The sequence below is a fragment of the Salvelinus fontinalis genome, chromosome 12, assembly GCF_029448725.1.
Source record: "Salvelinus fontinalis isolate EN_2023a chromosome 12, ASM2944872v1, whole genome shotgun sequence".
NCBI classification, from domain to species: Eukaryota; Metazoa; Chordata; class Actinopteri; order Salmoniformes; family Salmonidae; genus Salvelinus; species Salvelinus fontinalis.
Genome location: NC_074676.1, coordinates 14,857,725 through 14,995,675, shown reverse-complemented (window position 1 = coordinate 14,995,675; position 137,951 = coordinate 14,857,725). Strand labels below are relative to the sequence as shown.

Here is a 137,951-nt window from a genome sequence, read left to right as displayed (position 1 = left end):
CTTGCTGACATCGTCATTGTTGATCAGGCCTACCACGTTGCGTCATCAGCAAACTTAATGATGGTATTGGGGTTGTGTGCAGCCACACAGTCGTGGGTGAACAGGGAGTACAGATGGGGACAAAGTACGCACCCCTGAGGGGCCCCTGTGTTGATGGTCAGTGTGGCAGATGTGTTGTTGCCTACCCTCACCACCTGGGGGCGGCCCGTCAGGAAGTCCAGGATCTAGGTACAGAGAGATTTATTCAGTCCTAGGGTCCTGAGCTTAGTGATGAGCTTGTAATCCGTGATAGTTTGCAAGCACTGCCACATCTGACATACATCAGAGCCGGCATAGTAGGATTCGATCGTATTATGTTTGATGGCTTGTCCGAGGTCAAAGTGGGATTTCTTTTAAGCATCCGGATTTGTGTCCCGCTCCTTGAAAGTGGCAGCTCTAGCCTTTAGCTCAGTGAGGATGTTGCCTGTAATCCATGGCTTCTGGTTGGGATATGTACATACGGTCACTGTGGGGACGACTTTGTCAATCCACTTATTAATGAAGCCGGTGACTGATGTGGTAAACTCTTCAAATGTGTTGGATGAATCCCAGAACATATTCCAGTCTTTTCTAGCGAAACAGTCCTGTAGCTTGAGCATTTGCTTCATTGGACCACTTCCGTATCGAGCGGGTCACTGATACTTCTTGTTTTAGTTTTTGTTTGTAAACAGAAGGATAAAGTTATGGTCAGATTTGCCAAAGGGAGGGTGAGGTAGACCCTTGTCTGTTGCGTTTTTGTGTTTGGAATAAAGGTGATCTAGAGTTTTTCCCCCTCTAGTTGAACAGGTGACATGCTGGTAAAAATGAGGTACTAACAGATTTCAGTGTCCCTGCATTAAAATCACCGGCCACGAGAAGCGCCGCTTCTGGATGTGAATTTTTGTTGTTTACTTATGGCCATGTACAGCTCGTTGGGTGCGGTCTTAGTGCCAGCATCGGTTTGTAGTGATAAATAGATAGCTACGAAAATATATAGATGAAAACTCTCTTGGTAGGTATATATAATATCTCATGATAAGCTGCAGACCATACTAACTCAGGTGAGCAAAAACTTGAGACTTCCTTAACATTAGAGATTGCGCACCAGCTGCTGTTAACAAGGAGACACCCCCCCCCCCCCCCCCGTTAGTCTTACCCAAAGCTGTTGTCTGGACTAGACAAGACATTGAGAAACCCGCAAGATACAGTTGAAGTAGAAAGTTTATATACACCTTAGTCAAATACATTTAATCCTAGTAAAAATTCCCTGTTTTAGGTCAGTTAGGATCACTACTTTATTTTAAAGAATGTGAAATGTCAGAATAATAGTAGAGAGAATGATTTATTTCAGCTTTTATTTCTTTCATCACATTCCCAGTGGGTCAGAAGTTTACATATAGTAATTGAGTGTTTGGTAGCATTGCCTTTAAATTGTTTAACATGGGTCAAACATTTCAGGTAGCCTTCCACAAGCTTCCCACAATAAGTTGGGTGAATTTAGGCTCATTCCTCCTGACAGAGCTGGTGTAACTGAGTCAGATTTGTAGGCCTCCTTGCTCGCACACGCTTTTTTAGTTCTGCCCACAAATTCTCTATTGGATTGAGGTCAGGGCTTTGTGATGGCCACTCCAATACCTTGACTTTGTTGTCCTTAAGCCATTTTGCCACAACTTTGGAAGTATGCTTGGGGTCATTGTCCATTTGGAAGACCCATTTGCGACCAAGCTTTAACTTCCTGACTGATGTCTTGAGATGTTGCTTCAATATATCCACATAATTTTCCATCCTCATGATCCTCATCATTTTCCTGGAATTTTCCAAGCTGTTGAAAGGCACAGACAATTTAGTGTATGTATACTTCTGACGCATTGGAATTGTGATACACTGAATTATAAGTGAACTAATCTGTCTGTAAACAATTGTTGTAAAAATTACTTGTGTCATGCATAAAGTAGATGTCCTAACCTGACTTGTTAAAACTATCATTTGTTTACAAGAAATTTGTGGAGTGGTTGAAAAATGAGTTTTAATGACTCCAACCTAAGTGTACGTAAACTTCCGACTTCAACTGTATATATTGTCCATGTTATTGTTCAGCCAAGACTCAGAGAAACATAGAATATTACAGTTCTTCATGTCCCGTTGATAGGATAGTTTAGAACGGAGTACATCCAGTTTGTTTTCCAGTGACTGCACATTCGCCAACAGAAAAGAGGGCAATGACAGTCTATTTGTTCGCCAACATAATCTTGTTAGGAGGCCGCCTTGCCTGCCTCTTTTTCGCAGCCGCTTCCTTTTTCGAGTCCCTGGGATCCTAATGGATTATGTTTAGCCGGTAACAAGTTGAAATTTGGAGGAATATGAGTGTTGAAATCATAGGTCAGAGGAATCCCTCATTCTTTCATTTTCATGAGAACCTGCGAGTTGACTGCTCTTTGAAGTAGAAATCTTCATCTAAATCGAGTTTAGTGATATCTGTTTTGATGTTCAGAAGCCAGTCATAGAAAATGATGTCGGAGACATTATGTAAAATTGGTCAGGAGCCCGTAAAATGGTCGCTATCCACAGCAATGCCAACAACAACAAAAAACACACAAAATAGCAGAACATCTTTTAATGACAAACATACCCCTCCCCACCTTCACAACAATATGACTTGACCATGATAATTGACCATCCAATGTTATACCTAGGAGATTAGCTTCTTCAACAGAGTTGGTCGCCTCGCTTTGCGTTCCTAGAAAACTATGCAGTTTATTTATTTATTTATTTATTATTTCTTACATTGTTACCCCAGGAAATCTTAAGTCTTATTACATACAGCCGGGAAGAACTATTGGATATAAGAGCAACGTCAACTTACCAACATTATGACCAGGAATACGACTTTCCCGAAGCAGATCCTCTCTTCGGACCACCACCCAGGACAATGGATCTAATCCCAGCAGCTGACCGAAAACAACGGCGACGCAGAAGGGGCAGACGGAGAGGTCTTCTGGTCAGGCTTCGTAAACGGGCACATCGCTCACCCCTCCCGAGCATACTACTCGCCAATGTCCAGTCTCTTGACAACAAGGTAGACGAAATTTGAGCAAGGGTTGCCTTCCAGAGAGACTTCAGAGAATGAAACATTCTCTGTTTCAAGGAAACATTGCTCTCTCGGGATATGTTGTTGGAATCAGTCCAGCCACCGGGTTTCTCCATGCATCACGCCGACAGAGATAAATACCTTTCTGGGAAGAGGAAGGGCGGGGGTGTATGCTTTATGAATAACAACTCATGGTGTGATCATAACAACACACAGGAACTCAAGTCCTTCTGCTCACCCGACCTAGAATTCTCGTCAGTTATGGTCAGAGCTGTGTACACCCCCCCCCCCTCAAGCAAACACCAAGACGGCCCTCAAGGAACTTCACTGGACTCTATGTAAACTGGAAACTATACACCCGGAGGCTGCATTTATTGTAGCTGGGGATTTTAACAAAGCTCATTTGAGATCAATGTTACTTAAATTTGATCAGCAAATTGATTGCACGACACATAGGGCTAATGCTCTCGACCACTGCTACTCCAACTTCCGCGATGCATAAAAAGCCCTCCCCGCCCTCTCTTCGGCAAATCCGACCGATGCCGGTACGGGGACAAGGTGGAGTCACAATTCAGCGGCTCAGACACAAGACTTGTGGCAGGGTCTACAGGAAATCACGGACTACAAAAACAAACAAAAACATCCCTGTCACGGATACCGACGTCACTCTTCCAGACAAACTAAACACCTTTTTTGCCCAATTTGAGGATAATACAGTGCCACCTTCATGGCTCGCTGTGCCCCCTCCCCCCCTCTCCTTCTCAGTGGCTGACGTGAGTAAAACATTTAAACATGTTAACCTTCGCAAGGCTGCTGGCCATGAAGGCATCCCTAGCCACCACCTCAGAGCATGCACAGACCAGCTGGGTGGTGTGTTTACGGACATATTTAATCGCTCCCTATCCCAGTCTGCTGTCCCCATATACTTCAAGATGGCTACCATTGTTCCTGTGCCCAAGAAGGCAAAGATAACGGAACTAAATGACTACCGCCCCAGAGCACTCACTTCTGTCATCAAGAAGTGCTTTGAGAGGCTAGTCAAGGATCATATCACTGCCACCTTACCGGCCACCCTAGACCCACTTGAGTTTGCATACCGCCCCAACAGGTCCACAGATGACGCAATCGCCATCGCACTGCACACTGCCCTATCCCATCTGGACAAAAATAATACCTATGTAAGAATGCTGTTCATTGACTACAGCTCAGCATTCAACACCATAGCACCCTCCAAGCTGGAGACCCTGGGTGTCAACCCCTCCCTGTGCAACTGGGTCCTGGACTTTCTGATTGGCTGCCCCCAGGTGGTGAAGGTAGGAAACAACATCTCCACTTCGCTGACCCTCAACACTGGGGCACCACTAGGGTGCGTGCTCAGCCCCCTCCTGTACTCCCTGTTCACCCACGACTGCGTGGCCATGCACGCCTCCAACTCAATCATCAAGTATGCAGACAACACAACAGTGGTGGGCTTGATCACCAACAATGACGAGACAGCCTACAGGGAGGAGGTGAGGGCACTCGGAATGTGGTGTCAGGAAACAACCTCTCACTCAATGTCAACAAAACAAAGGAGATGATTGTGGACTTCAGGAAACAGCAGAGGGAGCACCCCCTATCCACATCGACGGGACAGCAGTGGAGAAGGTGAAAAGTTTTAAGTTCCTGGGTGTACACATCGCAGACAAACTGAAATGGTCTACCCACACAGACAGTGTGGTGAAGAAGGTGCAACAGCGCCTCTTAAACCTCAGGAGGCTGAAGAAATGTGGCTTGTCACCCAAAACCCTGACAAACTTTTACAGATGCACAATCGAGAGCATCCTGTCGGGCTGTATCACAGCCTGGTATGGCAACTGCACCACCCTCAAGCGCAACGCTCTCCAGAGGATGGTGTGGTCTGCTCAACTCATCACCGGGGGCAAACTACCTGCCCTCCATGACACCTACAGCACCCGATGTCACAGGAAGGCCAAAAAGATCTAGGACAACAACCACCCGAACCACTGCCTGTTCACACCACTATCATCCAGAAGGCGAGGTCAGTACAGGTACATAAAAGCTGGGACTGAGAGATTGAGAAACAGCATTTAGCTCAAGGCCATCAGACTGCTAAACAGCAATCACTGACTCAGAGAGGCTGCTGCCTATATTGAGACCCAATCACTGGACACTTTAATAAATGGATCACTAGTCACTTTAAACAATGGCACTCTAAATAATGCCACTTTAATAATGTCTACATATCTTACATTACTCATATCACATGTACAGTTGAAGTCGGAAGTTTACATACACTTAGGTTGGAGTCATTAAAACTCCTTTTTCAACCACTCCACAAATTTCTTGTTAACAAACTATAGTTTTGGCAAGTCAGGTTAGGACATCTACATCTACTGTGCATTACACAAGTCATTTTTCCAACAATTGTTTACAGACAGATTATTTAACTTATAATTCACTGTATCACAATTCCAGTGAGTCAGAAGTTTACATACACTGATTTGACTGTGCCTTTCAACAGCTTGGAAAATTCCAGAAAATTATGTCATGGCTTTGGAAGCTTCTGATAGGCTAATCACAACATTTGCGTGTGTGAGCAAGGAGGCCTACAAACCTGACTCAGTTACACCAGCTCTGTCAGGAGGAATAGGCCAAAATTCACCCAACTTGTGGTGGGAAGCTTGTGGAAGGCTTCCCGAAATGTTTGACCCGAGTAAAACAATTGAAAGGCAATGCTACCAAATCAAAGTTTATTTGTCACGTGCGCCGAATACAACAGGTGTAGACCTTACAGTGAAATGCTTACTTACAGGCTCTAACCAATAGCGCAAAAAGGTGTTAGGTGAACAATAGGTAAGTAAAGAAATAAAACAACAGTAAATAGACAGGCTATATACAGTAGCGAGGCTATAAACGTAGCGAGGCTACATACAGACATCGGTTAGTCAGGCTGATTGAGGTAGTATGTACATGTAGATATGGTTAAAGTGACTATGCATATATGATGAACAGCGTAGCAGTAGTATAAAAGAGGGGTTGGCGGGTGGAGGGTGGCGGGACACAATGCAGATAGCACGGTTAGCCAATGTGCGGGAGCACTAGTTGGTCGGCCCAATTGAGGTAGTATGTACATGAATGTATAGTTAAAGTGACTATGCATATATGATAAACAGAGAGTAGCAGCAGCGTAAAAGAGGGGTTGGGGGGGGCACACAATGCAAATAGTCCGGGTAGCCATTTGATTAACTGCTCATGAGTCTTATGGCTTGGGGGTAAAAACTGTTGAGAAGCCTTTTTGTTCTAGGCTTGGCACTCAGTACCGCTTGCCATGTGGTAGTAGAGAGAACAGTCAATGACTGGGGTGGCTGGGGTCTTTGACAATTTTTAGGGCCTTCCTTTGACACCGTCTGGTGTAGAGGTCCTGGATGGCAGGCAGCTTAGCCCCAGTGATGTACTGGGCCGTACGCACTACCCTCTGTAGTGTCTTGCGGTCAGAGGCCGAGCAACTGCCGTACCGGGCAGTGATGCAACCAGTCAGGATGCTCTCAATGTTGCAGCTGTAGAACCTTTTGAGGATCTCAGGACCCATGCCAAATCTTTTTAGTTTCCTGAGAGGGAATAGGCTTTGTCGTGCCCTCTTCACGACTGTCTTGGTGGGTTTGAACCATTCTAGTTTGTTGTTGATGTGGACACCGAGGAACTTGAAGCTCTCAACCTGCTCCACTACAGCCCTGTCGATGAGAATGGGGGCATGCTCGGTCCTCCTTTTTCTGTAGTCCACAATCATCTCCTTAGTCTTGGTTACGTTGAGGGATAGGTTGTTATTCTGGCACCACACGGCCAGTTCTCTGACCTCCTCCCTATAGGCTGTCACGCCGTTGTCTGTGATCAGGCCTACCACTGTTGTGTCGTCTGCAAACTTAATGATGGTTTTGGAGTCGTGCTTGGCCATGCAGTCGTGGGTGAACAGGGAGTACAGGAGGGGACTGAGCACGCACCCCTGTGGAGCTCCAGTGTTGAGGATCAGTGTGGCAGATGTGTTGCTACCTACCCTCACCTGCTGGGGGCGGCCTGTCAGGAAGTCCAGGATCCAGTTGCAGAGGGAGGTGTTTAGTCCCAGGATCCTTAGCTTAGTGATGAGCTTTGAGGGTACTATGGTGTTGAACGCTGAGCTGTAGTCAATGAATAGCATTCTCACATAAGTGTTCCTTTTGTCCAGGTGGGAAAGGGGTGTGTGGAGTGCAATAGAGATTGTATCATACTATTTGAGTGTGTGTAAACTTCTGACCCACTGGGAATGTGATAAAAGAAATAAAAGCTGAAGTAAATCATTCTCTCTTCCATTATTCTGACATTTCACATTCTTAAAATAAAGTGGTGACCCTACCTGACCTAAGACAAGGAATTTTTACTAGGATTAAATGTCAGGAATTGTGAAAAACTGAGTTTAAATGTATTAGGCTAAGGCGTATGTAAACTTCCGACTTCAACTATATATATTGTATTGAGACCCAATCACTGGACACTTTAATAAATTGATCACTAGTCACTTTAAACAATGGCAATTCAATAATGTTTACAAATCTTATGTTACTCATATCACATGTATATACTGTTTTTTATATAATCTACTGCACCTTGCCTATGCCGCTCGGCCATCGCTCATCCATATACTTATATGTACATATTCTCATTCACCCCTTTAGATTTGTGTGTATGTCACGTTCCTGACCTGTTTTCTGTTGTTTTGGTATGTGTTTAATTGGTCAGGGCGTGAATTTGGGTGGGTAGTCTATGTTTTCTGTTTCTATGTTGGTTTAAGGGTTGCTTGGTATGGCTCTCAATTAGAGGCAGGTGTTTGGCGTTTCCTCTAATTGAGAGTCATATTAAGGTAGGTTGTTTCACAGTGTTCGTTGTGGGTGGTTGTCTTCCGTGTCTGTGTATGTTGCGCCACACGGGACTGTTTCGGTATGTTTGTTCGTTCGGTTTTTGTGTAGTCTGTTTTTCCCTGTTCTTGCGTTCTGCGTGTTACATGTAAGTTCTTAAGTTCAGGTCAGTCTTCGTTGTTTTGTTATTTTGTAAATCATTCCAAGTGTTTGTTTTCGTGTTTTCGTCGTCTGTCTAATGAATCATTATGTATTCACAACCCGCTGCACGTTGGTCGAATCACTACTCATCCTCTTCGTATGAGGAAATAGGAGGAACGCTGTTACAGTGTATTAGGTAGTTTTTGGGGAATTGTTAGATTACTTGTTAGATTTGTGTGTGCTAGGTAGTTGTTGGGAATTGTTAGATTACTTGATATTACTGCACTGTTGTAACTAGAAGCACAAGCATTTAGCTACACTCGCATTAACATCTGCTAACCATGTTTGTGACCAATAAAATCTGATTTGATTTGAATGGTCACACCCTTTATGCACAACTCCAGTTGATAGGCCTACATGAGAGACAAAAAGCCTGTGTCTGTGATATTTTTCTGCATGTCCTGTTATCTGCAGCTATGTTCACTTAAGGTCCAATTTGATTTGATCAATTGTCATTTTCTTTGTCTATCTACACATTGGCATTTCCAATACAGGTCAGTTGACCACTGAATAATAAGGGCATAACACATAATCATTCATAATGTCTGAACAAAGTCAACTTTACACTTATCACCATGGACACAGTTGTGTAGTTTATGATAGCCAAGCAGGATAATGATTTACGTCAGCTGTCATTAATTACAGCTTCATGTTTTTATGAATAAAGTCAGAGCTTCCGGAAAACGTGTGGCGTGGCGGCATTTGACCCAGTACTTTTCAACTTTTGATTTAGTTTTATCAAATATATCGATGTAAAGTGTTAAAAAGAGTGACCAAGTGCTGTTTTTTTATTTGCCTCATGATTTGGGTCATTCCTACAATGCGGGGCCTTTTCTGTACTCAGGAAATATCACTTCTTATTTAATGTAAAATGTGGATTCCAAAAGGCTTTAAATATAAGGTCAAGTGTCTTTTACTTTAAAAACAAAAATACTGTTTTTTTCATAGTTATTGTAGTTTTTAAAGTTTTTTTAAAATATTTTATGTGTGTGCCTAATATCACTTTCCACCTTTTTTAGTTTGTTGTAATTCTCCATTTAAGAAAACAACACATTCCTACAATGACGCCACATTCAGGAACTGTCTTTGTTTCCTTGGTGGGAAAACAATGGTGCAAAGCTAAATAAATATAAACACTCCTGTTTGTATCTATTTGTCCATGTTTCATGGTGTTAGTCTGTATGTCCCACTCATGAGCTAAATTATTGAGAAAATTAGCACAATTTAAAAAATAATGTAATCTGTTTGATAGAGAAGTTAAAATCCTGTTCAAGTGTTCACCATTATGCTAGCTCAATCTTGCTCACTAACAGCTATGGCTAATTTAGGCTCCACATTTCCACTTCGTTAGGTTCCCCCACTGAGGTATAAGAACTAGAGACTGCCTCCAAGATGGCCGACCTTTGTTTTCAACATAATTTACTCAAGTTCGCATACATCGTTTCGTGGTTGCTGCCATCTTTCTTACTGTGATTAATCTGCCTGCACACTAGCGCTCAGTGTGCATTGGACAGACAGCAGTATCTTGCTAATGTGCTCTGGGAACTCTGTCAGAACATGTGGACAGATTAACAAGCCAACCGGCACTTCCCCTGGCTAGCTGAGGTCATGACCTCATGAATATAAAATGTTAATATCTTCGTCTGTGAGTGATAGAAGAAGAAACAAAATTGGCCTCGGCAACAATACGTTGAATAATTCAATGGATGTTTTGTACACAAAGTTGATGACTAAAGTGTTACTAGAAATAATCAAATTTTAGTTCTCTATGGGGTCGTCAATGAGAATTGTCTTTCTCGGACGTGATTCAGTTAAACTGCAGTACAGAAGCAATACTGTAGGTGCATCAAAACTGTGCTTCCAGACTGGAACCCTGGCCCCTTGGGTTCCACCCATTATCTTACATCAGATAGTGCATTCCGCCTGCCCTGATCTGTCTCATATCTCGCAAGTAATGGGAGAGATCAAAAGTAGTCCGGCTACAATGGGCTGCCATAGCATTCTGAAAATATAACCTAGGTGACATTGTCTGCTGAACCTCATTTCTGCCTCAAAGCTGTCTGAATTAATCTACGCTAAAACAATACATATGTCAATAATGTTGATGTTTTTTTTGGTGAGGAAGTCTTAGTTGACCCATTTCACATCTAGCTAAGGATGCTGCTACATGCTTCTACATCTGCATTGCTTACTATTTGGGGTTTTAGGCTGGGTTTCTGTATAACACTTTGTGACATCTGCTGATGTAAAAAGGGCTTTATAAATTAATTTGCTTGCTTGATTGAACACTTGATTTGATTTGATTGTTGGGCTACAATTAGCAATATTATTGAGGTTGGACACAGAAAGCTACTATAAATCTGTCCAACAGCTGAGCCAATCACTGAAATCATCTTTGACTGAAACAATGCTGCTCACCAACCAGCTACAGTGCCTTGCAAAAGTATTCATCCCCCTTGGTGTTTTTCCTATTTTGTTGCATTACAACCTGTAATTTAAATTGTAATGGACATACACAAAATAGTCCAAATTGGTGAAGTGAAATATAAAATAAAGCTTGTTTAAAAAATGTCATAAAAATAAAAAACAGAAAAGTGGTGCGTGCATATGTATTCACCCCCTTAGCTATGAAGCCCCTAAATAAGATCAGGTATGACCAATTACCTTCAAAAGTCACATAATTAGTTATATAAAGTTCACCTGTGTGCAATCTAAGTGTCACATGATCTGTCACATGATCTCAGTATATAAACACCTGTTCTGAAAGGCCCCAGAGTGTGCAACACCACTAAGCAAGGGGCTCCACCAAGCAAGCGGCACTATGAAGACGAAGGAGCTCTCCAAACAGGTCAGGGACAAAGTTGTGGAGAAGTACAGATCAGGGTTGGGCTTTAAAAAAATATCTGAAACTTTGAACATCCCACGGAGCAACATTAAATCCTTTATTAAAAAATGTAAAGAATTTGGCACCACAACAAACCTGCCAAGAGAGGGCCGCCCACCAAAACTCACAGATCAGGCAAGGAGGGCATTAATCAGTGAGACAACAAAGAGACCAAAGATAACCCTGAAGGAGCTGCAACGCTCCACAGCAGAGTTTGGATTATTTGTCCATAGGACACCACTTTAAGGCGTACACTCCACACAACTGGGCTTTACGGAAGAGTGGCCAGAAAAAAGCCATTGCTTCTGTAAAAAAATAAGCAACATGTTTGGTGTAAGACTCCTTTAACATATGGAAGAAGGTACTCTGGTCAGATGAGATTAAAATTGAGCTTTTTGGCCATCAAGGAAAATGCCATGTCTGGCGCAATCCCAACACCTCTCATCACCCCGAGAACAACATCCCCACAGTGAAGCATGGTGGTGGCAGCATCATGCTGTGGAGATGTTTTTCATTGGTAGGGACTGGGAAACTGGTCAGAATTGAAGAAATGATGGATGATGCTATATACAGGGAAATTCTTGAGGGAAACCTGTTTCAGTCTCCCAGAGATTTGAGATTCAACTTCCAACAGGACAATGACCTCTAAGCATACTGCTAAAGCAACAGTCGAGTGGTTTAAGGGGAAACATTTAAATGTCTTGGAGTGGCCTAGTCAAAGCCCAGACATCAATCCAATTGAGAAGTTTTGGTATGACTTACAGATTGCTGTATACCAGCGGAACCCATCCAACTTGAAGGAGCTCGAGCAGTTTTGCCTTAAAGAATGGGCAAAAATCCCAGTGGCTAGATGTGCTAAGCTTATAGAGACATACCCAAGAAACTTGCTGCTGTAATTGCTGCAAAAGGTGTTTCTACAAAGTATTGACCTTGGGAGGGTGAATAGTTGTGCATGCTCAAGTTCTGTTTTTTTGTCTTATTTCTTCAATAAAAAATATTTTGCATCTTCAAAGTGGTAGGCATGTTGTGTAAGTCAAATGATACAAATCCCCCCAAAATCTATTTTAATTCCAGGTTGTAAGGCAAAACAATAGGAAAAATGGCAAGTAGGTTGAATACTTTCGCAATTCACTGAACCTATTTAAGGCTGCACACACAATGCTGAATCTTTCAACAGAAGCTAGTAAGCTACTGTAGCTAGTAGTGCTAATGCTTACATTATTAGGAGTTTTCATGGAGCAGCTGTTCTTCTTCCACGAGTCATTGCAGTAGCCTGTGTTCAGCTGGCCCAACGATACAATCGTGGAGAAACATACTGATCCACGGACTTATCTGATGTCCGAAAGGCACTGCATAGTGGGAGGAATGACCCATTTGTCAACTTGTGCACACTTTCTCTGTTGTTCACGTCAGTGCTGCTGCAGGCTCTTTGGGAATCTTGACCAATCAGATTCACGGAAATCGCAGGTTGCGCAGGCGTGGCAAAATGCACAAAGCTCAAGGCACGCTTTCTACTTTCCTCTGGTATTTATTTAGCAAGCGTGAATGATAACACATCACCTGACAGACACAAGCATTCACCCTTACGTAAATGTAGCCACCTACACACCTAAACATTAGTGATCCGATTACACACCTGATTCAAATTATCAAAGCTGGATTATTAGTTGATTATTTGAATCCGCTGCGTAGTTGTGCTTGTGCAAAACCCCAACATGTCCACCACTTAGGGTCCCCAGGTTCGAGTTTTGGAAACGCTGCTATAGGTCTTTAGCCGAGGCAGCTGTCCAATCAAACAACTCAGGAAGGTCCTGAAAGATACAGGTGCTTGACAAGTGGGGAGTTGCAGTAGGGTCCAAAAGCAGCTGGTCAGTGGTAGAACAGGACAACCAGGGTCTTCTTAGATTGACTCAGAATGGACAGCTCTGTGGGAACAGTAGGAATATAATAACAATATTGAGTTAGATGTCAACTGGGCTGCCCAAACCACTTGTTACACAGAACAAGACATTTAAAATGGCATGTTGTTAAGCTATTTCATCAAGCTTATATCAATCAATCAAGTTTATTTTATATAGCCCTTCGTACATCAGCTAATATCTCGAAGTGCTGTACAGAAACCCAGCCTAAAACCCCAAACAGCTAGTAATGCAGGTGTAGAAGCACGGTGGCTAGGAAAAACTCCCTAGAAAGGCCAAAACCTAGGAAGAAACCCAGAGAGGAACCAGGCTCTGAGGGGTGGCCAGTCCTCTTCCGGCTGTGCCGGGTGGAGATTATAACAGAACTATGCCAAGATGTTCAAAAATGTTCATAAGTGACAAGCATGGTCAAATAATAATCATGAATCATTTTCAGTTGGCTTTTCATAGCCGATCATTAAGAGTTGAAAACAGCAGGTCTGGGACAGGTAGGGGTTCCGTAACCGCAGGCAGAACAGTTGAAACTGGAATAGCAGCAAGGCCAGGCGGACTGGGGACAGCAAGGAGTCATCATGCCCGGTAGTCCTGACGTATGGTCCTAGGGCTCAGGTTCTCAGAGAGAGAGAAAGAAAGAGAGAACGAGAGAATTAGAGAGAGCATACTTAAATTCACACAGGACACTGGATAAGACAGGAGAAGTACTCCAGGTATAACCAACTGACCCTAGCCCCCCGACACAAACTACTGCAGCATAAATACTGGAGGCTGAGACAGGAGCGGTCAGGAGACACTGTGGCCCCATCCGAAGATACCCCCGGACAGGGCCAAATAGGAAGGATATAACCCCACCCACTTTGCCAAAGCACAGCCCCCGCACCACTAGAGGGATATCTTCAACCACCAATTTATAATCCTGAGACAAGGCCGAGTATAGCCAACAAAGATCTCCACCACAGCACAAACCAAGGGGGGGCGCCAACCCAGACAGGAAGATCACGTCAGTAACTCAACCCACTCAAGTGACGCACCCCTCCCAGGGACGGCATGAAAGAGCACCAGTAAGCCAGTGACTCAGCCCCTGTAATAGGGTTAGAGGCAGAGAATCCCAGTGGAGAGAGGGGAACCGGCCAGGCAGAGACAGCAAGGGCGGTTCGTTGCTCCAGAGCCTTTCCGTTCACCTTCACACTCCTGGGCCGACTACACTCAATCATATGACCTACTGAAGAGATAAGTCTTCAGTAAAGACTTAAATGTTGAGACCGAGTCTGCGTCTCTCACATGGGTAGGCAGACTGTTCCATAAAAATGGAGATCTATAGGAGAAAGCCCTGCCTCCCGCTGTTTGCTTAGAAATTCTAGGGACAATTAGGAGGCCTGCGTCTTGTGACCGTAGCGTACGTATTGGTATGTACGGCAGGACCAACTCGGAAGGATAGGTAGGAGCAAGCCCATGTAACGCTTTATAGGTTAACAGTAAAACCTTGAAATCAGCCCTTGCCTTAACAGGAAGCCAGTGTAGGGAAGCTAGCACTGGAGTAATATGATCAAATTTCTTGGTTCTAGTCAGGATTCTAGCAGCCGTATTTAGCACTAACTGAAGTTTATTTAGTGCTTTATCCGGGTAGCCGGAAAGTAGAGCATTACAGTAGTCTAACCTAGAAGTAACAAATGCATGGATTAATTTTTCTGCATAATTTTTGGACAGAAAATTTCTGATTTTTGCAATGTTACGTAGATGGAAAAAAGCTGTCCTTGAAACAGTCTTGATATGTTTGTCAAAAGAGAGATCAGGGTCAAGAGTAACGCCGAGGTCCTTCACAGTTTTATTTGAGACGACTTTACAACCATCAAGATGAATTGTCAGATTTAACAGAAGATCTCTTTGTTTCTTGGGACCTAGAACAAGCATCTCTGTTTTGTCCGAGTTTAAAAGTAGAAAGTTTTCAGCCATCCACGTCCTTATGTCTGAAACACAGGCTTCTAGCGAGGGCAATTTTGGGGCTTCACCATGTTTCATTGAAATGTACAGCTGTGTGTCATCCGCATAGCAGTGAAAGTTAACATTATGTTTTCGAATAACAGCCCCAAGAGGTAAAATATATAGTGAAAACAATAGTGGTCCTAAAACGGAACCTTGAGGAACACCGAAATGCACAGTTTATTTCATTGTGTCAAGAGATATAGTACTAAAACACTTAAGTGTCTCTCCCGATCCCAGGCCCTGGCAGAGCTGTGCAGATCCAGGACAGCTAAGCCCTGGAGGAATACGCAGATTCAAAGAGGAGTCCGTAATTTGCTTTCTAATGGTCATGATCTTTTCCTCAAAGAAGTTCATGAATTTATTACTGCTGAAGTGAAAGCCATCCTCTCTTGGGGAATACTGCTTTTTAGTTAGCTTTGCAACAGTATCAAAAAGAAATTTTGGGTTGTTCTTATTTTCCTCGATTAAGTTGGAAAAGTAGGATGATCGAGCAGCAGTGAGGGCTCTTCGGTACTGCACGGTACTGTCTTTCCAAGCTAGTCGACTTACCAGACTTCCAGTTTGGTATGGCGCCATTTCCGTTCCAATTTCCTGGAAGCTTGCTTCAAAGCTCGGGTATTTTCTGTATACCAGGGAGCTAGTTTCTTATGACAAATGTTTTTCGTTTTTAGGGGTGCAACTGCATCTAGGGTATTGCGCAAGGTTAAATTGAGTTCCTCAGTTAAGTGGTTAACTGATTTTTGTCCTCCGACGTCCTTGGGTAGGCAGAAGGAGTCTGGAAGGGCATCAAGGAATTTTTGTGTTGTCTGAGAATTTATAGCACGACTTTTGATGCTCCTTGGTTGGGGTGTGAGCAGATTATTTGTTGCGATTGCAAACGTAATAAAATGGTGGTCCGATAGTCCAGGATTATGTGGAAAAACATTAAGATCTACAACATTTATTCCATGGGACAAAACTAGGTCCAGAGTATGACTGTGGCAGTGAGTAGGTCCAGAGACATGTTGGACAAAACCCACTGAGTCGATGATGGCTCCGAAAGACTTTTGGAGTGGGTCTGTGGACTTCTCCATATGAATATTAAAATCACCAAAAATTAGAATATGATCTGCTATGACTACAAGGTCTGATAGGAATTCAGGGAACTCAGAGAGGAACGCTGTATATGGCCCAGGAGGCCTGTAAACAGTAGCTATAAAAAGTGATTGAGTAGGCTGCATAGATTTCATGACTAGAAGCTCAAAAGACGAAAACGTCATTTTTTTTTTTGTAAATTGAAATTTGCTATCGTAAATGTTAGCAACACCTCCGCCTTTGCGGGATGCACGGGGGATATGGTCACTAGTGTAACCAGGAGGTGAGGCCTCATTTAACACAGTAAATTCATCGGGCTTAAGCCATGTTTCAGTCAGGCCAATCACATCAAGATTATGATCAGTGATTAGTTCATTGACTATGACTGCCTTTATAAACAGGAGTCACACAGTAAAAGGAGGCAAGAGGACTAAATGCTGGAACCCAAGCCAATAGCACACGGTTTTTGTTCCTGATTACTTGTTAACTCCTTCCTTGTGCGTGTGTGAATGGATGACAGCGTGTCAATGTGTGTGCATCAGTGCATGTAGTGTTTCTGACCAATATCCCATCATTATGCAGTTTTACATATTCATACGCTTGATCAAGTTGTCACAGGTTTACTTTCATACTTCAAAACATTTTCTTCATACTAATGATCTGATTATCTTGAAACATCATCATAACATGGCCTGTGCACTATTACACAATTAAACCCTCATATTATTATAGTCAGATTAATGATTTTTACTGATAAAAGTCTTTACAATATAACTTAGCCTTTTTTTTACTGGTAACATTGCCCAACCCCTCAACCTAATGGTGCAACACAATACAGAGAGAGGGAGGGAACTGACAGTAATCATACACGGAATGTATGCATTAACTAGGAAACAGATGTAGCTAAGGATTCACAAAAAATGACTTGACTAGCTAGCAATGGAACAGAAAACAGCTAGCTGAATTTGTAACATTTTCAGTAAGATAATTTTACAATTTCTTACGCCACACCAGTTGGGAAAGAATGCTTTGTCCTGCCAAAGCATCAATTGCTTTGTTTAGTCCCTGAAAGAAAACAGATTGAAATATATGATTTGCAACATGTCTCATTAGCTGGCTAGCAAGATCACCAATTCATGATATTAAAACTCAGTGGTTCTTCAAAATTGACAAATTCCTGAATTAACAAAGCTAACGATCGTCTGCTAGCTAACGGTAGTGTCCAACATTAGCTAGTTAGCTAGCTACAGAGCCTTCAGAAAGTATTCACATCCCTTGACTTTTTCCACATATTGTTGTGTTTCAAAGTGGGATTAAAATGGATTTAATTGTATTTTTGTCTACGGTCTACAGAAAATACTCTGTAATGTCAAAGTGGAAGACAAATTCTAACATTTGTAATAAAATAAAAAATAATGTAAAATGTAACCCTAATATATTGGTTACATAAGTATTCAACCCCCTGAGTCAATACATGTTAGAATCACCTTCGGCAGCGATTGCAGCTGTGAGTCTTCCTGGGTAAGTCTCTAAGAGCTTTCCACACCTGGATTGTGCAACATTTGCCCATTTTATTATTAAAAAAATTCTTCAAGCTCTGTCAAATTACTTGTTGATCATTGCTAGACAACCATTTTCAGGTCTTGCCAGCAGATTTATGTCAAAACTGTAACTCAGAAACATTCACTCTCTTCTTGGTAAACAACTCGAGTGTAGATTTGGCCTTGTTTTAGGTTATTGTCCTGCTGAAAGATGAATTTGTCTTCCAGTGTCTGGTGGAAAGCATACTGAACCAGGTTTTCCTCTATGCTTTTGCCTGTGCTTAGCTACATTCCATTTCTTTCTTATCCTGAGAACCTAATCAGTTCTTAATGATTATGAACACCCATAACATGATGCAGCCACCACTATGCTTGATAACATGGCGAGTGGTACTCAGTAATGTGTTTTTATTTTTTATTTATTTAACTTTATTTATCTAGGCAAGTCAGTTAAGAACATATTCTTATTTACATTGACGGCATACCCCGGCCAAACCCGGAAGACGTTGGACCAATTGTGCGGCACCCTATGGGACTCCCAATCACGGCCGGATGTGATACAGGCTGGATTTGAACCAGGGTCTGGCTGCGCCACTCGGAGCCCAAATTTGTAGCCAATTTGTTTGTGAGAGAATGTGATCAAATGTGGTTTATATTCTAACTTGGGCTGACTAGAGTACATAGACTTTTTCAATCCAAAATGATTAACTGGAATTAAGCAATAAACAAAATAGCGTACATAGACTGAGTTAATTTTTCATTAGACCAACAGTTGCATAGGGCAGGAGTGGACTACACAATGCAAACCTGCATAAAGCAAGCTCAGCCCTGTGTTTTATTATCCAATCATGTTGCTTTCTCTGTCTGTGTATAGGAAACCCCCCTAGTACTTAAAAATATAATTCATATGAACAAATACAAGGTTGGTGCAGTTTGGGTTTTAATCCTCCCCAAGGCCAGGAGTTTTTCTATGAGTTTTTGTAAAACCATGTGACCTGATTAGAAAAACAATGGTCCCATCATAGCCCATAATAAACCTTTTTACAAAATATGAATCACGTCAAACTGTAACGGCCGTCTAGCTCTTCCTCCTCGGACAAGGAGAGGCGAGAAGGATCAGAGGACCAATGTGCAGCGTGGTAATTAGACATAATGAATTTAATCAAACAAAACACTAATACAAACTGACAAAACACACTAACCGTCACAGTCCCATGTAGCACTGACACAGGAACAACCACCCACAATCCCCAACACAAAACAAGCCACCTATATATGATTCTCAATCAGGGACAACGAATGACAGCTGTCTCTGATTGAGAACCATATTAGGCTGAACACAGAAACAGACGAACTAGACACACTGTAACGAAACTCTAAATCTTCCTCCTCCTCAGACGAGGAGAGGAGAGAGGGATCTGAAGACCAATGTGCAGCGAGGTATGATGCCATAATAAATTTATTTACAAGACGAAAAACGAACACGAACTACACTTGAAATGATACAACATAACAAACGACGTAGACTGACCTAAACATGAGAACTTACATAGACACGAAGAACGCATGAACAGGAACAGACTACATACACACCGAAACAGTCCCGTGTGGTACGAAATAACATACAGACACGGAAGACAACCACCCACAAACAAACAGTGTGAATGCCCTACCTAAATATGACTCTTGATTAGAGGAAAATGCAAACCACCTGCCTCTAATCAAGAGCCATACCAGGCAAACCAAAACCAACATAGAAACGAATAACATAGACTGCCCACCCAAAACACATGCCCTGACCATAAACACATAAAAACAACATAAAACAGGTCAGGACTGTTACAGTACCCCCCCCTCAAGATGCGCACGCCGGGCGCACAAGCACAAAGTCCAGGGGAGGGTCCGGGTGGGCAGTTGACCACGGTGGTGGTTCCGGCTCAGGACGCTGTCCCAATCCCACCATAATAAATCCCCGCTTCTGTGTCTTCCTCAAGGTGGCGACCCTCGCCACCGACCTTGGACTGGGAACCCTAGACATGGGTCCCGCTGGATTTAGGGGCCGCCCCGGACTGAGGGACGGCAGCTCCGGACTGAGGGACAACACCGGGACAAGGGGCAACACCGGGACAAGGGGCAGGTCCCGGCTGGCTGGCTCTGGCGGATCCTGGCTGGACGGCTCTGAAGGCTGATCCGGTCTGACGGAAGGCTCTGGCTGATCCGGTCTGGCGGAAGGCTCTGGCTGATCCGGTCTGGCGGAAGGCTCTGGCTGATCCGGTCTGGCGGAAGGCTCTGGCTGATCCGGTCTGGCGGAAGGCTCTGGCTGATCCGGTCTGGCGGAAGGCTCTGGCGGCTCCTGTCTGGCTGACGGCTCTGTAGGCTCTTGGCAGACGGGCGGCTTTGCAGGCTCATGGCAGACGGGCAGCTTTGCAGGCTCATGGCAGACGGGCAGCTTTGCAGGCTCATGGCAGACGGGCAGTTCAGGCGCCGCTGGGCAGACGGGCAGTTCAGGCGCCGCTGGGCAGACGGGCAGTTCAGGCGACGCTGGGCAGACGGGCAGCTCAGGCACCGCTGGGCAGACGGGCACACCTGTAGGGAGGAGACGGAGAGACAGCCTGGTGCGTGGGGCTGCCACAGGACCCACCAGGCTGGAGAGACCTACAGGAGGCTTGATGTTAAAAGGCACCTGAAGGACCGGGCTGTGGGGGAGTACTGGAGCTCTGGTGCGCAGCCTTGGCACCACTCCCCCAGGCTGGCATACTACTCCAGCCCGTACCCTCCAGAGTGCAGGCACAGGTTGAACCGGGCTGTGGATGAGCACTGGAGATCTAGTGCCTACTACGCGCACTTCTCCCTTAGGCTCCACTCCCACATTTGCCCGGTACGAGCGGAGCGTAGGCATAGGACGCACTGCACCCTCCCAGCGCCCCGGAGACACAGCACGCAGAGCCGGCGCAGGATACCCTGGACCGAAACTGCGTACCGGAGACCAGACGCGCTGAGCAGGCACAATACGCCCCGGCTGGATGCCCACACTCACTTGACACTTTCGGGGGACTGCCCTATAGCGCACCAGGCTATGGGCACGCACTGGCGACACCGTGCGCTGAACCGCATAACACGGTGCCTGACCAGTGACGCGTTGCTTATAATAAGCACGAGGAGTGCGCTCAGGTCTGCTACCTGGCTTAGCCACACTCCTCTCTAGCCCCCCCCAAAAAAAATTCTGGGGTTGCCTCTCGTACCTGTCCCGCTGCCGTGCTGCCTCCTCATATCGCCGCCGCTCAGCACTCGCTTCCTCCAGCTCAGCTTTGGGGCGGCGATACTCCCCAGCCTGTGCCCAGGGTCCTTCTCCATTCAAGATCTCCTCCCATGTCCATGAATCCTGGGATTTCTGCGGTTGCTTTCGCTGCCCTTTTCCCCGCTGCTTGGTTCTGGTAATTTGGTGGGTGGTTCTGTAACGAAACTCTAAATCTTCCTCCTCCTCAGACGAGGAGAGGAGAGAGGGATCTGAAGACCAATGTGCAGCGAGGTATGATGCCATAATAAATTTATTTACAAGACGAAAAACGAACACGAACTACACTTGAAATGATACAACATAACAAACGACGTAGACTGACCTAAACATGAGAACTTACATAGACACGAAGAACGCATGAACAGGAACAGACTACATACACACCGAAACAGTCCCGTGTGGTACGAAATAACATACAGACACGGAAGACAACCACCCACAAACAAACAGTGTGAATGCCCTACCTAAATATGACTCTTGATTAGAGGAAAATGCAAACCACCTGCCTCTAATCAAGAGCCATACCAGGCAAACCAAAACCAACATAGAAACGAATAACATAGACTGCCCACCCAAAACACATGCCCTGACCATAAACACATAAAAACAACATAAAACAGGTCAGGACTGTTACACACACAACATAGAATTCCCACCCAGCTCACGTCCTGACCAACACTAAACAAGCAAAACACATACGAACTCTGGTCAGGATGTTACACAAACCCTATAAGTTCCAGAGTTTTACCTGGTTAGGTTACCAGATCAGGAAAAACTACAGGCCCCAGAATGTTGTTTTCACCACACCACTCTGGGACCTGTGTTGCCACCTCTGGCTCAAGTTAAGTGATGCCTTAATCCTTTCCCTGCAGTCTATTGGCAAGATGTATAGTCAGTCATGAATCATTCCAAGCACTGGAAACTGAATTCAATCCCCATTCTGGAACTGGAAATAGAGATTCTCACAGCTTTAACGTCTACATTAAATCTTGAATTTGGAATTACTCCTCAGAATGCTCCTCTGCATTCTGACACTTCCCAAATGGTCTAAGCTGGTATCAAGTGTTTTTGATCAGGCTTATAGTCTTTCAGAACTGTGTGGTTTTCCCGTGTTCATTGCATTTGTATCCTTTGTATCAAACGAGCCTACAGCATGCAAAGCCTTGGTTGTGAACTTTTATGGTGTGCAGGAAAATGGGCTCACAGCACAGGGGATCTGCGTTCAAATAAATAAAAGAAACCTTGAAAGGGTTAGAGGTCAAAGGTTAAGGGGCAGAGGTGCGATGACCCCAGCAGGATCTGCTCTCTATAGAAATGTAATTCTTTCCGCAGTGTCCCTCTCGCTTCTCGCCCAGCCCCCACTGTGTTCCCAGTCTTCCCACTCCTGGCAAGTGATTGGAGTAAAAATCAGCTCAGAGGATTTGAAAAGATTTGGGCTCCTTTGTTGACATCAAACTCAAAATGTAGGTTTAAAGTGGCAATCTGCAGTTTCTACATCCAATTTTGGACTTATAAATTAATGATATGTACCCCTTGATTTTTGAAGAATATACTTATAAATGCGTCATTATCTCAGTTTAATTGTCATACATCATTAGAACACAAAATATAATCTTGTTTTACTCCAATGTTAAAGTAAATATAAACAAACACTAAATAGCCTCAAAACATGGTTAAAACTACAATTGTAATATCATGCATGGTAAGTCTTTGCATCCATAGATATGTTTATGAATTTGAGAGTAGTTACATTTCTCCAGCCCCATCCCTCAGCTTTTTACCGAAACATGGGCGTGGAGAACGCTTTGTTATTGTTTCAACTACTGATTTCCGCTTTAAGGCAGGGGGAGTTGTGCAATGACATGCTACACCAAATATTGAACTAAAAGCTACTATGTGGTGATACTTTTACGCAAGCCAAACTGCAAGTAAATTAAGATGTGTCACGCCCTGACTTTAGTTATATTTGTTTTCTTTATTTTTTGGTTAGGTCAGGGTGTGACAAGGGTGGTTTGTTTAGTTTTTGTGTTGTCTAGGTTTTTTTTCCCTTGTCTAGGGTTTTTGTTTATCTATGGGGATGTTGTATGGTCTAGGAGTATGTAGGTTTATGGTGGCCTGAATTGGTTCCCAATCAGAGACAGCTGTTTCTCGTTGTCTCTGATTGGGGACAATATAAAAGTGAAATGATCAAAAGGTGAAATATGGTGATGTGATGATGGCTGTGTATAGAGATGTGAAAGGCCGCTAAGCCAGATGGGATTGGGGAGTCTTAGGTTGCCATTTTCCATGTTGGTTTGGTGGGTAGTTGTTTTCTGTTTTGTGTGAGTACCTGACAGAACTGTTGCGTTTTGTTCCACTTTTGTTTTTTTGTTTCAGTGTTCAGGTTATAATAAACATCATGAACACGTACCACGCTGCGCTTTGGTCTACCCCTTCTTCCTCAGACGAACATCATTACAAGATGTGTGGTGTCATTGCATTGTAATACTGAACACTCCTCTGAAAATGTATTGATCAACATTTCCAAAGCACGATCAGTGTTTCATCAATATCAAGAAATAATAGCAACATTTGTATCAGTCAGGCAAGTTCGTTTGGAGAATTCCAGTGGAAAGAAACTAGCCTGGCCAAAACTATGAGGTTGAACAAGGTTTCTAGGCTATACACAAACAGACTGCAAAACAGTGACATGTTTATTACAATGGTATGTGTTTGAGAGAAGAGAAGAATGAAGAAATAAGAACACGGTCCACATTTTGATTGGGGTTTTCAAAATTATTTATGTGGCAGCAAATAATTCCACATACATATCAGTTTAAACTGGAACAGTTGTCACCACAGAAGTTGTCGAGTGCTTTTATTTACAGAAAAAAAGTGACTAGAGTTCATATATGTTACACTTTGATATTTGTTCCTTTTTATTCCTACCCATAGGGTAATAGGTCCACAGTAGCTTTGAGTGCATTATGAAACACACAAACCTAGGTTAATGTTTCCTTCACTATCCATACAGAAATGAACAAAATACCAACCGTAACACAGAAAACCAAACAAAAAAAGAACAACATGTTACAAAGTTACAGAAAATACATCTATAGTATCTCCTCCTCCTCTCACAAATACAGCAACAGAGCTTGTGACAAAGCACACAAATAATCTGGCTGAGGCACAGCACTCCAGCGGGGAAACAATAAGGCAATCCATCCTGGGTTGTATTCATTAGCCACCAAACTGAAGAAAACAGACTGAAATAGGGAATGACAACCTGAACCCAATAAGAAACACTATATTAATTTTCCGTTGCAAAATGTATTGCTCTGTTGTGCCGTAATGAATACGACCCTGGTTCTGCAGCAGGCTGAAGCTTGTCTTCTGAACAGCGTCTGAGAGGCCTGCTCTGAGCCCACACAGGCAATGAGGTGGTGCTGACCAAGTGAAAACAGCGTACGTCGTTAAGAGACTGTACTGATGTCAGCCACAGTGGACAACGTTAACAGAGTTACATTGGTTGCGTACATTAGTGGCTGAGTACAGGGAGGGAGGGGTGATGAGTGTTTTTTGACTTGGTACAGATGTAGGATCTTAATTTGACCAGTTTCTCACTGCAGGAAAATAATTCTGCAGCATTTCTGTAAGGTTGGATACATTTTTTTGTTAAGGCAAATCATTTTGAAGTGGAAATTACAAATTCTAGAAGCCTTTTAAAACCTTTTAATACACTACACATTTGCATTTACTACTGTGCAGGATATCTCCTGCAGCAACAGGGTGATAAAACTAAGATCCTACATCTGTAGGTCGACTGCAGGGATGGGGGTTCATCGATTGCACAGGCACAGCTGTGTAGTCCACACTGCACACTTCCATATGTGAGATTATTCCGACTGCCTCCGTTTGCACTGCCATCTTCTGCAAACAGCTCCACCATTGAGATGATTGCTGCCCTGAACAGACTAGGCCTACGCCACAATATTCTGATTGTGTAATGTGAGAAGAAGTCCTGAATCTTAGCTTGGTTCTCTGTGCTGTGGCCTGTGGCTCAGGTAACCCAGTGTTGCTACTCTGCAGCCTCTCTCCCCTACCATTACACTTATACTCCTGATTAGGTGCCTCTGGGTCGTGTTGGAGAAAGGCAGTGGGACGTTTGCATCCATAGGCTTGGCAGGCAGGCTGCATGGGCATGACTGTGCCCAGGGGAGCTCCTCTCTCTGAGGGCTGAATTGAAAGCCTACTTGGCCCAGCCTGTAGTGGCCTCTCCGTTGATGTAGGCGAAACCGGGAAAGTGTTGAGAGTGTTCATACTCAGAGTTCCTGCGAGGGGCCAGGGGGGAGTACATATCTCCAGAGGCGGCGTAGCGGGAGGAGTGTATAGGGGGACTGGTGTAACAGCTGTTGGCCGGTGAGACATCAGCCCACCGGGGGGTCACAGGCGTAGGGTGCAGCCGAGGAGTACCTCCCATCAAGCAGGGCTCCATCCGTGACATCTGGCTGTTGAGTGGGTACTGCCAAACACAAGAGAATCTTGGGTGTTAGGGTTATGGTATTATACTGTATGTAACATGTATGTATTATATCTAGGGCTGGGTTTTTCCCTGAACACATGACCTGACCGAAGAAACCCCCCGCCCCTAATAAGGCTATAGCTGGACTCCAGAGTTTTTCCTGGTAACGTAACATTACGGGGCAAAACTACTGGCCCTTATGTAATAAATGATATGTAACATAACACAAATCTTTGATTTCTCTCTAACACTATGAAGTTTATAATTCATAATAAACGTCAACAGTAGAACCCCTATGCACACCAAAACGTTGTAAATGATGGACATAAATAAGTCACTTCCTGAAACTGAGATGAGCGTTGGACTAGGATAAGTGGTCAGCCGGTAGTATTTTCGTTGCCCAGGGTGACTGACGACTAACAGCACAGACAGAATGAGCTCCTCTTACAAAATATTTGGGACTGGTCAAGAAATCCAACAAAGTGTCCCATTTGTGTCTTCTCCTTCCCTTCCTCTTGAGAGATCCTCTCAGACCCACTCAGACAAAGCGCACACATTGTGCCCGATTTAAGTTCAGAGTAGGGCGGACAAAAGTGGAAGTAAAAGTCTTTCCTCTTTATCCCACTAAATATAAACACACAGGCAACAGTCGGTTTGATTATGAGGGATGGTGGAACGGAAAAAGGCTGTCATCACGGGTCAGGGTGGCTCAGCGACCTCTTGTTCATGCTGAAAAGAGACCATTGAATAACAATATTTTAATAAATACCCCCCTAACCTGGTCTATGGGGTCTATGGCCACTGGCTCAGAGAGGTGAAGAGACTATTGAGTGGTGGGAAGGGGAGGCACAGCAGAGCAGAGAACAGGGACCCAGGCCACTGGCTAGACCATCTTTCACTGTCTGCTGCTTCCGCTGATGTGGATTAGAGGGGCGGCAGGTTTGAATCACCAAGCCGACTTGGTGAAAAATCTTTCGATGTGCCTTTGAGCAAGGCACTTAACCTCAATTGCTTCTGTAAAGGTGTCAGCATGCTTCAGTTCGGCTAGGAGAACCGAACAAGTGTGCTTGCATAATCCCTTAAAAGACCATTGGAAAACGAGAAAAAAAGCGTCAATAGTACTGTTTGTCCATTTTGAGACGCCGTAGCCAGTATACACTTCTTCGAAATAGTCCAAATTAATCTAAGATAACTCAAGAAATCTGTCATTAATTATGACGTTTCTGCAGAGGAGATCTTAGTCACGCAATTTTACATTAAATAAGATGTTTGGTGCAGTATTTCTCAATGAAAGAATTTGCATGAAAACGAGTCGTCTCTTCTTGAATGACAACAAAGACTTTATTGAAGAATCCCTATTGTTGACCAATCACCGACGAATGGGCGTAGACTTCGGCTACCACTTCTTGTGTACCTGAACAGCCGAAAAAAACATTACCTAAGTCCAAAACGAACAGAAACGTCACACAATGTTTTCATAATATATGCATGAACTCTTCCGAACTGTTTGGGCTTGGAAGCATGCGGACGCCTTAAGTCGCTCTGGATAAGAGAGGAGAGGGGAATTCAGACTACTGACGACCAGCTGATCTCCTCCCACTACAAAGACGGGGGAGGCTGGAGGAACCTTGACAGGAAATTACCATCAGAAGGGTCAACTCACACCACTCGCTGCTATGGCTAAAGGCATCAGTATGCTTCAGTTCGGCTGGTGCCTAGCTGAAATCGGCTAGCAGAACTGAGCAAGCGCGCTCGCATAATCCCTTAAAAGACATTCGCTTGAAATATGAGAAAAAAGTGGCAATAGTACTGTTTGTCCATCTTGAGATGCCATAACCACTTCCTCAAAATAGTCCGAATTAATCTAAAATAACTCAAGAAATTGGACCAACATTTTTACGTTTTTTTCCGAGGATTTCTTAGTCACGCAGTTTTACATCTAACTAAGATGTTTGGGGCAGTATTTCTCAAAGAAAAAATGTGCATGAAAATGAGTCGTCTCTCATTGAAGGACAACAAATACTTTATTGAAGAATCCCTACTGTTGACCAATCACCAATGAGGGGGTGTAGACTTCGGCTACAGACTTCGGTTTGCCTCTAGAAAAAAATGTGTGTACCCGAACATCGGAAAAAACCCTCACTGAAGTCCAAAATGAACAAAAACGTCACAAAATGTCATCATAATGTATGCACAAACTCTTCCGAACTGTTTCAGCTGGGAAGCATGCAGACGCCATAACAGTGTATGAGCTCCACCGACACCAACACCACCACAATGCCGCTGCACCCTCCTCCTCTCGCCTGCTCTTGCTGGATTCCTCTCTCTCTCTTCTTTCACACTCACTCTTGTATACCCCCCCGGCATGCCATGCTATAGAGTGTGTTTTGCATACTAACGAGCCCCGTTCTCATTTACACATCCTGTTCATATTAACATTCCTCTCTGATTTACCGCCTTGTGTAAAATTCAACCGTACAAAAGCTAGGATAGAATTGACGCCTCGCCTACAACCCAACCAGGAATATCACATCTATATTACATAGGGATGTGAATAGATATCAGAGGGAGGTCTTTAGTGGCACGTTGAAGAAAAATAAACAAGTATGCCTTCTGTGTCATTCTGCCTGATTCAATGCCATATATGTCAGTGGGTCTAGCGCCTCTGTAATAATGTACTATGGTTTTTAGGTGATTTCACAGCTTTTCTCTGTCAAATAACTCAGCAGACTGTCAAAATGTTCTCTTTGTAATGGATTTGATACAGTGTTTCACTGGCTTTCTTCCCTCTCTGCTCTGACGTCAATGAAATACAATGGAGTCCACTCCAGGACCCAAGCCAAGAACAACTATTGTCACCAACAAAGTCTTGCAGGTGTGGTGAACTGTGTGAAAAGTTGGAATTATTGACTCTGTGGCTAAATTTCAGCATTATCAAACAGCTCAGAAAGATATATGTTGGATGACAAAGGGTCTAAAAGTGTTGAGCAAATATAAAGTCAATCTTGGCAACCAGAACCAAATGTGTGTGCTCTGAGAGACTAATATCAAGCTAATGTAAGCTAATGCTTTTCAACTGGATGTGCATAGTACAGTATAAAGTTACAGAATTTTCTCCACTGTGATTCCATCCAGTATACACCGTTAGCAGATTCTCAGGTGAATGTAGGTGATATGGTCTGATTTGTAATTTGGGAGTCCAAGTTTGGACTGACCTGTGCAGAAGTGCGGTGGTAGGCGGGATAATGGAGGGGGGCAGGAATGCCCGGTTCATGGGCCAGACTGGGGTACTGGCTCTGGATGGAGTGGGGGTGCTGGTTGGAGTAGCTTCCGTAGTTATAGCTCCCAGTGAACCTGGAGAGCACGCACAAAAACAGGTCAACATCATGTATTCAATGTAGTACTTTAAATGTTTTCCATACATTTTTTTGTAAGAAATCAGATAACCCCTCTATGAGAGCTCAAAACCCCTCTATGAGAGTTATAACCCCTCTATGAGAGCTCATAATGCCCCTATAAGACCTTATAAGCACCCTATGAGAGCGCATAACCTCTCTATGACAGCTCATAACCCCTCTATGACAGCTCATAACAACCCTCTATGAGAGCTCATAAGAGCCCTCTATGAGAGCTCATAACAGCCATCTATGAGAGCTCATAATCCCTCTATGAAAGCTCACCCGTGCTCATCCCTGTGTGCGTAGACTGGCAGTCGATGGGCGGAGGAGGGAGGGGGCACTGGGGCACCACTGCGCATGCAAGGCTGCTGCTGTCCGCCCTCAGAAGGGGTGCCGCCTGACGTTGTCACTGTGTACGTAAGGGACCAGGTATATGACTGAACAGCTCCTGGCACACACACGTAACACATACACACACAGAGACAAAGGGATTGGCACAGAGGAATCTACCTTGCCATGACCCTTAGAAACCAACCCAATGCATGAGCACAGGCAGGATATGCCCATTCTAATAAATCATTTAATTCAACTGCTATGTATTAATTAATTAATCTGACATGATGTACTTTGTTGTATATAATCGTAACATTACCTACAGAACATGACCACAGACATGTGGGATTGCTTCTATAGTATTGTAGCTCCAGTCTAGTATTAGCTCAATAACCAGGCAACACTCCCCACTTACAGATTCCCTCCCCAGTCCCCCAGTGTTGCTGTCTGTCTCTCTCACCTGTGGTGGCTGTGGCCCCTGTGTACTCTGGGGACTGGGCAGCAGCGGGGGAGCTGGCGGCTGGGACCCCCACTGAGGTGACAGACTTGGCCGGGGAGAAGGGCCCTGGGGACGTGGATGTGGGCGTGGTCTCCGTCAGCATCATCTCTTCCTCTTGCTCAGCTATAACAAGGGGTCAGAGGTCAATAAACTATTCGAGAGACAGCAGGTTCTTATGTCCTCAAGAGTCAGTGTACTTCATACAGCATTCAATATCAGTACTGTCAAAATACATGTAGTTTTTGTTGTTGTTGTTAAAATGCATTTCTGGTTGTTTTTGTAGCAGCAGCAATACTGATGGTAGTATGACAGGTCATTCCCAAAGTCCTATACAGAAGTTTTAGCAATATTATTAGTAGTAGTAATAGTAGGAGTAAAAGGTAAAAGTAGTAGAAATTGTAGTACTAGTAATTGTGATTGTAGTAATACTAATAGTTGCAGTGGCAATGCAGTGCTGTAGTAGTAGTAGTATTGGAAGCAGTTCCCTTAGTAGTTGTTGACAGGGTGGGGGTCTGACCTGTGTTGCCCTCTGCCTTCATGGACCTCATGAGCTCATTGGCCCTCTCCTGGCAGTGCAGGGACTCCAGCAGGTACAGCACATAGTCATCAAACATCAGGTGGATCAGGTGGAACGAGCCTACAAACAGGAAGACAGACAGAGAGGTGATATTAAAGTTTCTGTATATTGACATACGCAGCTTAACAAAGCTAGTTTCAAGGGCACATTTCAATTATTCGCTTTTATCATCTAGACAGTACAGATGCATCAAAGCTGGGACCGAGAGACTGATAAACAGCTTCTATCTCCAGGCCATCAGACAGTTAAACAGTCGCCACTGGCCGGCCTCCGCCCAGTACACTGACGTGAACTTTCGTCTATGTTACTAGCCAGCTACCACCTGGTACTCTACCCTGTACCTTATAGACTGCTTTGCCCTATGTACAGTACGGAAGTTTACATACACCTGAGCCAAATACATTTAAACTCAGTTTTTCACAATTCCTGACATTTAATCCTAGTAAAAATGCAATGTCTTAGGTCAGTTAGGATCACCACTTTATTTTAAGAATGGGAAATGTCTGAATAATAGTAGAGAGAATGATTTATTTCAGCTTTTACTTCTTTCATTACATTCCCAGTGGCTCAGAAGTTTACATACACTCAATTAGTATTTGGTAGCATTGCCTTTAAATTGTTTAACTTGGATCAAACGTTTCGGGTAGCCTTCCACAAGCTTCCCACAATAAGTTGGGTGAATTTTGGTCCATTCCTCCTGACAGAGCTGGTGTAACTGAGGTAGGTTTGTAGGCCTCCTTGCTCACACACACTTTTTCAGTTCTGCCCACAAATTCTCAATTCTAGGATTGAGATCAGGGCTTTGACATTGTTGTTCTTAAGCCATTTTGCCACAACTTTGGAAGCATGCTTGGGGTCATTGTTCATTTGGAAGACGCATTTGCGACCAAAATTTAACTTCCTGACTGATGTCTTGACATGTTGCTTCAATATATCCACATCATTTTCCAACCTCATGATGCCATCTATTTTGTGAAGTGCACCAGTCCCTCCTGCAGCAAAGCACGCCCACAACATGATGCTGCCACCCCCGTGCTTCATGGTTGGGATGGTGTTCTTCGGCTTGCAAGCATCCCCCTTTTTCCTCCATACATAACGATGGTCATTATGGCCAAACAGTTCTATTTTTGTTTCATGAGACCAGAGGACATTTCTCTAAAAAGTGCGATCTTTGTCCCCATGTGCAGTTGCAAACCGTAGTCTGGCTTTTTTATGATGGTTTTTGAGTAGTGGCTTCTTCCTTGCTGAGCGGCCTTTCAGGTTATGTCGATATAGGACTCGTTTTACTGTGGATATAGATACTTTTGTACCTGTTTCCTCCAGCATCTTCACAAGGTCCTTTGCTGTTGTGATTTGCACTTTTTGCACCAAATTACGTTCATCTCTTGGAGACAGAACGCGTCTCCTTCCTGAGCGGTATGACGGCTGCTTAGTCCCATGGTGTTTATACTTGCGTACTATTGTTTGTACAGATGAATGTGGTATCTTCAGGTATTTGGAAATTGCACCCAAGGATGAATCAGACTTGTGGAGGTCCACAATTTTTTTTCTGAGGTCTTGGCTGATTTCTTTTGAATTTCCCATGACATCAAGCAAAGAGGCACTGAGTTTGAAAGTAGGCCTTGAAATACATCCACAGGTACACCTACATTTGTCTCAAATTATGTCAATTAGCCTATCAGAAGCTTCTAAAGCCATGACATAATTTTCTGGAATTTTTCAAGCTGTTTAAAGGCACAGTCAACTTAGTGTATGTAAACTTCTGAACCACTGGAATTGTTATACAGTGAATTATAAGTGAAATAATCTGTCTGTAAACAATTGTTGGAAAAAATGACTTGTGTCATGCACAAAGTAGATGTCCTAACCGACTTGCCAAAACTATAGTGTTTTAACAAGAAATTTGTGGAGTGTTTGAAAAACGAGTTTTAATGACTCCAACCTAAGTGTATGTAAACTTCCAACTTCAGCTCTATATAGAGTAATTGAACACTGGTCACTTGAATACTGTTTTCCCCACTTTATATGTATATACAGTATTCTAGACATGGTTCATCCGATATAACTACTGCTGAACACACCTTTGCTCTGACCTTTCAGGCAGGCTTCGCAAAACTGCGGTACACCATTGATTATTATAGCAGCACACTCAACTGAACAGGCAGTGTGAGGGAGCAGAAAGACTGGGCAGTCATTGTCATCAAAAGAGACGGGAGGCTGTTTCTTGTTTCCTGGTACAAAGTCACTGCCCCAAATATGACAGCTGACCCCTGGGTCTGGTATGGGAGATGACTGAGACTGTCGCTGGGGAAGGAAAGGAGCGTGACACAACCGTGACATTGTGCTGGTCACTCCAGCCATCGTGCGCATAATAAACACCAGCAGCTATTCACGGAATGGAGCAGTGCAATACTGCTTGGTCATAAAATTGAAAAGATAGGCAAACACATTGGGGAAGAGGGGGGGGGGGGGGTAGCCATTGTTAATTAACTGTTTTTGGACAGCGAGCTGCTTTATCAAAACACTGCAACCAGCTGTGGCTTTGATATTTACAGACAGGCCTGAAGGGGAGAGGAGAGGGAAGGGGAGTCATTTTTTAAACATTTTACAGCCCCTATATATTTCAGTGCCTTGGTCATGCACCGCTAGCTAGTAAAGTAAAGGCTAGGGGTGCCATGCCAACAACGCAGCCATCTTACGACCACGCTTTCCCCCTGTTTTGGATTGGGAGAACAATCGGAGGGGATTCTCTGCTGAGTCTGCGCACAACTTTTCCCAAAAATGGGGTGAGGGCTTAAACTACTTTTGGACCTATGTGCATAGTAGCATATTCATATCTCAGTTCAGCACGTTTTGGGACAATGCCCTGGGTAATCTGTTCGTGTTCTTCAAAGTATTTTCTAGTCAACTACTGTCTGACACTAGTGACACCAGTAACATGCTCCAAGAACATTACATAACCCCCCCTATAACAAACTTTTTTCCTGTGTCGGCTGATACATGCCCCAGCCCGATGCTAGATCCAACCACTCACCGAAGCTAGGCGCACTGTGGAGGGTCATATCCCGGATGACTCGTGTCCCGAAGCACGACCACATGAGCAGGAACTGCTGGGCCACCTTCTTCAGGCACCCAGGCCTCTTCCCTGCCACCTAAAGGGGACATTTCCATGAGAAAAGAAGGGGAAGGGTTGGGGAGGGAGAGAATTAACCCCTGGGTTCGTATTGGGGCTTAACCCTCAGGAACGAAAAACATGTCAACAAGTTAACTATTTAATTTGCCCCTGGGGACAAGCCTTCCCATTGAACCATTGTCTGGGGAGTCCAGGACGTTGCCAGGGCAACAACATTTTACAAGCCCATATCTGGAGCATAATGGCCGCAAATGGGAGCCATGAAGACATCATTAACTAGGAGAGTGGCTCTGCGTCAGCATGGAGAAACGGATGTCATTCAAATGCATAGTTTATTTTTAAAGGGCCATAATCCTTACTGATTTGCTGTATAAATATACTTCAACAATAAAATAACACATCGTCGTCCAGAATGGCCTTGGTAAATGTACGTCACTTACACATACGTCACTGTGGAAATTTTTAGGGGGACAATTGAAGAGGTTATTTCTATAGTTTCCACTTACAAACATCATAAACCATGCTGTAGCAATAGTAGAAAGCACATGCCTCAAGAGGATGTCTGGATGTTTTCTGATGATATATCCTAGATCTTAACAGGGCATAAAAAAATATGTTTTTGTGGAAATATGAAGTCATGAGTTCTTTAACTGACCTTGACAACACAGCGGTCCACCATGGAGTCCAGCCACTCTATATATGCCTCTATAGGAGACTGCTCCTCCAACAGACGGTCAAACTCCTGGTACACTGAGAGAGGAAGGAGACGAGAGCTGCATCTAGCCACAGTTTGTCAACACATAGCCTATGTCATCATTCAGGCCACATACATTTGTAACTGATGAAGAAAGTCCCATACTTGTCTACACAGATGAGAGCCTTGACAGATAGCAATTTGGATCAAATAAAGAAGTGGAAAATTGTAGTGTGTGGACCTAAATAACCATTACTTAAATCAATCAAACTACCAAAACCAGCAGCATATACAGTATGTCTTGTATGTGGCTATGCATCTTATTTGTTGCTATAGTGCATCATTTCTCTCTGTCTAATAGAACAGAATGAGAGTTTTTTATGCGACACCAGCCAATCTGTGACCTGTGACCCTATCACGGCCATTTCAGAGGGATACTGCTGAAATGAATTTGAGATGCTCCACGGGGTGTTTCAGAGCAGAGTCAACTTGCTTAACCTTTCAGCCTCCATCATTACGGCTTGACTTTCCTGGCCGTGGGAATGATTGTCCAATGGGTGACATCTACTGTGTGTTATTGGCAGTTGTGTTGTGTGGGTGTGTGGGTGGGAATGAAGTGCATTTCTCTCCTACAATGCATGAAGGAGAGCAAGCAATTTAAGTAAAGTGTATTGGAGCTCAAGAGGGTTGTTTAGAATGTGGATTCTAGACTTTGGGACTAAACGTAACTTAATGTGAATGCTGTTACAGGGATTGTGTGTGTGTGTGTGTGTGTGTGTGTGTGTGTGTGTGTGTGTGTGTGTGTGTGTGTGTGTGTGTGTGTGTGTGTGTGTGTGTGTGTGTGTGTGTGTGTGTACATGTGTCTGCGTCCCTACGTGTGTACTTGTCTTGCCCTTACAGTGGATGATGAGCCGCCGTTGCTCCTCCCGTGTGTCCTCCATGGTGTAAAGTGTCTGCTTGGTGATGCTGTTCAGGTCCACGTTCCTCCAGTCCTCCATCATCTGAAAGGTGATGTCTGCACTGTGGATCACCGTCCGCGACGCCTTCCCAGAGACGCAACACACAAATTATTAGATAGTGCATTATTAGATAGTGATACACACTGCATATACCTTTATCAGTCATATCTTCATATGGATTTCATTACATTGATACAGGGATATAGCTACCTGACATAGATGGTTCAAAGATGTCTGCCGCTTGAGAACCTGAGAAAATCTTCTAGATACTGTGGATAAAAGGGAGAGGAAATATGAACTGTTGTGCTTTATACAGAATACCATTTAGCTATCGGAACCAGTATTCTAAAATCGGCGCTTTGTTCGTATTCTAAGACTCAGTATATCATCGTTGTTGTCATAATAGGAGTAAGAGTAACAATGTTATTTTTCATTGCAGACACCTACATTCGAACTTGATATTCCTCAGGTTTTCAGGCAGGTCGTGAAGTGCTACTTTAAGCCACTCATCCAGCTGTTTGGCAAACTTCCGGATCACCTGGGTCAAACTGGATCAACACACATAGAGTACATCTAAATTTCATCACAAATAACGAGGCAAAACGAGAGCTTGGGACTATGAGGTTCTATCTGCATTTTTGCCAAAAAAATGTGTTATTGACAAAGCCTTGTTCTGTTCAATGTTCCTTACCCATATACTCTAAATACCCCAATTCATGTTGTTAAGTTAAAAAGAAGATCAAAATTGCTGACAACAGTCAAACCAATGAGGGTTCAGAACTTTAAAGCCAATTGTCTCAGAATCATCTTTAGGCAGATAGAACCTTATAGTCCCAACCCACTGGGCACAGATGTCATTTCAACTTCTATTCCACGTTGGGTCAACATAATTGTATAACGTGGAAACAACATTGATTCAACCAGTGTGTGCCCAGTGGGAAGCTCTCAAAATGGCACATTTGCCATGACAGTCTTTTTAAACAAACAATATACAGGTCAAAGTATGTTCAACAAAAATTGTGTGGATCTCATGGACTGTCAGTCTTTGCATTCATAGATCTGTCTATGAATTTGAAATGCTGGGCTGAAACACAGGATTGTGGTATTACTCATCCCTGGGATAGGTGGAAAGGATAAGTGGATAGGAGCGACAGTGCACACTCACTCACCTATCAGGCAGTGCTTGAAGGACTGTGGGCATGAGAACCCCAGAGATGGCCTTGTAAAGAATGGAGTCACAGACGCCCACGATGTTGACCACAGTGGAGGAGCCCAGGACAGGGAGCATGTGCGGGGGCATGCCCTGCCAAAAGTGCAGCAGGAAGCTCTGGACCTGGAGACACCCAAGAGAGGAGGGTTATAGGAGGGCTGTTGTCTTAACATCACATACAATACAACTAGAGACTGAGAGACTTAAACAACATTTAAGTGTGTGTGTGTGTGGGTTTCCCGGGTGGCGCAGTGGTCGAGGGCACTGCATCGCAGTGGTAGCTGCGCCACCAGAGTCTCTGGGTTCGCGCCCAGGCTGGGCTGGGTTCGCGCCCAGGCTCTTTCGCAGCCGGCCGCAACCGGGAGGTCCGTGGGGCGACGCACAATTGGCATAGCGTCGTCCGGGTTAGGGAGGGTTTGGTCGGTAGGGATATCCTTGTCTCAGTATGTAAAATGTAATAAAAATGTATGCACTCTACTGTAAGTCGCTCTGGATAAGAGCGTCTGCTAAATGACTAAAATGTAAATGTAATTTCTCATGAGATGAATTCAGGTTAGAAGCAGTTTCTTGTGATAGGCTGGTAGCATACACATTTGATTAAGGGTTATGAGATTAGATCATGAAAATGGGAGGTTTTAATTTGGAAGCTCATAAAAAAATGTTTTTTTGTGAATAAAAAAAGTCCACAAAAAAATAACCACAAAGGCCTGTTCCATTTAGTGGGACTGGTAAATAAAGGGGCATAATTTGTTTTATTTATTTATTTCACCTTTATTTAACCAGGTAGGCTAGTTGAGAACAAGTTCTCATTTGCAACTGCGACCTGGCCAAGATAAAGCAAAGCAGTGCGACACAAACAGCAACACAGAGTTACACATGGAGTAAACAAACATACAGTCAATAATACAACAGAAAAAGTCTATATACAGTGTGTGCAAATGAAATAGGATAAGGGAGGTAAGGCAATAAATAGGCCATAGTGGCAAAATAATTACAATATAGCAATTAAACACTGGAGTGATAGATGTGCAGAAGATGAGTGTGCAAGTAGAGATACTGGGGTGCAAAATAAATAAAACAAATAACAGTATGGGGATGAGGTAGTTGGATGGGCTATTTACAGTTGAGCTATGTACAGGTGCAGTAATCTGTGAGCTGCTCTGAAAGCTGGTGCTTAAAGCTAGTGAGGGAAATATGAGTCTCCAGCTTCAGTGATTTTTGCAGTTCGTTCCAGTCATTGGCTGCAGAGAACTGGAAGGCTGCAGAGAACTGAAAGAGAACTGAAAGAGGAATTGGCTTTGGGGGTGACCAGTGAAATATACCTGCTGGAGCGCGTGCTACGGGTGGGTGTTGCTTTGGTGACCAGTGAGCTGAGATAAGGCGGAGCTTTACCTAGCATAGACTTATAGATGACCTGGAGCCAGTGGGTTTTGACGACGAATATGAAGCGAGGGCCAGCCAACGAGAGCGTACAGGTCGCAGTGGTGGGTAGTGTGTGGGGTTTTGGTGACAAAACGGATGGCACTGTGATAGACTGCATCCAATTTGTTGAGTAGAGGGTTGGAGGCTATTTTGTAAATGACATAGCCGAAGTCAAGGATTGGCAGGATAGTCAGTTTTTTACGAGGGTATGTTTGGCAGCATGAGTGAAGGATGCTTTGTTGCGAAATAGGAAGCCGATTCTAGATTTAATTTTGGATTGGAGATGCTTAATGTGAGTCTGGAAGGAGAGTTTACAGTCTAACCAGACACCTAGGTATGTGTAGTTGTCCACATATTCTAAGTCAGAACCGTCCAGAGTAGTGATGCTGGATGGGCGGGCAGGTGTGGGCAGCGATCGGTTAAAGTTTTATTTGCATTTAAGAGCAGTTGGAGGCCACGGAAGTTGAGTTGTATGGCATTGAATCTTGTCTGGAGGTTAGTTAACACAGTGTCCAAAGAAGTAAACAGAATGGTGTGGTCTGCGTAGAGGTGGATCAGAGAATCACCAGCAGCAAGAGTGACATCATTGATGTATACAGAGAAAAGAGTCGGCCCGAGGGTTGAACCCTGTGGCACCCCCATAGAGACTGCCAGAGGTCCGGACAACAGGCCCTCCGATTTGACACACTGAACTCTCTGAGAAGTAGTTGGTGAACCAGGCGAGGCAGTCATTTCAGAAACCAAGGCTGTTGAGCCTGCCGATAAGAATGTGGTGATTGACAAAGTCGAAAGCCTTGGCCAGGTTGATGAGTACAGCTGCACAGTATTGTCTCTTATCGATGGCGGTTATGATAAATGAAATGGTCGGTGATCTGTGTGTTAACTTGGCTTTCGAAGACCTTAGAAAGGCAGGGTAGGATAGATATAGGTCTGTAGCAGTTTGGGTCTAGAGTGTCTCCCCCTTTGAAGAGGGTGATGACCGCAGCAGCTTTCCAATCTTTGGGGATCGCAGACGATACGAAAGAGAGTATGAACAGGCTAGTAATAGGGGTTGCAAAAATTTCGGCGGATCATTTTAGAAAGAGAGGGTCCAGATTGTCTAGCTGAGCTGATTTGTAGAGGTCCAGATTTTGCAGATCTTTCAGAACATCAGCTATCTGGATTTGGGTGAAGGAGAAATGGGGGAGGCTTGGGCAAGTTGCTGTGGGGGGCGCAGGGCTGTTGACCGAGGTAGGGGTAGCCAGGTGGAAAGCATGGCCAGCCATAGAAAAATGCTTATTGAAATTCTCAATTATCGCAGATTTATCGGTGGTGACAGTGTTTCCTAGCCTCGGTGCAGTGGGCAGCTGGGAGGAGGTGCTCTTATTCTCCATGGACTTTACAGTGTCCCAGAACTTTTTGGAGTTTGTGCTACAGGATGCAAATTTCTGTTTGAAAAACCTAGGCTTTGCTTTCCTAACTGCCTGTGTATATTGGTTGCTAACTTCCCTGAAAAGTTGCATATCGCGGGGGCTATTTGATGCTAATGCAGTACGCCACAGGATGTTTTTGTGCTGGTCAAGGGCAGTCAGGTCTGGAGTGAACCAAGGGCTATATCTGTTCCTGGTTATACATTTTTTGAATGGGGCATGCTTATTTAAGATGGTGAGGAAGGCACTTTTAAAGAATAACCAGGCATCCTCTACTGACAGAATGAGGTCAATATCCTTCCAGGATACCCGGGCCAGGTCGATTAGAAAGGCCTGCTAGCTGAAGTGTTTTAGGGAGCGTTTGACAGTGATGAGGGGTGGTCGTTTGAGGGCATCAAGCTTAGATTGTAGGTTGGCCGGGGTGTTAAGCATGTCCCAGTTTAGGTCACCTAACAGCACGAGCTCTGAAGATAGATGGTGTCCAGGGCACAGCTAGGGGCAAAAGGTGGTCTATAGCAAGCGGCAACAGTGAGAGAGACTTGTTTCTGGAAAGGTGGATTTTTAGAAGTAGAAGCTCGAATTGTTTGGGCACAGACCTGGATAGTAAGACAGAACTCTGCAGGCTGTCTCTGCAGTAGATTGCAACTCTAACCCCTTTGGCAGTTCTATCTTGTCGGAAAATGTTATAGTTAGGGATGGAAATTTCAGGGTTTTTGGTGGTTTTCCTAAGCCAGGATTCAGACACGGCTGGGACATCCGGGTTGGCAGAGTGTGCTAAGGCAGTGAATAAAACCAACTTTGGGAGGAGGCTTCTAATGTTAACATGCATGAAACCAAGGCTTTTACGGTTATAGAAGTCAACAAATGAGAGCGCCTGGGGAATGGGAGTGGAGTTTGACACTGCAGGGCCTGTATTAACCTCTACATCACTAGAGGAACAGAGGAGGAGTAGGATAAGGGTACGGCTAAAGGCTATAAGAACTGGTCATCTAGTACGTTCGGAACAGAGAGTAAAAGGAGCAGGTTTCTGGGCGCGATAGAATAGATTCAAGGCATAATGTACAGACAAAGGTATGGTAGGATGTGAATACAGTTTAGGTAAACCTATGCATTGAGTGACAATGAGAGAGATATTGAGATGGACAGATATGAAAAGTGGCTTGCCTCGTCAAAGTTTGCGCGTATTACTGTATCCAGTATCCTCTGGCAGTGAGTTCTGTACATCATGATGAACGTTGACACCTGTGGGAAAATGCAGAGAACGCTGAGTACACAGTGCATTCGGAAAGTATTCAGACTTTTATTGACTTTTTCCACATTTTGTTATGTAACAATCTTATTCTAAAATTGATTAAATAGTTGTTTTCCTCATCAATCTACACAATATACCTCATAATGACAAAGCAAAAACTGTTTTTTATAAATGTTTGCAAATGTATAAAAAAATAAAAACTGAAATCACATTTACATAAGTATTCAGATCCTTTACTCAGTACTTTGTTGAAGCACTTTTAGCAGCGATTACAGCCTTGAGTCTTCTTGGGTATGACCCTACAGGGTTGGCACACCTGTATTTGGGGAGTTTCCCCCATTCTTCTCTGCAGATTCTCTCAAGCTCTATCAGGTTGGATGGGGAGTCTCGATGCACAGCTATTTTCAGGTTTATCCAGAGATGTTCAATCAGGTTCAAGTCCGGGCTCTGGCAGGGCCACTCAAGGACATTCAGAGACTTGTTCTGAAGCAAATCCTGCGTTGTCTTGGTTGTGTGCTTATGTCGTTGCCCTTAGAGTTGTTGTCCTGTTGGAAGGTGAACCTTCGCCTCAGTCTGAGGTCCTGAGCGCTCTGGAGCAGGTTTTCATCAAGGATCTCTCTGTACTTTTCTCCGCTCATCTTTCCCTTGATCCTGACTAGTATCCCAGTCCCTGCCGCTGAAACACATCCCCACAGCATGATGCTGCCACCACCATGCTTCACCGTAGGGATGGGCCCATATCAAGGCTTGATTACCAATAACGACGAGACGGCCTACAGGGAGGAGGTGAGGGCCCTCGGAGTGTGGTGTCAGGAAAATAACCTCACACTCAACGTCAACAAAACAAAGGAGATGATTGTGAACTTCAGGAAACAGCAGAGGGAGCACCCCCCTATCCACATCGATGGGACAGTAGTGGAGAAGGTGGAAAGTTTTAAGTTCCTCGGTGTACACATCACGGACAAACTGAATTGGTCCACCCACACAGACAGCGTTGTGAAGAAGGCGCAGCAGCGCCTCTTCAACCTCAGGAGGCTGAAGAAATTTGGCTTGTCACCAAAAGCACTCACAAACTTCTACAGATGCACAATCGAGAGCATCCTGTCGGGCTGTATCACCGCCTGGTACGGCAACTGCTCTGCCCACAACCGTAAGGCTCTCCAGAGGGTAGTGAGGTCTGCACAACGCATCACCGGGGGCAAACTACCTGCCCTCCAGGACACCTACACCACCCGATGTCACAGGAAGACCATAAAGATCATCAAGGACAACAACCACCCGAGCCACTGCCTGTTCACCCTGCTATCATCCAGAAGGCGAGGTCAGTACAGGTGCATCAAAGCAGGGACTGAGAGACTGAAAAACAGATTCTATCTCAAGGCCATCAGACTGTTAAACAGCCACCACTAACATTTAGTGGCCGCTGCCAACATACTGACTCAACTCCAGCCACTTTAATAATGGGAATTGATGTAAATTATGTAAAAATGTATCGCTAGCCACTTTAAACAATGCCACTTAATATAATGTTTACATACCCTACATTACTCATGTCATATGTATATGTATATACTGTACTCTATATCTACTGCATCTTGCCATCTTTATGTAATACATGTATCACTAGCCACTTTAAACTATGCCACTTTATGTTTATATACCCTACATTACTCATCTCATATGTATATACTGTACTCTATACCATCTACTGCATCTTGCCTATGCCGTTCTGTACCATCACTCATTCATACATCTTTATGTACATATTCTTTATCCCTTTACACTTGTGTGTATAAGGTAGTAGTTGTGGAATTGTTAGGTTAGATTACTTGTTGGTTATTACTGCATTGTCGGAACTAGAAGCACAAGCATTTCGCTACACTTGCATTAACATCTGCTAACCATGTGTATGTGACAAATAACATTTGATTTGATTTGATTAGAAGTTTCCCCCAGACGTAACGCTTGGCATTCAGGCCAAAGATTTCAATCTTGGTTTCATCACTACAGAGAGTCTTGTTTCTCATGGTCTGAGAGTGCTTTAGGTACCTTTTGGCAAACTCTAAGCGGGCTTTCATGTGCCTTCCGTCTGGCCACTCTACCATAAAGGCCTGATTGGTGGAGTGTTGCAGAGATGGTTGTCCTTCTGGAAGGTTCTCCCATCTCCCAGCTCTGTTAGAGTGACCATCGTGTTCTTCGTCACCTCCCTGACCAAGGCCTTTCTCCCCCGATTGCTCAGTTTGGCCGGGGGGCCAGCTCTAAGAAGAGTCTTGGTGGTTTCAAACTTCTTCCATTTAACAATGATGGAGGCCACTGTGTTCTTGGGGACCTTCAATGCTGCAGAAATGTTTTGGGTCTGAATACTTATGTAAATAAGGTATTTCTTTTAAAAATGTTGTCTAAATTTTCAAAATGTCAAAAAAACTGTTTTTGCTTTGTCATTATGAGGTATTGTGTGGAGACTGAGGGAGGAAATTATTTAATCCATTTTAGAATAAGTCAGTAACGTAACAAAATGTGAAAAAGTCAAGAGGTTTGAATGCTTTTTAATGTACTCTAAATGCATGGCAATAACGTGGTCCAAGTCGGTAACACACTGCTACTTATCAAAGGGACATACTGTTTCTTAGTGACTTTCTTTGGGATTGACCAGGATGCTGCTTCAGTTAGGATATATTCTAATCAGGGAACTGGATTCAACTACAATATTTATACGGCAGCTAGTGTTTTCAAGTGATATAATACACAAAGGGATTGATACAAAAAACAAGACAATAAATCCCTTCCAAAAGCCTCAGCAGCAATAAATACCTGCAACAGGTCCCACACCAAAACTATGTTACATAAAACCAGCTTTAGAGATCAGCAACTCACAAACCATTGAAAATGATGACCCCCTCTTTTAAAAGCAGGACAGCTAGAGCTTGTCCTTTGTCCCGCACTGGATCTTATTATCTCCCCACAAGATTAAGAGTTAGTGAGAAGCCAGAAACATATAAATCCTCAAGGTCCTTCTTCTCTTAACCCAGACTCAGTGAAGGTCCGGGGCAGATAAAAGGAGAGAGCCAGAGGGTGCAAGAGGGACGAAAGGTTGGTTGGACGAAAGAGGAGGGGGTTGTGGGACGTTTTAGAGTCCTGTTTACCTTCTCTTCTGACAGACTGGCGGGCAGATTTAGGTCTTTGACATTTGGAAAGTCTGGCAGGAGCGTCCCCAGTTTGGAGCGTGGTGAATACGCCACTGTTTGCTTGGTGACCTCCTTCTTGCCCGTCTCATTCACCCACGCCGCCCCCTTCTTGGAGTACATCACATCGTAGTACTGGGAACTCTCCTTCACAGCGATGCCATAGTAGTGGTACCTTTAGGGAATAGTTGTTAGAGATGTGTATAAATGGAAAATAAAGTTTTCACAGTCATCTTTTCTTGCTGTGGATTTATTTGACCAACATTTCCACTAAAGAGCCTTAATCAGGGTGTGAGGGTGTGGCATGTCATCATAGGATTTTGAGGGGTTGCATCCTCAAATAGTGAAGAGTACTGGCTTGAAGAATCCTTAAAAGCAGGCTCTCACTCTTCACTATCTCCATCCAACTTTCATTCTCCGATACTGAGTATTTTTTCGTTGAAAGGTTGAGCTTTTAACTTTCATCATACAAAACAATGGTATTTCTTTTGGATTAATGAAAAAAGTACCAAAACCAACGTGCACAAAGAAGGACATGACAGCTTATGCATTGAGGAATTTTGATCAGAAAAGTAGAAAACAATGTTGACTTACTTTGACTGTCCCCTAGTCCCCAGTCTTCTTGTGGTTAGTTGTGGAAACTGTTGTCTAATAATCTGTTAGAATCAGAGAATTAGAAGTGTATCAATTATTTTTCCTCTGTGAGATTCTTCATGCTTTTTGATGTGTATATCCCCCATGTAAAGCACCTATTAAAAATGCATTATCTCTCTTGACAGGATATCACACTGTAGATGTAAAGGAAGAGATACACTAAAAGGACAACTTGAGAAAAAAGTCCACAATTTCCTCAGCTAGCGGCTGAAGTAACTACCCCATCCAGAATTAATAATATTCTTGTACAGCTCAAAGAATGACAGGAAAATCCATATTGAACATATCAATGAATCAAGTGAAAGTATCTCAAATGTTTTATGTTAGTATCTGTTTAATGAGGTCTGTTCTAGATGTGAAGAGCTGTGAAGTTCCCAGAGCCTTAACCCCAGGGTGTCTGTATTGGAGAAAAAGGCTTTGGGAACCATAATTTTTTTTTACATGTTCAGGGGTATTATTTTTTATATATTAAAAACCCCTACAAATTCTCTCCCCTCCCCCTCTTTCTTTTTGTCCATGAGATTGGCTCCTTGGTTCAGCTCCTGGTGCAGAAACTTTAGCAAACAGTGGAGCTTTCCATTGTGCGGGATGAAAAAAGAGGCCAAGCTGTGAAGTTTCTGTCAGGCCCCGCTTGATAAATGAGCAGACAGGGAGGCAGCCCAGGCCCTTGCTCGTTTTTTTGTCCCGAATCAATGAAGCCTTCCTAAAGGACACCCCACACTGCTCTAGCCACTGATCTAACATTCCGCAACATCTCACCCTTCCAGATTTCCTTTAATTACACATTAATCCAGGCCACTTCTCTTTTTCAATATCCTCCGACAGGAGCTGGGGAGGGATGGGGTGGGGGAGTGGGATGAGGATGGGGCTGGGGGTCAGGGTCCGGGTGTTCGGGGTGGCTAGGAGTAGGTGGGTAAACGGGCTTCTCTGGGTTTCGGGAACAGAGGCGAGCATGTTTACTCTAGCTGTGTAATCAGTCCAGCGGTTTTCAGAGGAACCGACAGTGGGCTGTTCCGTTGACTCTCAATAACTACAGTACTTTCGGAAAGTATTCAGACCCTTTGACTTTTTCCACATTTTGTTAGGTTAGGTTGTTATTCTAAAATTCATTAAATCCCCCCCCCCCCCCCTCAACATCTACACACAATACCCAATACTGACAAAGCAAGAACAGGTTTTAAGAAATTGTTGCTAAATTATATATATTAAAAAACTTAAATATTACATTTACATAAGAATTCAGACCCTTTACTCAGTACTTTGTTGAAGCACCTTTGGCAGCGATTACAGCCTTGAGTCTTCTTGGGTATGACATTACAAGCTTGGCACATGTGTATTTGGGTTGTTTCTCCCATTCTTCTCTGCAGATCCTCTCGAGCTCTGTCAGGATGGATGGGGAGTATTGCTACACAGCTATTTTCAGATCTCTCCAGAGATGTTTGATCGAGTTTAAGTCTCTGGCAGGGCCAGTCAAGGACATTCAGAGACTTGTCCTGAAGCCACTCCTGCGTTGTCTTGGCTGTGTGCTTAGGGTCGTTGTCCTATTGGAAGGTTTCCTCCAGATGTGATGCTTGGCATTCAGGCCAAAGAGTTAAATCTTGGTTTCATCAGACCAGATAATCTTGTTTCTCATGTTCTGAGAGTCTTTAGGTGCCTTTTAGCAAACTCCAAGTGGGCTGTCACTAAGGCGTGGCTACCGTCTGGCCACTTTACCATAAAGGCCTGATTGGTGGTGCTGCAGAGATGGCTGTCCTTCTGGAATGTTCTCCCATCTCCACAGAGGAACTCTGGAGCTCTTTCAGAGTGACCATCGTGTTCTTGGTCACCTCCCTGACCAAGGCCCTTCTCCCCCGAATGCTCCGTTTGGCCAGGTGGCCAGCTCTAGGAAGAGTCTTGGTATTTCCAAACTTCTTCCATTTAGGAATGATGGAGGCCACTGTGTTCTTGGGGACCTTCAATGCTGCAGAATCTTTTTGGTACCCTTCCCCAGATCTGTGCCTCGACACAATCCTGTCTCGGAGCTCTACTTACAATTCCTTCAACCTCATGGCTTGGTTTTTGCTCTGACATGCACTGTCAACTGTGGGACCTTATATAGACAGGTGTTTGCCTTTCCAAATCATGTCCAATCAATTGAATTTAGCACAGGTGAACTCCATTCAAGTTGTAGAAACATCTCAAGGATGATCAATGGAAACAGGACGCACCTGAGCTCAATTTTCAGTCTCATAGCAAAGGGTCTGAAAATGTATGTAAATATGGTATTTTAGTTTTTAGTTTTTCATAAATTAGCAAAAATGTTTAACAAAACATGTTTTTGTTTTGTTATTATGGGATATTGTGAGTAGATTGCTGAGGATTTTAATTTATTTGATCTATTTTAGAATAAGGCTGTAACGTAACAAAATGTGGAAAAAGTCAAGGGGTCTGAATACTTCCCGAAGGCACTGTACATGTCGATATTACTTTGCAAATATACCGTAACAAGCCATGAGACTGATTTACATACACAATCAGTAAGCATACTTGTTCAATGCTATTTATTTCCCCCCTTCATGTTTTACTATTGTCTATGAAGAAGATAGTTCTGAAAGATGGTCACCTTCCTACGCAGGTATAGCCTACTGCACCAATGGGACTATTTCACTTTCTCTTTCTGTAAAGTATTATGTTCAGAACATTAGTTTGGGCTAAACCAAGCAGGCCCTCCTAAGTTTCCTGTTAAACTGGTCAGTGACGGGGCAGAGTGCTGTGTCCTACCTTCCCAAAGCTGGCGGCGTTGACAGGCTGTGTGTCGTGCTTCTCACAGAAGTCCAGGTAGTGCATGTAGAGAGCACTGCGGGGGATACAAACCCCTTCTGCAATCTCATAGTTCTCCTCCAGCCTGTAGGTGAAAAGCAGACCTGTCAGTCAATCCCCCCGGAATACCATGGACTTCTTACCGACCTCAAAGACATCTTTAGTCTGGCATCTACCGTATCTACCGGCATCCTGTATCTATTCAGTCAAGGGCAGGTTATTTTCTAGTGGATGAATAATCTAACCTAAATTAGGAGTTACTTTGCGAAATTACATGTGGATTTATTTTTTTACATCTGGGAAAGATGGAACTACAACCATCATGTCAAAGCATAATATCTCTACTGTATAGCATAATATCTCTACTGTATAGCATAAATACTCTACTGTATAGCATAATATCTCTACTGTATAGCATAATATCTCTACTGTATAGCATAATATCTCTACTGTATAGCACAATAGCTCTACTGTATAGCATAATATCTCTACTGTATAGCATAAATACTCTACTGTATAGCATAAATACTCTACTGTATAGCATAATATCTCTACTGTATAGCATAATATCTCTACTGTATAGCATAATATCTCTACTGTATAGCATAAATACTCTACTGTATCACATAATATCTCCACTGTATAGCATAAATACTCTACTGTATAGCATAATATCTCTACTGTATAGCATAATATCTCTACTGTATAGCATAATATCTCTACTGTATAGCATAAATACTCTACTGTATAGCATAATATCTCTACTGTATAGCATAATATCTCTACTGTATAGCATAAATACTCTACTGTATAGCATAAATACTCTACTGTATAGCATAATATCTCTACTGTATAGCATAATATCTCTACTGTATAGCATAATATCTCTACTGTATAGCATAAATACTCTACTGTATCACATAATATCTCCACTGTATAGCACAATAGCTCTACTGTATAGCATAATATCTCTACTGTATAGCATAAATACTCTACTGTATAGCATAAATACTCTACTGTATAACATAATATCTCCACTGTATAGCATAATAGCTCTACTGTATAGCATAATATCTCTACTGTATAGCATAAATACTCTACTGTATAACATAATATCGCCACTGTATAGCATAAATAGTTAACAAAACTAAGCATTACAACATGCGTGAAGAGCTTCAAAGTGCTATAAACCACTTATTGGTTGTGATCAATCACTCTTAGTAGCATACATGTTATACAATTCAGGATGATAAAAAAAGTTATTTTGAACATCTCATGAACATAAAATTAACAGTGATGTCTGCTATTACTCATAAGTATCAAGAGGCTATGTACACCTGTATTTTAAGTGCAAAATAAAGCAACGACTATTATTTTATCTGTCCTATTACAGAGCAGCGTTAAATAACATTTCACCAGAATCCTCAATATTATGACTCGTGAACACCTCCCTCAAGCAATAAAGCACAACAAAAAGGAACATTTCAGGAGTGAGATGAAAATGGGAAGTTCCCTCACTGCTGTTGAAATGTGAATGACTGTGTAATCCGTGGGTATTTACAACGCTCCTCTATATTCCCATAGACCAGGTATATCTATCGAAATAGGAATCTATGTGTATGACAACAACACTATGAACGTTTGAACATCTTGAAGAACGATCTGGCCTTATTGGCCATGTACTCTTATAATCTCCATCTGGCACAGCAAGAAGAAGACTGGCCACCCCTCAGAGCCTGCTTCCTCTCTAGGTTTCTTCCTAGGGTCCTGCCTTTCTAGGGAGTTTTTCCTAGCCACCGTGCTTCTACATCTGCATTACTTGCTGTTTGGGGTTTTAGGCTGGGTTTCTGTACAGCACTTTGAGATATTAGCTGATGTAAGAAGGGCTTTATAAATACATTTGATTGATTGATTGAACACTACACAAACCAACCTGCTTCAACTACAGTGGCCTGAAAATGACTGATAAACACATATTCACCACCCTTCAAAAAATGACATCTCCTACAAACAGACCGATCAAGTGTTTTCACCATTGTGTTTTCACCAGAAGGAATGAAATATCAGGTACAGACAACAAATAATTAAACGAAGGAGAATGTCTTGACATAGCCAGCTTACTGTTTAAATTGTGTCTAATGCATATAATTCCCTTCTGATCATAAAAGGTGCAACTACACAGGTCTCTGGTTCTATGAATGCATGAAAATATGTACTTTTGGTGAAAAAGCCATTATACTAATAAAACCATCCTTCCAGCTCAACAGCGGCATCCATGTCATATTGTAAATGCAAACTGTAAGCACCCTTACAATGCTCACTAAAGCTGATAAGTTGATAGTTCGCTTCTTAAAAGGTGCTGTTTGATGTTACAATTATGTCCTTCATCTTTACTTGATTACATTTTAAAACTGTATACAAAGAATCCTCAAACATATTTTTGCAAACAATATAAGAACAAAATAGGGAAATGCACTTGTTCATTTGATCAATAAACAAAAAGCTAAATTGCAAATGCATCAAATAATACAAAATAAATGTGCAGAATAGTTCATGCGTAGAGAACATTGAATTAGCATTGCATCTCTAGAATTACAGCTTTAGGACAATGCAACATTATGCAAATCTGATTGAATTTTGTTGGACCAAGTTCCATACTTTCACCAAAAAGTACATACTGAAATAAACGGTTCAGGAAAGAGGTGAATATACGAACACTTACCATTGTAGGGTAGCTGGTGTTGAATGTGGTTTAGATGCCCTGTTGTTTTCTTTCTCCTCATCTTTCACAGACAAAAAAGGAACGTGTCAACTATTTTCAACCATCACACCTCTTCAATTAAGTATCTAGCCAGCGCAATATAACATTTTAATAAATAACCAGTTGCTGTGAATAAAAATTAAAAAATTAAATGTAAACTGATTAAGGCCAGACAAAAGATTGATGCAGTACACTAAAACTAAAAAAGTGATAATTTCTCTCTTTATCCAACTATTCTACTCTGCAACAATATTATGATTATGATAATCAGTGGATTATCAGGGACATTTGTCTTTGACACGTTTTGTGAATAAAGTTGTGTGCTTTATTTTAACAAATTCCAATCCTACAAGTGCACTGACTTTTGCCATATTTTACGCATCTTATTATTGCGCACCTTTTTATAGCAAATATCAATTTAATCAATAGCACTCTTAATTTAGCGCCATGAAAATAGATTATTTCAAGAGACATTTATCCATTACTTTATGAGTTGGAGTAATAAATACAACATTAAAGCGTTATACAGTCACTGCTTACTTTCGTCATTGGACGTATTCCCCAGGGACGTGTGACTGGAATACCGCTTGCTCTCGTTCTCGTTGAGACATCTTTCAATCCAGCTCTCTAGAAAAAGGCAAGATGGCCCACACATCAGAGAAAAGCCTACAGAAATTTACAATTGTAGGTTTCTGTCAGTAGCCCACAAGAGGATTAATTATTTAATAATTTGCGCTACGGCCCATCAAAATGTGGCAACAATTGGGTGGTCAGATTTGTCCAATATTTGGTTAGCCTACTCTATTGGCCCTAATCAATATAGGGCCTATTTTAAAATGTGGTTCACAAAAAAAGTAATCTAAATAAATCATAAATAAATCACAATCTAACAATCAGGTTTGTTTATCAAAAGTTGACTTTGCTTAAAGCTGCAGCTGCAACAGGTGGCCTTTTTATAACTTCATTTTAAGACACATTTTGCAAAATGCCAAAAAAAAAGGCCATAGACTCAGTCTAGCTCACGTCTAAACAGTGCACAACCAGTTGCATATCACTGCCTACACACACTCATTTGGTCACCTAATGTGACAGAGCAATTCGACTACAATCTATTGTTGGGGCCTAGCGCAGCTGTGCTTCTATTTGAAATGTTTTCACCAACACTGCAGGAATCATTCATTGTTCTTGAGGGGACTACAAGCGCGCACACTTGCCCAATTGAGCCCGCGCTCATTGCTAGAGCAGCCTCGCGACACAGAGGCCTTTGTCCCATTCTAATTTCTACTTAGAAATAGCTCAACTGGTGTCCTTTCTTGGGACAGAAACACTTCTAATATTTCTCGTAGTCCTGTAGATCCTGTTGCCCGCATGACAACAATCACCATAGTAGCAGTTGCCAGGTTTGACTGTTGGCAAGGCAACCTGTTCCATCCCATCAGAAGGGGTTAGAGAAGAGGTCATGGAAATAGAAAAGTTAGAGACTCCGAACTATAAGGATAAATTAACATTTGGTTGATGAGTGGCACGCGCTGTTACAATAAATAGCCTAAGAAATGAGCTAGAATGCTTTATCTCATGAATAAAAGCAAACGTGGAGGCTATGCCTAATTTATCTTTGATCTTTGCAAAGCCCTCCTATTCTATAGCCGTAGGCCAGGCATTCGTTTTTAATTGTAAGAACAGAACAGTATGATTAGGCTGCCTAACTTGGTTTACAACCCACAAGTTGACCAGAGAACACGTGCTGTCATCCGGTCCATAAAGTTTAAAGGAATTATCAAATGAATAAACAGAAATAATCAGTATTGTCATCATCATAATTATTTATAATAATATCACCATCATTACATCACATTACATTATATCATTACAATTAATACCAGTACATTATTAGGCTGACGTGTAACTTATTTAACTGTATTGTGCACTAGACTAGCTGATACTTTAAAATGTTTCCCCAGTCATTGATGAAGTTAGTCCACTGAGGTGAAAATAATTCTCCATTGTAGCACTGATCCTTGGGCTGTAATTGAATCATTTGCCATGAGCACAGATAAGGTAGAGCTCTGAATAATTGGATTAAATTCGATCAACGGGCTAAACGGATCTCTGATAATTTTATAGGCACACTCTTTCATGTTAACCAACTCCCCACCAGACAGCGAATTACCATAAACAGCAGGGGAAAAACTCCCCGACGATTATACAGTAAAGTAAATAAATGAGTCGAATAAAATTAAGTATGACGTTAGATTAAGAACACAATTAGAAAAACGCATAGCTAAACCCGCAACATTCATTCTAACTAATTATTGCCTACATCTGCATATTATGGCTGTTTCTTATAATCGCCTTATTTGAACATTTTAAGAGCCCACTTTTCCGAAGAAGGCTTTTTCTGTTACTTTTGCGATATAATACGTTTACCATAAATATTTAGTTTTTGATATTACATCGAATTTACTTTAGGCTGCTTCTTGGGTCATGCCGTGCGACTTTATCCTGCTGCGGGCGACTGGTCGCTTATTTCACCCAGAAGTTGTTTACAAGAAGCAGGTGCGTCACAGGCTACACGCGCCTCGAAGGCTTAGAAGATACTAAACTTTTAGGAATCCGGCTGTAATTTGCTGAATGTAGTCTAATAGTTGACATTTCATTCATGCTCCAACGTTTAGGCACAAAATAAATGGCCTAATGTCATTCCATAATCAAACCACCCCTAAAACCTGCTTTTTGTTGGTATATATTTGGCATGAGTTAATGGCACAAAACCACAATGCCTCTTTTGTTGACATCTTAAAGAAACTAAAATCTAACACATGGCTCTAAACTGGCTGTAGAGAAAGTCACAAATTCCCAGGGGCCCAGTGGCTATAGTGATCCACAACAGAAAGTGGTTCCCCATGCATCCTGATAAGGCAAGTCGGCAGTGTTGCAGGACAGGATGACCAACCTGTGGAATCCATATCAGGCTCCTCCAGCAGCCCACAATGCATCCTCTTCCCATCAACGGCACACTGGCTCCTCCAAGAAAATGGCTCTGTGCACGTCTCCCCCTCCTCAGTAGGTTTCCTCTTGTCTAGCTCCGTGTCTCCGTGACCGCTGCCTATCCGTGGCAGGAGATGGTGAGGCTCTGGGCTCTGCCGAGAGAGGGGTGGTGTTGGTGGTGAGGGGAGGTGGTGGGGGTGAGGGGGGTGGGGGGGGGTAGAGACTCCAGAAATCCAGCGGGGGGAAAGCCAGACCCGTCAAAATGTTTGCTGATGTTTCATGGGAAAGGGTCTGATTTTATAGGAGCCCTGATGGGGACATGTCATTGATAGGCTCAGAAGGCTGATGAATGGCCTCAAGTCAGATGGGGATGTGGCAAGGCTCACTGGAAGTCTTTTGTGGGGCTGCTTTGAATAAGAAAGGCTCCCTCCCCAAGAAAAAAAGAGGCTTAGATCTATGCAATCCTAGCACTGTGGCCTCCCCGTCTTCCATTATAGCATTTAATACGTTTTTATACCCCCCCACCTCGGTCCTACACACACACAAACCCACCGCCTCCTCCACCCCTCTTATTTAAAGTCCAAGCTCCCATGAACACTTGTTGGCCCGTTTCAGAACTTTTTTGATGTCTGTCTTCCTCCATTGGCCATGGGAACTGCAACATGACCACTGGAGCAAGTTTTTAGGAAACTACTTAAAGAGAGTGCTACTATATTTATTTTTTTCCACACATTCCAATCACTTTCTTATTTCAAAACACCCTCTTTACTATGATGCCTTTATAAACATTTTAAAAATCACAATGTTGCCTAGTCTAAAATGGCACAAGTGCGAACTTTGTAGGGGGGGTCTTTTCCCCCATCTCCCCCTCTCCTTGAGGCAACCTTATTTTAGTGTGCCTCGGAGGAGAGCACTGGCCACAAAGGGAGGAAGTTGGGAGGGCTCTGATGGAGTGCCTGTGAGCTGGAGAAGGGAAAGCTGTGATTAGAATATGAATAGAACCACAGGAGAAGGGGGAGAGAGGGAGTGAGGAGAAAGGGGGATTATGGCTGAATTACTCCCCACCACACTGTGGATGGCACTGGAAGACTCTGCTCTTCTTCAGAGTTGCCGGTGCGCAGGCGTAGGGACACTGTCGGTGTTGGTGCTCTTACCATGCGTCTAGGACAGTTGGGAAAGAACACGTGGTGCCCATGAGAGTACAGGTCATACATGAGACACCGATTGACATGCAGCACAACACTATACAGTGCATTCGGAAAGTATTCAGACCCCTCAACTTTTTCCACACTTTGTTACGTTACAGCCTTATTCTAAAATCAATTAAATTGTTTTCCCCCCTCATTAATCTGCACACAATACCCCATAATGACAAAGCAAAAACAGGGTTAGAAAGTTTTGCTAATTTACGAACAACCAAAATTACGGAAATATCTCAATTTCATACTTTGTTGAAGGACCTTTGGTAGCAATTACAGCCTTGAGTCTTCTTGGGTATGATGCTACAAGCTTGGCACACCTGTATTTGGGGAGTGTCTCCCATTCTTCTCTGTAGATCCACTCAAGCTCTGTCAGTTTGGGTAGGGGAGCGTCGCTAGACAGCTATTTTCAGGTCTCTCCAGAGATGTTAAATCGGGTTCAAGTCCGGGCTCTGGCTGGGCCACTCAAGGAGACTTGTCCCGAAGCCACTCCTGCGTTGTCTTGGCTGTGTACTTAGGGTCGTTGTTCTGTTGGAAGGGGGTCCTGAGCTGTCTGGAGCAGGTTTTCATCAAGGATCTCGGCATTTTGCTCTGTTCATCTTTCTCTCGATCCTGACTAGTCTCCCAGTCCCTGTCACTGAGAAACATCCCCACGAAAAAAGACACATGACTCTAACCCAGTAATTTGTTCACATTCTTAGGATCTGGAAACAGATGAGGTATTTTCTTAACATACACACTGTATACATTGACAGCCCAATTTGCCTGAATCATGCTTTCCACCCTGCATTGGATGATATGGTGTTTTCACAGTGGAGGGAGAAGGGGCTCACAACAATTGGTAATTTATACATGGATGGTCAGTTAGCTTCATTTCAACAATTACAGGGTAAGTTTAACATGCCAGCAACACATTTTTTCAGATACCTCAAAATCAGGAATTTCTTAAAGGACACATATCCCACAGTATGGCATTAAGCCAAATAATCCTACATTAGATTGCCTGACCCTTCTCAAACCCCATTCAAAAGGGTTGGTCTCTACACTGTATGATGTGCTACAGGCCCACATAGAGGTATCCACAGACCCTATTAAAAGGGCTTGGGATCAGGAACTTAGTTCAGAAATCTCAGATGAGGACTGAGTAGAAGCTCTCAGGAATATACACCACAGTTCAGTGAATGCCAGACACAACCTTGTTCAGTGTAAGGTGATACACAGGTTAGATTACTCAAAAGTTAAACTGCATAAAATATTCCCAGACACCTCAACACTGTGTTAGAGGTGCACGCAGGATGAGGGAACTTTGAACCACTTATTTTGGACATGCTTTCTGGGCTCTAATTTTTGTTTACTTATCTAAAGCCTTTGATAGAGTTATAGGCCCAGACCAATTGATCGCTCTGTTTAGTACAGTTGATGGGAATAACCAGGATGGGAAGGCTGTCTCTCTTTGTACTCTATTAGCCAAAAGACTCATATTGCAGCTACCTTTGAAATTAGGTTATGGGATTTAGGGAATGTAATTTATATGGAAAAGATTTGATACAATACCTCCAATAGAAGTCCAACGTTTTACAAAATATGGCAGCTGATACAGGATAAATGGTCTATTACCCCTTCATAGCTGGGTTGATGATCTGCTGCTACTCTGTGCTGTACTCAATATTTATATTTGGTTTAACTACACTGCTTGTAATGACTATACGTCTTCTTATAAAATGTACCACCTAATAGGATTTTTTTATTTTTGTATGTTTGAGTTAATAGTTTTGAACTCTAAATTTGCCATCCAATTCAACACTACAATGAATGTCAATGTTTGTATCTCTGTCTTCTTTTTTTATTGGAAAATACTAAATATACTAAATATATTATAATATATTTTTTAAAACATCCCCACATGCTGCCACCAGCATGCTTCACCGTAGCGCTGGTGCCAGGTTTCCTCCAGATGTGACGCTTGGTATTCAGGCCAAAGAGTTTAATCTAGGTTTCATCAGACCAGAGAATCTTGCCTTTTGGTAAACTCCAAGTGGGCTGTCATGTGCTTTTTACAGAGGAGTGGCTTCCATCTGGCCACTCCACCATAAAGGCCTGAGTGGTGGAGTGCTGCAGAGATGGTTGTCCTTCTAGAAGGTTCCTCCATCTCCACAGTGGAACTCTGGAGCTCTGTCAGTGTGTCCATCAGGTTCTTGGTCACCTCCCTAACCAAGGCCCATCTCCCCCGATAGCTCAGTTTGGTTGGGCGGCCAGCTCTAGGAAGAGTCTCGGTGGTTCCAAACTTCTTCCATTTAAGAATGATGGAGGCCACTGTGTTCTTGGGGACCTTCAATGCTGCAGAATCTTTTTGGTACCCTTCCCCAGATCTGTGCCTCGACACAATCCTGTCTCGGAGCTCTACTTACAATTCCTTCAACCTCATGGCTTGGTTTTTGCTCTGACATGCACTGTCAACTGTGGGACCTTATATAGACAGGTGTTTGCCTTTCCAAATCATGTCCAATCAATTGAATTTAGCACAGGTGAACTCCAATCAAGTTGTAGAAACATCTCAAGGATGATCAATGGAAACAGGATGCACCTGAGCTCAATTCCGAGTCTCATAGCAAAGGGTCTGAATAGTTATGTAAATAAGTTATTTCTGTTTTTAATTTTTGTATACATTTGTAAAACTATTCTCAAACCCTGTTTTTGCTTTGTCATTATGGGGTATTGTGTGCAGATTGATGAGGATGTTTTTTTTATTTAATAAATTTTAGAATAAGGCTGTAACGTAACAAAATGTGGAAAAAGTCAAGGGGTCTGAATAATTTCCGAATGTACTGTACAAGTAGCTCTACAGCATACACAGATCAGGATGTGTATAGATCCCAGTAGCTCTACAGCATACACAGATCAGGATGTGTATAGATCCCAGACACTATAAGTGAGTTACAACACAATAATATATGAAGTAAAACCGCTATGTATGTACAGACAATCTATAGGATTACAGATCTCCAAGTAATCCACAGGACAGTATAAGGAGTGGGCTACTATAGAAACCCATTGTCTAATCAATGTATGTACTTATAGTCTGCATTCAATCACAGCCATTGAGAGAATATTTGCTCGGTCAGCAGTCTGTTCTGATGAGAGAATAGGAACTGGATCCCCAATAAATCGTAAATAACCCATTAGCAATAAGTAACTCCTAATTAAGGTGTCTACAAGAGCCTGTACACGGCTGCAGCATTGTCAGAACATCCTAGGACAGCCTAACACATCCACATCAAACGGGCCAAGAGAATGGGTCACGGGAAGCTACGGCCCCAAATGAGGATCTAATTAATTTGAGTTTAAAAAAGGAATGAGGATGCGGGGTCTTATCTCTCCCTCCGCAGACATCCTTTTCCCATCCTGCCCGTCACTGGCTCATTAGAGCCTCATTAGCTAGGACAGGTGCAGCCGCCCCAAAAGAGCCCACTCTACCCTCCACGTCGTCCTACTGATGTTCGCTGCTTTTGTCCAATCAAAGAGCTCCAATTCAGCTTTGTGGGTGGGGGCATGCTTTGAGCTGTGTATTGGTGGTGTTAAAGCTTTGGAGTGAAAGGGGAAAGAGGATGACACAAAATAGCCTGCTGTCAATGCTGTCAATGTATTACTGTGTTGCGGTAACACAATCAGAGAAGGATAATACCTTTCTTTAGCGTTCATACACTGAACACGTCTTCAGCAGTGTCTGGTATTCAGTGTGAAGTGTCCAACTTATCTACCCACACATGTTGGGTCATCGTGTGTCTCTGAAATGTAAATGGTTTTGTCTTCATTGCTCTGTTAACATCAGTAACAAAAGACTACTAAATGACATTATCCAATTCTCATTTCTAATGTAGCTTTTATTGACGAATCATGGCCATATTTTAGTGTCCAAATCTTCCTGCAATTACAAAAACAGTTGAAATGTAATTCCCAATATACATTCAGATTAGTTTTGTTGATGTATTTTTCAACCATGTCTCGATCAACTATTTGACAAGTCGTTCTCAGGTCCACAACAAAAATGTAAAATGAAAAAAAATAAACATTAAATAATATGTGTTGTTTATTATGTACACAAAAAAGGTTAAAAAGCACAAATGTAGCTAAACATATTCAAAACTCTTGAAATGTTTTAGAAATATAAAAATAATATATTTTTTAAACAAAATCCAAACAAAAATGGTATACCAGTATCCCACTTGCAGTAGCCTACATTTGTCTATTTTAGCAAACAACTGCTTTTTGTATGCTTTGGCATTTAACTCATCTATCATCAGGGTTCGTACAGAGAGTGGCAAGTCAAATTCAAGGACTTTCAAGTACCTTTTCCAGCACTAATATTTATTTTCAAAGACCATCTATTTGTAATAGTTCCTATTATGCAATTGTTTCTAGTCGCCAACAGATGGCAGTATAAAGTCACAATCTCGTGAAAAAAAAACAACTAACTGACTATTCAAGTTCTATTCAATAATACATGTTTCACTACTTATTTACTACATACATGACTGGTAAGTCAGGACCGATGTTGACTGATTTCCTTATATGAACTGTAACTAAGTAAAAACTTTGAAATTGTTGCATGTTGCATTTATAGTTTTGTTCAGTTTACACAATATTAAATTGTCTTTATACTTAAATTGTCTTTACATTTCACACAATTTTAGGTCCCACAGACTGCCCCAACACATTATTAATATGTTTGAAAAGATTAGACTCTCTCAGGGGACCCTATTACAATTTTAGGGGACCCCACATGGGTTCCGGACCCCAAGTTTGGGAACCACTGTACTACTAACCTCTCTCCCTGCTTGCTTCAATGTTTCCTCTCTCTGTGTATCTCTTTTGCCTCCTTCCTTGCAGCCTGACTCACCACTGTCTGTCTCACTACTCTCTATAAAGAACATGTATTTTGTTATGAGAACTTATAAGCCCATCTTTTGATTATAGCTAGCTTAATTTCAGTCATCTGCTCCTGCTGTGGTCAGGCTCCGTTCAACGCTTCATCCTTCTAGTTTCCTGCAGGACAGAGTGGTGAATGAATGCGCTGCTAACAAGGCAAATGCAGGGAGCAGGCGAACATAACGATCATACATGAATCAATCATTCATGATTCCACTCTCTTGCAGAGGAAGGCGCGATTAGAAACCTGTCTGAAAATTGGGAGCCCTGTATCATTTTCTGATATACTATAGCCATTCCATTATTGTAACAGTGCTATAGTATTTCCTGAAACATTATATTGACAGTTGTCAATTTGAGTATTCAACGTTGCTTGTTGTCCTTCTCACATTTCTAGCTCCACCCTCTGTCAGTTCATCTCCATCTCACCCTTTTCATACTCTTGTCCACCAGCAGGCTTTCCCTCTCAGTCGAACCCTATATTTGGTAGCGATTAGCCTGGGCATGAGGTTACTCGTAGCATGTTAGTTTAAGGTGGGGTACAATGTTCATGGACTGCAGCTCCTGGGCTGTTTGCAGGCGTAGGGATCCGCAATGAGGACATGTGACAAGAGGACTTATAGTAGTGGCACCTGGAATAGAGAGGGAGAGAGACAGGGGAGTGGGGGGCCTCTATAATACTGTTTAACAGAGGATAGAAAAGGTGCTTAGTTCAGTCTACTGGTCTTTGCATAAACAACCTTTACATCTGATTAAAGGGAAACATCAGGATGAGGCCCTTTATTTACTTCCTCAGAGTCAGATGAACTCATGGATACCATTTTTATGTCTCTGTGTCCAGGATGAAGGTAGTTTTGTGAGCCAATGCTAACTAGCCTTAGCGCAATGACTGGAAGTCTATGGGTATCTACTAGAACGCTAGCAGATACCCATAGACTTCCAGTCATTGTGCTAATGCTAGTTAGCATTGGCTCACAAAACTACCTCTAACTTCCTTCATACTAGACACAGATACATAAAAATGTTGCCAAAATCCCAAAGTATCCATTTAAGTCAACTGGTTATGCTAATCACATTCAGAGCAGACACACACACGTCACATACTTTATTGGTTGTAAGCACAGTACAAATCTACAGCTGCAATACAAGGAAACTGAACTTTTGGTATCAAGTTCGATTCTAACTACTATTCTCCGGTATTACAGATGGACCAAAAAGGACACTCAGCACCCAGAATATCCCTCAGGCCACACTGGCCACACACATCCACCTCGAAGGCATCACTGGAGATCATGAGGCGCTCCAGCGGCAGCATGCTGGCCCCGTAGCCAATCAGACAGTCGCCCTCAATCTCCCCCAGACGCAGGCCTCTGTCTCTAGAGCGCCCCTCCATGGGCTGTCTGGGGTGGGGCGCCGGCACGGACAGGACAGCAGCAAACAGGTAATGGGGGGGCGGATCAGGTCAGGTATGGCTTGAGGATGACTTTCTGTACTTAGCCGGACAAATATTAAATTGAAGTGTCAATATGACACAATGGAGTACAATACTGTAATATTGGATAGGGGAGGTATCATACAACCACAGCCATGTAGACCTTTAAGGAGCTCTGGTATTGTTACATCACCAACAGCTTGAGAAAAGGTGCTAACATGGCATTCTGTGTAAAAGTTGACCAAACTCTGTATATGGTTCTGCACATAACGTTCCTGGGTTTATCTGACCTGGTGATCACAGCTCTGGGGCCTCGGGCTCCGGCATGCATGTGCTTCAGCTTCTCAAAGTACACTGGTCCAAATATAGGCCTCAATTGGCTCTCTGAAGGAGAGAACACAAGACCATCAAATTCTAGGGCTTACAGGTAGATCAGTGTTTCTCCATCCTAGTCCTGGGGACACAAAGGGGTGTATATTTTTGTTTTTGCCCTAGAATTCACCTGATTTGAAATTAAAGGCCTGATGTTGAGTTGATTACTTGAATCAACTGTGTTAGTTCTGGGGCAAAAACTAAAATGTACATCCCTTTGGGTCCCCAGGACCAGGATTGAGAAACACTGAGCTAGAGAATGGCTATAATACTGTATAATACTGTTAAATTAGTGGCCACAGAAGTCATGTCTGTAGCCATAGTGTAATGCTCATACGTGACGTATACATTCTTAAATACAACTATCAGGTTAAATCAGACTGAACAATGCGCTCACCAATGTTTCACTTATCAAACAGTCTGGTTTAACCAGGCTGACATACAACACTCCTCCATTCCATGTCTTTAATTCAAAATGTGTTTACACAGTGATGCTCGAGGTGATGTAGTCCTTGCCCTGGTAGTTGTACCCGTAGCAGATCAGGTCCTCACACACAGCCTTCACAGGACTCATCAGACCAAAAGACAGATTTCCGCCGGTCTGATGTCCATTGCTTGTGTTACTTGGCCCAAGCAAATCTCTTCTTCTTATTGGTGTCCTTTAGTAGTGGCTTCTTCTTTCAATTTCGACCATGAAGGCCTGATTCACGCAGTCTCCTCTGAACAGTTGATGTTGAGATGTGTCTGTTACTTGAACTCCGTAAAGCATTTATTTGGCTGCAATTTCTGAGGCTGGTAACTCTAATGAACTTATCCTCTGCAGCAGAGGTAACTCTGGGTCTTCCTTTCCTGTGGCGGTCCTTATGAGAGCCAGTTTCATCATGGCATTTGATGGTTTTTGCAACTGCACTTCAAGAAATGTTCCGCATTGACTGACCTTCATGTCTTAAAGTAATGATGGATTGTCGTTTCTCTTTGCTTATTTGAGCTGTTAATTCCATAATATGGACTTGGTCTTTTACCAAATAGGGCTATCCTCTGTATACCACCCCTATCTTGTCACAACACAACTGATTGGTTCGAACGCAATAAGAAAGAAAGAAATTACACAAATTAACTTTTAACAAGGCACACCTGTTAATTGAAATGCATTCCAGGTGACTACCTCATGAAGCTGGTTGAGAGAATGCCAAGAGTGTGCAAAGCTGTCATTAATCAATCAATCAAATTTATTTATAAAGCCCTTCTTACGTCAGCTGATGTCACAAAGTGCTGTACAGAAACCCAGCCTAAAACCCCAAACAGCAAGCAATGCAGGTGTATAAGCACGGTGGCTAGGAAAAACCCCCTAGAAAGGCCAGAACCTAGGAAGAAACTTAGAGAGGAACCAGGCTATGAGGGGTGGCCCGTCCTCTTCTGGCTGTGCCGGGTGGAGATTATAACGGAACATGGCCAAGATGTTCAAATGTTCATAGATGACCAGCAGGGTCAAATAAGAATAATCACAGTGGTTGTTGAGGTTGCAACAGGTCAGCACCTCAGGAGTAAATGTCAGTTGGCTTTTCATAGCCGATCATTCAGACTATCTCTACCGCTCCTGCTGTCTCTAAAGAGTTGAAAACAACAGGTCTGGGACAGGTAGCACGTCCGGTGAACAGGTCAGGGTTCCATAGCCGCAGGCAGAACAGATGAAACTGGAGCAGCAGCGCGGCCAGATGCACTGGGGACAGCAAGGAGTCATCAGGCCAGGTAGTCCTGAGGCATGGTGCTAGGGCTCAGGTCCTCCGAGAGAGAGAGAAAGAAAGAGAGAAAAAGAGAGAGAGAATTAGAGAGCATACTTAAATTCACACAGGACACCAGATAAGACAGGAGAAATACTCCAGATATAACAGACTGACCCTAGCCCCCCCGACACATAAAGTACTGCAGCATAAATACTTGAGGCTGAGGCAGGAGGGGTCGGGTGACACTATGGCCCCGTCCGACGATACCCCCGGCCAGGGCCAAACAGGCAGAATATAACCCCACTCACTTTGCCAAAGCACAGCCCCCACACCACTAGGGGGGTATCTTCAACCACCAACTTACCATCCAAGGCTGAGTATAGCCCACAAAGATCTCCGCCACGGCACAACCCAAGGGGGGTCGCCAACCCGGACAGGAAGATCAAGGCAAAGGGGGGCTACTTTGAATTTGTTTTACTTTTCATTTTTTTATTTAACCTTTATTTAACTAGGTAAGAATCTCAAATATAAAATATATTTTTTGATTTGTTTAACACTTTTTTGGTTATGTGTTATTTCATAGTTTCGATGTCTTCACTATTATTCTACAATGTAGAAAATAGTAAAAATAAAGAAAAACCCTGGAATGAGTAGGTGTGTCCAAACTTTTGACTGGTACAGTACATGCAGTGTACAAAATGGGATGATAATGAACTAAACCTTGATGTAAGATGAGATGAAAGTACAGCAGCAATAACAATCAGTGTGGTGGTAATGTTAACTGCTCTACAACTCGGTAAACCGTCAACAGGCCTACTGGTTCAGTGGTTTATGTTTTGTTTTATGCAGTGGTTTGTATTAATGAGACAAATTTATAACAGGCTAACCAGTGTGCATTCTCTAGATAATCAATAACAGTGATTGATCAATTAAGTGCCAGAGAGAAAAATAAATTCAGCATGAGTGTTGCTGTTGAGGGTAATGTACGGTGCACCCCCTACTCCAGACCATTCCACTGAAAAGCAGTAGCCATCACTAAGGTCACAGGAAGGAAGAGCTCTGACCTCTAACCTCTGACTTTAGCACACATGATCATCCTCTCTTGCCAAACATTGCTGTGTCCTGTCCATGACAACCTCTGACAACACTAGCCAATAATAAGGAACCACTCTCTCAAAAAGACGGATCAAATTGAACTGTATCTAAAACAACGTATGTGTAACAGAGACCGTAACCGTGATAGATCAAAGGCTGGGACATGTGTAATGCTGCTGAACAGTCCACACCTTTATATCAAATAAATACCATTGCAACATATAACGTAGGTTTCATCGTGTGTCATTCAGCGTTTTAGGTCCATTGTAAAATCTAGTTGTTTTCTTTTCTATTCTAAACTCAGAAAGAAAGAAAAAAGTCGGAATACCAGTAGCTACGAAGCTAGCGACTTCCTTAATAGCGGTTTCCACAGCAACCGATATCTGTTCGTGAACAATAACATTGACTGCTTAGTGTTGTCAATGGACGTGTGTTCTGGAAGCCCATGATAACCCAGCCAATGGAGTAGGGGGGATAATGAGCGCTTTGTCTCAGAAGAGCTAATTCAAACCTGTGAAGAGTGAGGGTCAACACAGCAGTCTTGTTGGGCTTCTGCTTCTGTTGGATATCAGAGAGAGCAAAATGGAGAAAGTGAGGGATAATTGTCGAAGGATTTGGAGGGTAGGTATCAAACAAAACTAAAGTTGATTCATTTTCTCCATAAGTAGTTCGGGGGGGGCTAGGTTTCAAACTGTATCAAAACAAAAGTTCATTAATTTTCCCCATGAGTTAGAAGAAGCTACATGAAACTTGGGATACTTTGATAAGTCTCATCTTCCACATCCAGTTCCCTAGCTAGCAGATTGTGACGGGCGGATGTGATGCTCCATTAGCCGTTACAGGATAGGTACAGTTTGGAGTAGCACAGAGAATTTTCGACCAACCTTAACTTGCCGACACTATCTTCGTCCACATTAGCCTGTTAAAATCTGCTAGCTACCAGTTCCCTTGAGTGGGACTTTGTACCCCCCAAAGCAAAGAATAGGTCATGTTGAATTGTGTGGAGGTACTGTATCGTCATTCTGGCGTGGTAGTCGTGAGGGTTCGTGATGATAACACAGAAAGGCATGTCCTCCTGAGGAACGATCAGGCCACACACACCTGTCACACACCACAGAGAGGGAGATTGAGTTAAAGTGGTCCAAGTGCAGGTACAAATTATATACTGGACATGGGGATGAAAAGGACCCAATGTAATCAATGAGCCATGCTACAGCTGCGAGTGAGTGAAGTCTTTATACATTTCAAGTTTATTTCAAGAGTTTCTATGCACGTCTCTGAAGCGTTATCAATTGATAGTGGCTTGAGCTTTTGATTTCTGCCTCAGTTTGTTGCTTCTGGTAGAGCATGCTAAAAAACAACACTAACTGAAGGAAAACGTGACACTTGCATGTTCCACACTAAATTACCCCCAGTGCAGCATACACTGCCATGCTGCTGTTGTCTGGTGGGGCCCTCTTTAGATTCACATGATGTGAGAGGCAAGGGCCCCGGGCCTCCGGTAGCTGCCTGGGACTGGAGGCCTTAAGTGTGAGGGCAAATGTTTGCCCAGGGGCTGAGGCACTCTTCCATCCCTGGCTAGAGCAAACAGATTGTAGGCCCATTTGCAAACCAAAAAAGAGAGGGAGAGAAGTGAAAAGAAAGAGAGCAGGAAGTGGAGAGAGGTGCTTAGCCTGACAGTGAGACCAGGATTACACACACATGACTTTCAGTCAGTCCAGCCCAGAGAGGAAGTGGAGGGGGATCAACTCAACTCGAGAGGGGAAATCAAATCAGTGCATGTGGGAAAATTCTGTCTAACAATACACTGTAACTGTAGGACCTGTTGGTCACTAGATGGGGAACGCTAAACGATACACCCTAAATACGCTGTGCCTAACATCACCCCAACAAATGTTCCTGTAGTTTTGTGTATACTATATGTGAGGCTAATAAAATAAAGTTCCAATTGGACATAAGAGAAATGCCTTCAAGGTAAATTCATTTGAATTCAATCACTTTTTGACACCACCCCTTTGATTTGAACAAAACCTTTCATTCATATTTGTCCATATTGGAAGCGCTCAAAAAGTAACTTTTTGGACCTGAATGACAAATAATTCAAGAGATAAAGGTGCTCAAAGTTGACCTATTTTGCATACCCCACCATATCATCACTATCTGGGGTTTTTGTGTTGTGCTCGCCATCGGCTGAGGCACAACATGCTCTTGAATACAAGGTGGATGTTTTGGCTGATAAATGTACTAAATCAAATGGTCCAAAATGGGAATCAAATTGAAATGTCAACTTTCAAATGGTACCACAAAGATGGTTGGAGGTCCAGACATCAGAGAATGTTGACTTGAATGGGAATATCTGTTCTAAATAATAATGTCAATCCTCCACAGGAAGCCTATTGAAATCATAGAAATATAGATAACAGAATAGACATGACCATTTAAGTTGACATTCAATGGTGGGTGGACCAGCAGCCATCTTGTTGGTAGTAATTAGAAGAAAACATTTCTCAATTCAATTTGAATTTCAATGGTGTACCTGCTACATTACAGTGGTCTGAAGGGATAGATCCATTCTGTGAATTGTATTTCTAAGATTGAAATGACACCCACCCTGTGGAGCATGGTGTGTCTCAACCGATGGCGAGCGCAACACAAAAAACTCAGATTATGTCATGTCTAAGCTAATGTACAACAGACCCGTTTTTAGATCATTGATGTTAAGGTAAAAAAACGTCAACTTTTATTTAAAAAAATTTACCAAGAAATTATAAAATAGTTAACCCTTTTTGTAAGCTTTTTAATGGCATCGAACTCGTTTATCTTTTCCAGTGATGAAGACATGGATGTCTCATGGTATTGTGGGGTATGCAAAACGGGTAAATGCCGTTTGAATTCAAATGGATTTACCCTTTAACCCATTTCCCTGCAATGGCATATACCAGTAAGATGATGAGTAGTATTATTTCTGAATGTGGTATCAGTCATTCACTTGTTTGTGACGGGGTTTTCGTCATAGAATAAAAATGTTTATTCCATAGGTCTACATTCTATTTCTATGGTTGTTACCTCTGCTGGCGTCACTGTTCTACAGATAGTCATGAGCAAAGTTCAGGCAGATCTGTTAGTGTTAGCCACACTTAGTGGTCCATTAGTGCCATAGACCCCTGCAAGATGGCAGCTCCTGCTCAGCCCAGTCAAAGCTCTTCTCTGTCCTGGCACTCCAATGGTGGAACCAGCTTCCCACATCAGAAACCTTACCTCTTCAAACAGTATCTTAAATAACCCCCCCCCCCCCCCCCCCCCCCCAAAAAAGCATGCCTTTCGTGAACTAACACTCGCACTTGACTATTCCCCCCACTAGCACTGTCTTTGCTGATAGCTACTTTATTGAGGAATAATTAACTTACTATGACTGAGATATGTGGTTGTACCTCTTAGCTGTCTCAGGATAAGAGCGTCTGCTAAATGACTAAAATGTAAATGTAAAATGTTTTGATTGGGAACAAGAACAGTGCTTTTCTAAGGACTAAGGAGGCCCATGCCTGATTGAGAGTGAGCCCCATCCAACAGCAGGAAGGAGAGGACAGGAAGAGCGAAAACCAAGAAAGGGCAAACGTCTAATAGGCTATACAGAGGGAGAAAGAGAGAGAGGATATTGGAGGGAAAAACAGGAGTGGAGGGAAGTGTGAGGGAGGGAAAGGGCAGAGCAACAGGAAAAAATAGACCATAGGGCAAAGGAGAGAAAGGCATAAAATGAGAGAGGGAAAATGGAGAGAGAGAAGGAGCAGGCGAGAGAGAGAGACAGAGAGAGAGAGAGAGAGAGAGAGAGAGAGAGAGAAAAAGAGAGAGAGAGAGAGAGAGAGAGAGAGAGAGAGAGACTAGTTCCCATAGCAGACGTCCTCTGTGTTGTTTGTTTTGTGTGAAAGTGAATGATAAAAGAGGCATGAAATCGGCAGAGAAAGCCAAGACAACAGCGAGGGTCCAGAGCCCTCCATCACGCCTTATACAGCTCCACACTGGCGGCAAGGACAATGGGCCCCCAGCACTCACAACCACACACACCAACCCCCGCCCGCCACCCCTGGCCTGTAGCTGTGTGTGTGTGTTTGTGTGTTTGTGTGTTTGTGTGTTTGTGTGTTTGTGTGTTTGTGTGTGTGTGTGTGTGTGTGTGTGTGTGTGTGTGTGTGTGTGTGTGTGTGTGTGTGTGCGTGCGTGCGTGCGTGCGTGCGTGCGTGCGTGCGTGCGTGCGTGTGTGCGTGTGTGTGTGTATGCGCTAAATCATTTACATAATTTTTTTATTTAACTAGGCATGTCAGTTAAGAACAAATTCTTATTTACAATGACGGCCTACCGGGGAACAGTGGGTTAACTGCCTTGTCCAGTGGCAGAACGACAGATTTTTACCTTGTCAGCTCGGGGATTTGGGCCAGTAACCGAAATACTGGCCCAACGCTCTAACCACTAGGCTGCTGCCCAAACCTATTCTGCTCTGATTACAATAACGTATGAGACTAGTCATGACCAGGTAAACGTAGAATTGAATACATTTGCCAAAACTCAGCTAAACACATTTTTTTAACTAATACAGAATTGTTTTTTGAAAGTCGATTCTCTGTATCTTATATAACAAATATATAGCCTGCTTCACAAAAAACGAAGTCATTTGCAACACTTATACCACCCCTACAGTATATACAACAGTATTAACAGTCCGTCACTCCGTACAAAATCCTTGTGAGGATGGCAGCGGGGGAAAAATCCAGATAACTCTTTAGTGCACCAACATGAAACAACACAAGAACACACTCCAGCATTGCCACAGTACATCACTACTCTCAGGTTGTTCACTTGTAGCTCCATCCCGGGCCTTCCCCAGTTCTAGCATTCCCCCTCTCCTGCTATGCCTAACCCCTTGGTGACCCCTCACTCCTGTAAGAGACAGAGGACATTGTCCCATGACTATACTGACCGGCCAGCCCCAGCAGCGACCCCGTTTAATGAAGTGAGTAAATTATGCATGGCGCCAGTTAGCTTTCCGATTAAAACATCATACAGGCCCTCTTTTCTAGAGGGAGGTGCAGCAGCAAAACAATGGCGGTTGTAAACACTTTTCCCAGGAGCGGCAGTGTACTGCTGGGGTGTAATACATTTGCATAGTCTGGCGCAGGACAAAGAGCCAATTAATTGAAAAGCAGAGCCCCTCGAAAGACAAGGAGAGAGGCCCTCACTGGAACTACTGGCAACACTGGGGCCTGACTCAACACACACAAACGCACACGTGCACACACACTAATGCGCGCACACGCTCTCACACACACACAAAGTCTTGCAAAGGAATCTACCATTTCAGTTGGTCAACACTGTGTTAGATTACATCTGTATATTCTCCCGTCACTAAATGTTGACATGGCGCACTGAGACTCTGCAGTTCATGCAGACTACAGACACTTCAGGCCTGCGACAGATCAGTTGCTTTCCCGATCATAAGCATCATATGGCCCTGAGAGGGCAGATAAGGGAGGGTCAGCAGTACCTTTCTGTCAGTGCCGACTGCTGAACTCTCCTATCTCTGGTCTCTTGGTCTGTCTCAGCAGGATCTTGATGAGGAAAGCATCGTCTGCGTTGGAGGAGATAATCACCTTCTCGATGTAGGAGTCTGTGGAGCCCCTGTAGGGAAGAGAGGGAAGCACAGGCATCAGCTGACCTGATCTGACAAGGCTGAATTGCTGAAAGAGACCTGAAAGGACTTGGTTGTTTGACGTCATATAGTGGACACTAAGTATTTTGCTCAAAGGTCAGAAGAGATAGTAGATGAGGAACGAACGTTATATTTAAGCAATATGGCCAGTGGAGGTGTGGTATATTTCCAATATACCACGGCTGTCAGCCAATCAGCATTCAGGGCTCGAACCACCCAGTTTATAATAATAGTTCTGTGTGGGGGCAGGCAGGGGTGTATGAGTGGTGAGGGGAGGAGGCTGGCTGACCCACCTGATGGGCATGTGTCTGTACTGGGGCTGTCCTGGCTGGGCACTGCCCTCCAGTGGTGTCTGGGTGACGGTGGGCATGGACGTGTTCACCAGCACCTGTTTGTTCTCCACCTTCTCACCTGGGACACACACAATTACTTACGTATCTCTCACATTATTTCCATATTTGCTAGTTCTTTATGTATGAATGTCAGATCTCAGATATATTATACACATTTTAGGTTGCATAAAACACAAATACATCCTTCAACGTGTTTCTATAGGGAGATGGATGTAACCAACAGGTTGTAACAATACAATGGGTGACAGTGAGGTTCTAGTAATAGAGTTTGTGGTTTACTCACCTGGGCAGCAGATGCTGTCAGTGTCCAGGATACTGTGCCTCCAAATGGGCTTGTGTGTGGCCGCTTCCAGCATGGGACCCATCACCTTGTCAAAGGTCTGATTGGTGTAGAGCCTCAATGTGCACTTGGCTTTCTTGTAGACCAGGCACCTTCCCGAACCCTGGGGAGGAATGAATGGAAGAAGAGGGACAGAGTTCAGTATTGCAAATAAGTATGTCTGGTGGTATTAGACTGCCACTAAAAAGTGAACCAGAAGAGTGAACTCTGTATTTAAATAGAGTAACACAAAACATAGAATGCCCACCCCACATCACACCCTATAGCTTAGCTGTCCCCTTCATACTTTCCTTGTCAATTCACTATCTTAGCCTACTTTCGCAAAGCCTAAGGTAGGTCAAGGTTTTTTCATACGTTTTAAGGAAAGGAGAAATATTTGCTTGTGTCCGACTTACGCTAATGGCTTTGATTGGCAGGTGCTTTTATGGGGGTGTGCGTGTGTGAGTTTGTTGATTCTCTCAGTAGGCCTATATTATGTCCATCGAGAAAGCTTCCTAAAGTAGCCTATCTGGACGCCATCTCTTTAATAAGAATCGAACATTCCTTTCACGATTTAATCTCGTAAAAGGCCAATTTTCTGTAGTTTAGGCTACATTATTTCTCTCATTATGGCGTCCTCTCTTTGAAGAACGGTCGAATGACCGCAGCAGGGTTTGTGACTTTATGCATATATTTTGGGAAAAGGGGGAAAACTTTATTTGAATGGTTTTTGCGTCGAAATAGGATCAATTATATGCAGAAAAGACAACAGACAAAGCCAATGTAGGCATATCTTTATTTTGACACTGTTAATGTTGTGTCTATACAAACGTGACAGATCCTCTCCAACCTGTCACTTCTTCATTTGTTGATTAATATGTAGAAGTAATAAACAGAATAATAATAAGGAAATCACATGATAATAACGAAGTGTAATGGCTCGTTTCAAATGTTTTTATTAAGAAGCATATCCATGTAAACAAGTGTACAAACAGAATTGAGACTTTAACCCCTGCAGAATACAATACAATTTGCCTGCTCAGCTCATAGACATACATTAACGTAGATCAGTAATTCACCTCTGTCTAGAGAGGCCTTGTTGAGGATCAGAGCATCCTCTATGTCATTAGCACTGTATCTCATCATAGCCACTGTGGCGTTCTGTCCTGCAGGTAGCTTCTCAAAGTCTATCAGCTCTATGGTTTTAGTCTTGACCATGGGTTTCAGGAGTTAACCCAGCAGAAACAGTTGAAGTCGGAAGTTCACATACACTTAGGTTGGAGTCATTAAAACTCTTTATTCAACCACTCCACAAATTTCTTGCAAACAAACTATAGTTTTGGCAAGTCGGTTAGGACATCTACTTTGTGCATGACAAGTCATCTTTCCAACAATTCTTTACAGACAGATTATTTCACTTATAATTCACTGTATCACAATTCCAGTGGGTCAGAAGTTTACATACAATAAGTTGACTGTGCCTTTAAAAATCCCAGAAAATTATGTCATGGCTTTAGAAGCTTCTGAGGCTAATTGACATCATTTGATGGATCACCTGTGGATGTATTTCAAGGCCTACCTTCAAACTCAGTGCCTCTTTGCTTGACATCATGGAAAAATCAAAAGAAATCAGCAAAGACCTCAGAAAAAAATTATAGACCTCCTCAAGTCTGGTTCATCCTTGGGAGCAATTTCCAAACGCCTGAAGGTACCACGTTCATCTGTACAAACAATAGTAAGCAAGGATAAACACCATGGGACAACGCAGCCGTCATACCGCTCAAAATGGAGACGCATTCTGTCTCCGAGAGGTGAACGTACTTTGGTACGAAAAGTGCAAATCAATCCCAGGAACACAGCAAAGGACCTTGTGAAGATGCTGGAGAAAACAGGTACAAAAGTATCTATGTCCACAGTAAAACGAGTCCTATATCGACATAACCTGAAAGGCCGCTCAGCAAGGAAGAAGCCACTACTCAAAAACCGCCATAAAAAAGCCAGACTACGGTTTGCAACTGCACATGGGGACAAAGATCGCACTTTTTGGAGAAATGTCCTCTGGTCTCATGAAACAAAAATAGAACTGTTTGGCCATAATGACCATCGTTATGTATGGAGGAAAAAGGGGGATGCTTGCAAGCCGAAGAACACCATCCCAACCATGAAGCACGGGGGTGGCAGCCTCATGTTGTGGGCGTGCTTTGCTGCAGGAGGGACTGGTGCACTTCACAAAATACATGGCATCATGAGGTTGGAAAATGACGTGGATATATTGAAGCAACATCTCAAGACATCAGTCAGGAAGTTAAAGCTTGGTCGCAAATGGGTCTTCCAAATGGACAATGACCCCAAGCATACTTCCAATTTTGTGGCAAAATGGCTTAAGGACAACAAAGTCAAGGTATTGGAGTGGCCATCACAAAGCCCTGACTTCAATCCTATAGAGAATTTGTGGGCATAACTGAAAAAACATGTGAGAGCAAGGAATTTTTACTAGGATTAAATGTCAGGAATTGTGAAAATCGGAGTTTTAAATGTATTTGGCTAAGGTGTATGTAAACTTCCGACTTCAACTGTACATCAGTGTCTATACGGTTCCTCTGGTTGTAGCCAATTGTACCTGACAGGAGAAACCATAGAAATACAATTAGAATGGACATACCTATTCAAGTCTTTAAAACTTTCCAAAGTATTTGATTAATTAATTGTCTGAGAGATCTTTCAAAACTCATTCAGTTCAGAGCAAAGACAAAGCAAAAATAAGAACACATTTTCACCAAGAAACACCACATTTTTCTCTATGTCAATGCTTGAGCCACTTAACCAAGCAGTGTCTCAGAGCGTATCCTAGGGTGGCTGAGTTGTTTTAATCTTGCTTCTCCATGGGCTGGGGTTGAGCCAGGGCCAACAGGGCCAGCTCTGTGCTACAGACAGGGGAGAGGAGCTGGGCAGGGCAAGTTATGGCATAATGACTGCCCTCCCTGGAGGCCTTGACATTTGTCAGATGCTATTACTTCACAATCAGGCTACAAGAAACAGAGCCCTGTGATAATAGGCCCCCGCCCATAGAGCCACATTTGCACATGTATAGGCCTGGCCACACAAAACAGACACGGCAGAGGATATTGGGCCAAATATAGTGCCACTAGCAGTGTTTTTGTGTAAAGATGGGGGAAGGGAGGAGGAGGGGGTGGATGGAGACAGGGAGGGGGATGGGGTTGACTAGGTCTTTGCGAATGTTAGTGGTGTCTTTTGGAGAACTTTTGGTTACCAGGGAGCTCCTGGGTGTGAACTCTGGTCTCTCCCTAGCAGCTGAGCACACTGACCCCCTGAGCACAGCGACCAGCAGACACAATGAATTGCTAATGACACTCTGGGTGACTGGCAGGGAAAGGGCCTCCACACACACAGGGCACAAAGGAGGGCCTACGCAAGCACCCCATGTTTGATGTCCATGCGCGTACACACACTGACACACACACAAACACTCCATCACACACACACACACAAAATGCAGTCTGACAAGAAATGTGTGTGTGTGTGTGTTCACAGCGGTACACAGTGCTCCTGTGGAGGATGTTTGATGAGTACTGTTGCCTGATCTTCAAAGGTGCAGCTTAAAACAGCCACCCTTTACAGACAGTAGCAGAGGACTGGAGCGGTGTCTCACCCATGGCCTGCTTGCCCATAGCACACAGGTATGTATTCCTGAGGGACTGGTTGTGATGGGGGTAGGGGATCAGGCCAGCACAGACTCCTAGTAGTACAAAATCAAATCAAGTTTTATTGGTCACATACACACAGTTAGTAGATGTTAATGCGAGTGTAGCGAAATGCTTGTAAACAAGAGCATTAGGACTGATAAGAATCATATCCATCAGCAGAGAATATTAGGTACAAAAAAAACCTACGCAACAAGTCAAAAGAGGCCTAACGTTTCAAGCAGTAGAGAGCCATGGTAGAGAGCCATGGTAGAGAGCCATGGCAGAGAGAAAAGGTAGAGAGCCATGGTAGAGAGCCATGGTAGAGAGCCATGGTAGAGAGCCATGGTAGAGAGAAAAGGTGGAGAGCCATGGTAGAGAGCCATGGTAGAGAGCCATGGTAGAGAGCCATGGTAGAGAGCCATGGCAGAGAGCCATGGTAGAGAGCCATGGTAGAGAGAAAAGGTGGAGAGCCATGGTAGAGAGCCATGGCAGAGAGCCATGGTAGAGAGCCATGGCAGAGAGCCTTGGTAGAGAGAAAAGGTGGAGAGCCATGGCAGAGAGCCATGGCAGAGAGCCATGGTAGAGAGCCATGGTAGAGAGCCATGGTAGAGAGAAAAGGTGGAGAGCCATGGTAGAGAGCCATGGTAGAGAGCCATGGTAGAGAGCCATGGCAGAGAGCCATGGTAGAGAGCCATGGTAGAGAGCCATGGCAGAGAGCCATGGTAGAGAGCCATGGCAGAGAGCCATGGCAGAGAGCCTTGGTAGAGAGAAAAGGTGGAGAGCCATGGTAGAGAGCCATGGTAGAGAGCCATGGTAGAGAGCCATGGTAGAGAGCCATGGTAGAGAGAAAGGGTGGAGAGCCATTGTAGAGAGAAAAGGTGGAGAGCCATGGTAGAGAGCCATGGTAGAGAGCCATGGTAGAGAGCCATGGCAGAGAGCCATGGTAGAGAGCCATGGTAGAGAGCCATGGTAGAGAGCCATGGTAGAGAGCCATGGTAGAGAGCCATGGCAGAGAGCCATGGTAGAGAGCCATGGTAGAGAGAAAAGGTGGAGAGCCATGGTAGAGAGCCATGGTAGAGAGCCATGGTAGAGAGAAAAGGTGGAGAGCCATGGTAGAGAGCCATGGCAGAGAGCCATGGCAGAGAGCCATGGCAGAGAGCCATGGCAGAGAGCCATGGTAGAGAGCCATGGCAGAGAGCCATGGTAGAGAGCCATGGTAGAGAGAAAAGGTGGAGAGCCATGGTAGAGAGCCATGGCTTACTCACATATTAATCATGTGCTCATAGAGGGCGATCTGACAGTCGTTCTCCTCGTTCACATTCAGGTATTCCACCAGGCTCCTCAAAGGTTCTGACAGCAATGAAAAAAAAGATCATCAACATGTAAACATTTAAAAAATCCACAACTTCCACCACTAATGTTAACATGTTACCCCTCTAAAAAAGAACACTTGGCTGAGTTCATTGCTCATATCAGAGCTAAATTCATTGGCGGTAGATGACGCTAGTTTCTTAGTGTTGAATAACGTTTGCTGTATGAGCTGATGATCTGGAGCCCACCTGGGTCAACTCCTGGGTCAACTCCTTGATGTGCTTGTTCTTGACCATTGGTTGCTCTACCTTCACAATGATGTACGGTCTGCCAGGAGAAATAGCATCATTTTAAAAAAGGTGGGTGCTAGCGAGAGATGAAGGAGTGAACTAGTATAAAAAACCAGTGATCAAACCGTTTTGGTGCAGAAAGCGGGCTGAGACATAAGGAGATGTAGACACAACAGTCGGTCAGGTTGGTGGAGATGGATACAAACTCGTTGATGAAGCCGGCCCTGCGCATCAGTCTGAAGGTGTACACCAGCCTTTGGTGGTCCCGGATCACACCCAGGATGTTACCTGTGGACAGGATGGACACACCCAGAGAGGCCGACTATAAGGCAGAGTTCCTTACTCTCAATTCTTACTGTCGTGACTTTATTAGGGGTTGTTTGATCAACGTGCACAGAAATAATGCATAGAACAAAACGTCCAGCTGGCTACTGTATCTATCACACAATTTGCAGAGCCACAGACTCCAGCAGGGGTTCTGTGCATATTGAACTTGAGGAAATGGAGGAGCCACAGTGAAATGGCTCCGTGTGTATGGGAGGATTTGCGCGCGCTCTGTGGCGCTTTGACACCCGCTGTTACTAATTAATTAAGCCTGGTGGCAGACAGTCAACATAATTTGACAGTTATCAGTGGTTTGAAAAATGTACACTAATTAATGAACCCAGTCCAGACTTTTTCATGGCACATTAGTAGCACTAAATTAATAGCTTATCAGACACACTGTATGAAGCACAACATATGCTTTCTGTAAACTGGACATTCCATGTTCTTTCCCTTCATGTTTGTAGCATTGTATTGAAAAGCAGAGGAAGGCTTAAGAAGAGAAGCAGTTTGTAAGTAATCAAACACAAGGGAAAAGCCACCAGCAACAATCCTGGCTTGAGAGCCTACTGCTGGTTGTGTGTGTGTGTGTGTGTGTGTGTATAACGTCCTGACCAGAGTTCTTATGTGTTTTGCTTGTTTAGTGTTGGTCAGAACGTGAGCTGGGTGGGAATTCTATGTTGTGTGTCTAGTTTGTCTGTTTCTGTGTTCAGCCTAATATGGTTCTCAATCAGAGGCAGCTGTCAATCGTTGTCCCTGATTGAGAATCATATATAGGTGGCTTGTTTTGTGTTGGGGATTGTGGGTGGTTGTCTTCTGTCTTTGTGTTCTGCACCAGATAGGACTGTCTCGGTTTTCACATTTGTTATTTTTGTATTTTGTATAGTGTTCACGTTATTGTCTCTTCTTTATTAAATCATGTTGAACACTAGCCGCGCTGCATTTTGGTCCTCTCCTTCACCCCCGGATGAACGCCGTTACAGAACCACCCACCAAACTCGGACCAAGCTACATGGCTACGGGAAGCAGCGGCAGCAGCAGCAGGTGCTAGCAAGGCAGAGTGGCTGGAAGCCCAAGAGGCTCCCCCCAAATCTTTTTTGGGGGGGCACACGGGGAGTGTGGCTGGGTCAAGTGGGAGACTTGAGCCAGTTCCCCGTGCTTACCATAAGGAGCAGTTGGCTAAATTCAGGTACGAGTCGGAGAATGTGGAGGAGTTATTGGACAGATTGGAGGAAAGTGAAAGGATGGGAGATTATGAGACATTTGATGAGTTGTTGGTGATATTGGAGGAGAGCAAAGAGAAAGAGATGTTGGTTTGGCATAGTATACACGGTACTCGCCCTGAGGTGTGTGATTACCGTGGAGAGCGGGAGTACGGGCAGACACCGTGTTATGCGGAAGAGCGCACGGTGTCTCCTGTACGTGTGCATAGCCCGGTGCGGGTTATTCCACCTCCCCGCACTGGCCGGGCTAGATTGGGCATTGAGCCAGGTGTCATGAAGCCGGCTCAACGTATCTGGCCTCCAGTACGTCTCCTCGGGCCGGCATACATGGCACCAGCCTTACGCATGGTGTCCCCGGTTCGCCAACACAGCCCAGTGCGGGTTATTCCACCTCCCCGCACTGGTCGGGCTACGGGGAGCATTCAACCAGGTAAGGTTGGGCAGGCTCGGTGCTCAAGGGAGCCAGTACGCCTGCACGGTCCGGTATATCCGGCGCCACCTTCCCGCCCCAGCCCAGTACCATCAGTGCCGACACCACACACCAGGCTTCCAGTACGTCTCCAGAGCCCTGTTCCTCCTCCACTCACTCTCCCTATGCGTGTCTCCAGGCCAGTGCCTCTAGTTCCGGCACCACCCACCAAGCCTCCTGTGCGTCTCCAGAGCCCTGTACGCACTGTTCCTTCTCCCCGCACTCGCCCTGAGGTGCGTGTCTCCAGTCCGGTACCACCAGTTCCGGCACCACGCACCAGGCCTACTGTGCACCTCAGCAGGTCAGAGTCGGCCGTCTGCCCAGCGCCATCTGAGCCATCTGTCTGCCCAGCGTCATCTGAGCCGCTCGTCTGTCCCGAGCCGTCAGAGCCGCCCGTCTGTCCCGAGCCGTCAGAGCCGCCCGTCTGTCCCGAGCCATTAGAGTCGCCCGTCTGTCCCGAGCCATTAGAGCCGTCAGTCAGTCAGGAGCTGCCAGAGCCGCCAGCCAGTCAGGAGCTGCCAGAGCCGCCAGCCAGTCAGGAGCTGCCAGAGCCGCCAGCCAGTCATGAGCTGCCAGAGCCGCCAGCCAGTCATGAGCTGCCCTCCAGTCATGAGCTGCCCTCCAGTCATGAGCTGCCCTCCAGTCATGGGCTGCCTTCCAGTCATGAGCTGCCCTCCAGTCATGAGCTGGCCTTCAGTCATGAGCTGCCCTCCAGTCATGAGCTGCCCTCCAGTCATGAGCTGCCACTCAGTCCGGAGCTGCCACTCAGTCCGGAGCTGCCACTCAGTCCGGAGCTGCCACTCAGTCCGGAGCTGCCACTCAGTCCGGAGCTGCCATTCAGTCCGGAGCTGCCTCTCTGTCCGGAGCTGCTTTTCAGTCCGGAGTTGCCCCTCTGTCGTGAGCTACCTCTCTGTCGTGAGCTACCTCTCTGTCTTGAGCTACCTCTCTGTCCTGAGCTACCTCTCTGTCCTGGGCTACCTCTCTGTCCTGAGCTATCTCCTCTATCTAGGGGAGGCCTTGATGAAGGTTCCTAGACCAAGGTCGGGGGCGAGGGTCGCCACTCAAAGGACGCTAAGGAGGGGGACAAAGACAGTGGTAGAGTGGTGTCCGGAGCCGGAGCCGCCACCGCGGACAGATGCCCACCCAGACCCTCCTCTTGAGTTTTAGGGGTGCGTTCGGAGTCCGCACCTCAGGAGGGGGGTACTGTAACGTCCTGACCAGAGTTCTTATGTGTTTTGCTTGTTTAGTGTTGGTCAGGACGTGAGCTGGGTGGGAATTATATGTTGTGTGTATAGTTTGTCTGTTTCTGTGTTCAGCCTAATATGGTTCTCAATCAGAGGCAGCTTTCTTCACCCCAGGAAAAAAGCCGTTACTGTGTGTGTGTGTGTGTGTGTGTGTGTGTGTGTGTGTGTGTGTGTGTGTGTGTGTGTGTGTGTGTGTGTGTCACCATTGAGGAAGACACTAGGGTAGGGGAGCTCCTCTCCACACAGCAGGTTGACGTCCTCTATTCCCAGGTTGAAGGCCAGCTTGACGATGGGGCCGTCCTCCATGTCTGTGGTGATGTGGGTCTTCAGGGCCAGGTTCTTCACCAGAGGACAGGTCTAGGACACGACAGGCCAAAACCACTGATCAGAAGCTGATATACACAGGCCAAGGCAATACCATCTAGAACTGGGATTAGGGTTAGGGTTGTCCAGGACAAAAAACCAATAGCACTTGTTTGAGCAGCAGTTCAATATTCACACATACAGTGCCTTGCAAAAGTATTCATCCACGTTGGCGTTTTTCCTATTTTGTTATTTAAATAGATTTTTATTTGGATTTCATACAATGGACATACACAAAATAGTCGAAATTGGTGAAGTGAACTGAAAAAAATAACTTATTTCAAAAAATTCTAAAATATAAAAAAACTAAAAAGTGGTGCGTGCATATGTATTCACCCCTTTGCTATGAATCCCCTAAATAAGATCTGGTGCCACCAATTACCTTCAAAAGTCACATAATTTGTTAAATAAAGTCCACCTGTGTGCAATTTAAGTGTCACGTGATCTGTCACAAGATCTCAGTATATACAGTTGAAGTCGGAAGTTTACATACACTTAGGTTGGAGTCATTAGAACTCGTTTTTCAACCACTCCACAAATTTCTTGTTAACAAACTATAGTTTTGGCAAGTCGTTAGGACATCTACTTTGTGCATGACACAAGTCATTTTTCCAACAATTGTTTACAGACAGATTATTTCACTTATAATTCACTGTATCACAATTCCAGTGTGTAACGGCTGTCCTCCTCTTCTTCATCCGAAGAGGAGCAGGGATTGAACCAAGGCGCAGTGGAGTTTGAATACATAATGAATTTATTGACAAGACGAAAAAACACGAACTTGACTATACACTAACAAAACAAATAAACGGTGTAGAACAGATCTGAACGACGGACTCACATAACACACGTAACAACTAACATAAATAGGTCAGGAACGTGACATTACCCCCCCCACAAGGTGCGAACTCCGGACGCACCAGCACAAAGTCTAGGGGAGGGTCTGGGTGGGCATCTAACCACGGTGGTGGCTCAGGCTCCGGGCGAGGTCCCCACCCCACCATAATCCATCCTAGCTTCCTCCCTCTAAGAATGTCCACCCTCTTTCTACCACCACAAAATCCTCTTAACCTCACTAATAAGGACAGCACCGGGACAGAGAGATAAATCAAGACAGAGGGATAGATAAGAATATAGAGGTAGATCAAGATAGAGAGGGAGATCAGGATAGAGGGGCAACTCCGGACTGAAAGGCAGCTCCGGACAGAGAGACAGCTCTGGACTGATGGGCAGTTCTGGGTATCTAGCCGTTTCAGGCTGAAGGGCAGCTCATGGCTGGCTGACGGCTCTCGACGCTCATGGCAGGCTGACGGCTCTCGACGCTCATGGCAGGCTGACGGCTCTCGATGCTCATGGCAGGCTGACGGCTCTCGACGCTCATGGCAGGCTGACGGCTCTCGACGCTCATGGCAGGCTGACGGCTCTGGCTGCTCATGGCGCTCTGACGGCTCTGGCTGCTCATGGCTCTCTGACGGCTCTGGCTGCTCATGGCTCTCTGACGGCTCTGGCTGCTCATGGCTCTCTGACGGCTCTGGCTGCTCATGGCTCGCTGGCGGCTCTGGCTGCTCATGGCTCGCTGGCGGCTCTGGCAGATCCTGTCTGGTTGGCGGCTCTGGCAGATCCTGTCTGGTTGGCGGCTCTGGCAGATCCTGTCTGGTTGGCGGCTCTGGCAGATCCTGTCTGGTTGGCGGCTCTGGCAGATCCTGTCTGGTTGGCGGCTCTAGCGGCTCCTGTCTGGCTGACGGCTCTAGCGGCTCCTGTCTAGCTGACGGCTCTAGCGGCTCCTGTCTGGCGGATGGCTCTGTAGGCTCATGGCAGACGGGCGGCTTTGCAGGCTCATGGCAGACGGGCGGCTTTGCAGGCTCCTGGCAGACGGATGGCTCAGACGGCGCTGGGGAGACGGATGGCTCAGATGGCGCTGGGGAGACGGATGGCTCAGATGGCGCTGGGGAGACGGATGGCTCAGATGGCGCTGGGGAGACGGATGGCTCAGATGGCGCTGGGGAGACGGATGGCTCAGATGGCGCTGGGGAGACGGATGGCTCTGGCCGGATACGGTGCACTGTAGACCTGGTGCGTGGTGCCGGAACTGGAGGCACCGTGCTAATGATAAGCACCTTCCTACTAGTGCGGGGAGCAGGGACAGGGCACACTGTATTCTCAAAGCCCACTCTATAACTGATGCGTGGTACCGGCACTGGTGACGCCGGGCTGAGGACAAGCACATCAGGATTAGTAGGGGGAGAAGATACAGTTTGTACAGGGCTCTGGAGACGCACTGGTAGCTTAGTGCGTGGGGCCGGAACTGGAGGCACCGGGCTAGATACACGCACTACAGGGAGAGTGCGTGGAGGAGGAACAGGGCTCAGGATACGCACTGGTAGCCTAGTGCGTAGTGTAGACACTGTAGGTACTAGGCTGGGGCGGGGAGGTGGTGCCGGAAATACCGGACCGTGGAGACGTACTGGCACTCTTGAGCATTGAGCCTGCCCAACCTTACCTGGTTGAATGCTCCCGGTTGCCCGACCAGTGCGGGGAGGTGGAATAACCCGCACCGGCCTATGTAGGCGAACCGGGGAAACCATGCGTAAGGCAGGTGCCATGTATGCCGGCCCGAGGAGACGCACTGGAGACCAGACGCGTTGAGCCGGCCTCATGACACCTGGCTCAATACCCAATCTAGCCCTCCCAGTGCGGGGAGGTGGAATAACCCGCACTGGGCTATGCACTCGTACAGGAGACACCGTGCGCTCTACTGCGTAACACGGCGCCTGCCCGTACTCCCGCTCTCCACGGTAAGCCTGGGAAGTGGGCGCAGGTCTCCTACCTGCCCTTGGCCCACTACCTCCTAGCCCCCCCCCCAAGAAATTTTTGGGTGTTACTTACGGGCTTTTTTGGCTTCCGTGCCAGACGCGTTCCCTCATAGCTCCGGTTCGTCTCTCCGGTAGCCTCTGCTCTCCTCCGTGCCTCCAGCTCAGCTTTGGGACGGCGATATTCTCCCTGCTGTGCCCATGGACCTCTCCCGTCCAATATTTCCTCCCAAGTCCAGAAATCCTTGTTGCCCTGTCGAGCTTTCCCTTGCCTCCGCTGCTTGGCTCTGGAGTGGTGGGTGATTCTGTAACGGCTGTCCTCCTCTTCTTCATCCGAAGAGGAGCAGGGATTGAACCAAGGCGCAGTGGAGTTTGAATACATAATGAATTTATTGACAAGACGAAAAAACACGAACTTGACTATACACTAACAAAACAAATAAACGGTGTAGAACAGATCTGAACGACGGACTCACATAACACACGTAACAACTAACATAAATAGGTCAGGAACGTGACACAGTGGGTCAGAAGTTTACATACAATAAGTTGACTGTGCCTTTAAACAGCTTGGAAAATTCCAGAAAAGGATGTCATGGCTTTAGAAGCTTCTGATAGGCTAATTGACATAATTTGAGTCAATTAGAGATGTACCTGTGGATGTATTTCAAGGCCTACCTTCAAACTCAGTGCCTCTTTGCTTGACATCATGGGAAAATAAAAAGAAATCAGCCAAAACATTTGTAGACCTCCTCAAGTCTTGTTCATCCTTGGGAGCAATTTCCAAATGCCTGAAGGTACCACGTTCATCTGTACAAACAATAGTAAGCAAGTATAAACACCATGGGACCACGCAGCCGTCATACCGCTCAGGAAGGAGACGCGTTCTGTCTCCTAGAGATGAACGTACTTTGGTGCGAAAAGTGCAAATCAATCCCAGAACAACAGCAAAGGACCTTGTGAAGATGCTGGAAGAAACAGGTTGAAAAGTATCTATATCCACAGTAAAAGGAGTCCTATATCGACATAGCCTGAAAGGCCGCTCAGCAAGGAAGAAGCCACTGCTCCAAAACCACCATGTACTTTTTGGAGAAATGTCATCTGGTCTCATGAAACAAAAATAGAACTGTTTGGCCATAATGACCGTCATTATGTTTGGAAGAAAAAGGGGGAGGCTTGCAAGCCGAAGAACTTCATCCCAATCGTGAAGCACAGCGGTGGCAGCATCATGTTGTGGGGGTGCTTTGCTGCAGGAGGGACTGGTGCACTTCACAAAATAGATGGCATCATGAGGAAAGAAAATGATGTGGATATATTGAAGCAACATCTCAAGACATCAGTCAGGAAGTTAAATTTTGGTCGCAAATGGGTTTTCCAAATGGACAATGACCCCAAGCATACTTCCAAAGTTGTGGCAAAATAGCTTAAGGACAACAAAGTCAAGGTATTGGAGTGGCCATCACAAAACCCTGACCTCAATCCTATAGAGAATTTGTGGGCAGAACTGAAAAACCATGTGCGAGCAAGGAGGCCTACAAACCTCTCAGTTACACCAGCTTTGTCAGGAGGAATGGGCCAAAATTCACCCGACTTATTGTGGGAAGCTTGTGGAAGGCTACCCGAAACGTTTGACCGAAAGGCAATGCTACCAAATACACTCAATTAGTATATGTAAACTTCTGACCCACTGGGAATGTGATGAAAGAAATAATAGCTGAAATAAATCATTTTTTCCTATTATTCTGACGTTTCACATTCTTAAAATAAAGGGGTAATTCTAACTGACCTAAGACATTGAATTTTTACTAGGATTAAATGTCAGTAATTGGGAAAAACTGAGTTTAAATGCATTTGGCTAAGGTGTATGTAAACTTCCGACTTCAACTGTATACACCTGTTCTGAAAGTTCCCAGAGTCTGCAACACCACAAAACAAGGGGCACCACCAATCAAGCGGCACCATGAAGAACAAGGAGCTCTCCAAACAGGTCAGGGACAAAGTTGTGGAGAAGTACAGATCAGGGTTGGGTTATAAAAAAATACCAGAAACTTTGAACATCCCACGCAGCACCATTAAATCCATTATTAAAAAATTGAAAGAATTTGGCACAACAAACCTGCCAAGAGAGGGTTGCCCACCAAAACTCACAGACCAGGCAAGGAGGGCATTAATCAGAGAGGCAACAAAGAGACCAAAGATAACCCTGAAGGCGCTCTCCACAGCGGAGACTGGAGTATCTGTCCATAGGACCACTTTAAGCTGTACACTCCACCGAGCTGGGCTTTATGGAAGAGTGGCCAGAAAAAAAGCCATTGATTAAAGAAAAAAATATGCAAACACGTTTGATGTTCGCCAAAAGGAATGTGGAAGACTCCCTAAATATATGGAAGAAGGTACTCTGGTCAAATGAGACTAAAATTGAGCCTTTTGGCCATAAAGGAGAATGCTATGTCTGGCGCAAACCCAACATCTCTCATCCCCCCGAGAACACCAACACCATCAATGTTTTTCATTGGCAGGGACTGGGAATCTGGTCAGAATTTAACTTCTTGAGAATACAGGGGGTGCTGTTTCGCATTAGCATAATTGCCTCTACAGATTAAACTGCCTCTTATTCAATTATTGCTGTTACTATATGCATATAACCATATACCATTGGATAGAAAACAAGCTATGGTTTCTAAAACCGTTCCAATTTTGTCTCTGAGTGAAACACAGGTCATTTCACAGCACTTTCCCTGAGCCAGAAGAAGATTGCAAGATGTGTATGCTCGCTTCAACGCTCTGCCTATATATGGTCATGCCACCTATGACCCGAAACACACTTCATTCTTCTTCCTCTGGGTGTCAGGAAGTTGTCAGAGGAGAAATTTTTTGTTTATCTTGTACTGACGTGAAATAAGACCTATTTCTTTAGCGTGACCGACAACTTCCGGTTTTCTGAAACGCGCGTTTTAGAGGTGCCATTGTCTTTTGTTATGCTGACGTTACGGATGAAAACTATCTCCGTCTCGAAGTTTGTTTGATACATGTGACCATATCACCGTAATGTATGTTTTTTCAATATAGTTTAATCAGATTATTAGAATTTTTTCGGGAGTTTTGCCATGTTCCGTTCTTTGAGTTTTTTAACTTTGGACAGGGACCGTGCCAGTCGACCAGTACCCAGGCTAAATGAAGAGGGGAAGTTGCCATTGTGAATGGATTGAACGACTCATCAGGACTAAGGACACCTTGATCAACATTCTGATGAAAGATCAGCAATAGTAAGACCCAATTTACGATGTTATTTCATATATCTGTCGTGCATGTGAACTGGTCGGGCGCGTCCAGCTGGTTCTGGCTGGCCTGGTTATGCTAATTTAGCGCTACATTTTGTTTTCGCTATAAAACATTTAAAAAATCTGAAATATTGTTTGGATTCACCAGATGTTGGGCTTTCAATGTCTGTACGCTGTGTATTTTTTCTGAAATGTTTTAAGACAAGTAATTAGTTATATAACGTTGGTCTCTGTAATTGTTCTAGCTGCATCAGCACTATATCAGATTGCAGCTGCAATGTAGAACTGTGATTTATACCTGAAAAATGCACATTTAAAAAAAAAAACTATGCTATACCATAAATATGTTATCAGACTGTCATCTTATGAATTTGTTTGTTGGTTAGTGGCTATCAATATCTTAGTTTAGCCGAATTGGTGATAGCACCTGATGGAGTAAGAAACTGTTGGAGTAAGAAAATGGTGTCTTTTGCTAACGTGTTTAGCTAATAGATTTACATATTGTGTCTTCCCTGTAAAACATTTAAAAAATCTGAAATGGTGGTTTTATTCACAAGATCTGTGTCTTTCATTGGGTGTCTTGGACTTGTGATTTAATGATATTTAGATGCTACTATTTAATTGTGACGCTATGCTAGCGATGCTAATCAGTGTGGGGGGGGTGGGGGGTGCTCCCGGATCCGGGTTAGGTACTCTGTAGAGGTTTTAAGGAATGATGGATGGCGCTAAATACAGGGAAATTCTTGAGGGAAACCTGTTTCAGTCTTTCAGTGATATGAGACTGGGATGGAGGTTCACCTTCCAGCAGGACAATGACCCTAAGCATACTGCTAAAGCAACACTCAAGTGGTATAAGGGGAAACATTTAAATGTCTTGGAATGGCCTAGTCAAAGCTCAGACCTCAATCCAATTGAGAATCTGTGGTATGACTTAAAGATTGCTGTACACCAGCAGAACCTGTCACGTTCCTGACCGGTTTTCTGTTGTATGTTTTCTGTTGTATGTGTTTGACGGTCAGGGCGTGAGTTTGGGTGGGAAGTCTATGTTATGTGTTTCTATGTTGGTTAAAGGGTGACCTGATATGGCTCTCAATTAGAGGCAGGTGGTTTTCATTTCCTCTGATTGAGAGCCATATTAAGGTAGGTGTTTTCACACTGTTTGTTTGTGGGTGGTTGTCTCCTGTGTCAGTGTCTGTGTATGTTACGCCACACGGGACTGTTTCGGTTTGTTTGTTCGTTCGTTCGTTCATTCGGTTTATGTAGTCTGTTCCTGTTTCATGCGTTCTTCGTGTATATGTAAGTTCGTTAGTTCAGGTCTGTCTACGTGCGTTTGTTATTTTGTAATTTTCAAGTGTATTTCGTGTCAGTGTTCGTCTTGTCAAATAAATCATTATGTATTCATCACCCGCTGCGCCTTGGTCCACTCTCTCACCGAAAGACGACCGTTACAGAACCCATCCAACTTGAAGGAGCTGGAGCAGTTTTGCTTTGAAGAATGGGCAAAAATCCCAGTGGCTAGATGTGCCAAGCTAATATAGACATACAGTGGGGCAAAAAAGTATTTAGTCAGCCACCAATTGTGCAAGTTCTCCCACTTAAAAAGATGAGAGAGGCCTGTAATTTTCATCATAGGTACACTTCAACTATGACAGACAAAATGAGAAAAAAAAATCCAGGAAATCACATTGTAGGATTTTTAATGAATTTATTTGCAAATTATGGTGGAAAATAAGTATTTGGTCAATAACAAAAGTTTATCTCAATACTTTGTTATATACCCTTTGTTGGCAATGACAGAGGTCAAACGTTTTCTGTAAGTCTTCACAAGGTTTTCACACACTGTTGCTGGTATTTTGGCCCATTCCTCCATGCAGATCTCCTCTAGAGCAGTGATGTTTTGGGGCTGTTGCTAGGCAACACGGACTTTCAACTCCCTCCAAAGATGTTCTATGGGGTTGAGATCTGGAGACTGGCTAGGCCACTCCAGGACCTTGAGATGCTTCTTACGAAGCCACTCCTTCGTTGCCTTGGCGGTGTGTTTGGGATCATTGTCATGCTGAAAGACCCAGCCACGTTTCATCTTCAATGCCCTTGCTGATAGTAGGCTTTGTTACTTTGGTCCCAGCTCTCGGCAGGGGACCAAAGGTCCCCCCGTGTGGTTCTGGGATTTTTGCTCACCGTTCTTGTGATCATTTTGACCCCGCGGGGTGAGATCTTGCGTGGAGCCCCAGATCGAGGGAGATTATCAGTGGTCTTGTATGTCTTCCATTTCCTAATAATTGCTCCCACAGTTGATTTCTTCAAACCAAGCTGCTTACCTATTGCAGATTCAGTCTTCCCAGCCTGGTGCAGGTCTACAATTTTGTTTCTGGTGTCCTTTGACAGCTCTTTGGTCTTGGCCATAGTGGAGTTTGGAGTGTGACTGTTTGAGGTTGTGGACAGGTGTCTTTTATACTGATAACAAGTTCAAACAGGTGCCATTAATACAGGTAACGAGTGGAGGACAGAGGAGCCTCTTAAAGAAGAATTTACAGGTCTGTGAGAGCCAGAAATCTTGCTTGTTTGTAGGTGACCAAATACTTATTTTCCACCATAATTTGCTAATAAATTCATTACAAATCCTACAATGTGATTTTCTTTTTTCATTTTGTCTGTCATAGTTGAAGTGTACCTATGATGAAAATTACAGGCCTCTCTCATCTTTTTAAGTGGGAGAACTTGCACAATTGGTGGCTGACTAAATTATTTTTTGCCCCACTGTACCCCAAGAGACTTGCAGCTGTAATTGCTGCAAAAGGTGTTTCTACAAAGTATTGACCTTGGGAGGGTGAATAGTTATGCACGCTCAAGTTCTGTTTTTTTGTCTTATTTCTTGTTTGTTTCACAATAAAAAATATTTTGCATCTTCAAAGTAGTAGGCATGTTGTGTAAATCAAATGATACAAACCCCCCAAAAATCTATTTTAATTATAGGTTGTAAGGCAACAAAATAGGAAAAATGCCAAGGGGGTTGAATAATTTCGCAAGCCACTGTATTAGTTTTAAACAGTAGGAGTGATTGCATAAGTGTGTGTGAGCATGGATGTGATGGGGTTTATGTGTGTGTGTGTGTGTGTGTGTGTGTGTGTGTGTGTGTGTGTGTGTGTGTGTGTGTGTGTGTGTGTGTGTGTGTGTGTGTGTGTGTGTGTGTGTGTGTGTGTGGGGGGGGGGGGTGGGTGTGCTTGCTCATTTATGTGTTCGTGATTGCCAATATATACAGTATCTATGTGACTGTCTAACTGTCCGTCCATGTGTGTCTCTCTCTCGCTGACTGACCTCTCCCTCAGGGGTGTCGGAGGGGCACAGCATGCCCCACTGGGAGGGCTGCAGGGAGCGGGGTCCCCTGACCTTCCTGGTCTTCTCTAAACTGGGAGGAGATCCTTGTCATCATGCCCCACTGGGAGGGCTGCAGGGAGCGGGGTCCGCTGACCTTCCTGGACTTCTCTAAACTGGGAGGAGATCCTGGTCATCATGCCCCACTGAGAGGGCTGTAGGGAGCGGGGTCCCCTGACCTTCCTGAGCTTCTCTAAACTGGGAGGAGATCCTTATCATCATGCCCCACTGGGAGGGCTGCAGGGAGCGGGGTCCCCTGACCTTCCTGAGCTTCTCTAAACTGGGAGGAGGTCCTGGTCATCATGCCCCACTGGGAGGGCTGCAGGGAGCGGGGTCCCCTGACCTTCCTGAGCTTCTCTAAACTGGGAGGAGGTCCTGGTCATCATGCCCCACTGGGAGGGCTGCAGGGAGCGGGGTCCGCTGACCTTCCTGAGCTTCTCTAAACTGGGAGGAGGTCCTGGTCATCATGCCCCACTGGGAGGGCTGCAGGGAGCGGGGTCCGCTGACCTTCCTGAGCTTCTCTAAACTGGGAGGAGGTCCTGGTCATCATGCCCCACTGGGAGGGCTGCAGGGAGCGGGGTCCGCTGACCTTCCTGAGCTTCTCTAAACTGGGAGGAGGTCCTGGTCATCATGCCCCACTGGGAGGGCTGCAGGGAGCGGGGTCCGCTGACCTTCCTGAGCTTTTCTAAACTGGGAGGAGGTCCTGGTCATCATGCCCAGAGCCGAGATGAAGGAAAGACTGGATAACACCTGTGTCACACCCTGACGGTCCATCTTAAACCTCTTCAGGGACCAGTTCCCCTGGGGGCACAGAGAGAGGGACAGGTCAAATCCCCTTTTGCAATATGTCAAACCATTTGGATACCACATCCTCTGTCTGGCATAAGGGACCAGATCTTGATACAGGGGCAGCACTCACGGCGGAGATGGCGTTGACCATGCCGTTGGTGATCTGGTCCTGGCGCATGCTTTTGACTATGTCGAACTGGGCTGCTTGGGGATGATCTGGTCTGATATCTTCTTCAGCTCTGAAGTGAACAGAGGGGGAGAGAGAGTGGTAAGGCTTGCACCGAATGTAGATCTAGCGTTCGTCTGCCGATCGTCAGCGCGATGTTTCAGGGACCACCCACTGTCGATGTCTGACTGACAACATTTTTCATGCGATTCTACATATAAAATCAGGGCACGCATGGTTCGCAAATTACACTCAAAGGTGCTATATACTCTCGGCCAGCAAACGCTATTGGTGTGTCTGAGCTCTTAATACAGTTAGAACCTATGGGCCCATAATTATTAAGTTTCTCTGAGAAGGAGTGCTGATCTAGCATCAGGTCCTCCCTGTCCATAACAATTTGATTAATTATGATCTAAAAGGCAAAACTGACACATTGGAAACATCAAAACTCAACACTGGAAGTTACAGACCGAGTATCTGATGCAACGAACTAAATGTGAAACAACAATACTCCGAGAGATAGTCGTATCAAACCCTCTGTTCTCCCAGCTCTCTTGGCTTCTGCTGCCAGTTGTTCTGTTCCTCTCCGTTATCAGCTCAGAGAAAATGACCAAAGAAACAGATTTAATAACCAGGTGTGCCAACCCTGAGATAAGCCTGACCTGGCCTCTCTCCCAGGTCTCTCTTCTCTCCTTTCCTCTACCCAGTAAGGCTTTCACTGGGGAACCTCTCTCTTCTCTTTCTCTTTCGCTCAACCCCCCACCAACCCTCCCGACACATTTGCATACATCAAAACAAACAAGCAGCACCGGCAAAATTAATAATAAAGAAATTAAGCTTCCGTTGCACAGCCGGGCCAATTAGTTGAATGTCAGGGAATCATAATTGGAGAGAGAGGAGATTGCTGGGCGTTCTAAGTGCATAAGCCCCCCATTGAAAGGAGGCACTGTACCCCCCTCCACCCCCACCTCGCCCCCACTCCTCAGCCAGAGCAGGTCGGGATGGGGGGAAATTAAAGGCCTTAAGACAGCCATAATTACATTATCAGACCTGGGGCCTGCAGGATTAGCTCAATCGCTCCAGTCAAGGCGGCCATTCTTTTGTCATAGCGTGGAAAAAATCCCTCCGCTTCCCCGGCCCTGGGATTTTGGTGCGGCTGCTGCGTATCTCTCCCCCTGACAAAGCCAGTCAAGGCGGGAATACAGAGCGAGGCGGGGAAGAAGGGATGAGGGTGGGGGGAGGATGAGGAAAACAAAACAGGCAACAACAAAGCGGGAGGAAAATAATGAAGGTATTAATAAAGGAGTGAGAGAATAAAGACGCAGGTGAGGGCATGCGGAGGCTGTATCCACTAGCGCAGGCCTGGGATCAGGGCATGGGGAGGCTGGTGCAGAGTCTGTCTCAACTACCAGTGGCCTGGGATCAGTTTTCAGATAAGTACAAAGCACGTAGAGATTTAGCACTGCGTATAGAGACCATCGTTTTGACTGGGGAGGAGGAACGGATTAAAAGTCATGATCTAAAGTCAGTTTGGGGTTTCACCCGCTAAAGATTAAGGTGTGGATTAGAGGATGGTAAAATGACCAAGATCTGTGAATACAGGCAACTTCTACCTGGGAGCTTTGAAACCCATTCATTCCATGGGCCCCAGCAGTGAGTCTGTACAGCACTGTCACACAACCAGCCCCTTTAAAACATTAGCATTAAACGCTGACAGTCATCTTAATTGAATTACAGAGTGAGTGAGTCGTGCTGTGCAGACAGACCCAGAGCATGCAGGCTCTGCTTATCTACACTGTGGAGCAGCACACTATAGGCCACTGTGCTGGAGGAAGGCTGTACAGGAAAATGTGGTAAAGGAAGTCTGTACAGGCAAATTTAAGTATGCTCCCTCTAATTCTTTCTCTCTCCCTCTCCCTCTCCCTCCCCTCCCGGAGGACCTGAGCCCTGGGACCATGCCTCAGGACTACCTGGCCTGATGACTCCTTGCTGTCCCTAGTCCACCTGGTCGTGCTGCTGCTCCAGCTTCAACTGTTCTGCCTGCGGCTATGGAACCCTGACCTGTTCACCAAACGTGCTACCTTGTCCCGGACCTGCAGTTTAGAACTCTCTCTCCACCGCACCTGCTGTCTCTTACTCTGAATGCTCGGCTATGAAAAGCCAACTGACATATACTCCTGAGGTGCTGACCTGTTGCACCCTCTACAACCACTGTGATTATTATTATTTGACCCTGCTGGCCATCTATGAATGTTTGAACATCTTGGCCATGTACTGTTATAATCTCCACCATGCACAGCTAGAAGAGGACTGGCCACCCCTCTGAGCCTGGTTCCTCTCTAGGTTTCTTCCTAGGTTCCTGCCTTTCTAGGGAGTTTTTCCTAGCCACCGTGCTTCTACATCTGCATTGCTTGCTGTTTGGGGTTTTAATCTGGGTTTCTGTTTTGGACTTTGTGACATCGGCTGACGTAAAAAGGGCTATATAAATACATTTGATTAAATGATTGATCGTAATGTGTAAAAGGAAGTTTGCACAGCCCAATGTACTCTGGTACACTACATGACCAAAAGAATGTGGACACCTGCTAGTCGAACATCTCATTCCAAAATCATGCGCATTAATATGGAGCTGGTCCCACCTTAGCTGCTATAACAGCCTCCACTCTTCTGGGAAGGCTTTCCACTAGATGTTGGAACATTGCTGTGGAGACTTGCTTCCATTCAGCCGCAAGGGCATTAGTGAGGTTGGGCATGTACTGTATTTACATATTGTAGCATTAAGATTTCCCTTCACTGAAACTAATTGGTCCTAATTGGTCCCCGAACCATGAAAAAAAGCCCAAACCATTATTCATTCTCCACCAAACTTTACAGTTGGCACTATGCTTTTGGGCAGGTAGCATTCTCCTGGCATCTGCCAAACCCAGATTGTGAAGTTTAATTAATCACTACAGAGAACGTGTTTCCACTGCTCCAGAGTCCAATGGCAGCAAGCTTTACACTCCTCCAACCGGCGCTTGGCATTGCACATGGTGATCTTAGGCTTGTGTGCGGCTGCTTGGCCATGGAAACCCATTTCATGAAGCTCCTGACCAACAGTTCTTGTGCTGACGTTGCTTCCAGAGGCAGGTTGGAACTTGGTAATGAGTGTTGCCACTGACAGAAGATTGTTACGCACTGAGCGCTTCAGCACTCGCAGGTCCCGTTCTGTGAGCTCGTGTGGCCTGCGGCTATGGAACCCTGACCTACATGAGGGAGGATGAGGGAAGCTCTCTAGCCTCCTCCATCTTGGTCTTCTTGGGCCCTCCCCACACGTGCTGTCGCCGCACTTTATTCCCAATGTATTTCAGAGCCTAGGTAACACACACATGCAGAGGGATATTAGTACAAACTCTGAAACTGCCCAGCAATATAAAACCATTGCCATTTAAATAGACATACTTACAGTATATAGTAGGGAGCCAAACTACGGCCGATTAAAAGCGGCCTGCAGTGGATTTAGCATAAACAATTTAATCAAAACTAATAGTTAACTAAATGCGCCGCTTGGTTCATAGACCCGTGGTTACGTGAGTAGCCTTCGTTATACACTGAGTATACCAAACATTAGGAACACATTTCTAATATTGAGTTGCACCCCCCTTTTTTGCCCTCAGAACAGTCTCAATTCATCAGGGCATGGACTCTACAAGGTGGCAAAAGCGTTCCACAGGGATGCTGGCCCATGTTGAGTCCAATGCTTCCCATCGTTGTTTCAAGTTGCCTGGATGTACGTTGGGTGGTGGACCATTCTTGATACACACGGGAAACTGTTGAGCGTGAAAAACCCAGCAGCGTTGCAGTTCTTGACATAAACCGGTGCACCTGGCACCTACTACGATACCCTGTTCAAAGGCAGTTAAATCTTTTGTCTTGCCCATTCACCTTCTGAATGGCACGCATATACAATCCATGTCTCAATTGTCTCAAAGCTTAAAAATCCTACTTTAACATGTCTCCTCCCCTTCATCTACAGTACACAGATTGAAGTGGATTTAACAAGTGACATCAATAAGGGGTGATAGCTTTCACCTGGATTCACCTGGTCAGTCTGTCATGGAAAGAGCAGGTGTTCCTAATGTTTTGTATAGTCAATGTTCTTCATACTTCAGAAAGTATTAACACCCCTTGACTTTTTCCACATTTTGTTGTTACAGCCTGAATTTAAAATGATTGCAATGAGAGATGTTTTGTCACACACAATATCCCATAATGTCAAAGTGGAATTGCAGTTTTTTTACAAATTAATAAAAAATGAAAAGCTTGAGTCAATATTCAACCCTTTTATTATGGCAAGTCCAAATAAGTTCAGGAGTAAAAATGTGCTTAACAAGTCACATAAGTTGTCTGTGTGCAATAATAGTGTTTTACATGATTTTACAATGACTCTCTCAACTCTGTACCCCACCACACATACAATTATCTATAAGGTCCCTCAGTTGAGCAGTGTATTTCAAACACAGATTCAACCACAAAAACCAGGGATGTTTTCCAATGCCTCGCAATGAAGGGCACCTATTGGTAGACGGTAACAACAACAAAAAGACATTGAATATCCCTTTGAGTATGAAGTTATTAATTACCCTTTGGATGGTGTATCAATACGCCCAGTCACTACAGAGATGCAGGCGTCCTTCCTAACTCAGTTGCCGTAGATGAAGGTAACCACTCAGGGATTTCACCATGAGGCCAATGGTGACGTTTTAACAGTTACAGAGTTTAATGGCTGTGATAGGAGAAAACTGAGGATGGATCAACAAGCATATTGTTACTCCACAATACTAACCTAATTGACAGAGTAAAAAGACGGAAGCTTTAACAGAATAAAAACTATTCCAAAACATGCATTCTGTTTGCAACAAGGCGCTAAAGTAATACTGCAAAAAATTGTGGCAAAGCAATTAACTTTTTGTTCTGAATACAAAGTGTTATGTTTGGGACAAATCCAATACAACACATTACTGTATTATGTTGTTCAGTTTTGTCATTCTTTAGTTTTTTTGTCTTATGTCTGTTGTGTAGTAAATATTTCAGCTTTTATTTTCATTGTTTTTATTAGTTTTTTCCTGTGAAGCACATTTCGTTGCATTCCATGTCTGAAATGTGCTGTATAAATTAAGCTTGATTTGATTACTGAGTAACACTCTCCAGATTTTCAAGCATTGTGGTGGCTGCATCACGTTATGGATATGCTTGTAATCATTAAGGACTGGGGAGTTTTTCAGGATAAAGAAACAAACTGAATGGAAGCAAAATACTAGAGGAAAACCTGGTACAGTTTGCTTTCCACCAGACATTAATTTACCTTTCAGCAGCACAATAACCTTAAACGCAAGGCCAAATCTACACTGGGGTTGCTTACTTTGGGGCGGCAGGTTGCGTTGTGGTTAGAGCGTTAGGTCAGTAACCGAAAGGTTGCCGGATTGAATCCCTGAGCTTACAAGGTTAAAAATCTATTGTTCTGCCCCAGAACAAGGCAGTTTCCCCACTGTTCCCCGGTAGGCCGTCATTGTCAATAAGAATTTGTTCTTAACTGACTTGCCTAGTTAAATATAGGTTAAATAAAAAATGACCAAGAAGAAAGTGGTGGCTGGGTTACAGTTTTTAAGTATATCTGCTTGAAAATCTATGGCAAGACCTGAAAAGGATTGTCTAGCAATGATCAACTATCAATTTGACAGAGCTTGAATAATTTTTTAAAGAATAATGGGCAAATGTTGCACAATCCAGAGACTTACCCTGAAAGACTCACAGCTGTAATCGCTGCCAAAGATGATTCTGTAACGATTCTCGTGGGCTGAAGGAAGAGTGGACCAAAGTGCAGCGTTTAACGTGTTCATGATTTAATCCAAAAAACCAAATCGAACGAAAACAACAAACAGGAGAACGAAAGCGAAACAGTTCTGTCTAGTGCAGAAACACAAAAACAGAAAACTACCCACAAAACACAGGTGGGAAAAGGCTACCTAAGTATGGTTCTCATTCAGAGACAACGATAGACAGCTGCCTCTGATTGAGAACCACACCCGGCCAAACACATAGAAATAGACAACATAGAACAAAAACATAGAATGCCCACCCCAACTCACACCCTGACCAACCAAAATAGAGACAAAAAAAGGATCTCTAAGGTCAGGGCGTGACAGTACCCCCCCAAAGGTACGGACTCCGGCCGCAAAACCCAAACATATAGGGGAGGGTCTGGGTGGGCATCTATCCGTGGTGGCGGCTCTGGTGCCGGACGTGGACCCCGGACAGGGGGGAGACTCTGGCGGCTCCGGACAGGGGATCGTCGCTGGAGGCTCCGGGCTGAAGGGCGTTGCTGGAGGCTCCGGACTGAAGGGCGTCACTGGAGTGGAGAGACACACAGGCTTCGTGCCATGGATCATCACTGGAGGCTTCGTGCCATGGATCATCACTGGAGGCTTCGTGCCATGGATCATCACAGGAATGGAGAGACACACAGGAGGACTGGCTCTGGGAGAAGGCACAGGACTCACCAGGCTGGGGAGACATGCAGGAGCCCTCTTCCTTGGCCGAGGCACCGGATACACTGGGCCGTGGAGGCGCACTGGAGGTCTTGAGCTAAGAGCCTGCACAACCTGTCCTGGCTGGATGGTGACTTTGACCCGGCACGTATGGGGCACAGGCACAGGACGCACTGGGCTGTGCAGACGCACTGGAGATACAGTGCGCAGAGCCGGCGCAGGATATCCTGGGCCGTAGAGACGTCCTGGAGGTCTGGAGAGCAGGGCTGGCACACTCCGTCCTGGCTCGATGCCCACTCTAGCCCGGCCGATGCGAGGAGCTGGGATATAGCGCACCGGGCTAAGAACACGTACTGGAGACACCGTGCGCTCCACCGCATAACATGGTGCCTGACCAGTACGACGCCCGCCACGGTAAGCACGGGGAGTTGGCTCAGGTCTCCAACCTGGCTCAGCCAATCTCCCTGTGTGCCCCCCCCCAAAATTTGGGGAGTGGCCTCCAGGTCTTTAGTGCCAGTCTTGTTCCCGTGTAATCCCTGGCCCTTTTCCTAGCTGCCTCTGCCTTCCTTGCTGCTTCGACCTGCTCCCATGGTAGGAGATCTTTTCCAGCCAGGAACTCCTCCCACGTGTAGGATCCTTTGCCGTCCAGGATGTCCTCCCATGTCCAGTCCTCCTTACCCCGCTGCTTGGTCCTTTGGTGGTGGGTAGTTCTGTAACGATTCTCGTGGGCTGAAGGAAGAGTGGACCAAGGTACAGCGTTTAAAGTGTTCATGATTTAATCCAAAAAAACGAATCGAACAAAAACAACAAACAGGAGAACGAAAGCAAAACAATTCTGTCTGGTGCAGACACAAAAACAGAAAACAACTACCCACAAAACACAGGTGGGAAAAGGCTACCTAAGTATGGTTCTCATTCAGAGACAACGATAGACAGCTGCCTCTGATTGAGAACAACACCTGGACAAACACATAGAAATAGACAACATAGAACAAAAACATAGAATGTCCACCCCAACTCACGACCTGACCAACCAAAATAGAGACATTAAAAGGATCTCTAAGGTCAGGGCGTGACAGATTCTAACATGTATTGACTCGGGGGGTTGAGTACTTATCTAAACAAGATATATTTGTGTTTTATTTTTCATATATACTAAACAAAAAATATAAACGCAACATGCAAAAATTCCTAAGATTTTAATGAGTTATACAGTGGGGCAAAAAAGTATTTAGTCAGCCACCAATTGTGCAAGTTCTCCCACTTAAAAAGATGAGAGAGGCCTGTAATTTTCATCATAGGTACACTTCAACTATGACAGACAAAATGAGAGAAAAAAAATCCAGAAAATCACATTGTAGGATTTTTAATGAATTTATTTGCAAATTATGGTGGAAAATTAGTATTTGGTCACCTACAAACAAGCAAAATTTCTGGCTCTCACAGACCTGTAAATTCTTCTTTAAGAGGCTCCTCTGTCCTCCACTCGTTACCTGTATTAATGGCACCTGTTTGAACTTGTTATCAGTATAAAAGACACCTGTCCACAACCTCAAACAGTCACACTCCAAACTCCACTATGGCCAAGACCAAAGAGCTGTCAAAGGACACCAGAAACAAAATTGTAGACCTGCACCAGGCTGGGAAGACTGAATCTGCAATAGGTAAGCAGCTTGGTTTGAAGAAATCAACTGTGGGAGCAATTATTAGGAAATGGAAGACATACAAGACCACTGATAATCTCCCTCGATCTGGGGCTCCACACAAGATCTCAGCACGTTGGGTCAAAATGATCACAAGAACGATGAGCAAAAATCCCAGAACCACACGGGGGGGCCTAGTGAATGACCTGCAGAGAGCTGGGACCAAAGTAACAAAGCCTACCATCAGTAACACACTACGCCGCCAGGGACTCAAAGCCTGCAGTGCCAGACGTGTCCCCCTGCTTAAGCCAGTACATGTCCAGGCCCGTCTGAAGTTTTCTAGAGAGCATTTGGATGATCCAGAAGAAGATTGGGAGAATGTCATATGGTCAGATAAAACCAAAATATAACTTTTTGGTAAAAACTCAACTCGTCGTGTTTGGAGGACAAAGAATGCTGAGTTGCATCCAAAGAACACCATACCTACTGTGAAGCATGGGGGTGGAAACATCATGCTTTGGGGCTGTTTTTCTGCAAAGGGACCAGGACGACTGATCCGTGTAAAGGAAAGAATGAATGGGGCCATGTATCGTGAGATTTTGAGTGAAAACCTCTTTCCATCAGCAAGGGCATTGAAGATGAAACGTGGCTGGGTCTTTCAGCATGACAATGATCCCAAACACACCGCCCAGGCAACGAAGGAGTGGCTTCGTAAGAAGCATCTCAAGGTCCTGGAGTGGCCTAGCCAGTCTCCAGATCTCAACCCCATAGAACATCTTTGGAGGGAGTTGAAAGTCCGTGTTGCCCAGCAACAGCCCCAAAACATCACTGGTCTAGAGGAGATCTGCATGGAGGAATGGGCCAAAATACCAGCAACAGTGTGTGAAAACCTTGTGAAGACTTACAGAAAACGTTTGACCTCTGTCATTGCCAACAAAGGGTATATAACAAAGTATTGAGATAAACTTTTGTTATTGACCAAATACTTATTTTCCACCATAATTTGCAAATAAATTCATTAAAAATCCTACAATGTGATTTCCTGGATTTTTTTTCTCATTTTGTCTGTCATAGTTGAAGTGTACCTATGATGAAAATTACAGGCCTCTCTCATCTTTTTAAGTGGGAGAACTTGCACAATTGGTGGCTGACTAAATACTTTTTTGCCCCACTGTAGTTCATATAAGGAAATCAGTCAATTTAACTAAATTCATTAGGCCCTAATCTATGAATTTCATATTATATTCCTCATGCAGCATGACACATTTCCGTCGCATAGAGTTGATCAGGCTGTTGATTGTGGCCTGTGGAATGTTGTCCCACTCCTCTTGAATGGCTGTGTGAAGTTGCTGGATGCTGTTGTACAAGTCGATCCAGAGCATTCCAAACATGCTCAATGGGTGACATGACTGATGAGTATGCAGGCCATTGAAGAACTGGGACATTTTCAGCTTCCAGGAATTGTGTACAGACCCTTGCGACATGGTGCAGTGCATTATCATTCTGAAAGATGAGGTGATGGAGGCGGATGAATGGCATGACAATGGGCCACAGGATCTTGTTACAGTATCTCTGTGCATTCAAATTGCCATCGATAAAATGCAATTGTGTTCGCTGTTCGTAGCTTACGCTGCGGTTGGTCTGCAGTTTGTTGTGAGGCCAGTTGAACGTACTGCCAAATTCTCTAAAACAACGATGAGGCAGCATATGGTTGAGAAATTAACATTAAATTCTCTGGCAACAGCTTTGGTGGACATTCCTGCAGTCAGCATGCCAATTGCATGCTCCCTCAAAACTTGAGACATCTGTGGCAGTGTTGTGTGACAAAACTGCACAATTTAGAGTGGCCTTTTACTGTCCCCAGCACAAGGTGCACCTGTGTAATGTCCATGCTGTTTAATTAGTTTCTTGATATGTCACACCTGTCAGGTGGATGGATTATCTTTGCACAGGAGAAATGCTCACTAACAGGGATGTAAACAAATTTGAGCCCAACATTTTAGAGAAATAAGCTTTTTGTGCATATGGAACATTTCTGGGATCTTTTATTCAGCTCATGAAACATGGGAAACATGTATATATTTATTTATTTTTACAAATGTTAAAAATTTTCTTCCACTTCGACATTAGAGTATTTTGTGTAGCTCGTAGACAAGAAAATTACAATTAAATACATTTTAATCTTATTTTGTCACAACAAATGTGGAAAAAGTCAAGGGGTCTAAATACTTTCTGAATGCACTATGTACAAATTCTAATGGACCTATATATGTTTTAATAAATGCCCTTTTCCTGGCCCACAAATAGATTTTGAACAACAAATTAGTCCCCCAAAAATCTGTGCGGCCCTCCGCCATCTGTTGAATTTCTAAATCTCAAGTTTTTATTTTATTTTCAATTGAACCTTTATTTAACTAGGCAAGTCAATTAAGAACAATTTCTTATTTACAATGACGGCCTACCCCGGCCAAACCCTAACCTGGACGACGCTGGGCCAATTGTGTGACGCTCTATGGGTCTGTAGTGACGCCTCTAGCACTGAGATTCAGTGCCATAGACGGCTGCGCCACCCAGGAGCCCACCTCTGGTCTAATATCTATTTAAGGCTATATGTCTACTGAGGCATAGTTTGACGTATCAAACATCAAAGGTATAATGAGAACAACACTGCATCAACAACATGCATTCAAATCTGATCCAACGGCCGTTGCTAGGATGCTAATATGGCCCTCCGTTGCTAGGATGCTAATATGGCCCTCGTCAATGCATTGCTGGTTCCTCCTACAAAAATAAGGGTCTTTATTCAGACAAATTGGGGCATTGCATTAATCAACACATATCAAAAAGGACACGTTGGCCTATTGAGAAATGACTTGAGGAGGATTATTCTTTAATTACTAGGCAAGACAAAGGCTGTGTCCCAAACGCAAGACTCATCTCCTCTTGCTAGAATACATTCTATTCTTCAGTCAAAGTCCTAGTCCTCAGGAAGACATTATTAGAGGGTGAGGTATGAACGAGATTACGTGTGGGTGGGAGGGATGGAGGGAAGGTATAAGGGCAAAATAGAGGAGAAACGTGGAGGAGGTGGTTTAAGGGCAAGGATTGAGGTGGATGACGGAGGTATCAGGGAAGTTTGGAGGGGTGAGGACATATGGTGGAGATGTATAAGTGAATGGATGACGATGAAGTGGAGGAGAAAGAGGTATAAAGGATGTGATGTGACAAAGAGGATGGGAGAGGTGGATGGCGGAAGAAAAGAGAGGTTGGCAGGAGATGGAGAGGTGAGGAAGTGGGTGGAGGAAGGGGTTGTGTGGGTGTACACAGAGTGAAAGGTTGAAAAGATAAAGGAAGAGGTACAGACAAGAGAAGTCAGGGAGAGGTGAGGCAGGTTCTCTGACATTTGCTTATGCTATTGAGGAGCTGTGGGAACAGGGCTGGCTGGCCCATGATGCATCTGGGGCCATGCTGGTTGGCAGCATTGCAGAGTGCGGCGAGGGCCAGGAGGAATTCACCCAGGATGCATGAAGGTAGAGCAAACAAACCAGGCAGGCCAACACTCCACACTGGTGATTACTCAAAATGCTACAAGGCCACATTGGACATGTTTGGAGAGGGCTGGCCAAGAGGTCATCAGCGGTGCTACTGCTGCCAACAGGTTAATAGAGCAATTTTAATCTGGGTGTCACGGATATGGACCTTATTGAGTGATAAAAATGCCCAAATGTTTAACAGTAGAGGATGACTGAAAGCTAAGACAACTCACTGAAAGTAGAGTTTTTAAAAAATGTGTTCTGCTGTTGCTTGAATGAATCCAATCAAATTTTCAGCTAAAACATTAGTACCAATTTTTATATAATGGTAATAGATGCAGCATGTTCACAAACTGAAATTAGCTAAAACATTAGATTAGCTCATTTTTATATTACATTAGCAAATCAGGTCTTAAATGAGTAGCACAAGTGGGTTCCACTACCAACGCATTGAACAACAAGGCTGAACAGGGTAGAGAGGTGGAAGCTTGGCATTATCTGTATTCTGTTGGCATATTTTAGTCAGACAGCGCCCTCATGTGGACTCAGGTGACATTCTTACCTTGAAAATAATGGCGATGGGGGCGTCCTCTGACAGTGTGTTGTGTCTCAGGTAGAATCGTCCTTGCAGACAGGTTAACGATCATATTGGTCCTGCTCTTATTTTTATGGGTAGAACTGTAACCACATTACACAGCAGTTTGAGTTGAGTGTGGTGGCAAGTGAACTGACGTTTGGATAAACAGACATGCGAACACAGTCTTACAATGATAAAGCACTAAAGTAAGCAATAAATCAGAAAACATTCACATAATGAATCAAACATGAAAGAAGGCAGGTATGGAAATATCAATAGGAGCAAAGCATTTACACCAAACTGCAGCTAGAGCCTAACTAGGGAGACTTACAATCTGGTCGAGTCATTCTGGATATGAGTGACAGCACAGAGTCTCCCACTGCTCCCTTCCTGTCCTGACCTACGATGATGTGGTTATTTGACAGCTGCTCCTGGACCAGAATGACCTTCTCCTGACCTTTGACAATGAAGTGGCCCCCTGTGGATGTAGAGAGAATGACATAAGTTCACACACACACACACACACACACACACACACACACACACACACACACACACACACACACACACACACACACACACACACACACACACACACACACACACACACACACACACACACACACACACACACACACACACACACACACATGTTCTAGGCTACTAGAGATGGGCCACCGTGTGTGCATGTTTTTTGTTCTAGCCTATACTATACAGCACATACTGCAGGCAGCCCTCCAGAAGTAGAGTGGCCACCATGTAAGGTGTTCAGCTAGGTTTTGCCTACCAGGGCCCAGAGGGCACTCATTGAGTTTGGAGTACTCCATGACCATCTTCCCTGTGAGGACACAGTTAGAGCTGTGCAGCATTGTGGGCATCCTGGGTCGAATACAGTTCAACGCACCGTTAGTAGGACAATCTCAGAAAGAGTAGCCGCTCTAGCTCTTTTCAAGGTACGCCGACAGCGGCGGACGAACATCTGAACTGAAGGTATGTTGACCTCAACTTCTTGCTTTGGGAAGTGTGGGGGCTGATACGCCATGGAGCATTCGAAGGGGGATAGTCCAGTAGCCGAGCAGGGGAGTGTTCCTGGCATATTCCACCCAGACCAGTTGCTGACTCCAGGTGTTGGGGTTACTAGCAACAAAACACCGGAGTGCCGTCTCCATATCTTGATTGGTTCGCTCCGACTGGCCGTTAGATTGGGGATGAAACCCAGATGACAGGCTGGCTGATGACCCGATAAGAGTGCAGAACGTCTTCCAGAATTGGGACGAGAACTGAGGACCCCGATCCGAGACAATGTCAACCGGGAGTCCATGGATTCGGAAGACGTGCTGCACCATAAGCTGGGGCGTCTACTTGAATGATGCCTGGTGAACCGATCTACCACCGTCTACCACCTCTGACGGAGGAAGCCCAGTGACAAAATCCAGGAAAATATGGGACCAGGGGCGATGAGGGACAGGCAGTGGCTGTACGGAGCTTGCCGCGGAGTCTTGCTTTGCGCGCACACCATGCATGCGGCAATGAAGGCCGAGATGTCAGGAACCATGGTGGGCCACCAGAAGCATTGACGAAGGAAAGCCAGAGTTCGACGAGTGCCAGGACGACAGGTAAGCCTGGAAGAGTGAGCCCATTCCAGGACCTGAGGCCGGACCGAATCAGGAACAAACAGCCGGTTAGCCGGGCCCCCCCCCCAGGGTCCAACTGGGAAGGCTGTGCCTTGCGGACCAGAGCCTTGGTTTCCCAAACAACAGAAGCCACCAAACAAGAGGCAGAGAGGATGGTCTCAGATTCAGAGGGAGTGGCAGTGGAACTGTACAGACCGGATAGAGCGTCTGGCTTCACGTTTTTCGACCTTGGGCCGTAGGAGATGGTGAAATTGAACCTGGTAAATAACAGAGCCCAACGAGCTTGCCTTGGGTTGAGAAGCCTGGCAGTGCGGAGGTATTGTAAATTTTTATGATCCGTCCATACCAGAAATCGATGTTCCGCACCTTCCAGCCAGTGTCTCCACTCCTCCAGAGCCATCTTAACCGCTAGGAGTTCCCGGTTCCCAATCATAATTCCTCTCCGCAGAGTTGAGACGATGGGACATGAAGGCACAGGGATGAAGCTTTTGGTCCTGGACGGATCGCTGGGAAAGAACGGACCCTAATCCCACGTCGGAAGCATCAACCTCCACCACAAACTGACGAGTTGGGTCCGGATGGATGAGGATGGGAGCAGTAGTAAATCGCTGCTTTAGATCCCCAAAAGCCTTGTCCACTGCTGGGGACCATGTGAACGGTACCTTGGGAGAGTTGAGTGCAGAGAGGGGAGACGCCAGGTTGCTGAGCCCTGAATGAAATGGTGGTAGAAATTTGCAAAACCCAGAAACCGTTGGAGCTGCACCTTGGATGTGGTCTGGGGCCAATCCACCACCGCTCTCACCTTCTCCGGATCCACCTGTACATTCCCCTCAGCAATAATGTATCCCAGAAAGGAGATAGTTGAGTGGTGGAACACGCACTTCGCAGCCTTTACAAACAACTGATTCTCCAAGAGCCGCTGTCGAACATGGAGAAAGTGTTCCTGGGCAGAACGAGAGAAAATCAGAATGTCGTCGAGGTAGACAAAAATAAAACAATTCAACATGTCCCGAAGCACATCGTTGACCAGAGCCTGGAAGACAGCAGGCGCGTGAGTCCAAACGGCATAACCAGGTACTCATAGTGTCCACTGGCAGTGTTGAAAGCTGTCGTCCACTTGTCTCCTTTGCGTATCCGCACAAGGTGGTAGGCATTCCGAAGGTCCAATTTGGAAAAGATAGTAGCCCCCTGGAGAGGTTCGAAAGCTGAGGAGAGGAGTAGTAGAGGGTACTGATTTTTAATCGTAATATCATTGAGGACCCGGCAATCAATACATGGACGCAGGGTCTTGTCCTTCTTCCCAACAAAGAAGAATCCTGCGCCGGCAGGAGAGGCTAAAGGGCGAATGCTCCCAACAGCCAGTGAGTCCTCGATTGGTCTCAGGGCCAGACAGGGAATATAGCCGGCCTCGAGGCGGTGTGAAGCCTGGGAGGAGGTCAATAGCACGATCGTAAGAACGGTGTGGAGGAAGGGAGGTAGCACAAGCCTTGCTGGAAACCTCCAGGAGGTCATGATACTCTGCGGGCACGGCAGAGAGATCCGAGGCCATACTTTATCCTGGAGACAGACGTTTCGGAGATGGCTGTGCCGCCTTTAGGCAGTGTGAATGGCAAAATGAGCTCCAACCCAGAATGGAACCCGTAGTCCAGTCAATATCTGGGTTGTGTTTTTGGAGCCAAGAAAAACCAAAAACATCAGGTATGTGGGGGCACTTAATGAGGAGGAGCTGAATTGACTCACTGTGGTTTCCAGATACCCGCATATTAATTCCTTGGTATGGGGCATCGGAAAATACACATGGTTTAGATCAATTAGGATATCATTTAGAATCACTGGTAAATTAACCACTTGAGGATTTTCGATAATAAGACAGAATTGCAAGCCTTGACATGTTGCTAGCACCTGGAGGGGGGAGTGTGCAAAATGATAGGTGACCATTGCTGTACATTCACACCCAGGGGTGAGGGTAACTTGACTATGGTAGTGGAACATCTGAAAGAGCTCAGCGGTGATCTCGCAAACGAACACCAACCAGACAACGATTGTAATCTGTTTGGATGGGTTCAGTCATTATTTGGTGTTATGGGAGCTACAATATCTTTCATTGGTTGATTTATGGCTTAGTTATTTTTTTACAATAGTGTTTATTATAACTTGTGTTAAGAAATTGTGCAGCAAAGCCATTGAGACTATTCTTGCCATACCATTACTGACCCCCGAAGGAGATGCCTTAGAACCCTATTTGTGTCACGCCTTGATCTGTTTCACATGTCCTTGTGATTGTCTCCACCCCCTCGAGGTGTCGCTTATTTTCCCTGGTGTATTTATCCCTATGTTTCCTGTCTCCCTGTGCCAGTTCGTCTTGTCTAGTCCTCCTGGTTTTGACCCTTGCCTGTTTCTGGACTCTGTACCCACCTGCCTGACCATTCTGATGGCTTGAACTCGAGCCTGCCTGCCACACTGTACCTCCTGGACTCTGAATTGGTTTTGACCTTTTGCCTGTCCATGACTATTCTCTTGCCTACCCTTTTGGAACACAATAAATATCAAAGACTCAAACCATCTGCCTCCCATGTCTGCATCTAGGTCTGGCCTTGTATCCTTATAGTACGAACAGGCCATAACAGACCCAGCAGACCTGGACCAGCTCAGCCACGCTGTCTCCCTGCAGGGAGCCACCATTATGGGGCATGAGGAGCTACTACAGGACCTTCTGGAAGGACTTTGTTCCCTGACTGAACGCCACGACCAAGGGTTTAAGGCTATTATGGAGCAAATCAGGGAGTTAGCTCATAGGCAGCCTGCCACCTCTGAGAACCCCCAACCACCCAGTAACCTTTTCCCTATGAGTGGTGAGTGTGTACAGCCTACCCCGGCTCTCCAAGAACCCCGCTTACCTCCTCCGGAGCGATACTCTGGGGATCCGGGTACCTGCTGGGGTTTTCTATCTCAATGCTCCAATATTTTTTGAGCTACAGCCATCAAAAGATGGCTCAAATATATTATATTATATTATATTATATATTATATATAATATATTATTACGATAATTTTCAGGAAGTGCGCTCTCCTGGGCTACGGCAGTTTGGGATCAACAATCCGCCATTTGTCGTCATCTGGAGGATTTCATGGCAGAGGTGATGTAACGATCGTCTGTTGAAGAAGGTGTGAACCAAAGCGCAGCGTGGTAAGTGTTCATGCTTTGATTTCAGAACTGAACACTATAACAAAAATAACCAGAGAATAAATGAAAACCGAAACAGTCCCGTCAGGTGCAGAAACACAAAACAGAAAATAACTACACACAAAAACCATGTGGGAAAAAGCTACCTAAGTATGGTTCTCAATCAGAGACAAAGATAGACAGCTGCCTCTGATTGAGAACCACATCCGGCCAGACAACAAAGAAATACAAAACATAGAAAATGAAGGAGGCTCACACCCTGACCAAACCAAAATAGAGACATAAAAAGCTCTCTACGGTCAGGGCGTGACAGGTGAGGAAGGTGTACGATAGAGGTCCGGTTTTCTAACCACCCCCTGCTGCTCCCTGCTCACTTGTGTTTCGACACTTTCTAGAAAAATGTCCCTCTTTTCCACAGTTATAAGAAACAAAGTTCCTGTCCTGTTGTTGCTGTTGTCTGGCCCAGCAATCAGCACTGGCTCCCCCTCCTCATCCTCTACCTCTTCCTCTTTCCCTCTGTCCATCATTTTGAGATCTTTCCTGAGCCTGCCGCTGCTGGCCCTGTCTTTGATAAAAGCCAGCTATGCAGCTTGTAACTTCACTCCTTCTTTTTCTATTCTCTGTTTTGTCTTAGCTTCTTGAGACAGTTGCTGCCTCTCAGCATGTTTACAGTGTTCAATAACCGCTTGTAGACTGGTAGTTTCCCAGCCGATGCAAGTCGTTTAAAACTGTTTATCAAGGGCTGGCAAAAGTCCATTCATTAAGGCAGCTTTAAAGAGTTGTCGTAGTCATCATTGTGACAGTCATCAGTCATTGGTTTGAGCCCGGTATGCTTACGGTAGCAGGTCTCCAGTCTGTCTGTAGTCTTCCAGTTACTCCTTAGCTTTCTGCATGCAACTATGGATAGCTGCCCAATCGGTCATGGGTGGGTAATGTTATTTTATGCGATCACACAGCATAGCCAGTTGGGTCTGATAGGCTTTACCCTCTTCCCATTGATAGTTTTCATCAAAGCCTCCCTCCACGTCCGCCCATCGCAGCCTCATCTTGATACGGCAAATGTGTGCGATCTCAGCTGCAGATGGCTTGTTCAGCCGGGCCATCTTAAGTAGCTGTGTGGTAAAATCACCAGCGTCCTTTGTAGAATCTGGAAGTTCTTTAGCAATGTCCTTCATTTTGTCCTGTCTCCAAGTCTTCTGGATGTTGGCAAGTGGGTGCCATTCGTGATGGCCCTCCTCACCGTCCGCAGGTTGCGGTTGTGGATTAGGGAACATTACCAGAGGCGCCTGGAGAAAGGTTGTGTTTGGGTCCCCTTTTTCACCTGTTCTGGTCATGACTGTTGCGGGTGAGGGACTTAGCTGCGTGGTAGGGGTCGACGTCGATGGTGGACTATATTCCCAGAGTCCATTAAAACTTCTTAGTGATCCCTTCGCGCGCCAATCCCATTAACGGGATTGATTTGACAACACCCAGTGAAATAGCAGCGCGCCAAATTCAAAAACAGAAATACTCATAATAATAATTCATTAATCATACAAGTGTTATACATTGGTTTAAAGATGAACTTCTTGTTAATCCAGCCACAGTGTCAGATTTCAAAAAGGCTTTACGGCGAAAGCAAACCATGCTATTATCTGAGGACAGCGCCCAGCATACCAACACATTAAAATCAGATTTAAACTCGCTAGGCGCAACACAAAAGTCAGAAATAACGATATAATTCATGCCTTACCTTTGAAGATCTTCTTCTGTTTGCAATCCAATTTGTCCATTAAACATCATAAATGGTCCTTTGGTTCAATAAATTCTGTCGTTATATCTCCAAAATGTCAATTTATTTGGCACGTTTGATTCAGAAAATACACCGGTTCCAACTCGCACAACATGACTACAAAGTATCTAATATAGTTACCTGTAAACTTGATCCAAACATTTCAAACAACTTTCCTAATCCAACTTTGGGTATTTTTAAACGTAAATAATCGATCAAATTTAAGACAGAATAAACTGTGTTCAATACAGGACGAAAACAACGTGGAGCGAACTTTCAGTTCATGCGCCCCAACCACAACAGTACACTAGACTCGACCCTCGTTCTGAACAGCCCTACTTCTTCATTACTCAAAGGAAAAACATCAACCAATTTCTAAAGACTGTTGACATCTAGTGGAAGTGATAGGAACTGCAAGCAAGTGCCTCAGAAATCTAGAGCCACATAGAAACCCCATTGAAAAGAGAGTGACCTCAAAAGAAATATTCCTGGATGGTTTGTCCTCGGGGTTTTGCCTGACAAATAAGTTATGTTATACTCATAGACATAATTTTAACAGTTTTAGAAACTTTGGAAACGTGTTTTCTGTCCACATCGACCAATTATATGCATATCCTAGCTTCTGGGCCTGAGTAGCAGGCAGTTTACTTTGGACACACTTTTCATCCGGACGTGAAAATAGTGCTCCCTAGCCTTAAGAAGTTTTAACACCAGAGACGGGACTCCATGTGGGCGGTGCATGGATTTCCATTGCTCATGGGCCACCTCCGAGGGGTCTGCTGGTAGAGCTGCCGTAGGGGAGACGGCTGAGCGCGCTGCTCTCGGACAACCAGGGCTGGTGCTGGTACAGTGGATACAGGGGTATAACAGGGGGGTGGAAAGTCATTATCATCATCATCCCTGTTTCTCCTAACTTTCTTTCAACCTTATTTCTTTAACTTTCTGTCTGACTGTCTTTTGGCTTCTCTCTCCCACTTTCTCAACTTACCCCAATCTATTATTACACTCAAACACAAACATACAAACAACAGTGTTTAATTATGAACATCTTCCTTCCTTCCTTTTCATTTTTTTAAATAAAATTGTTTTATGTAATTTTAAATGCTATACCCACATGGTAGTTCCTCCTATGCAAATTCCCATGTAGGTTTTCAAATGTATAGCTGGTTTCCCAATCATAACTAAATGTTTTACCAGTATACTAATTCATTTTAATTTTAATTATCACAATGTATTTATTTCTATCTCAGGATTGTAGCCTAGGATCACATAACTTGTAACCGGGTCCTATCATCCCATGTCTGCCACTCTGCTTCAACAGAGAAACACAACCCCTGTCTCTAATCAGGATACTTCTGCTTGAACAAAAAGATGCCAATTGGAGATCACCCTGCTTCAACAGGATGTTTGCCCTACATTAACATTACATTTAAGTCATTTAGCAGACGCTCTTATCCAGAGCGACTTACAAATTGGTGCATTCACCTTATGACATCCAGTGGAACAGCCACTTTACAATAGTGAAACTCTGCTATATGAATAAGTCACACCCTAGAATTACTTCCAGGACTTCCCCTATTCAGAAATAACTCTGCTACAACAAAGATTCTAACTAGGGGTGTCTTTGCTACAACAAAGACATCATGTGCACAACCTGTCCCAGAACAGGATTTTTTTATGCTGTTTAAAAGAAAATCAGTCTCACCCTTAATCTATTTTGTCTGTCTGGAATGGCGTATCCACTCACTGACACTCCCAGCCGGTCCGAGGCGGGGCCATTTCTGCTCCGTTTTAGTCAGAGTGTGGGCTCCCGAGCCACATCTAACGCAGCCCTGTGCGTAGGTAACCTTGGTCTCCTCAGGAACAATCAGCAAGCTCAGTTAGCCATCCCATCCTCGTCGCCAATTTTGTCAGGGTAATTCTATAGGAAGAGAGAGACTGTAAATTCTTCCAACAACAGCTTTATTATAAGATTTGCAAAATGAAGCAATCAACATCAACAAGAATGGTTCAGAGTTGAAAGCTTAACAAACATAGCCAGGTATCTGCATTTATAGAGAAAATACAACCCCTTTCTGTATATGTGGCAGTCAGCAGATAGTGTGTAAAAGGAAATGAGTTGTCTGTGCAGACTTTAAGATAGCCCGAGGGCTCAACCGTCTAACTGCATTCAAAACAACAAACACTATTGTCAAGGTTCCATACATGTGACTTTCTTAGATAGTAAACCCACATGCTGCGGTTGCACCCAATCATCACTTACCTGTAAGCCCAGTCTTATGAATAAGTCACACCAAGAGAAGTTTGTATCTTGTTAGAATAAACACTAGCATATAACAATATACTATTCATTAAGCAGTAAAACACGGGATAGCATGACTAATTATGTGACTGATCAATCTCTCAGCCTCCCCTCCCCCTGTCAACTTCCCAATAGTCACCCCTGAGACCCGGCTCTCTGAAATCGCCCACATTGACTCTCCATATATCTCAAAACTCAAGACATCCAAGACCACAACTTGCTCCCTGGATTCTCTCTCCACTCAAAGTCTGACTTCCTGCTCTCTGTCCATATATCCCACACATCGTCAACCAGTCACTCGCCCACAGAACTGTCCCCTACAAAACAGCTGCAGTCACCCCCATCTTAAAAAGGCCAGTACTGGACACCACCATCCTCAATAACTTCCGAACCATTTCCAACCTCCCATTCCTTGCCAAGACTGTGGAACGTACTGTTGCCTCCCAATTACATACCAGTTCGAGCCCATCCAGTCTGGTTACCGCCCCCTCCACAGTACTGAAACTGAACTCCTCAAAGTTGTTGATTACCTCCTGACCTCTGCTGATGCTGGTGCCCTCAACATCCTGATTCTCCTTGACCTGAGTGTCGCTTTTGACACAGTGAGCCATCAGATCCTCCTCACCAGGCTTGAGGGTGTGTTAAGGGCACCACACTCTCCTTGCCATAATTGTACCTCACAAACCGAACTGACTACATCTCCCTCAAAGGCCACACCTCAGACTCAACTGCAGTTATACAGGGTGTCCTCCAGCGCTCTGTAATGGGTCCCTTACTCTTTAACATCTACTCCTTGGTCAGATCCGCCGTTACTTCGACATCTACTGGTATGCCGATGACACCCAGATCTAACTCGGCACCAAATCCCTCCTCAAAACACCTATGACCCACATTGAATCCTGCCTCTCTGCAATAAAAACATGGATGCAACAAAGCTTCCTCAAGCTCAACAGTGATAAAACGGAACTCCTCATAGGCACCAAATCCACCCTCACCAAACAAAATGTGTAAAAAGTCAAGGGGTCTGAATATTTTCCAAAGGCACTGTATGTATGTATGTATTTATATATATTTTATTTTATTTTATTATTATTATTTTTAATTATTATTATATTTTAATTTTTTTACCCTTTTACTCCCAAATTTCGTTGTATCCAATTGGTGGTTACAGGCTTGTCTCATCGCTGCAACTCCCGTACGGACTTGGGAGAGGCGAAGGTCGAGATCCGTGCATCTTCCGAAACACAACCCAACCAAGCTGCACTGCTTCTTGACGCAGTGCCCACTCAACCTGGAAGCCAGCTGCACCAATGTGCCGGAGGAAACACAGTGCACTTGGCGTGCACTGCGCCCGGCCCGCCACAGGAGTCGCTAGTGCACGATGGGACAAGGACATTGCCGGCCAAACCCTCCCCTAACTCGGACAACGCTGGGCCAATTGTGCGCCACCCCATGGGTCTCCTGTCGTGGCCGGCTGCAACAGAGCCTGGACTCGAACCCAGAATCTCTAGTGGCACAGCTACTGTAGCACTGCAATGCAGTGCTTTAGACCACAGTGCCACTCGGGAGGCCCATGTATATTCCTCTGTCCAGTGTCTGTGTTCTTTTGCCCATCTTAATCTTTTATTTTTATTGGCCTGTCTGATATGGATTTTTCTTTGCAACTCTGCCTAGAAGGCCAGCATCCCGGAGTCACCTCTTCACTGTTGACGTTGAGACTGGTGTTTTGCAGGTACTATTTAATGAAGCTGCCAGTTGAGGACTTGTGATGCGTCTGTTTCTCAAACTAGAGACTTAATTTGATTTTGGCCTAATTTATTTTACCTTGAATATTTCAGCCCATTTGTGTAGGCTATTAGCCAGACAAAACCCGCTGAGTTCAACAATAAATATTGGCTGAATTTATCTTCAAGCCAATTACCTATTCCTCATTGTTAGGCTATTTGATGTGTAGTCAAATTTGTATAAAAAGTTTATAGGTAACACCCAAATCACTGCTAAAGACGGTATAGCTATAGATAGTACACTCCATAATGAAACAATTCCTAGTAGTTTGAGGGTATCCATGCCTTCTGTCGAGGTTTGTTTTGTTAGTGAATTGACACCTCCTGTCCTATTTTATTAAAGGGAAAATGTTATGGGTGTAAGATGGCACAGGGATGCCATCTGTTGGTAAATGTTCATTACTGCAACTCATGTGTTTTACCGGTGTGCTTGAGATACCCGGATGTATTGTGATGTACGGAACAAGACTGGTTACTCGCATCAATGCCTCTGTCTCGTCATTTAACATTCAAACAGACGGCTCCTGTCATACAGTTTTAGGTAGCCTATACAATACAGCTGTATATTAAAATATATATATATATATATATATTTTAGCTGATTAGTATTCTGTTATATCAAAAATGTATTTGACAATCTGCAATGTTTGAATTTCCAACTTGAATTACTGGCGGGTGGACAGGAGGTTAGGTACTGGCCTGTTATGTAAGATTATGGGCTGGTTTCCCAGACAATCAGTAAGCCTAGTCCTGAACTAAAAAGCATTTTCAGTGGAGAATCGCAGGGTTATTCCACCAATAGAGTGCCTTTTATGTGTGCAATTGTTGAAAAAACACTCAATTGAACAGTTGGATCAAATACTGCACATCTACTGTACAAACTAAGCCATATTAAAATGTTCATCAGTAGTGTGTTTTCATTCAATTAAATGAGTTGTCCTCAATGAATGGCATTTTAAACCACTTGTTTCTATGTGATTGGTGATTACTTTACTTGTCCCTAAGGTTTAAGGTCAACCTTATAACATGAACTGAACTCTTATTTTAATATGGTAAAACTGTTCATGTTTAAATATTTGTTAAAAAGTAACATTGTTAAAATTTAATTGCATTAAATTTCCCTTCCCAATCTTCCATTCCCCTTGCTACAAGGGGAGTTTGGCTGATTTAAGATGAAATTGTCAACCCTGTTACAGTCAACCTTGTCACTTTTATAGTTATTTTTATTTAACCTCTTGAGATGGTAAAACATGTGCTCTTTATAGATGTACTCTTCATGTGCTCTAGGTGAAATAAATACACCACCCAAAAGGCACTCTATATGTAGAATGACCCCTCTATTGAAAGTGCCTTTTAGTCCATGACTAGGCTTTGATTTGGGGCTCCTAAGAAAATCAGAAGCACAGAAAGTTGGTGGTGCCGTAAAAATGGCTGGAGCGGAATATGTGAAATGGTATCATATACATCAAACGCATGGTTTCCATGTGTTGGTGACATTCCATTTACTCCATTTCGGCCATTACTATGAGCCGTTCTCCCCTCAGCAGCCTCCTGTGATCAGAAGGGCATTTCCATTAATTAATAATCTAGACCTCGCTCAAATCTAGACCTCGCTTGAAGCCATTTCCACTGCTTTTTTCATTCTTCCCCTCTAATCAGGGACTGATTTAGATCTGGGACACCAGGTGGGTGCAATTAATGATCAGGTAGAACCGAAAACCAGCAGGCTCCAGACTTCATAGGGTAAGATTTGACTACCCCTGGGCTATAGTACACCATGTCAGGATGGGAAACAGCTTTTGTCTAATTGCTGTCAAAAGTAGTTTATTTTTAGCTAGTCCTAACCCTTTCCTAACCTTTTAGCTCATTATCCAAACATGCTTGGTTAGTTCTCCTAACCTGCTCTTTAAATCAATGTCAATTGAAAGCCACACCCCCACACTTGATTGCTGAATAATTTATAAGCCAGGGCCCATTAACAATGTTCTGTCTGTGCAAGGTGAGTGTCCTGTTGTGGTACGCTTTAGACTGAAGTGTGTAGTACTACCAGGTTGACATAAATGTTTTGTTTGCACTCGTAGTTTACATGCTGACTGTTTCAGTTTTTGGTCAAGTGTCCCATTTTGAATTCACATTCCATTTGTAGCTGCTGAACAATGGTAAGCTGAAGTGTTTCATAACAAAATAAATATATAATGGCCTTTTCAAATGGTACCTCTTGAGCTTTTCTCTGGAGTTATGTTTGCACTAGTATTTATGTAATCTCCTAAAAAATGTGTTATGAGCCCTACTTTCCCTGTAATTGAACCTCAATAGTTGGGCTACAACACGCAGTATAGCAAATTTGAAAATGGTAACTGATATGGATATGACATCCAATTATTTATTGTTGACAGAGGGAGTCCATTCTGTACACATCGGCCAAGCAGGTATCCAGATGGGCAATGCATGTTGGGAGTTGTATTGCCTGGAGCATGGTTTCCATCCAGATTGAAGAATACATGAGTCCAGAACTGCATCCCTGGCTGACTCCTCATTTGGTACCTTCTTCAGTGAGACTGGAGGTGGGAAACATGTTCCCAGGGCTGTCTTCATAGATTTGAAGCCTACAGTTGTGGGTATGGAAGATGTATTTCAATAGCATGATCCACAACATCTGGAATTTTGTGCTGTGTAGTTTTATTTTGTGCCTTTCTGCATGTGTCAATATAATTTATTCTAGATGAGATAAGGAACGGACACTACCATCAGTTGTATCCCCCTGAACAACTCATCAGTGGCAAGGAGGAAGCTGCCAATAACTATGCACGTGGCCATTACACTATTGGAAAGGAGATTGTGGAGTCTGTACTGAACATAATGTGTAAAATGGTGAGTGGCTCTGAATGTCTAATTGCAAGTCCCTGTATGGTGAAATTTGGATAAATGGTTTAATGTGTGAATTTTCTCAGGCAGACCAATGCCCTGGACTACAAGGCTTCCTAATCTTCCATAGTTTTGGGGGTGGTACTGGCTCAGGCTTTGCTTCGCTGTTGATGGAGCGTCTGTCTGTAGATTACGGCAAGAAGTCCAAACTGGAGTTCTCTGTCTACCCTGTGCCCCAGGTGTCTACAGCAGTTGTGGAGCCCTACAACTCCATGCGGACCACACACACCACTCTAGAGCACTCAGATTGCTCTTTCATGATGGATAATGATTGCCATCTTTGACATATGCAAGTGTAATCTTTGTGTGGAGCGTCCAGCTTATACCCATCTGAATTGCCTCATTGCCCAGATTGTCTCCTCAATCACTGCCTCTCTGTGCTTTGATGGTGCACTCAATGTGGACCTGACAGTTTCAGATCAACCTGGTACCTTACCCCCGTATCCACTTCCCCCTGGTCACTTATGCTCCCATCTCAGCAGAAAGGGCCTATCATGAGCAACTCTCTGTTCTTGAGATCACAAGTGCCTGCTTTGAGCCGGCTAACCAGATGGTAAAGTGTGATCCCAGGCTTGGAAAGTACATGGCTTGCTGCTTGCTGTACCGTGGTGATGTGGTGTCCAAAGATGTCAACGCATCCATCGCCCACATCAAGACTTGCAAATCCATTCAATTTGTGGATTGGTGTCCCACAGGATTCAAGGTAGGGATCAACTACCAGCCGCCTACTGTTGTGCCTGGGGGTGATCTGGCCAAGGTGCAGAGGCTTTGAGTCGTCTGGACCACAAGTTTGACCTGATGTATGCCAAGCGGGCCTTTGTGCACTGGTATGTGGGTGGAGGAAGGGGAGTTCTGAGGCCAGAGAGGACATGGCTGCTCTGGAGAATGATTATGAGGCGGTGGGGGTAGACCCTGGTGATGGTTGTGAGGAGGAAGATGAATACTAAATTTGCCTCCAATTCATTTTTATACTTCAGCCCCTTGTCTAATTATAATAACTCCAAGCATTTGAATTCATGCTTTTTTTTAATACATTGGATTTATTTATTGATACATGTATGATGGTTTGGAACTTGTCAGGAGTGGCTGTGTATAATTACAATAAGGTGTCTCAACTTTGGATGGTGTCTCAACTTTGGGGGTGGTAGGCTAATTTGCATACTAAAAGAAGATTAGCAATTGACATGACAACAAGAATTGTTGGTACATCTGCAAGTAACATTTTGTGTGCATTGACTGCACCTGACTGTATTTAAGCCAAATGGTGTATCTAAACTGTAAATGGGGAGGATCAACTTCATATCTGACTAGTGTAAATCAAGCATTGTTGTCAATGGGAACACAACCTGCACATGTGTAACTGATGTGAAATGGCTAGATAGTTAGCGGTGGTGTGCGCTAATAGCCTTTCAAACGGTGACATCACTCTCTTTGAGACCTTGAAGTACTGGTTCCCCTTGCTCTGTAAGGGTCGATGGGTAACGATGCTTCGTGGGTGTCAGTTGTTGATGTGTGCAGAGGGTCCCTGGTTCGCGCCCGGGTCGAGGGGACGGACTAAAGTTAAACTGTTACACATGGAGTAGGTGTTACATTGTCCAATATTTGACTGATTAACATTATTTGAGATGTGGCGTCTGAAGTGTCAGTATAATAACCGATACATTTCCCAGTTCTTTGTAGAGATGCATAAATAAGCATAACCTTTCTCAAAGACCAATAAAATGTATGGCTAATAGGCCTATGGTGGAAAATTGTGCCACCAGACTGAGTGTCAAATTTTGTCACATATGCTTTTCGCAGCTCTTGATGGTGTAGCGAAATGCTTGTCATGACACGATGTAGTAAACTGTCAACCAGAATAAGGGTTGAATCAAGGATCGCAATAGTCAACGTCTCCTGGAAACCCAGACACTGGGTTACACCAGCCTTCTATGTAAAGTCTTGTTCCTAATTTTCTTGAGCTGAAAAAAGATCCCAGAAATATTCCATATGCACAAAAATACATCTCCAATTGTGCACACATTTGTTTACATCCCGGTTAGTGAGCATTTCTCCTTTGCCAAGATAATCCATCTGACAGGTGTGGCATGTCAAGTAGCTGATTAAACAGCATGATCATTACACAGGTGCACCTTGTGCTGGGGACAAAAGGCCACTCTACAATGTGCAGTTTTGTCACACAAAACAATGCCACAGATGTCTCAAGTTTTGTGGGTGCGTGCAATTGACATGCTGACTGCAGGAATGTCCAACACAGCTGTTGCCAGATAATTGATTGTTAATTTCTCTACCATAAACTGCCTCCAATGTAATTTTAGGGAATTTGGCAGAACATCCAACCGGCCTCACAACCGTAGACCACATGTAACCACGGCAGCCCAGGGGCCAGATTCACAAAACTTTATTTACGAAAAAACGCAAGAAGTTTCTTAAGGAAAAAAATAGGAAGTTCATAAGAGTTCGTAAATGCAATTCCTCAAAATGTTCATAGGAATTCGTAGTTTTCTTAGGAACGTCGTCAAAATCTTATGTGGCATTGACATTAGTGACGTGCTTGAAACCAATAAAAAAAAAAGCCTGTGACAGGGATGATCGGCTTTGGTTATTTCATTATTTTTCACATATTATAGCCATCAGACTAGCTATATCAAAAATGGATAACCAAGAAAAAAGATTGAAGTGATGGTGAAGGAAATAGCAGCCAGGAAAAGGTTGCTGTTGGGGAGATTTGATAACTGCGGGGTCACTGAAGAGACCAAAAAGAAAGGATGGGCGAGAGTGGCCAAGTCTGTCTGCCGTCGGGGGTATGGCAAGGGACAGTGACACCGTAAAAAAGAAGTGGTCCGACATCAAGTAGGCTGCTAAGAAGGGTGCTGAGAGACCATTAATGTGGACCAGCTGGAGGAGAAGGTGTCGTCCATCATAGAGATGGTGACGAGATAGCGCTAGCTATTTAACACTTTTAGAATTTTGTAATATATTACTAATTACTAGTATAATGCGTGTTTAATTTCTATTCTTGCTGTATTTAAATATCCGGTAGCCAACTGCGTCTGTGGCGCAAGAAATGTATCCATTCATCTCAAGACAAGAGTTTAGCTATCCTAAAGTTAAGTACATTTCCAAGAAGAAATCCTGAAGGATTATTTTCAAGAATCCCACTTAACTTTTTTCTTCGGAAGAAATTTAGGTAAAACATTTCCAACAACTTTATTGAGGAATAGCAACTTTGGAAAAAATGGCAGTTAAGAATAAATGTATTCTTAAGAAGGTTTTGTGAATCCAGCCCCAGGACCTCCACATCCGGCTTCTTTACCTGCGGGATCGTCTAAGAAAGGGTACTGAGGAGTATTTTTTGTTTCTAATAACGCCCTTTTGTGTGGAAGAAACGCATTCTGATTGGCTGGGCCTGGGACCCCAGTGGGTGGGGGCGCCCACCCATGGCTGCTCCCCTGTCCAGTCATGTGCAATCCATAGATTAGGGCCTAATGAATTTATTTAAATTGACTGATTTCCTTCTATGAAGTGTAACTCATTAAAATGTTGCGTTTGTATTGTTGTTCAGTATAAATGCAGATATTGTCACCTTTCTGGCTGGGGGTGGAAACAAAGCTTGTAGTTTACTGGCTAATGCCTGGCTACTGTTACTCTCAAAAGAAAAGTTGCTGATGGCAGCTGGGTAGCCGCGGTGTCAGAGTCAGAGATAACAGACACACAAACAGCAAGGTACGTTGTAAATTGGCTAACATAACGCTAGCTATATTATTTAGCTAAAACAATCATATCGATTTATGTAAACTCCAACTATTTTGTGTTATTACACAATTTAAATAGAAAGGCATTTTGCGCTACATTAAGTCATCTCCAACTACCAAATTATCGTTAGTTAGCTAACTAGTGTTCTAATTATCTAGTAGCTAGCTAACGTTAGCTAGCCATGCAGCTTCAGTCGAGATGAGTGACTTAGCTAGCTAAAAGTTGGTTGTTGTTTTTCGCCCTTGCGCTCCTAAAGAAAAGTGTTTCACATAGCAAGTGGAGTTTAAAATCGAAGTGAATGAGAGAGTATATTTTGCTAAAACATGTTCCTAATTTAGTTAACAGTATATGCTAGTGGTTGCTATTTTAGCTACACAGCTAGTTGCCAAATGTCAACTCAGTTGGACTGGGTAGCCTGTTGCCACGTCGTCACTCAGTAATCCATAACGTAGATAACTCGGAACAATTTTAAATTGAACATATTTTGTATGTTTATCATGGGCACAGCTATTTTAACTAGCTAGCTGACGTTAGTACTATAAGTTTGATATTTAGCTAATATAACTAAATTAACTCTAACTCCACACCTTCAACTTCAAGAACCATATCAATTGATTTTCCACAAATTGGGTCGACTGACTCTAGATTAATGACCGCATGGCTATCTGACGTTATATGCCTACTGGGTGGACATATAAACTGTTTTCGGTTGTCGCTTACTGAATACAATTGACAATCAAACCCTTTTATTGTGTAATGAATGTACTTTAGCCAGCACGTAAGTATGTGTTGGTCCATTTCTAATTTCCATTCTAGTACTTTGCCTAAGGATAGTCTAATAAAATATTTTACACAATGATGTATCTGTGAGTGTGCAATGCGGGGACATGGAGAGCAAAGTTTGCTTATAGACTAAGGTAGACTAGCATAGTTTACTGTAGTGTTAGCCAGAAGATTCAACCCACTTGCTTACAGCTAAGCAAGTACTAGGGTAGGACAGCCTTCCTGTGTAGATTAAAGGTGTGTCTGTAAATCAAATTTTATGGGTCACATACACACATTTACCAGATGTTATTGCGGGTGTAGTGAAATGCTTCTCAAATTTAAACTGGAGTGCCAGAGAGGCGTTCTTAATTCAGAGCGTTGTCAGACTGTTTGTAAATTCTGGCCTATCTGAGTGCTCTGACCTCGCATCAATCAAGCACCCAAGCTAACGTTGGTCAACTTGCTAGCTACTTCCTGACCCAAATTAGAGAATATCTCACTCTGACCATTTTACTCGCCTTAGCGGAGCTGGTTAGGCTGTTTTCATGTTATCCAGAGTGTTGGTGACTAACTGTGCTGTTTGCATCAATTTAATTATGCTTTTTTTGCCAACGTTTACTGACACTGGCCATATTCAACGGGTGTTGAGGGTTCGTAAATTCGTCAGTTATTCTGCACTCTGGTACATTCAGACGAGAGTGCTCTGAAATTTGTGTAGCCAGGGTGAATTTTACGAAAGCACCCCAAGACAATGCGGAGCCAGCACGAGATATGGCTCGGAAAGCGTACCTCAATCCACGGATGAGAAATGCATTGTACTCTGAATTGGCCCATTATCCCAACTGTTATACAGAGAAGATTGCTAATTTCTGGAAAAAACTATTTAGTCCTCATGCTAGGTGGCAGAAGCTGCAGCAGCAATTTTGGAATGGCATTGTCAGCCAATCAGCTCCTTTGTTGTTCAGTGCGACATGTCATTCCATAATGGCTGCTGTGGCTACTGCTAGCTAGCATGAAGATGAAAAGGGCAGTTTACTTAACTAGCAGTTCAGTATTCTCGGTGTAAAAGTTGGGATAATGGGACAGTTCTGAGTACACCCCATTTCCCATCACTGGATTGAGGTACGTTCTCCAAGCCACGTCTCACACCTGCTCCGCATTGTTTTATTAATCTACACAGGAAAGCTGTCCGACCATAGTGCAGCTGTAGGCAAGCTGGTCGGATCTGCTGGCTACTGTAGTGTGAAGTTCAGTTTGATGCCATTTTTACTGCCACATAGGCCTATAATAGGCTACATGCACGTAGCTGGGCTGTTGAGCAGCACATGCATTTCAACATTGTAATTAGGCTTATGAGAATGTTCAAAGGCCCTCAGCAAGCATATAATGGTCATGTTGACTGTTCAAGACTTTTCTACTAAGAATAAAGGCTGACATGTCTTTGCATTAGTATCATATCAAAATCACACCTTTTTGTGTGTGTATAGTAGTGCCCCTTGGAGACGGTATACCCCAAAAAGTGGACTTCTAAATATTGGCGAAATAGAGGATGCACCAATATCCATCACATCCACAACCGTTATGGATATCATACCGCTAAACGTGAGAGGATACTGACAATGGAAAGAGAAACCTATTATAAACAAAATAAAACCTTGATGAAAGTTATCATTACAGAGCAAGTTGATCCGATGTAGCCTAAGGTGCATGTTTTACAAAAACTTTTCCTACACTATGGATGTTACATTGCCGCGGCAAGTCATAACTGATGCAGTTATGACTTGCCACTCTGGTCTTGAAAGGTTTTTGTTGAGCCTACTTTGCAGGTGGTGCAGTCCGTCAGGCAAAAAAAACAGCAATGCTTGAGTGAAATCAATTTAATCAGTTCTTAATCAGAAATTCAGTTCTTTAATTTTTTTATCTTGTTGAGTTGAACATAGCTGAGACAGCCAGGGGGAAAACAGATGATTAGGCTGTCTCAATCAGGCCCAGTATTCCTTCACTGAGTGTTCTAACTCTGCTTATCCTGCGCTTCAACAGTAAACAGGGACTGCATTGTTTGGTGGTGTTAGAAGCAGGCAGCACACCCATGAAGTCAGACTGAGGAATGGTTAGGCCTATGAGCAATCATTCTCCATCTTGTTTTTCAAGAACTAGCCATTCTAACTGCCAGACGGAAAATGTTTCTCTACAGTCCTTCAGAGACTGGTGCCTCATTTGGGAATACTGAAGAGATAATATTGAGGAATTGGTTGACTACCTGTTTTCTCTCTTGCCTAGAGGGAAGATGAGTCAACGTGAGCAGCAGGATGAAGTCCCAGCATACCTCAAAGATGAGCCTTCAGCAGGTCAGTTCAGTCTCCTTAGTGGCCACTCACATGCTGATGAACATTGAATGGACATAGATTTTTTTTAAATGTACACTGACACTCAGTAATGTAAAGGGGATACTTAGTCAGTTGCACAACTGAATGCATTCAACCAAAATGTGTCTTCCGCATTTACCCCAACCCCTCTGAATCAGAGAGGTGTGGGGGACTGCCTTAATTGACGTCCACATCATCGGCGTCAGATTTTAATTTCCGCACAAATTAGAAGTAAGGATCTCTGTCTGAAGTGTTTTCTATTTGTGTACCACTAGGTGGCATTACCGTTCCATCTTCTACACTGTTAGTGGTTCTACAGTTTCTGTCTAGCCCACCACACACGGATTATTTTGTCATTCAAAGCAATGAGGGCTATTGAGGGCCGTCATTACTATTTTTAGTTTTAGCTTTCTACTGGGGCTATTACTGTATAATTTGGTCATAATGGCCAATTCTAAGCAGAAGTCATGGTTTGACACAAACTTTCATCATTCTGTGCAGTATGGAACGGAGAACATTTACCATAAGCTGGGGAAGTTACTTTGTGTTCCTCTGCTTAACTTCTCTCAACACTAACACCCTATTGTCTCTCATCAGACGGCAACAAGGATCACCCCGCACCCCAGCCAGGCATGTTCTCCAGAGTGACCGGCGGCCTCTTCAGTGTCACTAAAGGTGCCGTGGGAGCCACTGTGGGTGGGGTGGCCTGGATAGGAGGGAAGAGCTTCGACCTGACCAAGACTGCTGTCACCTCGGTGGCCGCTGTACCCGGCATCGGGGTGGGGCTGGTGAAAGGAGGGGTGTGTGCTGTAGCAGGAGGCGTGTCCGCAGTAGGCTCAGCGGTAGCCAGTAAAGTTCCTATTGGAGGGGGCAAGAAAAAGGACAAGTCTGATTGAGGAGGGGCGGAAGACAGTGCCATTTTGGGTATCGTGCATGTCGTGTCTGATCCGCCTACAGTCTGGAGGGCTACGGAGGAATCCAACAATGTCGTGTGTATTCACTTTTCATGGAGGGCTCGACACTGATTCACGAGTGTCTATGGACCACTCCCATATTATGTGGCCTGGCCACTGAGGGCGAGATTAAATACGGGGTTTTCTGTTTAGCAGTGCAGGGGCCACCCCACCCATCTTTGTCTGTAATATAAAGCAGTGCCTCAAACTGTTGAAATATGAAATGACTGACTGAATGTTGTATTTACTGTAGATCGAAGCCAACCAAGAAAACATTAGGCCTATTTTATTGCGTAATATTTGTTCCATCTCTCGGCCACTGTTGAATAAACATGCCGTGAAGATTTTTACCATGTTTAGGCGCTGTTCATGTTCATTGCTGTGTTTGTTGAAAACTTGAACGTCACCTGGCAGTCAGACAATCAGTGATCAATGACTAGCCCGGCACCTCTGGCAGAAAATAAAGAGGAGCTCATGGGGGGGGGGGGTTTACCACCGTGATCCCCGGGCTGTGGCGGGGTTCAGATTGAAGAAGCCAGCACCGGGCTGTTCCAACAACCGAGGCAGCGCCTTGTAGCAAAAAGCGTCGGTAATGGCGGGGAGTTGATGGCTCCACTCCATCTCTTTGATTGATTCTGTTTCTGAGATTACTGACTCTGCCTCTGGGGCCCAGCAGCCCAGCTTTGGTGCCCTCTCCCACAACAACACTCATCACTCTCCCTCTGCTCCCTGAGAATTACCGTGGCACTCTGGGATTTTAATGCTGCCTGCCAGGGCTATGGGGGACTAAACACTCTGCTCAGGAAGTCAATGTTCCTGGCTAGATGTTTATGCTTGTGGAAATTGTTTTCATTTTTCCCCTTCTGCTGTTAAGTATATGATTTGAATCTCAAACTCCCCGTTCCAGATGTGATGGGGATTTTTTTTTCATTCTGGGGGGATTTCTTTTTTCATCCACCAGGGAAATTCTCTAAAGGGGACATTTTCCATTAAAATGTTTCTTCTGAGAGTTCTCTCTGGTGCGAGTAATGTACTCATGTTTTTCAAGGACAGAGTAGTTTTAGGATGCGTTTACCCTTTAATGGTATGGAATGAATGTTTTCACTGATGCTGCGCTGAATCACAGAGCTCTGTCACTGCCCTTTCTCTCGCTTTCTTTTGTTCTTTCACTTTACAACAAGGTGCCTTATTCCAACACGATAGCCTGAACTACTTGTAGTCCACATACACTGCGTGTACAATACATTAAGGACACCTGCTCTTTCCTTGACATAGCTTTCACCTGGTCAGTCTGATCCCTTATTGATGTCACCTGTAAAATCCACTTCAATCAATGTAGAGGAAGGGGAGGAGACGGGTTAAAGAAATATTTTTTTTAAAGCCATGAGACAATTGAGACTTGGATAGTATGTGTGTGCCACTCAGAGGGTGAATGGGCAAGACAAGATTTAGGTGCCTTTGAACAGGATATGGTAGTAGGTGCAAGGTGTACCGGTTTGTCAAGAAATGCAAAGGACATCCAGCCAACTTGACACACCTGTGGGAAGCATTAGAGTCAACATGGGCCTGCATCCCTGTAGAACACTTTCGACACCTTGTAGTGTCCATGCCCCTATGAGGTTGTTTTTAGGGCAAAGGGGGGTGTGCAACTCAATATTAGGAAGGTGTCCTTAATGTTTTGTCTACACAGTGTATTGTATTACTGGCAACAACAAAAAAAACTAGGCTATTTTAGCGTTATACATTTTTGAATACATTCAAGGCGTTGCCTTATGTTATAGGTATTAGAAATACAATGTATTCATATTTTTCATATAGTGCTCTATCAAAGGATTTCACTATTAATCAGTGGATTCTTTAAAAGTGGAGTGCACTGTGCCACAAAACATTGGTGTGTAGGCTACACCTTTAACGTGGATATTTATTTTGTTCAGGATTTGTCTCCTTCAAAAATCGCCTTTCCAGTTTTCACCGCAATATTTCATGAACCTTTCGTTCATTCCACGCGTTGACTGCTGGATACAGGAGTTAAGGCTGAGGGATTTAAGGCTGATCCTTCTACAATTTAAGGGATTTCTTATTGGGTGTCCTGTCAATGTGCTGAAGGTGGAATTGAACTCGTATTTCAATATCATTTTTATAATAAATAAATCAGCCTTTTTCATCAGATCTATCGTTTTGCTTGTTTGTCATTAAAAGTTTGACGACGTGAATAAGAACTAGGCTACTCAATTGTGGTTCCTATTTGTTTGGCTAGTCAGCACTGCAGAGATGACTTTCAGTAGCCTCCTCTAGCGCCTTACTCCTCCATTCACTAATCTAAAAGGTGTGTGTTTAGCCAATACAGCAGTGGGCCCACCTAGCCTGCAAATAAGATCATGCCTAAATTGGTAGTAGTGCCACCTTTCCCTGATAACAGCTATCCAATCCTTTCAAGCAGGCTACAAATTACAGGGGGGCTGGGTGCTCAACTTCCTTGAATGAGGCATTAGCTCTCCTACATGCAATAAAAGTAACATTTTGGCTGAGGCCTCCTACATAATACTAATTGAACCATTCTTTGTTTAAAATGCAGTGGTACATATGTTTTATATTGGTAAATATGAAAATAATGATTTAAACAGTTTATTATGTGGCTGCATGAAGTCTTGCTGTCCACGAATGGTACTGTAGAATTCTATAGCAGCACTGTTCACTCAGTAGTGCTGAATTTCGGCCTCAGCTGAGCTTTTAAACGCATAGATTTTCCTTTGTACTTACTAATTTTTACAATTTGTTGGCCTTGCATCTTGATAAATTGCCTAATATTCCAATGTATTAGATTTCTCCTTTGACGAAAGCAAACGATGATAAATCAATCAGCTGTTTAGAGTGCTCATTGTTTTTCAGGTGTATTGGTGTTCTCCGTGCCGTCCGCGGCCACAAATGTATTTATATAGCCCTTACATCAGCTGATATCTCAAAGTGCTGTACAGAAACCCAGCCTAAAACCCCAAACAGCAAGCAATGCAGGTGTAGAAGCACGGTGGCTATGAAAAACTCCCTAGACATGCCAGAACCTAGGACGAAACCTAGAGAGGAACCAGGCTATGAGGGGTGGCCAGTCCTCTTCTGGCTGTGCCGGGTGGAGATTATAACAGAACATGGCCAAGATGTTCAAACGTTCATAAATGACCAGCATGGTCAAATAATAATCACAGTAGTTGTCGAGGGTGCAGCAAGTCAGCCCCTCAGGAGTAAATGTCAGTTGGCTCTTCATAGCCGACCATTAAGAGTATCTCTACCGCTCCTGCTGTCTCTAGAGAGTTGAAAACAGCAGGTCTGGGACAGGTAGCACGTCCGGTGAAGAGGTCAGGGTTCCATAGCCACAGGCAGAACAGTTGAAACTGGAGCAGCAGCACTGCCAGGTGAACTGGGGAAAGGTAGTCGTGGGGCATGGTCCTAGGGCTCAGGTCCGAGAGAGAGAAAGAGAGAATTAGAGAGAGCATACTTAAATTCACACAGGACACCGGATAAGACAGGAGAAGTACTCCAGATATAACAAACTGACCCTAGCCCCCTGACACATAAACTACTGCAGCATAAATACTGGAGGCTGAGACAGGAGGGGTCAGGAGACACTGTGGCCCCATCCGAAGATACCCCTCGACAGGGCCAAACAGGAAGAATATAACCCCACCCACTTTGCCGAAGTACAGCCCCCACACCACTAGAGGGATATCTTCAACCACCAACTTACCATCCTGAGACAAGGCCGAGTATAGCCCACAAAGATCTCCGCTACGGCACAACCCAAGGGCGGGCGCCAACCCAGACAGGAAGATCACGTCAGTGACTCAACCCACTCAAGTGACGCACCCCTCCTAGGGACGGCATGAAAGAGCACCAGTAAGCCAGTGACTCAGTCCCTGTAATAGGGTTAGAGGCAGAGAATCCCAGTGGAGAGAGGGGAACGGGCCAGGCAGAGACAGCAAGTGCGGTTCGATGCTCCAGAGACTTTCCGTTCACCTTCACACTCCTGGGCCAGACTACACTCAATCATATGACCCACTGAAGAGATGAGTCTTCAGTAAAGACTTAAAGGTTGAGACAGAGTCTGCGTCTCTCACATGGGTAGGCAGACCATTCCATAAAAATTGAGCTCTATAGGAGAAAGCCCTGCCTCCAGCTGTTTGCTTAGAAATTCTAGGGACAATTAGGAGGCCTGCGTCTTGTGACCGTGCGTACGTGTAGGTATGTACGACAGGACCAAATCGGAATGATAGGTAGGAGCAAGCCCATGTAATGCTTTGTAGGTTAGCAGTAAAACCTTGAAATCAGCACTTCCCTTAACAGGAAACCAGTGTAGGGAGGCTAGCACTGGAGTAATATGATCACATTTTTGGGTTCTAGTCAGGATTCTAGCAGCCGTATTTAGCACTAACTGAAGTTTATGGCCGGAAAGTATGGCCTAGAAGTAACAAAAGCGTGGATTCATTTTTCTGCATAATTTTTGGACAGAACTTTCTGATTTTTGCAATGTTACGTAGATGGGAAAAAGCTGTACTTGAAACAGTCTTGATATGTTCGTCAAAAGAGAGATCAGGGTCTAGAGTAACGCCGAGGTCCTTCACAGTTTTATTTGAGACGACTTTACAACCATCAAGATTAATTGTCAGATTCAACAGAAGATCTCTTTGTTTCTTGGGACCTAGAACAAGCATCTCTGTTTTGTCCGAGTTTAAAAGTAGAATGTTTGCAGCCATCCACTTCCTTATGTCTGAAACACAGACTTCCAGCGAGGGCAATTTTGGGGATTCACCATGTTTCATTGAAATGTACAGCTGTGTGTCATCCGCATAGCAGTGAAAGTTAACATTATGTTTTCGAATGACATCCCCAAGAGGTAAAATATATAGTGAAAACAATAGTGGTCCCAAAACGGAACCTTGAGGAACATCGAAATGTACAGTTGATTTGTCAGAGGACAAACCATTCACAGAGAAAAACTGATAAGATCTAAACCTGTAGACCAATTTGGGTTTCCAATCTCTCCAAAAGAATGTGGTGATCGATTGTATCAAAAGCAGCACTAAGGTCTAGGAGCACGAGGACAGATGCAGAGCCTCGGTCTGACGCCATTAAAAGGTCATTTACCACCTTCACAAGTGCAGTCTCAGTGCTATGATGGGGTCTAAAACCAGACTGAAGCATTTCGTATACATTGTTTGTCTTCAGGAAGGCAGTGAGTTGCTGCGCAACAGCTTTTACATTTTTTTTTGAGAGGAATGGAAGATTCGATATAGGCCGATTTAGTTTTTTATATTTTCTGGATCAACGTTTGGCTTTTTCAAGAGAGGCTTTGTTACTGCCACTTTTAGTGAGTTTGGTACACATCTGGTGGATAGAGAGCCGTTTATTATGTTCAACATAGGAGGGCCGAGCACAGGAAGCAGCTCTTTCAGTAGTTTAGTTGGAATAGGGTCCAGTATGCAGCTTGAAGGTTTAGTGGCCATGATTATTTTCATCGTGGCAAGAGATATAGTACTAAAACACTTAAGTGTCTCTCTTGATCCTAGGTCCCTGCAGAGTTGTGCAGACTCAGGACAGCTGAGCTTTGGAGGAATACGCAGATTTAAAGAGGAGTCTGTAATTTGCTTTCTAATGATCATGATCTTTTCCTCAAAGAAGTTCATGAATTTATTACTGCTGAAGTGAAAGCCATCCTCACTTGGGGAATGCGGCTTTTTAGTTAAATTTGCGACAGTATCAAAAATAAATTTAGGATTGTTCTTATTTTCTTCAATTAAGTTGGAAAAATAGGATGATCGAGCAGCAGTGAGGGCTCTTCGATACTGCACGGTACTGTTTTTCCAAGCTAGTCAGAAGACTTCCAGTTTGGTGTGGCGCCATTTCCGTTCCACTTTTCTGGAAGCTTGCTTCAGAGCTCGGGTATTTTCTGTATACCGGGGAGCTAGTTTCTTATGACAAATGTTTTTAGGGGTGCAACTGCATCTAGGGTATTGCGCAAGGTTAAATTGAGTTCCTCAGTTAGGTGGTTAACTGATTTTTGTCCTCTGACGTCCTTGGGTAGGCAGAGGGAGTCTGGAAGGGCATCAAGGAATCTTTGTGTTGTCTGAGAATTTATAGCACGACTTTTGATGCTCCTTGGTTGGGGTCTGAGCAGATTATTTGTTGTGATTTGCAAACGTAATAAAATGGTGGTCCGATAGTCCAGGATTATGAGGAAAAACATTAAGATCTACCAACATTTATTCCATGGGACAAAACTAGGTCCAGAGTATGACTGTGACAGTGAGTAGGTCCAGAGACATGTTGGACAAAACCCACTGAGTCGATGATGGCTCCGAAAGCCTTTTGGAGTGGGTCTGTGGACTTTTCCATGTGAATATTAAATTCACCAAAAATTTGAATATTATCTGCTATGACTACAAGGTCTGATAGGAATTCAGGGAACTCAGTGAGGAACGCTGTATATGGCCCAGGAGGCCTGTAAACAGTAGCCATAAAAAGTGATTGAGAAGGCTGCATAGATTTCATGACTAGAAGCTCAAAAGATGAAAACGTCTTTTTTTTTTTTGTAAATTGAAATTTTGCTATCGTAAATGTTAGCAACACCTCCGCCTTTGCGGGGTGCATGGGGATATGGTCGCTAGTGTAACCAGGAGGTGAGGCCTCATTTAACACAGTAAATTCATCAGGCTTAAGCCATGTTTCAGTCAGATATATCACATCAAGATTATGATCAGTGATTAGTTCATTGACTATAACTGCCTTTGAAGTGAGGGATCTAACATTAAGTAGCCCTATTTTGAGATGTGAGGTATCACGATCTCTTTCAATAATGGCAGGAATGGAGGAGGTCATTATCCTAGTGAGATTGCTAAGACGAACACCGCCATGTCTAGTTTTGCCCAACCTAGGTCGAGGCACAGACACGGTCTCAATGGGGATAGCTGAGCTGACTACACTGACTGTGCTAGTGGCAGACCCCACTAAGCTGGCAGGCTGGCTAACAGCCTGCTGCCTGGCCTGCACCCTATTTCATTGTGGAGCTAGAGGAGTTAGAGCCCTGTCTATGTTGGTAGATAAGATGAGAGCACCCCTCCAGCTAGGATGGAGTCCGTCACTCCTCAGCAGGCCAGGCTTGGTCCTGTTTGTGGGTGAGTCCCAGAAAGAGGGCCAATTATCTACAAATTCTATCTTTTGAGAGGGGCAGAAAACAGTTCTCAACCAGTGATTGAGTTGTGAGAGACTGCTGTAGAGCTCATCACTCCCCCTAGAAGTAGTTTATTTTATTTTTTTCCTCCTGGGTCAGCTGATGGTCGACTATCACTAGCCTACAGCTAATCACCAATGCCCATCCAATCGATCCAAGTATACATTAATAACAGTAAGCATATAGTTCACTCTCGGTTAGAATTTGTTTTTGCAATGGCATAGACCAACATTATTTTGCATTTGTGTGCCCATGAGCACAGTTTTCACGGCGATGTAGTGGGCAATAATTTTTGACGTGTGTGTATATTATATATACAGTGGGGAGAACAAGTATTTGAAACTGCCGATTTTGCAGTTCTTCCTACTTACAAAGCATGTAGAGGTCTGTAATTTTTATCATAGGTACACGTCAACTGCCTGGCCTCCCCCTCAGGAGACTGAAAAGATTTGGCATGGTCCCCCAGATCCTCAAGAGGTTCTACAGCTGCACCATCGAGAGCATCCTGACCGGTTGTATCACCGCCTGGTATGGCAACTGCTCGGCATCTGACCGTAAGGCGCTACAGAGGGTAGTGCGAACGGCCCAGTACATCACTGTGGCCAAGCTTCCTAACATCCAGGACCTATATAATGGGCGGTGTCAGAGGAAAGCCCATAAAATTGTCAGAGACTCCAGTCACCCAAGTTATAGACTGTTTTCTCTGCAATCGCATCAGACAATTTACATTGACACCCCCCTCCCCTCTTGTACACTGCTGCTACTTGCTGTTTGTTTATCTATGCATAGTCACTTCGCCCCCATCTACATGTACAGATTACCTCAACTAGCCTGTACCTCTGCACACTGACTCGGTACCGGTGCCCCCTGTATATAGCCTCGTTATTCTTATTGTGTTACTTTTTATTTTAGCCTACTTCGTAAATAATTTATTTTTCTTGAACTGCACAGTTGGTTAAGGGCTTGTAAGTAAGCATTTCACAGTAAAGTCTACACTTGTATTAAGTGCATGTGGCAAATAAAGTTTGATTTGATGTAGGTAGAGTTATTAAAGTGACTATGCATAGATAATAACAGAGTAGCAGCAGTGTAAAAGAGGGGAAGGTGGGGAGGCAATGCAAGTAGTCTGGGTAGCCATTTGATTAAATGTTCAGGAGTCTCATGGCTTGGGGGTAGAAGCTGTTTAGAAGCCTCTTGGACCTAGACTTGGTGCTCCGGTACTGGTTGCCGTGTGGTAGCAGAGAGAACAGTCTATGACTAGGGTAGCTGGAGTCTTTGACAATTTTTAGGACCTTCCTCTGACACTGCCTGGTATTATCACGTTTAAGGTAAGACCCAAACCTCTCCTTCGGTCCATAACCCTCCCAGTCAACCAGGTACTGGAATCCCCTGCCCAAGGTCGAACCTTCTGGAAAAAGGAGACAAAGAACTGTAAGACAGGTCAAGCCAGCGCATCTGGATACCGGTCAGTGCTGCAGAAGCGAAGTGGCCCGGGCCTTACTGAACCCCTCCCGGAGGTCCTGGTACTCCGCGGGGCTGGCGGAAAGGTCCGGGGCAGTTTCCAAGCCCCCAGGAAGACGTCCCGGGGCAGGCAGAGCTGACTTCAGGCAATGAGTGTGGCAGGACGGGCTCCAGCCCACAATGGCACCAGTAGCCCAGTCAATAGAGGGATTGTGTCGCTGGAGCCAAGAAAATCACTTTTCACTTTCTCCACTGCAACCCCGTCGATGTGGATGGGGTCGTGCTCCCTCTTTCGTCTCCTGAAGTCCACGATCAGCTCCTTCATTTTGTTAACGTTGATGGAGTTTATGTCCGTAAACACTCCAGCCAGCTGGTCTGCGCATGCTCTGAGGATGTGGCTAAGGATACCGTCTGGGCCGGCAGCCTAGCGAGCGTTAACACGCTTAAATGTTTTACGTTGGCCACAGAGAATGTGAGCCCACAGTTCTCGGGAGCAGCCTGCGTCGGTGGCATTGTTATCTTCAAAACGGGAGGTGTTTAGCTTGTCCAGTGGCAAGACGTCGGTGTCCTCAATGTGACGGCTTTTCCCTTTGTAAGCCATTGAAATGCGACTCCAATCCCCAGTAGAAGCAATCCTTCATAGGAATTAATGGTATTCTACAGTATTTCAGTTAAATGTTTCAAGTACAAAATGACATGTATTTGTTGTAGTGGGGACAGTAGCATTAGTAATTTCCCAAAATGGTACATAAAAACAATTTATTTTATGTATTTTTTATATATATTTGTAAAGTATTTATTAAGGTGACTGTAATAGAATAACGCTAACTACCTATGCCAAATCGTCCAGCAGAATTAATGAGGTGGAACATCAGATGAGGTTTTCATAGACCAGTATACTCTACACTGGTTGGTTGGTGACAGCTCACATGGGCCGTGTTGACTGGCGCAACCATCTGTCAATCACAACGTACATTGCCAGGTTACCACTTGCGCGATGTCCACCTGTTAGTTGTCATTGCGGGTAAGTTTAAATGTCTTTCTTTTATGGCTAGCTGGCAAGCTTTTTTCTTCTTTGTAATACGTTTTTGGAAGCTATTGTCCAAGTCATTGTTATTAAGAGTTAGTAACTATAATGTTTTAGTCTGATGCTAACTATGAAAATCAATTAGGTAAAGTTATTTGCCATACAGTCGGTATAGAGCCATCGCTAGTTATCGCACTTTTGTACATCGCGCTGTAACGTACAATGTACCTTATTTTAGCTCACAACTGTAATATGATAACCATTGTAAAGGACAATTTCTCTCCTTTCCAGAAAAATCAGTGATGAGACCTTCTTGCTGCCCGTCTCTGCATGATTGTAGAAGGCAATGAGCTGCGTCGGGTCTTTTTAAAAATGGCGGGTGGGGAAGCGAAACCTACTGTGATAGGGAAAGGGGGAGACAAGCCATGTGGGTAAACTACTTTTTTCACCCGACCTGTCCAACCTATCATCTCTAAAATGTTAATAAAACACTATAAAGAGTTATATAATGTGTCATCAGTCAGTTTGCCTCTTCCACCTGTAACCCAACCCCTCTAAATCAGAGAGGTGCGGGGGCTACCTTAATCGACATCCACGGGGAACAGCAGGTTATAACCTGCCTTGCTCAGGGGCAGAACGACAGACTTTTATTTTGTTCGCTCGGGGATTCAACCCTGCAACCTTTCGATTACTGGCCCAACGCGCTAACCACTAGGCTAACTGCCACCATTACATACCGATTGGAAGGTTTGTGTCGAATTTGAATCTCATTTTTAGGGCGCCGCTAAAGTTATCTTCAGAAGTAAAAAGCTACTTTTGAGAGTCATGATGGCTTGCAGTGATGATGAAAAAAATGAATGCATTCAGTTGAATAATTGACTAGGTATCCCCCTTCCCCTGTCCCTTTCTTGTTATTAATCTGCGAGAGAAGCGCCATAGAGAGAGAGAGGCTATACGACACAGAATGAGTTGCATAATGCGTACGTTACGTCATGGTACATCACAATTTAACGTATAGCCTCAGAGGGGTCCGTTTTTTAAACTTCTCCAATACTATCGGGCCATTACCATGTCAATCAACGCTTGACTATATGCGTAGTTCATTTTTGATGCCAACACAGTCCCATTAGTTTTCATTGCTGCCTCGTTTGAATGCCGCGGTTGCGCAAATTTGTACGGAATGGGGTTAGTCAACAGTAGCTAGCTAGCATAATTTTTAGAAAAGTAATCATTCATCTGCTAAGACCTAGCAACTGACATAAATCCTATGATTTATTGTTCACCCAGTTAGAACTGGAGTTTTAGTCGAACCACAACTGAAGGTAGAAAATAATTTGTTTGGCTTTGACATTGGCTGCATTCTGTGAATGTGTATCCACTGCCCTTTTGATTAATGTAAACTCTATCTAAACCTTTTACAATTGTCTGTCCCCACTCTCCAGGCTGCAATCCACTCCCAGTTAGATGGGGTCTGTTCAGGCCTCTATCAGCTCCCTGGGGGACATGAAGGACATCCAGAACTCTCTGGCAGAAGTCAGCAATGACTGGAGGCAAGGCATCAACACCATTGAACCTGCCGTATGTAAAATATGCTGGGATGCAACACAGTCAGCTAACCTCAGCCATGGAGAATCTGAAGAATATATTTTCAGGTATGTTCCGCTGCAGCCATTACATGCCACTTGATTGGGAACTATTATTGTTGGCTTGCATTTGATGTGAGAGTACTGTTACATTGTATTAGTGTTTTGTCCCTCAACTGTGTCCTCAATTAATACTTACAAAAGTATTTCTGTACTGCTCTCTCTGTGACTCATGTATAGGGCCCTGTGTTTTGGTTAACAGTTTCGCTAAGCAGTTACCCTCAAACAACTTGTTTGAAGGTGAAATCACAGTAGGAGAAAACCTAAAACCTTAGATTTTTGTTACAGCAGCACACTGACATTATAAAAGGCAAGGGGTTGAATGGGCCAACATGAAGGGTGACTACCTCATGAAGCTAGTTGAGAGAATGCCAGGAGTGTGCAAAGCTGTCAAGGCAAAAGGGTGGCTACTTTGCAGAATTTCAACTATAAAATATATTTTGATTTGTTTAACACTGTTTTTGGTTACTTCATGATTCCATATGTGTTTTTCATAGTTTTGATGTCTTCACTATTAAAAAATAGTCAAAATAAAGAAAAACCCATGAGTAGGTGTGTCCAAACTGGTACTGTAACTCCAAATAAAACATTTGAACCCATTATGTTTTTGTTGTCATATAAGTCTTTGTATTGCTTGTACCAACTGAGACACATGTGTAGAACTGTCTGTCTTTGCATACAGTGGGGCAAAAAAGTATTTAGTCAGCCACCAATTGTGCAAGTTCTCCCACTTAAAGATGAGAGGCCTGTAATTTTCATCATAGGTACACTTCAACTATGACCAACAAAATGAGAGAAAATCACATTGTAGGATTTTTTATGAATTTATTTGCAAATTATGGTGGAAAATAAGTATTTGGTTAATAACAAAAGTTTCTCAATACTTTGTTATATACCCTTTGTTGGCAATGACAGAGAAACATTTTCTGTAAGTCTTCACAAGGTTTTCACACACTGTTGCTGGTATTTTGGCCCATTCTTCCATGCAGATCTCCTCTAGAGCAGTGATGTTTTGGGGCTGTTGCTGGGCAACACGGACTTTCAACTCCCTCCAAAGATTTTCTATGGGGTTGAGATCTGGAGACTGGCTAGGCCACTCCAGGACCTTGAAATGCTTCTTACGAAGCCACTCCTTCGTTTCCCGGGCGGTGTGTTTGGGATCATTGTCATGCTGAAAGACCCAGCCACGTTTCATCTTCAATGCCCTTGCTGATGGAAGAAGGTTTTCACTCAAAATCTCACGATACATGGCCCCATTCATTCTTTCCTTTACACGGATCAGTCGTCCTGGTCCCTTTGCAGAAAAACAGCCCCAAAGCATGATGTTTCCACCACCATGCTTCACAGTAGGTATGGTGTTCTTTGGATGCAACTCAGCATTCTTTGTCCTCCAAACACGACGAGTTGAGTTTTTACCAAAAAGTTATATTTTGGTTTCATCTGACCATATGACATCATCCAAATTCTCTCTAGCAAACTTCAGACGGGCCTGGACATGTACTGGCTTAAGCAGAGGGACACGTCTGGCACTGCAGGATTTGAGTCCCTGGCGGCGTAGTGTGTTACTGATGGTAGGCTTTGTTACTTTGGTCCCAGCTCTCTGCAGGTCATTCACTAGGTCCCCCCGTGTGGTTCTGGGATTTTTGCTCACCGTTCTTGTGATCATTTTGACCCCACAGGGTGAGATCTTGCGTGGAGCCCCAGATCGAGGGAGATTATCAGTGGTCTTGTATGTCTTCCATTTCCTAATAATTGCTCCCACAGTTGATTTCTTCAAACCAAGCTGCTTACCTATTGCAGATTCAGTCTTCCCAGCCTGCTGCAGGTCTACCATTTTGTTTCTGGTGTCCTTTGACAGCTCTTTGGTCTTGGCTGTAGTGGAGTTTGGAGTGTGACTGTTTGAGGGTGTGGACAGGTGTCTTTTATACTGATAAGTTCAAACAGGTGCCATTAATACGGGTAACGAGTGGAGGACAGAGGAGCCTCTTAAAGATGAAGTTACAGGTCTGTGAGAGACAGAAATCCTGCTTGTTTGTAGGTGACCAAATACTTATTTTCCACCATAATTTGCAAATTAATTAATTCAAAATCCTACAATGTGATTTTCTGGAGAAAAAAAATCTCATTTTGTCTGTCATAGTTTAAGTGTACCTATGATGAAAATTACAGGCCTCTCTGATCTTTTTAAGTGGGAGAACTTGCACAATTGGTGGCTGACTAAATACTTTTTTGCCCCACTGTACATAGTCCAGAAAGCATAGTAGCCCACACATGTATAGTCATTTTACCCCTAATTGTATCGTCACGGTCTAAGTCTCATTACTTAAAGGGCTGTGAAAACAATGCACACAATATTGAGATGCAAGCCAGGTGCATCAATCAAATGTATTAATAAAGCCCTTTTTACATCAGCAGATGTCACAAAGTGCTATACAGAAACCCAGCTTAAAACCCCAAACAGCAAGTGAAGTAGGTGGCTAGGAAAAACTCCCTAAAAAGGCAGGAACCTAGGAAGAAATTTAGAGAGGAACCAGGCTCTGAGGGGTGGCCAGTCCTCTTCTGGCTGTGCCAGGTAGAGATTATAAGAGTACATGGCCATTAAGGCCTGAATGTTCTTCAAGATGTTCAAACGTGCATAGATGACCAGCAGGGTCAAATAATAATCACTGGTTGTAGACGGTGCAACAGGTCAGGACCGCGGGTGTAAATGTCAGTTGGCTTTTTATAGCCGAGCATTCAGAGGACGAAGGAGAGGATTGAAAACTGCAGGTCCGGGACAAGGTAGCACGTCCAGTGAACAGGTCAGGGTTCCATAGCCACAGGCAGAACAGTTGAAACTGGAGCAGCAGTACGACAAGGTAGCATGTCTGGTGAACAGGTCAAAGTTCCATAGCCACAGGCAAAACAGCAGGAATTTGATCAACAGCACAACCCGGTGGAATGGGAACGGGGACGGGGACAGCCAGGAGTCATCAGGTCAGGTAGTCCTGAGGCAAGGTCCTAGGACTCAACTCCTCCGGGACCTGATGTAGGATCATCAGGTCCCGGATGTAGGATCTTCTGGGCCTTTCCCAGTCATGCAGGACAAAATTTGCAGCCGTGCATCTCAGTGAAGACCACTACTGAGTTGGGTGTAGGATATGGTGGTAGTACTTCAGGGGAGTTAGTGCAGAGGGCCTAGTAGAACAGAATGCGACCCTTCTCTCTCAGTAGCCTTCTGGAGACAGGAACAAAGCTAGGCCCCTCTTGGTTCTCACTGGCAAAGACTGTGTCCTGCACCCTGATGGTAGGAAGGTGCACTTTTCAAACATTATGGTACGAAAACCCATAGACAAATGGCTTGAAACAGAGCAATTACACAGAGCTGAGGTTCAGATTAGTGTTTAGATTTCATGTTAGACTCACCAATTCCAATCTTCACCCAAAGATTGTAAATGAACCCATTTTAAGCTTATTATAATGACAGCACACCTAATGTGACTGGAATGAACTGCAAAAATCACTAAAGCTGGAGACTCTTTCCTCCCTCACTAGCTTTAAGCACCAGCTGTCAGAGTAGCTCACAGATCACTGCAATTGTACATAGCTCATCTGTAAATAGCCCATCCAATCTACCTCATCCCCATACTGTATTTATTTATTTATCTTGCTCCTTTGCACATCAGTATCTCTACTTGCACATTCATCTTCTGCACATTTTACCCTTCCAGTGTTTAATTGCTATATTGTAATTACTTTGCCACCATGGCCTATT

The 137,951-nt window shown here is 44.2% G+C and overlaps 2 protein-coding genes, 1 long non-coding RNA gene and 1 pseudogene across 4 annotated transcripts; 2 read left to right on the top strand and 2 right to left on the bottom strand.

Moving 5' to 3' along the window:
* Window positions 1-23,624: 23,624 nt before the first annotated feature.
* LOC129866859 (transcription factor RFX4) lies at window positions 23,625-52,864 on the bottom strand. 2 transcript variants are annotated; one of them, XM_055939844.1, is made up of 18 exons: window positions 52,629-52,864; window positions 50,216-50,302; window positions 49,637-49,697; window positions 46,876-46,999; window positions 44,056-44,117; window positions 43,423-43,636; window positions 40,192-40,269; window positions 36,156-36,319; window positions 35,434-35,534; window positions 35,197-35,255; window positions 34,926-35,070; window positions 33,989-34,083; window positions 33,235-33,352; window positions 30,141-30,260; window positions 29,585-29,746; window positions 29,074-29,239; window positions 28,609-28,747; window positions 23,625-25,393 (listed from the first exon to the last, which is right to left on the bottom strand). In XM_055939844.1, the coding sequence occupies exons 1-18, from the start codon at window positions 52,669-52,671 to the stop codon at window positions 25,121-25,123; spliced, it is 2,211 nt and encodes a 736-aa protein (XP_055795819.1). In that variant the 5' UTR covers window positions 52,672-52,864; the 3' UTR covers window positions 23,625-25,120. The 2 variants fall into 2 exon arrangements, with proteins under 2 accessions (XP_055795819.1, XP_055795820.1); XM_055939845.1 differs by having other exon boundaries at window positions 29,074-29,200.
* Window positions 52,865-59,046: 6,182 nt separating this feature from the next.
* LOC129867696 (DNA-directed RNA polymerase III subunit RPC2-like) lies at window positions 59,047-102,285 on the bottom strand (annotated as a pseudogene).
* A 12,198-nt stretch (window positions 102,286-114,483) lies between these two features.
* LOC129866502 (uncharacterized) lies at window positions 114,484-116,764 on the top strand. Its single transcript, XR_008761490.1, has 3 exons — window positions 114,484-114,700; window positions 114,805-114,953; window positions 115,034-116,764. It is a non-coding gene; the product is annotated as an uncharacterized LOC129866502 (long non-coding RNA).
* Window positions 116,765-118,522: 1,758 nt separating this feature from the next.
* tmem263 (transmembrane protein 263) lies at window positions 118,523-125,016 on the top strand. The gene is made up of 3 exons (XM_055939843.1): window positions 118,523-118,733; window positions 121,809-121,876; window positions 122,492-125,016. Exons 2-3 carry the CDS (start codon window positions 121,816-121,818, stop codon window positions 122,788-122,790), a joined length of 360 nt encoding a protein of 119 aa, XP_055795818.1. The 5' UTR covers window positions 118,523-118,733; window positions 121,809-121,815; the 3' UTR covers window positions 122,791-125,016.
* The last annotated feature ends 12,935 nt before the right edge of the window (window positions 125,017-137,951 follow it).

Excerpts from the sequence above, each read along its gene's own strand:
- LOC129866859 (XM_055939844.1), bottom strand. The coding sequence starts at position 52,671 with ATGCATTGTGGGCTGCTGGAGGAGCCTGATATGGATTCCACAG. Across the intron at positions 33,353-33,988 it reads TGGACCGCTGTGTTGTCAAG|GTGGCAGGGAAGAGGCCTGG; the intron begins GTCAGTTAAAGA and ends TGTCCCCTTTAG. Across the intron at positions 30,261-33,234 it reads CCACAGTGCGCCTAGCTTCG|GCTCGTTCCACCTGATCCAC; the intron begins GTGAGTGGTTGG and ends TCCTGTTTGTAG.
- tmem263 (XM_055939843.1), top strand. The coding sequence starts at position 121,816 with ATGAGTCAACGTGAGCAGCAGGATGAAGTCCCAGCATACCTCAAAGAT. Across the intron at positions 121,877-122,491 it reads CAAAGATGAGCCTTCAGCAG|ACGGCAACAAGGATCACCCC; the intron begins GTCAGTTCAGTC and ends GTCTCTCATCAG.